Here is a 121,896-nt window from a genome sequence, read left to right on the forward strand (position 1 = left end):
ACAAGGAATGCGATTGACAAATGAACTCAAGTCAGGAGGCATCGGTATCAGCCGCTAATTCCAGAATCGATCAAAAAATATCGTTCAAACATTATTTCTAAATTAGATGCTCCTCTTGACCTATGACTTTTCCGTCCGAAGCGGACACCTCATCGGCGCCAAGGGTCACCACCCTTACAACTCAACAAAGACGTAATTTTTACCTCGATTGAAAACCCGCCGCATCCCCAACATAAAGAGAATTAAAGCATCAGACATGTTATTATCACCCCCCTTCGACCTGTTCGATTTTTTTTCACAGGAAGTCTATTCTTAGCGCACTTGCAGTAGTGTTGGATTTCGTTTCCTGCGCGATTTCGGGAAGTAGGAGTGTGGGCTGAAAAATCGTGTCTCATACGAAAATTTCAAGTTGGGGTAAAGTCAGCAATAACAATAAAAATTATTACCACTGCGATGGAATTTGCAAGTCGGCGCTTTGAAGTGAGGGCGGCTTTTACTTTTATGACATGCTGTCAATTGCACTTAGTTTAGAGCTAGAAAGTATGGTCTCCAGTTGGTTTATTACTCTTACCTTTACCTCCAGTCTGCTGACTTTATTGCACTTAATAGCAAACAGAATTATCTGGGCTGGGCTCTGCTTATCGCGATCTCATTAGGAGATGGTAAAAGCTTTCACGTTACTAGCGTGAAGTTGCGACTAGCATGAAAATGATAACCTTTTTCGTGGGTGATTGGTTTAGTTCAGATAAGTGAATCAAAACTAGTCTTCTTTCGCATAATTACTCTTTTTCGGAAAGTTGGATTTGTGCCGACTCACATTCTTTGAACTTTCGCACTAAAATTCTCACGAAAAATTAATCTTCTTTGGAACACATACTGAGAGAAATCTTAAGTCTAAAGATTTATGACTTAATCTTGTGGCAGTCTTAAAATGCTAAATTACCTTTCTAGGAATTTTTAAAGATTATTTCGTCCGAGGCGCCTCGAAGAAACTTTTTGTTCAAAAACTTCTTCTTTACTTTATACTTTTATTGTTTGAACTACTTATTTCTAATTGTTTTATTTCAATTTCTTTTCACTTATCATGATTTCGCAGCTCATTACAGAACCGATTAGTTAACATCACAATCGGTTAAGAGTCAGTTAATTAGGTGCGTTGTGTCAACTAATTAAATTTAAATTTTTAATTGCGGTTTAAGTACCTGAGCAAATAATGCTTTTAAAATCGCACTTAATCCCATACAGGGTGTTATGTTAGTAAAGCACCGACGCCTGGAGAATCAGATTGCTTACAAAAAAGGTGAACTGATTTTTTTTTCTTTTTACCTTTTAAAAGTTGTCCAAAAACATAGTAAGCTTAGTTATAATAAAAACAAGAGTGAGAAACATCTGTCACATTTGACATGATTAGTCAGTGGCGGCACAAATGTACTTGAAACTGAATATTTTATTCAAATAATAAATTATAAATTATGGGGAAAAACATTTAAATTGTCCTTTGTTGCGATCTAGGCAGAAATATAAACGCCCCAACAAGAAATGATTTACTGTTAACTCAGAACTATTGCGAAACTGTTTAGTACAACTTGACAGATACCTGACGACGTACGCCAATGTCACAAAAATGTCAAATGTGTGACATTTTGTTCCACGAAGTTACTTGATTTTTTGAAAGTATTGAAACTGAGACGTGATTGGTTACTTTATGTTCTTTCACTTTTTACACCACCCTGTATAATCAATTTAATAAAGCAGTGCCAAAATATGTACTTTTTAACATTTTTAGCACCTTTGAGTTTCTCTGAGAGTGTTGATGTCCGTTCCTTTCGGACTAAAAATCAATTTCGCCGAAATCCCCTATCGTGGCCTCCCTGCACCATAAATAAAACTCAATAATTTAAAAGAACAAAGCTGAAATCCGGCAAAATGTAAACTGCACATTCTGCAATATTTCAGTCCGAATTGACAAGCACAATAGTTTCCTCAAGATGCAGGTTAAGCCGCCACGCTGCGTTGCCAAGTGTCCGTCCATCAACTTCACCACCCTTGTACAAAAGCCCCATCTTCACTCTCTCTCCGGTCCACTGGAATGTCCAGGGTGAGTGGAAGCATCTCGTGTGACGTTCGAACAGTGTTACCAACCCCCCGCCGTCATATAACGACTCGTACCTAATCAGATAGACTTAGTAACCTGACGGAGAAATCGTGGATTTTTCCCCGAAAAAAAACGCCCAGAGTCAAATTTCAATTATGGAAAGTTTAGAGTTGCACCCCTAATCCGTTATAAAATCGTGAGGTGTGTAATTTCCGCCGATTTTGCGACCCCGAAGGCAACAGTTTCTATTTAATACTCGTACGCCCCACATCTGTGTTATTTTCTTATTGAAAGTGTTTACTATTTTCTTCTTGCACGATTGACACATGGTGAAGGGTTGCAAGAGACGCAGCCGTTGCTAAAGACGTGTCTGAGCGTTTTTCGAAAGGATCAAAAAGGGGGCTTTATTTTTTAACGATAATTTCGGCTTGCAGCCAGATTAATACGAGCCTTTAAAAAAAAATTATACACCTTCCAGGTTGATTTGATTTTATTTTCGTTCCGGGATGCTAAATTAGGGGTGGTTGCGGTTGCAGCGACGTTTCCGGTTGGGCAATTCATGTCGATACACTTAAAAATGTCGTCAATTTTTACGACATGAAAGACGGTAATCACATTTAATGGCGGTCATCTCTAATTTTACGACCCCTGGGAACTAAGACAGCGCTAAGTTAAAATTTACACGCTTACTTTAAATGTTTTTGTCTATTCCCGTTTGGAAAATTACCCTTTAGGCTTTATTGAACTTTCAAAAAAGTGCCTTTTCTGTATTTTTGCATTTTGAATTTCCTTGGTTTTAAATACGAGCAGGTGCAAGGAGGTATTCTTTCTCCGAGTTTTTGAGCATTCCTATTCCATGATTAATTGCGTGAACACGTGCAGTGAAGACAACGCTAAAAATACCGAAAAGAATAAAAGAGCCGGTCGCATTGATCACCCACTAAACAATAAATATGCGAATGATTCTATTCTTTATTCTTTATCCGTTTTTTCCGATCGCCAATAACAACAATTACCAAGAGAATGTCCTTGAACCGCCCACGCCCGGCACTCAAGGCTCAAAAATTCGGGGGCAATGCTCCCCTTTACCACAAATTCATTTGGGGTTGACCACCCATTCAAATAAAAAAAGAAAAGAAAAAAACTGGACCAAGAATGAACGAGCGCGTGAATTCGTCTCCCCGCGTACTCTTTGTTTTCTCGAATCCTCCGATGAATTTTTGAAGGTCACTTTTGGCCCACAGCCTCGGGTTCCTCCGTGATTCACTCAAGAACCAGATCAATGGAATTCGACATAGAGTTCCATGTGAGAAAGTCCACTACCAGCTAGCAAGGGCGAATTATAAGGGCATTAGACACGAATCCTGGCCGTCTGCCGAACCTCCCACGACAATCATTTTTATATTAGGCTGTTTTCGCCAACATAAAAATCCACCATAACGAGGCGCGATCCTGCTTAATACGTTTTAAATCGCGATAAAAATAACAAAACACGGGACCATAAGAAAAAAAATCGACGTGTCGAGACCGGACATAGCGGGCGGTGGAAGGTTAAGCGGTCAGTGATACAAAGTTCGTAGAATTGCCGCAAAATCTAATTATATGGCGCTCATTTCATTCATAATCAACATCAAACATACGAAAACCGACGCTGCAATCATCGGGCGGTAATTCGCTAAAAAGGGGCTTAGCGTGTGCACGGATAATTGGACAAGGATGAAGGAGGGACGAGGCGGAAAGTCGTACGAGGATGTTAGGATTGCGTGACATTTGATTTTGGCGGATCATTTGCGAAAGTACCATTTACTATCAATAAAAACAAGCCATTGTGAAAACCACTACTATAACCACAATGATGCACTTTTTTTTTTCTTTACTCCACTCAAGAGTTTTTAGTCATTAAATTATTTCAACAGATCAAGAATGATATTAAAAGAAATAAACGTTGGAAGATATCAGTTTCATTGACGGTTTATAAAATTACCATAAGATGAATCACAGGTAAATAATTCTATTAAATAGCTATAAACCAGGACTAGAAAACTGGAAAAAAGCGAATTCGAAGAACGACTTACATTTAGATGAGAGTGTATTGCACAAATGGATGTTTGAAAAAATTATGTGATTACAAAAGTTTAAATGCACATCAGGCCAAAAGCTGATTTACCTGACAGTTACAAAAATAGTGTTCAATTAACAATAAAATTTAACTCGAAAAGAGATCATTATAACGCAGTCTTTGCTAATTATGATAGAAATAGCTCGATTTATACGATTATTATGAGATTTTAGAGTGCGAACCATAGTAAACTCTGGCTTTGGGTAATTTTTGTTCGGATTTAACGCCAAGTAAAAAAATTAACACTGAAGAGATTTTATTTAATTATCCTATTTACATCTAAACAACACTGTAGATACATTGTCCAAACTAGGTATAAATAAAATTGGAATTGTAAAAGCAAAAACACTTGGTATAATTAATTTAGATAATGTAGCAAAAAATTCAAGAATTCTTCCACTTTTGAGTCAAGAATCTTTATTGCATATTTAAAATTTTTCTTCTCCAAGAAGTTATAAAAGTATAAACAATAATTAAAATAAATATGTAGTTATCTAATAAATCATCATCTTTAGAATTCTTTTTGGACTTCTTGTAAGCGCTCGATTTTTTTACATTTCTCTTGATTTATTTAGGTTTGCAACTTTTTTGTTTGTTAAAACTGTAATCTGCACTTTTTCTTTTCTTTTATGTTTCGAATTTTTATAAACTTATACACCGAAATAATAAAAAACGACTTTAGATACAGGCTGAAAAATTGCGAGTTCTAGGACAGCCTCTATTAAATATTTTTTCAGACTTTTTTTCTACTATTTTCCGATCAGCCACATATTTTTATTAGCACTATATTTTTTTTGTTTTTTAGGTTTTTTATCTCTTTATATGCACTCAGGTCCTTTAATTACTTTTTTTTATTTTACTTTAATACTCCTGACGCAGGACGTTTTGAATTTTTTGTAATTTATTCCTGAAATTGGCAAGTTAGCTTCCAGTGCATAAAATCCTGTAAAATTCAATTCAATTCGACAGAGAATTGAAATAAGCCAGTAATGTAAAAGAAGTAGGTAACAGGTAAGAGCCTACAAAAAATATCCGTGTTAAAATTACCCGATTCACTTTTCCTTTCCTTTTTCTTTCATTTCATTCTTGTCTAAATCGTTTAAGTTTATTTTCTCTCATTGTTGTGTTTTTCTTGGCAAGAATTTAACCGAAACCAATAAATCCAATCATCCTCATTATAATTTTTCGCAGATGAAGTCCGCTTTTATTAATTCCCCACCCATTGTTTATACTTTGATCTTATTATTCTTTTTTCAACATTCCTCTCCGCCTTTGTGGCCATCGTCCGCTGTTGGTATAAAAAACAAGTAGCTTATGCTAACAACCCAAACTAAAAGATTGGGTCAATAATTGCCCACTTCAAACTACCAACAAAATTCCCAACTACCGTCTTCCCAATTTCCCGAATTCCACCATCTATTTCCGAAAGTCGCTATATAAAACAGCCAAAACCTCGAATTCTTCGCGGTCATTTCTGTAACAATGTACACCGTGAAAAATTCCAAAATCGTTTATCCATCTTTTTTTATCCTATTGTGTCCATCTCCATCTCTTTCTTTCATCCTCTCTCGTTGCAACCCCGAAGAACATCTTGCTTCAAGGTCACCGATTGAGGGTAGCATCTACTATTCGTCTAGAAAACTTGCTCCTCTAATCACGATACCGACGATTTCGTTCAAATGTTTCCATGCATCCACATACTTATTTAAGAAAGTCTTTCATCGCGTTGGCTGTGATAAACCCGACGTCGCGGTTTTACTAAGATGGCGTTGGATTTTCGGGTAACTAGATTCCTGAGATTTTTTTATTACGTTTTTAAAAAGAATAGTACAGTTTGTAAATCTCCAATTCTGAAAGCTGGTTTTGTGCAGTTGTTATGAAGACTAGATGCGCTTCCACACCTTGCCACCCTCTCACACCCCCCTATGACGTCACAAGCGCCCGCAACAAACCTGTTGCTCTATTAAATTATACAACGGCTGGAAAAATAACTCGAGTCACGTGATTAATCGACGTGTAACGAGATTTTTCGACTTTTTCGTACCGTTGGGTTGGTACAATTGCCTTAATGGTCGTGTGTCAATTTATATTAATGATCGCAGAGATGGAATGAGAAATTGTGGGAATCTGCCATTTTATTGAATCGCTAACGACATTATTCGCATCATTTAATAGATATAACATGCGATTAAAAAAGTTTTCATATTAGAGTAGGCCATGTCAAAATGAAATGTCAAAAATTGACGTTTAGCATCTTGGGAATATTTTGCCGGCCTTCGCCAATCAAGAGTTTTTTGACCACTTATTACACAAAAAAACAACGTAAAATCAAAACCACATAATACTTTGTAGGTTATTTAGATAAACCATCGTAATTGTTAATTTGGGCTAAAAACCACGTTTCGACCTTCAATTCAGTGGCGCGAGCCCTCCAATTAGGCCACATGTTAAATTCGCACAAAAAAGTGGCGCTGGTTGTCCCAATTATTTTCGGATGGCGCTTATGTCCAAAAAAATTTTATTATTAAATATACTGAAATTTGCGAGCACATGTCATTCCAAGAAGGATATTCCGCAATTAGGTAATTTGGCACCTGTCGGATTAAAACAATCAAGCAGGTGAAAAATCAGGTAGAGGCGTACCAAGCATTTCCGGTTAGCCACGTGAAAAATAAATTCGATTTCCGTTATTAGGAATTCTTGAAATTGTGCTTAAGTCAAGGTCGTTCTCATGGCTTGATCATCGTGATTATGATTCATCTGCATGTTGGAGGACCAATGAAAGCGAAATTTTGGAACAATGCCGGTGCGTAGACGAAAAAAAATTCACGACAGGAAAAGAATTAACATTCCAAGATAAAAACCTGTAGTGCCGCACGCAATTCGCGCAGAGGCGGACAAAGGGAGAGTTAGACAATGCGGATTTCCGGTGGATGCGGCCAGTTTTCAGCGAAAAGATTTACCTGGTTTTGATTTTACTAGAAACTAAATTTAAGTGTAATTTCAGTATAAATTAAAAAAAAATAGTTTAATTCATAAAATGAAAAATAAAAATACTCAAAAAATATTTCTTTTAAACGGTAGTCTTGATGTTAATGTCTGTGATAATAAGAATGAGTTGCTATCACCTCTATAATTTTATAGATAAGAATAAATCGTTTTAATTCAAGGGCCCGATTAAAATTCCGAAGACCTTTCAAGGGGTGTGCCGTTTATATGCAACCCAGAGTACGTCTTTTTATAAAAGGTGCGTTCTTTTATTCATTCTGGAATAGAAATAGAGCAAAAACTAAAAGAGTACAAGTGGGCGGAAACAAATTGCGTGTTTATGAGGTATTAACTGCACAAAGGGTGAAAACCCTAACAATAATTGATTCTAAAATTTTGTAATTTATGGCAGGCACCTATAAAACAGTTTAGAAGTGGTGGCTCAGACTATTTTAACGAATTAATTAGAACAAAATTGTAGACTTTTTATTTGCTCATTGATATTTGCAAAAAATTTAGACAAAATATTTAGACTACACATTTTTTTTTCGTTTTCTAGACCCAATTAATTTTTTTGTGTATTTTGGGTTGCATCAAATTGAAATTCGGCTCGTTCCATTGTTTAAAAAAAGAATTTTTAAACCCAGAGGTGGCAAAGTGTCCTGTTATAAGCCATTTTTGCCCTTTCAAAGTATCAAACTGTGGTTTTGAAAAACATTATCAATGCTAATATTTTAAGGATCACACTGTACGAGTATCTATGGGTAGATTTGTATAATTTATAGAACAAAGAACATGACTACATAAATATTTTAAACAAACTATGCAAATAAAGTGAAAGGATGTTTATTAATAAAATTCCGAGTAACAATGAAACATAATTGTAGCAAAGAAAGAAAAAATTTTGGTGTTCACCTTGTATCATCCGAAAGTTGCGGCAAACATGTTAAACACCATCAAAATTCGCTTTCCCATTTTTTAACAAAGTAAATCTGCTTTTCAACAAACAACCTAACGCGTCGACAGCGTCTTTGTGTTCTTCCCAAGGCCGCCATTAATTAATTGCTTCTCTATTTTCGCGGCGCGACTTTTGATCTTCTAATTCTTCTAGTTCAGTGGTTTTTTCGTCATTTTTCTGAAAAAAGTCTGTTGATCTATTCAAGGTGAGCCGTGACTTATGTCCCCTTTAGCGAAAAAAAGAACAACTTGAAAAATATGCGCATATTCACTCAATGAAAAGCATAAAATCCGTTATGAAACGCCATTTCGGGTGAATATTTGACGCTATAAAGCGAAAATAAATCGTCGGATAATTGCAGCTGTTCCTCTTCTTCCCGATCAAACAATCCAAGATGGTCAAGGCTGTCGACATAAAGAACGAATCCCTCGGACCCATTATGTAAATGAATGTAGGGCACCATGAATGGAAGCGTGCAGCGCTAAAAAGTACAAAAAACACAGAGAAAGAGAAACCAAAAATGCGGTTTCGCTGAAGACCCACACTTAACTTATAAATCCACTATTTAGCTCCATTACGGAATTGAGGTGTTCTGGGGTGAAATTGACCCATTTTAAATATATTATGGGAATTTGAAAGGGACCGAAAGAAACCGTGAGAAATGCAAACACGTGACAGTTTTTTTTTAGTTTTTAAGGGCGGTTAGGCTACTTTCTTTTAATTGAGCGGTACAAAGGTATCATATTTTACCAGTAAAAAACGTTTAGGTTTCTCGAGGGTTGTACGCAGTCTGATTTTTGACAGAAAGCGCTATAGTTATTCCTATGCAAATAGGGGATGATTTAAATGGAGCACGAACTAGCGTTTAGCGCAGTAAGGGTTGTCTATAAAGTGACCAAGGTCCAAAAGGGCCCTCGTGGGGTTTTACAGATAATTATAAGTAAGGTGTAAATGAGGTTGCGCCCTGAGAGACACCTCGACCTAATTATGCCCTTGCGGCTAATTTTATTTGAAAATATATCGCCGAGAACGTCGTCTGTAATTATTATTGGTGGAAAACGGGACGTTGGTCTGATTTACTGCCATAACAACAGGAATTATTTTAATTGTTAGAAGCCCTCTGCGTCATCCACGAATTACGTACTGAAACACAAAAGGCCAGTTTGCGGCGAACGTAACTAAAATAAAATGTAAATATCTGCGGTATTTATACTCACTTTTGCGTGATGTTAGTGTGAGATATAAACGACAACGCCATCTTCCGATGCTCTAAAAATGTCAATCCTAATTACGTCATAAATCCCCATCGAGTGTAGGGAATGTAAGTAGCAGAAACATCACAGGCGGTCGTGTTGAGAAAGGTCGGGATTCCTTGACAACGAGGATAAATAAATACACTACAGCAGCAGATAAAGTAGCGGCGGTGGTGGTGGTGGTTTGAGAATGTTCCAGTTTTGCCCCTCTTCATTTCATTCAGTCGCGACGGCATTCATTGATAGCGACGCGTCGACGACGACCCGCGAACACCGCTGCTTTCACTTTTATTCTCATATAATGTTATCATTGTTGCCTTGTTTGCTGCCGTCACTTAACTACCCTCCCGGTGCGACACTTGCCACGCTAAAGGGTGCAACTGAATTTGCGGGAATGTGTTTAGTTTATTTGTTTGATTTATGCTTTTATGCATGCTCTACATATTTCGCTGTAATCTGTTTACGTGAGAGCTACGGCTAACAAGCAACTGTATTACTGCAATGGAAAGCTGCATAAGCGACGTCCCCACAGACAATTTTATGTGATAAACGACATCTTCAAGTACATTAATTTATGCATTTTTTGTTTTCCACAGCAGTTCTTATCAATTTTAGTTATACTGGATCTAAATTTATAAAGACACAGTCAAAATAAATAGGCTGAGCTCATATGCAGATAGTTAAAGTGCCGTTTGTAGAATGAATATTTCTTCCGTCGGCCATCTTGGACCGGCCATGTTTTCTGGAGTTAACCAGAGTTGCCACATCGTCCAGTGTACTAATCCGTTCGTTCCATCTGACCGTCGTCGTTCGACGCCGTCTATGATCCCTCCGTATCCGGCATGCCTCTGACAAATGGCCTCAAAGGCTAATCTTGACGCCGGGTGAATGCGACTTAATCGTCCATTAATTTCGAGCAATTTAAGGAGTCCTCAAGATCCGGAGTGAAAGAGAGCGTCGTGGGCGGATCCGTCTTTCGTATATACGTAACAGGTTGCCGACTGATCTTTACCCTTTCTCGAATCCTTTGAATCCGGGCGCTTTCCCTTTCTTAAGTCCGGGTCTCGGGTCCCGGTGCGGTGCGGTTCGACCTAACTTCCTGCTATTGATATGTAAAAGTGTAAACTTGAGTAACTGTGGCCGCGGTCGTGTTGGCGTAGGTCAGGCACCGCCAAGCTGATGCACCCGCTGCGCTCGGCGCTACCCTTCGACCCGCCCCTTGCCCTGTCTTAAAGGATTTGGGTCGCGGAACACCGCCGGGATTAATAAGACTACACTTCTCTCCGGCCAAAACGAGAAGAAAAGCGGAAGGGACATCGGAAAGGTCAGGAATACGGAAGAGTGCTTCGAGAGCGAGAGCGGACTACTTTGTTCTTTATTTGACAGACGACACCAAATAGAATAACCAAAACTCCTTCACCTTCGCAAACTTTACATTCTCTACTTCAGTCAATGACAATCGTGTTACAAAAGTTCAAGAAATCATTAAAATATACTCTGATTTCAACATGATAACGCTCCTGCACATGAAAATAACACATCCTAGAATTATAAACGTTTATTTACATAAATGTACATATTTTACACGGCATTAAGGTAATTTAAGCCTTTGGAAGATTGATAAAACCTCTTTGTCTCAAATTGAAATAAATACCTCGTATAGTTTGTTGGTAGCTCGTGCTTGGCAGGCTTTGTCACCAGAACAATCGCATTTAAGCAACCCGATTTAATGAAATATTTAATAGAACTTTGCTAAATTGTCTTTTACGAAGCAATAAATTTCTGCATTATTTATTGTTATTAATGAAACAATAGGACAGTTCCATTTCATAATTAAGTACTCCCATTCCCATTATTTTCTCTCTGGAAATCTGGCGCATTCTGTGCAGGTAAATCCGTAATTAGGTCAGATTCCCGCAAAAAGACGAAAAGTAGGGCAAAAAATGCGGAATGGAGCGTGGAATTATTAGAGTAGAGCCCTACACGCGACGGCTCCGGTCCTGAAAGTTCGATCCCGACCTCTCCCAACTCCCAATGAAGGTAAAGGATGAATCCCATTCATTTTTGTATACAACTCGACAAAAACTGAGTCCCAACAAAGTTTACACTTACGTCAACCGCTTGAGCAGCAATAAAATATGACCGGATTGTTTTCTTTCATAGTGACAACCTTATCACGATGAAATCTCGGAGCTGTCAGCGAGATGACACCAAATTAATTATCGCCTTTTGAAATATCTTCGCATCATTAAGAAAACATTTTTTATTTAGTGTGGACATGTTTCTAGTTATTTTTGTTTTATTACACTGAATTAATTAATTAATTAAAAATATTACGTGCCGAGATCGAACTTCTTTAGAGTCAAACATTAATTAGACACGTAAAGCACTGCGCTTTTTTCACAAACCTCATTTTTCTAAAGAACGCGACGCTACTAATTACCAACTAAACGCAAATGAAAAATTTAAATACCTAAATTCTTTGAAATGGCAGACTGATTTTTTTTCACAATATTTATTATTAATCCACGTTTAAGAAATTGATACAACTCCTGAATTCAATTCGACTCAAAGGACAACAAAAGTATCTGAGATGAAACTAACTTTGTTCACTTATGCTATATAAATTTGTCGCACATGAAAACTTCCGTTCTTCGTCAAAAAATGTTATTTGCGGTCTACCACAAAAAAATGCGATCAGACATGCAATTGACGCAGGAGGCTTGGGAATCAAACGTGGATTGGCAGCCCTGGCTATGTTCAACTTTGAGGTTAAACATTAATAATTTAACGCTATAATGTCGGATTAATAAATCAGAGCTACCAATATAAAAATGTAAAAAACTGAAAACAAGAGTTCTCCCGTCATCGAAGCCGTCTCTTCTGCCTTAAAGCCAGTTGTCGGCACCTCACTATAAAATCGTCGTCGCACATTTCCTCTGTGCTTTCTTTGAAATTCCTTTTTAACTCTTTCCTGCAGTCATCACTGATTTCAATTTTCTCCTCCTCTTGAGGTTTCCTGATTTCAACATCTCTACGTTTGTCTTCATTCGCGGAAATAGTCGATGTGACATCAACTCGGATAACTTGTTCAGTTTGAGGGCTCGAAGGTTTGGAAAACTTGAGATTTTTTGCCTTCTTCTTGTCTTTTCCTCTTTTTTTTCGTCGGTGATTTTGGTTATTGTTTTCTTGGGCGCTTCTTTGAGTTTCTTCCAACAATTTTTCGATGTCGGAGTGCACCTCGTATTGTAAGTTGTCCAAAGAGCCGCAGGGAGAATGTGGGAGTTCCTCTGTATCGTTTAGAAGATCCGACAAATCCGTTTCTAAAGTTTCGTAGCAGAACTCTTTATCGAATTCAGTGGGGGTTTTGGAAATTTTGGCAGATTTTAACCGTACGCCTTTCTGTGACCATCTGTCGAGAGAAGAACCGGTGTTAAAGCACGGAGTGTTATCTGGAAGATTGATGTTGGTAATGGTTATAGTTGAAGACGGAGATAATTTGGTAGTTTTTGGTCTTGAAAACGGAAAAGAATAGCTACAACAAACAGATATTTTTTAAAATGATAAAAAAAGATGCTAAATGGCACCTGTGGCCTTCTTCACCTGTGAATGTGGGACTCATTGCCTGTTTTCGTATTTTCCTCCTGCTCTGTTCAGGACGACTCGATAATTTAATGGCTGCACATTTCATGTTGTCCTGAAAGCATTTTTATTCATGAAATAGTTTGAAAAGATTGCATTTTTTACGATCAGTCTATATATGTCGACAAATCGAAAACAACGAATTTCGCGGTATAACTAACAGCGTATTAGTCTAGACGAAAAAGGCATTAAAATTTTTATTGTTTTAAAAAATATGATTTACGATTCGGATGTCCTCAGTTTCGGTGAGGAGTCACCTTTATATGCAATATCGGTGTGTTTTTCGCAAAATACCGACACAAAAGCCAATTTTTGTTATTGTCCGTTTCCTCTATATTGTAGGTTACAATTCGAATAACGCGAGGACCCACCCACATGCGGTGAGAATAAAAGACATGTCAATGCTTTGTTAATGGTTTTGCAAGTTTTTCAAGGGAATGACGTTGACGATTCGATGCACTTTGGTGCGCGATGGTGAAAAGAATTGTTTTCAATAGAAAGGAGAGAAAGGTGCATTTACTTACAAATAGTGTCACGAGGAGCATAAAAGGGTATTTTTGTGTCAATCAAGAAAATGTTGAATTTCAATATGATAATTAAACCGCATAGCGCTTCCACAAAAAAATTTGCACTAAAAGCAAAATGCAAAATCACGGCAAATTCAGCATCTTAAAAATAAATAAAAAATTGTTTAATAAACACAAATTGACGGCTTTTGCTTTCAAACGACGACATAATAGATAAAATAATAATAAAAAAGTGCAATTAAGCAGGCGGGCAGTGCGTGTGTAAAGATTTATTTTATTTAGAGAACATAAATAAGAGTGGCCACTAAGGGCAACCAACAAGTAAACAACCAGTGAAAGATACCTTTCTTCCTCTGTGACTTGTTCCTCGTTAATCACCAGCACATCCGTTTTATCAATATCTCCCACAACAATACATTTCTTCGGCATCAACAGCAGCAGTTGGCGTCTGAAGCCCGTGTAAATCGTCCGGTATCGGTTTCAAAAAGCGCCTACTTATTACCGTGCACGCAACCCAACCAACACTGAAGCCTGCCAGTTATATTATGGTGTTGCGTGCAAGAGAAAAAGAACGCACGTCACTTAGACCCCAATTATTAACTCCACAATCACGATGCGGTGCCGGAAGTAAATGTTGATGCGAAAAAAAAGTTTGCCAATTTCCGCTGCGTCGCGCCGTTGCGATTTTTCTTCACCGATTGCTGTCGATTTAATGAATTAATGATCGGTGGAATGTTTGACAAATTGTAATGAATTAAACGTAAATTTCCGGTTGAGCAGCCAATGGCGGGGGAAGCCTAGTTATTTTAGAATTATGTCCTGACATCCCGGCTTTATTCCTGCAAAAACGCAATCTCAGTTCGTACAGCTATAATTTACACAGCACGGAACGTGGCCGAAAAAGGATAACGGATATCGGGGGTTGTTTATCAATTTGTAAGGTGGCAGCGCGTGGTTGTTACTTATAGTCGGAACTCTAATCAGTCGATTATGAGCCCTGGGAAAAAACAAGTGCACTGTATTGGGGAACAGATAAGCGACCATGGAACGCCCCCCACTTTAATGTGAAAAGGGCGCAGAAAGGGTTGCCTAGGTCGACACGATTTACTTTAATAGGGGGAATGAGGTTATTGTTTGTCAACGAATGGGCCAATAAAGAAACAACTCTTTATTTTAAACTGAGCAACAAAAATTCATAAAATTCATGTTTTAATTAAATTTTTCACAATAGAGAATTTAGTATGTCTTCAGTATGACACCACTTGTCTTTTGTAACTTTGAATTATCGTTTATTTTATGAGACTGTCATGATGTTAACCCAATAAATATTGACCAATAAATAAATAAATATTGTTTATCGATTTTCCTCCTACACCTAAAAAGCTCATATAGACATGTTACGAAGAAAAGTGTTTACACTTTTCATAGATGCCGACAAATTTCTTTAGGTTTCAACATTTGTCCAATCTTAAAGTCCAAATATACTTCAGACCAATTTTGTTAGCTCCTTTTTCTAGAAATAAAAAGGCACAACGGACAAAAAAATAATCGGCGTTTATAAATAAATAATTATTTCAAATTATCCCGGCGCATCCACCATTTTTAACGCGTTTTTTTTTTTTAATTAATGGCAATGGCATAAGTTTAAAACAAATGTTTTTGAGTAGCTAAAAATTGATTTAGTTATTTATGGTTTCAAACACACTTTCAAACTGCGTATTTTACGAACAAGCCATCTTTACCAATGAAAATTTCAATGACAGTGCAAATTTTATTTTTTATTTCTTTATTCGCAGTTATTGCTGCAAACATTTTATTTAACTTTTATTTAAAGAATTGTTTTAATTACGAAATTTTATTTATAAATTGTGCATTTTATTAGTAAGAATTGAAAAACATGCGGCTATGAGTAACCACAACTTAAAGCCAGGAATAAACTGGAAAAAAACTTGCGTCGGATGAGTTCTGCCTTGTAATTTTTCTTAGACCCAAAAAGATCTCGGTTACTATTTACTATTTTTGAGTCGTGGATTAACTCTACCAAATTGCAAAATTGTAAAGCAAAAAACGCAAATTTTAGTTCACTTTAATTTAATTTAATTTAATTTTAGTAATTTTAGAGCTACAGTTACGAAATTTGGGGGAGTTACTATTTTTAAGTCGTGTATTAACGTTTTCGCTCACTTTTTTCGATTTGTTTAACTTTCACTTAATTATTGATTTTAGATAAGACATATTTCAAAAATTGGGTATTGCAAAAAATTTATTTGTTAGAAATAAATGGGTTTCTTAAAAGTGTCAATCTTTATCTCGATTGGTTTGTAAGGTCATATTACGACTAGCTTTGTGGACCAAACTAAATTTTAATTAGAAACGAAATAATGTAAAAATTACCAGAAACTCGTAAACAAAACACATTTTAGGTTCATCACAACACTTTTGAAAAAAAAACACTGGCAAAGAACTAAAAATATGACTCAAAATAATCCAAATTTGAACAATTTGACACTGTTAAACCAACATTTCGCTACCCCGATTTTTGCCAAACTGACGGAAGCTCCGATAAAGACTTTTCTTGCCACTTGTGTAATAGCGTTTTTATTCCAAATTTTCTTTTAAATTATAAAAAAATTAGAATCTCTTAAACAATTTCTTACCAAACAACTCTTTTATTTATTTTAATCACTTAGATATTGTTAACACATTTTAGAAAAAAACATTGAAAACTTTTTTAACTTATTCTAACTTATAAAAGTGCAGTCAACTTTAAGCGTGTAACAATGGCTTTATACCTAATTTTCTGTTTTAAAATACGTAACGAAATTTACATAATGTCATAACTCATAAATGTGTCAGATCAAACTGTATAAAGTTAATTGAGTATTATAATTTGTGCCAATTTGTGCGTGATAGCCTTCCTGTGTCCTAAATTAGAAAATTATATATTATACTACCTTGAATCGATGAGCGTGTTTAAGAAGGCATTTTAGAAAGAGTTTGTGAAGCTCTAACAAAAATTAAGTACCGAAAAAAATGTGCATGAGAATCTCACTTGAAGCTTGATGTTGATGGAGCAGGGATAGTCCGGAAATCCCGAAAATAACCCAGAATTCTGACATATCTCATTTCTAAACTTTTGATGTTTTCCAGCAACTCGAACCTGACCTTACCCACTGATATCCTTAAACTTTTCCAAACTTCTGGAGGCATTTGAACCCTACAAATATAATCTATTTGCAAAGTTCGTCTATCTTTTCGCACCACCCGCACCCTTCCAACGTCCATCACAACTCTCGTAGCGATATTTTTCCGTTCGAAAATCACCCCGCCGATAATTGGGGTTGTAAATTAATAACATAATTTCAGCATTAGCATTAATTCCGTTTCATCCCCTTGGTAGACCGCCCCTACGCCCTCCACAGCTTACCGCATCTATTATACATGCAAGGCTGGGACAAGGATTCTCACTCTCCTCCATTTTCATGCAAGCCTGTTACCGCAATCCTGGCAGCGGTCCTGCAGGACTCGCGCTAAACGGAAATCCTTCAGGACGACGTTGCTAAGGGAGCTGTGTGCCGGCCGCAATTACTCGAAAGGAGACGTCCTTCTTGACGCGTTTTCCTGCTGTCCATCAGCAAGAAGCGGCTACGTCGGAACCTTGCATAATTCACTACGGAAGAACAGCAGGGACAGCAGGAGAGAACCGTTCAGCAGGACGAACATCAAGTCCAAGTATAAGCTACCCGCTGGACGCCGGACTAGAGTAGAGGTATTGATCTTTGAGAAGGGAAAGTTTACAGCCCCTTCGTCCGCTCTCTTCGCCCCTCACTCTAGCTCTCGCACTGTGAAGTTTAGAAGCCCACGGCCGCTGGTCATTTCAGTCAGGGGTGGCTCGTCGCTTCTTTGCATATTCAACTCGGAGAAAGAAATTCTTAAACCCACAAACACAGTTGAACACTTCTAGAAGACATGCTTGGACTCAATCAGAGAGAATCTCTGCTTGAACGTTGGGATAACACGGAATTAGATTGTTTGAAAACAGGTTCTTTTAATAGAGAATCCCCAAATATTCTTATTACTGCGCCGCAAATTTGCTCCTTCGCGGAATGTACTTGCCAAAGTTATAATGATTTTCATCTGAAAGCGTTAAATTACGTTGTCATGTCAACTGCCCTCCAACTATTCAAATTAGATCTTCCGATGTAAACCTCACCCACTCACGATGGGTGTCGTTTTTCTTAAGTGTGTTTCGGTGTTAGTGGAGCATCTCCGTTATGTAAAAATGTGGGGATTAGTTCTGAACTCTTCTCTGGCGCGATCTCTGAAGAAGTCATTAATCGTTGAGGCTCATCTTCGCGCTAGTGCAGCGTTGCTGCTGTCTTCCTGCTACCTGAATATGCATCATGCCACGCCGCTGTGCTGGGGTGGAGGAGAAAGTCCAGAGTCCGGAGAGTGAAAGTCCTGCGGGAAGTGTAAAGTGCGGGGAGGGGGCGCTCTATCGATCCTGGTCGCCCTCCCCGCAGTCTTAGCGGCCTCGCGAACGGACACTCGGCCACTTATACATTCATACGTAGGAAAATGCCCGTGGAACGAAAAAACTCGCCCCCCAAACTCCAATCAATAACAAATCACGCAGATAATTTCGAGTAAATTATTTAAAGGGGGTTCTGAAAAATTCATTTTCGCGAATTTGCGTGAACGCCGGCTTGATTGACGTTTCTACCCCATTCTACAGAATTGAAATCAGTCAGACACCGCATCAACTTTGAAACTTCTACCGACCAGGTGTTAAAAAATTAACACTCCATTATGAGAGAGTGCGTTTAACACTCGAACAATGTGAGATCTCCCCTCGGCCCGGATAAACCGCCACCGCCAACTTCCAACCTAAAGTAACAAAGCGAAATGACAGTTCAGCCACCCCCTACGGCCCCCAAATACGTGCCAGAAAATGTGCTGAATTAACGCCAAATCAAAATTTAAAGCGGACACTACGCCCCCCACAATCGGTATCACAAGCACGGAGGGGAACAAATGCTGGAGATGGATTCCGTAATTTGACAAACGGAGACAAAGCACCTGCAAAAAAGATAAATCAAAAGAATACAAAATGCATAAAACGATCAACATAGGAAAACGAACTTAGAAAGTTTTCTTAGGGCTATTTGACCCAATATTATTGAACGATAAATTGGTGGTTCAGATTACGCTAAGTGGCTGCGACATGATATATCTACATTTCAAATTCTAAAGAGATTTTAATAGTCAATTGGTGTTCTCTGAAAACCCGGAAATGCAAATTTAAGGGGTAAATTTCAACTGCAAAAACCTAAACGTGTTAAAAAAATATTAAGCGAAATAACAGGGAAAGTGTTTATTATTTGGAATATTTAAATGAGCTAAATCTTGTTTGATTAAATTTTACTTAAAACTTAGGATTGCAGAATATAAAATCGCCGTTCTACTAAACCAAAATTTTGAATCTGAATAGGTAAAAAAATCACTTCAAAAATCCTCACTTTTTACTTTAGATTTTTAGATTCAATTTTCCTAATTTCTATCACCTAAATATTTTGTTTGTATGGTCAGCCAGGTTTTGTAACATTTTTTTTAGTTTTTGTTTACCTAATAGAAGATATCTCAATCATTTGCAAGATGTGGACTTTCAAAATTAAGCGAAAGAAAATTAGGCCCAGCAAACTTTTATTTTTTTTGATTAGATGGAACTTTTATACCGTAAATTATAAATTGTTCTTAAAATTTAAAGTTTTGAGAATTGACTTCATTTCAGATCTCTTGGTTATCAAAAATCGCTAAAATTTAATATCTGACAATTCTGAAAAATTCATAAAATTTTCCAACTTTTGTCTCTAATACGAGTATTCTGCTTCAAAACTTCAAACGACAAACTATACTAAAATAAATGTTATATAAAATGTCGAATTTGACTCGCCTGAAACTATTATTTCATTCGTATGATTAATATACAGTAACGGACAAATTAAGTGGTGCCTACAGCTCTTGAACGACATTGTAAAGCAAGTCAAAAATTAAACTGTTGAACTACTAACAGGATGTTATCATAACTACCAATACTAGACACTTAGCCTACAAAAGGTAAGCTGTGCCTACAATTCAAAAGTGTTTCATAGATTGCGGATGCAATGTCACATTTTTTCTTTTGTTTTATTAATGTCATTGTTAAGCCTACAATAATTATTATTATGCCTACTTTGAAAGCCTGTCTTACACAGCTGAATTTTTGAAAAAATGTGACTCAAAACTTGTATTACTTTATTTTGGCCGTCACTGTACTTACCTTCAGCTCGTGTTTTAGTTTTTATCCTCGGGCAATAATAGTTTCATAATATGGTTGTTAAATACAGATGATTTTTAAATAAAGGCGAAAAAAAAATTAATTACAGCTTATTGTAAATGAAGGAATTTGGCAGGTTTCGCTTTTTAAATTACTGTCTCAGTTTCAAGAAAAAAAAAGAAATTGATTCCAATTTTCATGCTACGCCAATTACTAAGTTTATATGCATAGGAAAACGTCTTCTACGTATTTCCGTGAAACAGTAATTTTTTTCCGCTCCTATTTCAAAATCACCCTGTATATACTATATCGAAACATGAATATGTATCTAACACATTTGTTTGCTTACATGTTAAGTACCAAAATTTAAAAAGCAGCCTTCATCGTTCAGCAGAGCGAATTACACCATGCAAAGTTTTTAAACTTCTGCAATTTCTGGGAAATGTCAAATAAAAATTGTCACATTTATCAAATTGTTACCAAATTGTAGGAGCATCAGCAATAAACTTGTTTTTGTTGTTTTTGTTTAATTTCAAGTTTTGTGTTATTATATTTTGCAATTATTAATAAATTTGACATTTAGTGGAGGAGCCATCTATTAATCAAATTTGACATATGTCAACTACACTTTGTCTCTTTCAAATACAAAAAGTACTCCTGCGTAAACTTGTAAACTTTCTGCAAGGAAAAATACGTTTAGTTACATCAATCCATATTATTTAATGTATTCAAGAACATTAAAAAAACTAAAACAATCTGAACATTTTCATTAATTTACTGAATATTTTGGGAATACCCTCCGCGTCCAAAATTTTAAGATTGCGGAATTGTTAAATCGTTGCACTGCTACCTTCGTGCATGTTTCGATAAAGCTTTGTATTTACTACGGGATATTATCAATTTATAAAGAACTTATTAGACGGTTTCGTTCTGAATGACTTCGCTAGAATCCTTTTTAAATAAGTAGCTATTATATGAAGTGAGATTTTTTAATTATCATGGACTAACCGTACGCCTTAAAGTAAAAGTTACATTATTAATTGATCCCTAATTTTATAAATAATCTGCACATCCAAAAGTATTTTAAATCGATTAATATATGACTTTAAATTTAAATTGATTCTGTAACTCCAATATTAGAGAAATGGTATTTTGTCCACTTTGAAACGCTCCTTCATGGAAGCAATTAACAATTCTTCTTTTCGTTTCCAATTCTAACTGGTTTACTCTCATAAAACGAAAATATTATTCGATCACTAAAAAATGTCAAGTCACTGCTGATCAGCATTTGAGCGTTCACGAAATCCGCAGCTAAGAACCCAAAACATGAATTATCATTGGATGTTTCTCGTTCAAAACACAAAGAAAATGGAGACACCGAGGCAAAAGTGATGACTCTGAAGTTCTCCAGCAATAGAGCGAAAAACCATCAAACCTTCAGTCCAGTTGTTACGTTTCATTCTACCCCATTCGAATCATTCTACCAATAGCCCCCAGAAGCTCCGAATTGTATTAATCCAAGCAACTGATATATCAAGGGAGCATCGACCAGGAGGAATCATTTTAATATGATAGATCACAAAGGGTAGACAAGAAGTGAATCTTTTTGGATGAGAGAGGGTGTAGTTTAATTAGAATCTCTAAAGCTTTTGACCAATAGGAAAGGTTTTAATGTGACGGGTTACAAAAAGACGTAGTGTTTGGAACGCGGAACGTTGTAAACTAGCGGCTCTTAATTAGAATCTCGCTAGAATCCGTAGAAGATGTAGTTTGATCGTCGGAAGCCTCTCATCGTCCATTTTGTATTTGTTTTTCCTTTTTCTCACGTCCCGGAAGACTCGATTGATAACGAGACGCAAATTCGAGTCCATCAGGCCGTTGTTATTCCAGTTCCCTTGTAAAGGGAGTCTATCTAACACATCCATCTATCTGTCGTAGTCTCAACCTAGACTCGTTCCACAAAGCAAACCAGCAAAGGCCGGAGGCAGTAATGTAGTCCTGGATCTGAGGTATTGATTGAGCTCGGGCGATGTCCATTCTCGCAACCGCGCGTCTAAATTATGCGTGAGCTGAGTATATGCGTGGCAGGCGCGTCAATCCGGCGGCGGGAGCGGGGGCGGCGGGGCACTATGTCTTGGACGCGAGAGCCTGCAGGACTTTGATGTTCACTCTCGCACCCCCGTCGCCCTCACTCTCTCCCTCCGCAGCTGCCCCCCACACACTCCATGCATGATTGAGAGCGCGTATTGAAATTGAATTCGCAGCCAGCGCCGGACCAGGGTTTGATAAGCTCTGCGTGGGTCACATGTCTTTTGAAGTTCCACAGCTACACACTCTCCTTTACAAATATTTATCTTCTTCTACTTGATTTAAATTGTTTGTGATGGACGGATGCATTAAGAGATAGGGGAGGGTGGACAGACGCGCAATTTGACCAGATGGACTGACCGGTGAATCTCTTAAACGAATTTAAGAAAATTCCAAAATCAAAGAAGTTGCTTCTAACAGAATCACTCTACCATCATCACTCTCTGCGGATTTAAGACTGTCAACAGTGTTTTCGCCATTTTGCAAACATTTTTATTTACCTTTCTCGCGAAAGCTGTGCACAAAGACTGCGATATTTAAGACAAGAATTGCTCCTTACCATTTACAAATGAGAAAATACATTTACCGAGATTGTCTCATAAATATGTATTCTTATAATGCTAGCAGTTTTGTTACTTCAACTTCTGTGTTACTGTCAGCATTCCTTTCTAACAAACTGAAGGTACTTGAGAATTTATTCAATTTCGATTTTCAAACCTGCTCACTTTTTTTCCTTTCTTTGCTGTCCAGACTATGCCCACGTAGCAAACCTATTCAGATGGATTTTCACCTCTTTTAGCTGTTAAAAACCTGATTGGCTAAATGGGGAAAAAACTAACAATGGTTTACAATGAATAAAAACCTAATTGTAAGAATATTCTTAAATCCAAAGAATAAGAATTTTTAAATTAAAAAATCCTAGAGCACATTTTCTGATATTGTAAAAGTTTTACTTTTTGAGATTCGGAAAGTTTTTACAATGTAAATTCTCAGTTTTAGCATGAAAACCTAACTATCAGCAGGTTTAAAATACGAAAACGATTATTATTACCCTGTAGAATTTAAAATGTAAAATCGCTTAAAAACAATTCAAAGTATCCAAAAAACAAAGACCTCAAAGCAAATCTAGAATGAAAAAAAAAATCCAAAATGTGATAAACGCAAAGAAAATAAAGAATTTAGGAGATTTAAATACTCAAAAAGATAAAATTTCAAACTCAATTAGCCCATCCACCATTGTTACAACCTCTACGAAATGAGCATTTTCGTTTAATTCTAAAGTTTTTTAACTAACTATTATAGGTAAAAGTTGATTAATATAATAATTCGGTATTTTTCTGGTTGCGGGTAAAAAAAATACACAAATGGCTAAAATATTTTTAATTATTCTTAGGAACAAAATAACAATCAAAATTCACTTCTTTTTTCTTTTGAGAGAATTCATTACACCGCACCGGTGCCTTGTTATCTTCTTTCTGGACAAGGATCTTAATTCTTCTTGACAAGTTTGCCTTTCTAAAAAAAATAGAATCTGGGAACTAGAAAGTCAGGTGAAATTTAAAATGATGTTAGTTAGAGCAAAACAATGTGAGAAATGGAAGAACTCTTTTCAGTGACCAGAAAACTGACTGAACGCCAAAGTTAGAAGTTAAAAAATCAGATATTTGTATTAGTAATACAGTATGTCCCCGGATTGAGTTCACAAGAGGAAAAAAAAGTTATTTTTTATTTTACAAAAAAATGACAAAGGAATAATATTTTTTGCTTAATTTAAAATAAATAAATCTTTAATTAAAACTTTAATATTATCAGCTGTGTTCTTAAAATTGAAAAAAAACAAAAAATAACAAAGAACTTTTTTATTTTTAATTTTGCAAAAAATGTCAAAGAAATGAATTTTGTTTCTTTACTCAAACCAATTTCCACTATTTGATTGACCCATTACCTATTTTAGCACATAGTTCAATTAGTTCAATTCTAACTCGTAATTCTTTAAGACTGTTTCGAATTTTCTTAATTATTATTAAGGATGCAACTGCATTTTTTATCGAATTTTTTAATACTTACGCATTATTGGGTAAATTTTTCTTTAATCTTTAACGCACCATTTGATATTGTGAATCCACAGCCTGCTATTATTTAATACGATATTAAAATTTAATAAATAAAAATAATGAAAAAATTAATTTTAAGAGTACAAACTAATCATTTTGAAATTTTAATTGCAGATTTATCTGTTTTAAAATAAGCAAAAAATGTTATTTCGTTGTAATTTTTTTGTAAAATAGAAAATAAACTTTTTTTCCCTCTTGTGAACTCAATCCGGGGACATACTGTAGAAATTTACAATAAAAATGTAAAATGGAAAATTAAAAAACGTTATGGAATGGAAAAAGTTTAAATAGGAATAGGGCAGAAACTGGGTGTAAAGAAATATATGTAAGAAAAGATTAAAATCAAAATAAGTAAAATGACAAAAATCAAGAATAGCACATTATACTAGTTTACGTCGAAAAAAGATCACAGAGGAAAACGTTATAGAATAGAGGAATTAAAAGTAGGGCAGGAATAAACAGAATGATGGCCATAGAAGAATACATAAAATAGTAAAATAGCGAAAGAATCCAACATTTAAAACAAAAACAGATTAAAAAAATTCAATTAGGGGAAACCAGGGTAATGGGAGCCTACTAAGGGAAAATGTTGATAAAAACAACATTTGTTAACATTCTTATAATTTTTAATTAGGAACTCTTACATTAATTATTTAAATATATTTCTATCACAAATATAATAAATTACAATCATAGGTTAAGGTCCAATAACGATTTTACAAAAAAAGTCAATCGCTCCCATTACCCGACACATGCGGGTAATGAGAGCCCACTTAACGTTTTTTGGGAAATTGGGCCATAATATTTACTCTGACCCGAAAATTCAACTAAACATACTTTAAATGAGATCTTAGTTATTAATGCGATGAACTAAATATTTGTAACATAAATAAAAAATGAATATAGAATATAACTTCATGCTTAGCTTGGCGCTGGCAATCGGCAGTTTTTTATAAGCATGGAGCGAAAAACACACAACCCTTCTTCGTGACTTAACGGATGGCGCTAACGACTCGTGTTCATCGGGCGAAGTTTAACGATGGTTGACGGAAGCGACCGAGTGCTTACAATCGCGCAAATGTGCCTACTTTTTCTTGTATTACTATCGCTCCCATTACCCGATGGCTCCCATTACCCTGCGTTCCCCTAGGTACAGAAGAAAAATGCAAATTTTGGGGCGATTTGAGAAAAAGAATTAGGTAGAGCAAGAAACTGTAGAAAAAGAAAATTTTTTTTCGATGAAGAATTGTAGGGATTGTTCGAGTTGGCTAGAAGAAACTGAAGAGATCCCAGCCGGAAAAAGGACGTATAATTGAATACTCCTATTAATTTATGAAAAAACTGTTTAACATTAAAAAAGAATCACAATAATAGAAGATTGAAGTCATAAATTACTTAATTATGTAACACTTTTTCCGTAAAAAAACTACAGTTGTTGCTTAGCCGGTTTGCAGAATTTTTTAACTTGTTAGGTTTTAATTTATTTTGTACATTTGATATACATACATTTTATTCAACAATGAGTTGGTTTAATTTCGAAGTAATTGTTAAATTAAAATAAAATTAGCACAAATTGATCAAAACGCAAACTTACTCAGGAACGAATAAACCGAGACTGAATTGTTTTAGAGACGTATAAACTGGGAACAAACAGTGTCGCAGTTGGAGAAGTTAGAGACTGCCGGAAGATATGTATGTACGTCTTGTATTAACACAAAAGAGAAAATTCACGCATAACCATCAGCTACTTAATTAAGGTTAAAAAACAGACTTATTATTTTAATCAAAAGGAATGCGTTTATTTTACTATCCTACAATTACTTCTTGAAGAATTAGCGTTTGTGTAATTGTGAATTGTTTGAAGCATCAATTTCTGAAATCAGAAAAACTTTCAGATTTGATCGAGTCTTTTCATATTGCAAAAGCGCTTACTGCATTAGCCCCCATATCGCGTTTTGGCCCACTCCTACAAGGGTCCAGTCGTAAAGTCCTTCTTATTCGGCATTACATTTCCCTATTACTTCGTAGATAAAGAACGTGTTATTTTTTATCAACGTGTTATATGAGTCTCGCATGCAAAAGAGAAACACTTGTTATAAAACTCTCCGAAAAAAGCGGGGGCGCACTTTCGTCAATATTTATAGACGATCCTGAATATTTTATAAGATGAAGGACCTGCTTTTGGCATGCTCTCGCCTATGCGTGTCAATTTTATAGCCTTAATTATTCACATATTTCCGAATTTATACATTCCAATGATTGACAAGCGCCGTGTAATATTGATGGATCAAACTCTCCTCTTCTTAAAGGCCAGACGATTTTTATCTCATTCTTTTCCCGAATGAATATCTGGGTCAAAGTTACGCGAACTCGTTACAAGGATAATAGAGGCTCGGCTCTGGGGTTATGGCGGGTTATTGGCAATGAGCTCTTGTGGATTAATACGTTCTCTTCACCTGCTTTGCATTATTTATTGATTTATTATTGGTCGAATTTGTAAAGTCTTTATCGGGGTTTTAGGATCCGATCGCTTTTTTAACGGAATAGATTGATTCATTCTTATAAGTTTTTCGCCGGGGACTATAAATATTCGCACGTCGGAGGGAAGACCATCCTGGACGTGTTTTGGAACTTTTTTACCCCGGGCAATCACTATTAGTTTATTTTTATTGCCAACACATTTTTTAAATTACAATTTACATAACATTTTAAATTCAACGATCACAATATATTTACGTATCAGAAACTAACATTTAATGTCGAATTTTCATCCTTGATCAAATTCCTCAGTGTCTTCGGATGTTTTTCACAAATTCATAAATGTAGAAAGAGCGAGAGTGCAGAGTGGCAGGCACGTATCGCGTTTTTATTTGCGTTTTGCAATGAATGACGGCTTTTTACTTTCTTTGACGTCTGATGTTGCACGCACACAATTTGTTATCTTTAAGTGATAAAGACATATGTATCTTATTTTATTTGATGTGGTAATACATAAATAATTCGCAGCAATATAAAATGACCGTTTGAAGACGGATCAAGACAATCTAAAAATTCAAATGTCGGTGTCCAAGTGTAGAATTCTTCTGTCGCGAAAATGTCCGCAAAGCTGTATCAACAACAATCTTGTAAAATAGCCCCAACAGAGTATGTGTACGTAGTCAAGAATGTTTGGCATGAAGTGAGGCCCCGCTCTAATTCTGTCCCTTTGATATTACGCGTCCCTAGCGCCAGGTCAACCCACTAATAATGCGTCGCCGTTATCTTGATGTGCAGGGCCGTCCAGAGGAGAGAAGTGTAATAGTTTAATTGGATCCGGTGAATGGGACCGCATAGGCCCGTCTGTCATGCCAGCAGCTCTTCTCGATAGCGAAAGCGCGGAGTGAGTGGCTTCCCTTAAACGGTGGTGCCCTCGGGGATTATACGTTATATCGCCCCAGACCGCCGCCACACGTCCTACACCTTACATTTTCACTTTGCAGTATATCGTCTTAATAGGTTAACGGGATCACAGCCCGAATATGGGATGGCTGAGCCACTATCGTCTAGCATTCTTAACACATACGCCCGTTTCCAGGATGACCTGTTCTGCAGAAGAGGATAATTGTTTTTATGGGGACGTAAAATAAGGCGAGATAAAGACGATGGGTTAGCGATAAAAGGGAGTGCAAAATTTTACACGAATTATTAATTGGGACGAGATGGGTTCGAGAGCAAACTTTGTAGGAGGGCGGAAGGGACGCGCCTGGACAAAGGACGACAAATGTCAGGGACATCTATGTAGATGACTAATGTTTTAGAGACAATTTTCGGTTTCTCCACCAAAGAGGAACTCGGAAATGTTAAATACAATATTGCAAAGATCAATAACAGAAAAAGTACCTAGATTGATTATACCGTTATAAGTACGGATTAGAATCCGAGGCCCGGAGGGCCGAACAAGTAATCCACGTGAGTAGAGGAGACCAGGGTATAATGATCCCTCTAAGGTCTTTAGCACCATAGCTACAAAACTTTGATAAATTTACCACTTATGCAGGAGCTTTGACAACTAATGTACTACAAGTCCGCCTAAAAATGCATCCGAAATTTTGCACCATTTTCGTTAAAATAAGAATTAAGTGCAAGACTGCAGAAGGATCATTTTACCCATAGATTAGAGGTAAAATGATCCCTCGATTGGGGTAAAATGACTCCTTTCCATCCTAAGGATGTGTTGTGTTTAAAAAGTTTTATAACTTAAGCAAAAGTTAGTGGAAACAGTGAATACATTTCAGCATTAAAATAAAAACAAAATAAACTTAAACATCAAGAAGTAAAACCACAAAATAGAGATTCTTATTGAAGACATAAATAAACATTAAAAGAATTTCATTTTTTTTATAAAAACGAAAAGTTTTTATGGTTTAAGAAGTTTTTAATTCCGCCAAACTGAAATTGCGTGAATATATTTTTCTCTACGTTTACTCTTGCACATTGATCATGAGCCCATTTTTGGCACACACTACATCTAATCCAATCCACTTCTTTAGAAAAGTGAATATATGTATTTTTTCCAACAAAAAAATCATTCTGAAAAGATTCTCTCGCTTTCGTTTTTATCACTGTCTTTTGTCAAATATCATACAATTATTCATATTAGAGGTGAAATGATCCCTGGATCGTTTTATTCAGTACCTAGCTGATCGTTTTACCCCAAGTGCAGTAAGAACAAAAAACATAGTCCATAAATTTACAATATGTAATGTTGCAACTAAATCTACAAAAATTGAAAGTTTAATGTTTTAATGTTTAAAACACCACAGAGGTCATTTTTAAAATTTTAATTCAAAAGGTAAAATACATTTGATTAGAAAATGCCTTACTTTAGATCGAACAAGGAAAAACACAAATATCGCTGTAATTTTTTTAAATATCCACCGAACTGCATGCAGGTGCTTGTCTGCTATATCCGCAGGTTCAGCAACATATTTAATCATTTCATTGATAGATGGAACTAAGAGCAGTTTGGGAATCAAAGGGAATCATTTTACCCCGGTCTCCCCTAATAAAAAGGGCCTTCCCATCGGATAAAAATGAAATTAAACGCTGTATCCCATTCAAATTTTTGGGCTGAGATTTTTGAGTAATTTCCCATAAAATAAACATCCTTTTATGATCTTCATTATTATCCTGCTGAATAAATATCGGTGTCAACTAATGTTCCTGGCTTCGGAATTTCATAAGCGCGGTTCATAAAGGTGGTAATCCGCTTTACCGCCTTTATGAACCGCTCGGGCTCACCACGACTAAGGATAATAGTTGGCAAAAATATAATAACATCGTTTAATTTTCAACGGTAAGCATTTAAATTAGATAGACAAATGGTAGGCAAAATTCCTTCTGGTAGAGTGAGATAATACAAAGAACAAAATTAATTTAGCGATATGATTTTCAGGAATTTGCAGGATTTTGCGTGGGTGGCACGCCGCTGGTGTCGGTTTTCATCGATGTATTTTAATTTTTAAATCAGTGTAAGTTTCGACCTGCCAATCAAATTTTCCCGAACTTACCCCTGCTCGCTTCTCCCTCCGTTGAATAGTTCCAGTGAAGAGCACCATCCAGCTCCGACCGCAGGAATGTACGCATCTCACGAATCTCATATTAAAGCGTTGTGCAGAATTTGAAAGGCTATTCGCATTCACATTTAAATGAAGTCGACGCCGCTGCCAAATATATTATCTTTTTCCCTTGCCTCGAAACTTCGATAGAGGATTAATCCTGTAAAATTTTTAACCGCAGTCATTTTAGCCCCCTTTTGTCTAAATTTTTACGTTCCGACATAAAACCGTGACGTTTGACGCTAATCCAGCGCGTTTCAAGGACGTTTCCAAGGACAAACACCCGAATCCCCCAGGTCCCCGAACTCCCGCATGCAAGCTAAACGTTGCGTAGGGGCTACTAGATTGAATTTTCTTATTTTATTTTTACACCCTCGCACCCTCTCGCCGCGCTACGCCCGCACTATACACCTAGCGACGGCGTCATGCACAAAGGAACGCCGAAAGCGAAAGTGGACGGGACGCTTCATCGCCCACGTTATTTTATTAAGCGAGTGAGCACGATCTAAAGGAAAAAAACCGGAAAAGCACACCAGCGACCCTTCCGACTGCGCCAAACGTCTCAGGTGAAAGCGATACTATAAATATACAGAGGGTATACATCACGGAACGGACCAGCGGCCCGATCTGCTTTGATTTTAAAAATATTGCGGCTGGAACTTGTTACCACACTCCAGTAAGCGGTTGATGGAACGACTTCAACAAAAAACAACGCTTACAGACTTGCGCCGCCCTTTTGCTTCATTTAAGAAAACAATATGAAGAGGCTCTGGGTATTTTATATCAGTTGGTAGCATTGTTCCGGGTGACAGTTTTGAAACGTCAAACTCAAAAGACAAGAGAGTTATTAACTCCATAAAAAAAACTGTACATATTTTAGTGTAAAAACTTGAAAAGTGAGAATGTTCTTTCTGGCTGCAGTATTTTTTCTTGCGCTTCCTTCCGATTGACTCCGTCCTTTTCGTCCTGTTAACCCAATAGCAATCCAAGGCGCGCGCGGGGCCGGCACTAAAACACAGTCATAAAAACACACAAACCAATTTAGCCGGTACAGTCTGCTGCCATCGCACCACCACCACCAGCAGGAGCACCTCGAACCTGCTTGCACCCCAGATTGGCCGATTTAATTTCGGAGGCCCCGCTCGTCAATCTTTGCGATAGTTAATTTAGAAATTGCTATGTTCTCACTTTCGGAATCATCATAAAAGTTACAAATTAAACCGATGCCGGCTGCTCTTCGCTCAGGAATTTACACTGCAGAGAGACTAGGACCAAAATTTTAATTGCCACCGTTTTGCTTAATTAATTATATCGACGAGAGAGAAAAGAATGCGGACTACGTTTAGGACCTGAGGTTATTGCCGAATTTTAATAACGGCGACACTTGCGGCGAATGCAGGAGAAAAATTAGGAAAGAGAAACAAACGAATTGGCAAAAAGCACAAAAATTACGTGTTTGAAATTTCATTCAAATCGTTTGTTTTTGCATTGTTAATCAGACCTGCCAACTCGTTCAATAAATTTCAACAGTTTACAAGAATGCCCGCTTATTATTTGGCGATATTTCGCAATATAATGTACAGAAGAGCCCACGATGGACTTGGCAAAAATTACAAACGATAAAAATTTTATATTTTTTAAACAACGGTAGTCGAATGAGAGGAATCGAATGAAAATATTTACATTTTCGCTTCTGAAAGTAGCAGTCAAATTGCTTATTTTAAATGGGACACCCCATATACAGGGCGAGTCGCTCAAATTACACAAACTATGTAAAAAATTAAAAAAAAATTTTACTTTTAAAAATGATTCTTTTATTTATTTTTATGACTGTTTTCATAGTGAATATGACTATGTTTAACTACATTTAAAATGTCACTCACGTCCTCGACGTTTCAGTTAAGATTTTGTGTCCAAGTCTTCAATTTTCATATCATAACTAGAACAGTAATTTTTTTGTTAAAATTAATTTTGCTCTATGGTCGAGGTTAACTGCAAATGCCAGTTGAAAAATCTAAACTCACATTTTTAATGAGCGTCAAATTTCATAGCCACTCTTGATGGTTGAAACATTTATAAACACCTTGTATACAAGGTGATGAAAAAAAGGCGCCCATAAGTGGAAGTACCATGTGCTTTTCAGTTAAATCATCTCAGAAATCAAAGCAAAACTAATTTAAACCCATTCCTTTTCACAATATGAATTTTTTTCTAAGGAAAAACTGGGCAATGCTGTTCAACCCTTTCTAATAAAATTTTTCATTTGACAATCTTTGTAACTAAGCAACTAATAATAAGAACTTTACAATGTTGAAACATTTATAAATTTTTCGACGAAGCCAAGAAGTGGTACTTTTTTAAAGTTTAAGAAACTTGGTTTAAAGCACTTTTTGTCCGTTTTTTGATACAGAATATCATTAACTGTAAAAAATGTGCTATCTAACAATAAAATTGTTATAAAAAGTCTATCTAAACAGACTTTGATCGTTTATAAAAGAAACTTTTATCTGAGTTAAAATAACAACCATTTCATTTTGGTTTTCACTTTTAAACTCAGGAAAAAATTACCTGTAAACTGATGAGCGCCTTTTTTTCATCAGCCTGTATAGTACATTATTACACATTTTCATAAGGCGATTATTGTAGCACAAATGAGTGCTACAAGTCGTCTTATAAAAAGAGTGAAATAAACTAGTTTTTCTACTTTGCATCCTAAATAAATTAAAAAAAGTATATTTTTAACTAGGGATTTCTGACATGTTCGGTTGTTTACAAATGAATGTACTGACATTTGTCTAACAAATTGCTTAATTTTGTTACCCATTTGTTTTTTTTTCCAAAATTAACTAGATATTAAAACTTTTGCTTTCTTTCTTGTTTATTATTTCAAAATCAACATTTTCGTCATAATTTAACACAAAAGAGAGTAAATAGACAGAAAGCTTTAATTTGGGTAGTCATTATGAACAATGTTTATTAACATTTGAATTCAATTTATCGTTATTACGTTATTGTAGTTATTGTGAAACGCATTTGAGTTTCACAATGAAACTAGTGTCGACGCAAAGTAGAAAAAAATAGTTATTTGTATTCCAAGTTAAAAAAGTGGGTATTTGTGTAATCGAGGCGAAACCGAAATTATAGAAACACAATATTGATCAAATACATTTCTTGGGACGAGTGAGAAGAAATTGTTCTCATTCATTATTTATTAATAATTTACGTAATATTATTTATTCTGATAAATAAACAAAAGACGATTTGAATTCGTCGAGCCAAAAAATGACAGGCCCCGTTTACTCAACACATCATAAATTTGACAGTTCTCATATCTCATATGCCAAGAAAATTTGCAATTTGCTAGAGGTCAAATAATGTGAAATTTTTTGGCGATTTTAACGCTGATTCGTCCTCTAAAGACATTTTTACAAATAGTAATTAAGTCAAAAAATGTTGCAAAGTGAATGAGACTTTCAACTAGAACTCTATTGGCCCAAAAATAAAATTCCAACTATAACATGCGCTCATTAAATCGCTGTCTAGTTGGCTGAGATTTTGGGTGAAGTCATGTCTGAGATATTATGATATGATTATAACAATTTGTCCACTACGCATTTTTTCTGTCAAAGTATAAAACTTATACTTACACAGTTAAACGCCTCTAGAAGTTTAATTAAAAGACACAACAATGTTTATTGATCACAGAACACAGATTCACAAAACTTGCAATTCTTAGCCCCGAAATAATAATAAAGAAAAGACGTACGTCAATTTTAGTCAGAGCTGTCTAAACAACAAATGAAAATAAACACTCGGTGTTTCCATTGGTGTACGAAAGCAGTTATTTGTATTGCAAGTTAATAAAAGCGGTATTTTTCTTTACGAATCGTGATATTTTTCCACGATGAGTAAAGAAGAAACGGTTTTCTTTAAGAATAATATATTATACATATTAAAAAAAGTTTTATGGTTTTCTTTCAATGTTAACACTTTCAATAACGATGGTACGTCTTTAATAATTGGAAGAAAACTACCATTCAGAATGCTGAAAAAAAGTAAGATTAAACAGTAGTAACGTAATCAACTAATAAAGGACAAAAACATGTATATTTTGGGACTACTTCCACCATTCCAAAGAAGAATTGCGTCATAGCAGGACCTGTAAAAAAGTTAGTTATTCTGTGAATACAATAAAGAACTAGAAATATGATAAATATTTTATTTATATTCTTATTTTTTATTTTCAAGTGCTTTCAAAATGCTGAGTAAAAAAATTATTTTTGTGGCGCGGCATAATGCTTGATAAACCTCGCCGAAGGATCGGTAATTCCCTCAATCCATCGAGGCATCCAATAATAAGGTACAAATTTCTCCGCCGCGTTCGGGAACCCTTTTTCAAAAACTTCCCTATAATAAAGCGCCTCTTTACTCGTTGGAGTACAATGAGGATACTTTTCTTTTGCAGCAGCCTGATCAAAAGGCTCAGGCATTCTCTTATCAACTACTTCCTGTAAAACCTGGAAGAGTGATTTCTTTTTAGACGCCACACCGTCACTAAAAAAATACCGCGTATTAGCATTACTGTTTAAAAAAGTACTTTCTATAATACCTGAAGGCCTCTTTGTGTCTCCACAATATCCGATCCGGCAGTAACCCCATTTTATCAAACGCTGCTCGTAACATGTATTTTTCAACACCATCTTTAGGTTGGCGCACCTTTGGATCCAAACTGAGGTAGTAGTTTGTAAACTGTAAATCTAAAAATGGTACTCTTAGCTCTAATCTACTGGCAGCTGTCGTTCTGTCGGCTCTCAAGCCATCAAACAAGTATATTTCTCTCAACAATCGAAGACTGTCTTCGTGGGCGGCTTGAGGGCTAGGAGCATCTCTAAAATAAATGTAGCCCTGACAAACTTCATCAGCTCCTTCACCACTGAACAAAACAGTTGTGTCTGTGTTCTCAACAACAAATCTTGAGATCAAGTACATTGCAATGGAAGCACGAATCGTAGTAATGTCTGGCGTTTCGAGAGTGAAAATAACATCATCAAGAACTCGCGCGACATCTTCTTCTGTGAAAGTAATCACATGGTGGTCTGTACCAATAAAATCAGCCACTTCTTTGGCGGCGCGGACATCAGGGCTGTCGCTCATACCAATTGAGAAAGTCTAAAAATGATAAAACTAGAACAGAGATCATACAAAGAAAAGACAACAAACTTGAATCTTGTAAGGAAGGTTGACGGCTTTAGCTTCTCTCACAAGAAGTGAAGCAATCAAAGAGGAGTCCAATCCTCCAGATAAGAAGCAACCAATACGCCTGTTGGCCATCAAGCGTTTCCTTACAGCCATTATCAAAAGTTTTCGAATATTTTCCAAAGGGTCGCTCGTTAATTCTTCATACAAAACGAAAGGGTGGAAAGAAGGTTTGTCGCCCGGCAAATAGAACGATTTTCTTTGTACTAATTTGGCGCCACCATTCTCCAGGATGTCGTACTCTTCGAAGGTACCGGGAGGGAACGGCTCAATGATTTTTTTATTCCCGTTTTGTTCTTTTGCAAGACCAATCAGACCTAAAATTGAGGTGGTTTCAAACTGTTATCACTACTAGTAAAAATACCTTTGGCTTCTGAACAAACTCCCAGTAATGAAGAAGAATCGGTGAGTTTGAACAACGGTCTAACTCCATACGGATCTCTTGCAATAAAAACTTTCTGCTTTTCCATGTCAATCAGAATGAAGCCAAAGACCCCATCTAAATTCTTAACACACCCTTCAATACCCAATTTATGGTAAAGATGGGTAATACATTCAACATCACAGAAAGTCTCATATTTGAATTCTTGTTCTTTCTCAATCTACAAATCATTATTACTAAATTTGTCTCATCAAAACATTAACACACTTCTTTGCAGTTGTATAATTCGCCGTTGCATAACAAAATAGTCATTGGATACTTATGCAGTTTCATCGGTTGCATTCCATAGGTGCAATCAACGATGGTCAGTCGATGAAAGCCAACGCAGCAATTCTGCAAAAAATGATAAATATGAAATAAATATGATAAGACGATTACCGACTTTAACACGATTGTCTGTTTCCATGCGCGAGGCGTCTGGTCCTCGATGGGCTATCTTCATGAAGTTTTCAGTACAGTCCCTCAAAAGGATGTTTCCTGCACGAGGATGAAACAAGGCCCAAATTCCACACACTGAAACAAATTAAATTCGGCGCCTTAATCAAGCGGGTCTACCAACTTAGAGGGTCAAGGTCGTTAAATGAACTACTGATTTCATTTCAGAAAGCCGGGAAATAAGTGAAATGTGGCTCTTTTAACAAATTGTCGATTAAAGAGGTTCTTATCAGAAAAAATCAATAAATAAAAATACAAAATAAAATCTACGAATAGAAAATATAAAAACATAATGACCTTTTTATATTTTTTTTGTAAAAATTAATCATAATGTAGAGGAAAATATTTCTTGAACTGAAACAAAGTGTAATAAATTAGTGCCGCAATAAAAGAACAGTCTGGCGAAATTAAGCCAATATTGCATCAGCTTCCAAAAAGCCGGGAATAAGAATGAACTAAATACTAATTTTAGTTTGTTTAATGAGAATGCAACTTACTTTTTCGATATGTTTCTTGGAATTACAAGTGCTTCAATAATTCTTGATGCCTTATGTGCACACGTTGTAGTCGACTTTAGCTGACGACGACGATCGAACCACAATAAATTCAGCAGCGCATTGCATCAGCGCCCCAGCGCCGTCACCACGTGTGAATAAACGAGATCTTTCGTGTTTTATTCGGTAGTTTTCGTCAAGATAAGAATATAATGCACCGCGAAACTCGAAATTTATATTGAAAGGAGTTGATTTGTGTGCCATTGTAAATCAAAGTTGCGTCATAGAAACACCAATCAATTTAATGCTACCTTAGCAACTGTATCTAGGCGACAAAGCTTTTTATACCTAATTGAGTTTTACGTAAATTGTACCTATTTTCGACACGTTGGATTGCCTACTTTTTTTGACATTTTTTTTAAATCTCCGTTGGTAGCAATGAAAATAACAAATGGTCAAGTAATTGATTTGAAAAGTGTTAAAAAACATTGGTTGTATTGCTTGTTACGAAAAAGCAGTATTTTTACAGAATTTAACATTGAATTCAAACATGTTGTTCTCATTAATGACACGTATTTTATTCCATTGCAGAAATATTTTTCGAATGGTAAAGGAGCCACAGAAAAAAGCTATGAGCGTTATGCAACCAACAATACCCTTTTCACAAAAGACAGACGATCGAAGTAAAATGTGTCAAAACTGTCACAACGAAACTGACACAATAGACAGGGTTACCAACCAGTTTGTATTTCAAAAACCAATTTTATTTGATCAAATGACAGACTTCTTATTCCAGTACAGATAGGGCGGTATACACTATGAAACTATAATAATGCTGCCTCTAAGCAAAATCTGAACCATTCACTTTTTTGATTCTTGAAAAGTGAAATTTTAGGTCAATAAAATTTTTGTACACATAAACAAAACAAAAACGCTCATTAAAAAAGTATGCCTAATTATAATTATAGACTGATATAATTTAAAATTTAAGTAGCGGCACAAAAAATTGTGCTCAATAATACATACTTAATTTGAATGTTTTTTTATAAGAATAGAAAGTAAAAAAATACTAGAAAATACACATTAAAAATTGCTATCGTAAATTCCCTCATCTATTTCGAAGCAAAAAAAGCTTTCTAGGCGAACCTAAGGAAACTGCGATTCATTTAAAATTTAGAAATTGACGTTAATTCCATAATTCCATTTCATCATGATCATCATCATCAGTAGTTCCAATGAATCAATAGGTTCAAGTTCGTTGCGCAACATTAATTTCGCAAAAAAGAGGCAGGCTATGAAAACTGTCATTTTTATTCTTTTGTTTCAATTATTGAAGCGTCACATTGTGGGTTCATTGTTAAGCTTTTCTACAATAAATTCAATCTTAGTTTTCTGAAAAACATGTCTAGCACGAAGAGAATTGAAAATCTTCAGCCCTTGAACCAAATTTCATCCTTTGTGAGCGAGCGTGATATGAAAATTTGGGAAAATGTAGCTTATAGCGATTGTATGTATTCAGACCTAACTGTCTGTTTTTCCTGAGTGTTTCTTGCAGGTATTCAGAAACAAACTGAAAAGATCAAAAATGAAAATATTCGTTTGAAAACGACGATCCATGAGAAGCAAAAAGAATGCAAGACGTTGGATGATCATGTGGTCCAACTTGACAGAAGTAATTTAACGTAAGTAGAAAACTCATCTATTTCAACAATTGTAGGGGTGAGAATATCTCAAATTTTTCGGTAAAAACAATTACTTCTGATAAATAACGACACTGTAAAATTTCTTTCTTATAAGTACTTTAGTCAACAGGAGTCACTGAAAATCGCTGAAGAATCTGTTATCATGCACCAAGTCTTGAAAGAAAATCTTCTCCAAGAAGCCAACAATTTTACAAAATCATACGCTACAACACTCGAAATGTACAACGATGAGTTGAAAGAATACAGAACCATTTTCCAAAACGCCTCACAATCGTACAAAGACTTAAAGGTTCAGCAAATCGAAATGCAGAAATTAGAAGTTAAGAAAATGCTGTTGGAGGCTAAATTTGCAAATCTGGAAAACAGTCGACGCCAATTTAATACAATTCAAAACCAAATCTTTCATAATACCATTGTTCACTTTGCTGAGTTTTATGTAATGTATCACAAAAACCAAGCGTTAAAGCAGCAAGCATATGAGACGAAAAAACTAGAACAACAATTACTAAAAGAACATCTTCACCTAACTGAAGCTGGTAAGACACTTTTCAATAAGCATAACAATTTTACATTTCTTCATGTAGTTAAAGAAAAAAAGAAGAGTTACGAAATGAAGTTAAAAATGAATAGTAAGTCCGCTTTGAAAGACACAAGAATTGATACTTCGGTAGGAAAGTTAACTCAAGAGTCTAACGTCACTGATAAACTACAAAAATTCTTGAATGAAGAAACTCTAACTTGTAGTTTGACCTCTCTGGCCCCACAAACTGTTAATTTCAACGAGGATAAATCGAAAGTTAAAATCTTGGATGTTAAGATCATGCAGCCACCACCTTTGAGAGCAGTTTCGACTACCAAACACAACCCCGAGCTGAGAAAAAAAATGCAAGACTACATGTCCATGGTCAAGAAAGAAACAAAAAGAACCATTTCTTTGGACAGACCTTCCGTCAGTTTCCAACCGTCTCAAAATTTACAACAAATTCATATTACCCCTCCTGCATCACAACAATCACAATCTCAAAATAGATCTGAGAAGTCAAAAATTTTACAACATAACTCACAAACGAAAATCAGTTCACAAGGATTAGAGCGCATCTCACAAAATAAACCATCTTCTCAGGGTCTACAAAAGAAAAATCTTTCCCAAGGCAGTAATCCATCGTCTCAAAAACACGATCAATTCATATCCAGTGGAACTTCTGCAACGAAACACGCGGTCGATTTAGGAGCTGCTCCTTCAATCTTAAAACCAACTAATGCTGAAAAAGTAGAAATACAAGATAATGTTTCCAAGTTTTTTAATTCTAAGAAGAAGGTTGTCAGTTTTAAAAATGTAATGAAAGAAGAGTCACCAAGAAGTGAAGTCAAAAAGTTTAGTCTGTTTTCGATGGAAGACCGGCACGTTTCTTCAGGAAGAGCTGTTGAAAACTTCAGCACTCCTTTTAGTTTCAGCAGTAAGATAAATCCGAACAATCCAATGGACAACGAACCGTCCACAGAAATATCTGACGTGAGTTTCTTTGTTCAACTCCTAAGCCATTTAATTTATTTTATGATTTTTAGGAGACGAGAGACACCGGCGATGGTTCTGGAAATACTTTTACTATGCCCACTTTTCCTACCACCGGAGGTGATTTAGACCAGATGAACGGTAAATGATTAATTCCTTCGAAATGATTCTAATTTTAGTTTTCAGAACTCGAATTTAATGGACTGGGTTCGCATTCAAACGGTTTGTTTCACTAGCAGTAATCACGATTTCTCTTTTAGATCATAATTTCCAAGAACAGTCCATCAACTTGACTGACAATTTTGCAGTCCCTGCTGAGAGTACCACTTTCAATTTTTTCGGCTCTACTGGTGCCTCCAGTATGTTTTGTTTCCCTTAAACAAGAAAAGTACCTTCACATCATAGTTAGCAGTTTCTTATTTGTTTGTTTTTGATGCTCTAGAATGTGCGGTACAGTAAGTTTAGTTACCTGGAATTTTTAAAATTTCTTCGTGTTGCGGATTTTTCCTGTAATAAATAAACTTTGCATTTAAATCTCGTGGGGACTTTTGTTCCACTTTAAACCTAACATACTTTCAAGAGATAGCGTTCATTTGTTTACAGTTATTCATACAGGCAGTTTCAACGATGTTCTCTGTCAAGGTACTTCAATTTATTTGCTTATTTGCATTGGTGTGTTCATACGAGCAAAGACCTGCAGTTGTCCTTAATATTATTAAATTATTTTGGAGTAGCAATAACAACGGCACTGTGAGCAAATTTCCACCAATCATCGAATACATCGTGCAAAGAATACAAAGTCAGAATTCAAATTATGTTTATGAAGACTTGAGTAGACCGCCTACTTGGGAGAAACCCGTGTATACTCTGTCACCGGAAGACAAATTAACAGCGAATCTGCCTCTGGTCACCGAAAGTGTAACACAAGCAATGCACCAGAAGCAAAAAGTCTCATCAACGACGCCTGATTCATGGGAGTACGAAGAACTCGAAGAAACCACTGAAAAATTTTTCGAAATTATTACCGGAAATGACACGCGGACGTCTTCTTAAGGTGAGTACAACGGTATTTAAAGATAATTAATTGACCGATCGTTTGACATCGCTCTTGTGTAATGCAGGAGTACCGTTATCGAAGTGTGACCCGCATTGGGCACGCATAATACAACACTGTCTCACCTCTATTTTTTATTTGATTTTCACCTGAAATGGTGGGCTAACGAGGCGTTTAGCATAAGAGTATGGTTAAGGAGACTAATGTTTTAATACCACTTTCGATCGAAAGGAGATCCAAACTTCGCGGGTCAGTCTTTTTGCAGTCACACAATGAAGTGCTTTGCTTTAGTTGTGATAGTGTGCATTCACCAAGCTTTTGGAAGGTTGGTGTGTGCATGAGTAAGACGTGAAGTGACGTGAGTTCGTTTTAGGTCCCTTCCGATTATATTGAATCTTCCGGATGAAATTCCAAAGAATCATCCGAGTAGACTTCCAAGACAAGACATTATTGGTGGTTGGATTCAGTCGTCCGAATGGTTCCCAATTGAAGTAAATATACCGGATACTCTTTCTGCTATTGGCAATGGTGTGAGTTCGGGTTTCATGAACGTTAGTCAGGCTTTCGGAAACTGGATTCAACAATTTCCTTTTTTCAATAGGATAACATCTCCATTTAAACCTAGACCGTTACCTGTACCAATGAAGTACGTCTTGTTCATGCCGTTTAAGCGTAATGGACAAATAGATTTTTCTAACATTTCAGAAGATAATCTCATTGTATATCCTTAGTAAAAATGTAGTGCCAAAACATTATTTATTTTGTAAAAAGTGTATTTAATAAATTACGTAATAACTTAATTAAATTTAGTCTTTAAACGAACAAATATCCAGACGAACTCCTTGCAGTTCTGTCGGCATGTCCTTGTTGAAGTTGTCTCTCAAACTCGGCTTTATTTGTAGAATAGATGTCTTTCAAGTTTCCTTCGCGTTTCTGAATGGAACCTCCATCTTTTTGTACTATAATTCCAACAGGATACTCAAAACTGTAGAAGAATCCTTTGGGAGGACCTTGTTCTTCTTCTCCTCCGTTATATTTGCCTTCACCTTCGCCTTCCCAGCTTTGACCGCCCCCGTATTGTTTATTGGATTCGCTGCCAGCGTGTTGACCACCAGCAGAGTAGCCTCCAGAAGAGGATGAGGAATGTCCACCGTACTGACCGGAACCACCAAATTGTCCGGTTCCAGAAGAGGAAGCTCCATAGTGCCCGCCACCTGAAGATTGGCTTCCTCCAAATTGTCCGCCATTTCCTGATTGACCATATTGTCCACCTCCTGAAGACTGACCGCCGCCATATCCACCGGATGATTGACTTCCACCGAATTGGCCAGCAGGTTTATTTCCGCTGCCTGAGCCTTGACCATATAGTCCACCTCCTGATGACTGACCACCACCATACCCGCCGGATGTTGACTGACTTCCACCAAATTGTCCAGCAGGTTTATTCCCACCAAATTGTCCGGAACTTCCGCTGCCTGAGCCTTGACCATATTGTCCACCTCCTGATGACTGACTGCCGCCATATCCGCCGGACGATGCTTGACTACCACCGAATTGTCCAGAACTTCCGCTGCCTGAGCTTTGACCATATTGTCCACCTCCAGAAGACTGGCCGCCGCCATATCCACCGCCTGAAGATTGACTTCCACCAAATTGTCCTGCAGCTCCAGGTTTAATTCCACCAAATTGTCCGGCACTTCCACCACTTGAGCTTTGTCCATATTGTCCACTGCCTGAGGAGTGTCCGGAACCAAACTGACCATTTCCTCCGCCAAATTGACCGTTGCCTGTTTGTCCGGCACCCCCGTATTGACCACTTCCTCCTGGTTGGTACTTATTCACATTTTGCGACGGCTGACTTTGATATTGAGGCGACTGATCTCCTTGATAGTGGACATTTTGACCAGGTTTTGGAAACTGTTGTTTTTGCTGTTGGTACTGATTAACCAAATCATGCGCTTGCCCTTGAGTCGACGCCGGTCCTTTGGCGTAATTCAAGTTACTGTCGAAAGGATTTCTGAAAAAAAATCTGTTAATTTGTCCGAGATAAAAACAAATCTTACTCAATAGGCCGGGAATTTCTTTCGGCTTGTTCGTTCCAGATGCGCTGATGCTCCTCTTTCGCAGCTTTGACTTCAGGAGTATCTTCGATTTGTTGAGGAAGAACTTTCGGGAGATTATCGATTTGATGGAAACCGGTACCATCGTCCCAATACTCCACCTGTCGCAGTGAAAGGTAAAATAAAATTTGCAACTTTACAAAAATACAACCTTAATTTCTTGTCCGTTTCCCGCAATATAATTGTAAGCACCCCTTAAATCGCCCCCAGCTTGTTTCTTTTCGGTCTTTGCAATATCAGGTACTGCGTATCCATACAAATATCCACCAAGTCCATCCTGACCGTGGTACTGATTAGCTAAGTAAATGTCCTCTTGGACGTTATGAGGCTCATTTCCCAAATACCTCACGGCGGGTACATTTGACTCAATCTTTGGTGCGTATTTAAGACTTGTGTCTTGTTTATCGATGTATTGTTGAGCCTCTGGTGGATCTAAATTGAGCAATCGGATTTCTTCAGAGTAGCTATTGTGTAACGTGCAACAAAGTGCAATCTGTAAATGTAAAAAGCGGTAATTAGTAAGTTCAAGTTCAGTGTTTAATTGCGACATATCCGGTTTAAAATTTTTATCATAATTCAAGATCATGATCATTTAATTTGTCCTCGTGAATTAATGAAGTAGTCATTTAAAAAAATAGACAATTAGGAAATATAGAATTGTAAACTTACCACTAATAATGGAACATTCATCCCGGCACTCTTCTAACACAATTTCTTTAATAACTAAATTAACAAATAATCCTCGTTTCGTAATCATCTCTTATTTATACGTGATAAATCCGTAAACTTCCCTCTCCCTGAAGATGAGCCACCAGAGCTCCTCAAACTGTTGAGATAAGACTGATTCTATATTGGACGATTACCGATTGCTAGTAAATTAACTACGTTGATTTTTACAGTCTTCGAACAGGATTTCCATTTGTTTGATTCATAACTGCGTAATTTTATTAATAGACTAGAAGATGCGGCATTGAGATGAACAAGTGAGAATATTTTTAACCTTCAGGTAATTACGAGCGAGCAAAACCAACAAATGCCCATTGTAAAAATTAATGCCTATAATAAAGTCTTATTCATTAAAGACGCAGTCTACGACCGATGGAATTGATTGTACTTTAATAACACTGCGTGCGACAAATGACGTCGGTTTATACTTATTGTTAGCACTAAAATTGCTCAAGCAAAAAAAATTGTTTTGTTTTTTTATTTTTATGTAGAAAGGAATCGTTTAAACTTGTGGTCGGTTTTTCCACAATTCGAGTTTTACAATGGCAATTAACAGATGGTAGTAAATTGAAAATAATCTATAAAATTTATGCATATCGGTGTAATTTAATAAATGGAAATAATTACATTACTTAACTCTACGAACATCTAATAGTAATTTGTGGGTTTTTTTGGGAAGTAATAAATTAAGTCTTGTTATGTAATTGTTAAGATTTTGCAACAACTTTTTATTCTTGTATTTATTGCGGTTTAAAATGGGAGGCCAGAAATGGTGTTCCATACATTTTTTTTTATTTTTTAAATTTAGTCTCTGCTACATTCTGAAACGAAACACTTTTGAAAATATTACTGCCAATGGCTTTTCCTAATTTGGTGTTGCAATAGAGCTACTTCCGCATTCGTTTTGAATGCGTTAATAGACCCTTTCCACACCGGATGCGTTAACCGTTTTCTTACCACAGCAACGAAAGAAATTAAAACAAAATCGTATTTAATATTTAAAATAGAAAACATAAAAAAACCCGTTTTATAAAACTCAAAAGCACTCGTTCTCGTGTTTAAATACGAGTTTTATAAAACTCGTTTTGTAATATATTTTTCGGAAACCTGAAACACCCCTTTAAATTCTTTTGCCATTCTGCTTTATACTTTTCAGGACGTTTTAAAACATTTTTTCGCACAAAATTCACACATAAATCACGTGATAATTATAATGTGCATCCTGTCGGAAATCGTGCGACTGCCTCCTGTGGGAAAATTGGTAATAACAGGACGCCACAAAACGTGACCGCATCGGCATTTTACATAAACATCAGACTATTATCGATTTGAAAATTAATGATATATTCAGAATACTAAGTGGTTCCGGGACGGATACTATAATACATTTTTGAGTAAAAAAAATCCTCCATGTCCTTGGAATTGGTCAATCTGATGAACATCCGAACTTGTTTTTGTCTCCACTTCATTTTGGGATCAGAAGTTTGAAAAATTTGGCAAACCAGAATTGCTACTGTTGAAATCGATACTTTGCAATCTCAACAATTAATTTGCGGTTTTGTGTGAACATAAAAGTCGGCACCGGTTTCCAATGAACTTTTTGACGATTGAGCTGTGATGATGTTATCATATCCAAATTTTCGCCCAAGTAAACAAATTAATTGATTTGTTGATAGCTTGTTTTCACTTTGTAATTACGTAAAACGAAATGTTTTTATAATAAATCAAACGTGACTGAATCAAATATTTTTCACTAGATTTCTTTGAATTTATTAATATGAATAAAACCGCGTCATCGGAAAATTGAGGCAGGTTGCTTTAATTTGATGCCTCAACCATGACCGCATAGGTCAAGGGTAACAATCAGCATTTTTTAAAACCATCAGTTACCATGAAATTATAATACCATGTCAAAATTTAACATGTCATTTTATATTTTTGGTTGAAATTCGTCGTTATGGGTAATATACTTTGCCAGGCATGTGAAACAGGGAATTTTCAGGTCACAAGACAATGTGCTGACCAGTTTCTAAATGGTAAAATCAAATTTATGCTAATATGATATTCAGGTTTGGTTTGCAGACGATAACGAGATTCTGGCGTCTGAGCAACGATGGATCACAAAATTAAAGTGTTTGGATGACGCTCACAGTAGAAAATTAGGTTTATCACCAGAGGCGTTTAACGAATATGCGGATAGATTGGAAAAAATTATACTGGCGCGAAAAGTGCCGGTTTATTGCAAAAACAAAGCTCTGGTAAGGTCCCACGTACATTTCAACTAATCTAACTCACTAAAAGTTGTTAACATGCTTGGAACGCAACCAAAATTGTATGTTAAACTGTACACGTGAAATGAACGAGTTCATAGAATGCGTCGACACTCTCCGGATACGTAGGATCAAAGAACGCATCCAGGAGTCCTTAAAGAAGAATAAAAGATACTCATATGACTAAATTATCGTTTTTCCAAATTCTTAAACTTGGCTTCCAGTCTTTTTGAATAAACATCTAATTTATATGCTGCTTGTTCTAATTTCAATACACTGTCCTCAATTTGGTCAATCTGCTGCAGGTACGGCTGAAGTGAATTATCTAAAAACACAAATCAAAAAAACGAAACGGAACAAAACGAAGTTACATTTCTCGTTCAACTCATTCATGCTCTTTGCCACATTAGCAGCAATATGTTTCATGTCCGAATATTTTGTAATTGTAGCTCGATTCATGTTTTCAAGCAACCGATAATCATCGAGGCTTGAAGTTAACTCTCCGTACAAGTAATCCGAAGTTTTGTTGAACATTGTCGTGGCCAGACGACTAAGATTTGGGTCGTGGGGATCTAAGGCTTCAAAACTTGAAGTGGAGGTTGAAAGAGTTGGACCTAAGGTTCTGTCTTTATTTGAATTGAGTGACACTGCAAACTTTACCTTTCTTAGGGGAGTCTGTCACTCCTTCGGAGTCTACCTCCTCAGCCATATCGAACATGACAAATTTACAAGAAAAACATAACCTTAGCTGTCACTTTGACGTTTGATGTTGACAGCTGCTGTCGTATTGGTTGCATATTCGTGTTTTTATTTAATATCTGTTGATTACAGTTTCTTTATCTCTTATCTTGATTTTGTGGTGCAATTACTGCATAATTTATTCTAAATTACAAGCGCCATTTCCACTTTGGTGATTTTTTTACCCGTAAAATTCCCTAACCTTTTGACAGTTTAACTTGCGCCAAATGCCAATTTTTGTCAACAGTGCATTGTCAACCGATCTCGGTGTTGTGACTTATGAAACACCTCTGCAAATAGTGTTGTGATAGTGGTGACAATGCTAGCCCCAGAGGCAGGCTCGACCAATAACCCCGATGCTGCCGATAAAACCCCTTTGGTGGGGCGCAATCCTGGACTTTTTAGCAGGCTTGCGGGGATCCTGTCTTCGCACAGCCCACAAACATCAGCAGATGGCCCCAGCTATGTAGAATTCGGCTCATTTTCTGATCATTCCGAAACCCGGACTTTGGGGACTTTTGCGGGTGTCTTTAGTCCTGTGACATTGTCTATGTTTTCCGCGTTAATTTTTCTTCGGATGGGTAAAAATTAATGTATTTGTTATCTCGTTATTATCTTCTCATTACAGGATATATCGTCGGAAATGCGGGATTATTGGTGACTTTATTTCAGTTCATCATCGCTTATCTTATTCTGGTTTTTACCGTTTCGTCGGTTTGTGCGATTTCAACAAATGGAGCCGTGGAAGGAGGAGGCGCTTATTGTATCCTTTGTCAACTTTGACCAAGAAAAATATTAAAAAAACTCTTTTTCTTAACAAGCACAGTTATGATTAGCAGAACTTTAGGCCCCGAGTTTGGAGGCTCAATTGGTACTTTATTCTTTCTTGCAAACATTGTAAGCAGCGCCCTTTGCATCGCTGGATGCGTTGAAGGTTTAGTTGAAAATTTTGGACCTTCTGGATACCTGGTAAAAGGATTGATACCTGATGGCCATTGGTGGCAATTCCTTTATTGTGTCAGTCTCAACACACTGAATCTGTTGGTCTGCTTAATTGGGGCCTCCATGTTTGCCAAAACTACTGTTTTCATATTGACTTTAGTTTGCACTTGTTTGGGCATAACATACTTCAGTTTTTTGTATGAGGGACCAAAACCAGTCCCTGTTCCAGACTCCAATACTTTGATTCAAAATGCCACGTTTAACGCCTCCAACAACTATACTGGTTTAAATACTGATACTTTAAAGGCTAATTTATGGTCTGAATATGGAAGGGATTATACTGCAGCAGGCGAACTTGTCACCTTTGCTTCCGTGTTTGGGGTCCTGTTTTCGGGAGTCACTGGGATTATGGCCGGCGCTAACATGAGTGGTTTGTATTTTTATTATCCGAATTGTATACAACTCTTTATCCATTTACATATGACAACGGTTGTTTCTTGTCGCTGTTTTAGGAGAGCTGAAGAACCCCGGAAAGTCCATCCCCAGAGGAACCCTCTCAGCTGTGGGCTTCACCCTCATCATCTACATGACTGTATCACTCTTTACTGCCTTCACTTGTACAAGAGATTTAATGCAAAACAATTATTTATTTATGGCGGGTGTGAGCGTCTTTCCAGCAAGTGTTGCCATCGGTTTATTGACAGCTACATGGTCAGCGGCCCTCAGCAACGTCATCGGCGGTTCTCGAGTCTTGGAAGCCTTAGCCAAAGACAACGTTTTCGGTTTGTAACGTTTAACGAACAATCCTCCACTCTTACAATTGTTTTAGGACCGCTACTGTCATTTATACCTAAAGGAACGTGGAAAGGCAATCCCGTAGCTGCGGTCCTGGTTTCCTGGCTTCTTGTCCAACTCGTCCTATTTATCGGTTCTCTTAACATAATCGCTCAACTCAATTCCGTCCTCTTTCTCCTCAGTTATCTCGCAACGAATTTAGCGTGTTTGGGGCTGGAACTCGCCAGCGCCCCCAATTTCCGTCCTGCTTTTAAATATTTCACGTGGCACACAGCGCTGCTGGGGCTGTTCGGCACGTTGATTATGATGTTTGTGATAAGTCCGATCTACGCCGCGTGCAGTATTCTTCTGTGTCTTCTTCTTGTCATGTTCCTCCACTTATTCTCTCCATCTAAAGAGGCACATTGGGGTAGCATCTCCCAAGCGCTCATTTTCCATCAAGTACGAAAATACCTGCTTCTGCTAGACTCGAGGAAAGATCACGTTAAATTCTGGCGACCGCAAATGCTCCTCCTTGTTAACAGTCCAAGATCCGCGTGTCCTCTTATCGATTTTATTAACGATTTGAAGAAAGGTGGACTTTACGTTTTGGGACATGTAGTGCAAAGAGACCCAGATCTTCCAGGGCCGGACCCAACCCTAGACATGCAACTTCACTGGTTGAATCTAATTGATCATTTAAAAGTCAAGGCGTTTGTTGAGTTAACAGTGGCCCCCACTGTTCGAGACGGATTACGCCATCTTGCACGACTGTCTGGAATGGGCGCCATGAAACCAAACACTGTAATTTTGGGATTTTTGGACGAGGAAAGTCAGCAAGATTTTCTGCAAAGTAGCGAGTCTTCATACCATAATTTGGAGTTTGGTAACGACGTGTTTCCATTAAGTTTGCAGAGCAAACTTGAACCGTTAGAGTACGTTCAAATGATGGGCGACGTGCTTAAGATGAACAAAAATCTATGCTTGTGTCGGAACTTTTCCAAACTTAAAAAAGACACCAAAAGGTGAGAATTGTATGTATTTTGATCCCTCGAAACTTTATTGTTGGATTACAGGAACTGGACAAAGAAATACATCGACGTGTGGCCGATCAACTTCCTCAATCCCGGCGAAAACGACGCGTTTGATACGACTTCCTTATTTATGATGCAGTTGGCGTGTATCGTCAACATGGTCCCACTTTGGAGCCGCTTAAAACTGCGATTGTGTATTTGTGACGAGGCCAAACAAACTTGTTTCAGTTTGAGCCCAAATGGACAAAATCATGTGGATAAATTACATTTCTTGTTGAAAAAGTTGAGAATTATGGCAAGTCTGTTTCCAGTCCCGGGATGGAGCAACGTTATAGAGTCCCACGGGAACAACATGGAAACGTACTTAAAAAGGTAACAAAAGTGGGGCTTTCCACCAAAGGTGAAACAAAAAAATTCGTTCGTTTTGTTTCACTAGGAAGTGGAAAACCCTTTCGTGGCAAGTTTTTCATGTTTGTGTTTTAGTGTCAACAACTTGATTTTACAACAAACTTCCGACACTGTTGTGACGTTTATTTATTTACCGCCGCCCCCGAATGATGAGACTCTAGCTGACGGGTACTACCAGAAATTGGACATCATTTCTAAGAATTTACCTCCAACGATATTTGTGCATGGAGTTAGTACCGTGACTTCCACGACTTTATAAATATTAAGATATTAGCGACAAATTTTTAGCGTAGGCATAAATCAATATTTTTGTATAACTTGTACACGACTTTAACATATCTACTTTGCCTTGAGTCTGTTTATAATAACTGTGATGTTTATGTAAGATAATAAAAACGGGAAAATATTTATCGGTGGCATTTTTAAATGCTAACTCTCCATTGACGTAGGATGGCGCACGCGTGTTCGATTAAATGCCATAACCACCAACGTGTCTCGGGTCTTCGGTCTTGGTCTTGTCGTGGTCAAGTCATCAATAATTTGAAAAGCAAAAAATGGCTCTAGAAAACGAAAAATTCGATCTGAAGGTGGTTCATGAAAACTTCTCTTCAGCTTTACACGAGGACGACGATGTTCAGATGCAGTATTATCTCAACAGTTTTGATGAACTTAACAAGTGAGTCATTCTTATGTCGAAAATGACTGAAACAAGGCTAATTTCAGGTTTTTTACGCTGATGGGAACAGTTTTCGGGTTCGTCAGCAAAGATCTGAAGTCCAAAATGGATATACTTTCTGATTATTTGAAAAATGACAAAAATTGTGATAGCTTTCAAACTGTCAAGAAAATGATTGAGTATGAACGTGACAATCAGCTGTTACATAAAAAAGGATACACCTCAGGCAGCCGCACTTTGCTACGATTGCACAGAGGCTTGGGTATGAATTTGAGCCAAATGACCACAAATTAATTGTTTGTTTTAGATTTCATTAGACTGTTTTTGAAAAAAGTAGGAGATTTAAAAAACGAGGATAATACCGGCCCCGTATGTCGCGACGCCTATGACAATACGTTGGCCAAGTATCATCCATTTGTAATAAGAAAAGGCGCACAAATTGCAATGTACACTCTACCAACTAAAGATCAGCTGTTGACAAAAGTCTGTGGGCCTGAAGAAGAGGTGCAACGCGCTTTAGCAACGTTACCAGAGACATTAGATGCCACGGCAGCAGTGTATGAACGCATTGAGGCCTTGTATACTTCATATGATCTTCATAGCTTGCCATAGTGAGATTATTTAATTTAGTTCATTCCAGCTTTATGTATTGTGAAGATATCTTCGAGTGCAATTCCATTTTACACGAATGCTCGTATTTATTTATGAATAAAATTCAATAAAATCAGCTGGTTTTTCTATTGACTCGAAGTTTTCAAATGTGGCGGACTTAATTCGCACGTGAGCCAAGTACCAACCTGACATTTAGTTACAAAAATTATTACAAAATCACAGTAACAAGTATTTCCATGCACTGATTGTTCTCAGTTTGTGTAATTTCTTCACAAATTGGAAGTAAACGGTAAGAAAGTGATCTAATTTTTACGTTTCAGCGGTTTTGACTCGGAACCAAAACTATGTTGGCATCCCTGAATTTCTGTTTATGTTTGTTATTGACGTTTGCAGTGACATTTACGGTGAAACAAGGTTAGGTGTCATGTGTGCTACCATGTTCATGTAAACATTAGTGTAAATACGCCCCAAAATGCCGAGCTCCCTTCTATTCGGTATAAATAATGAAGGACGCGTTCACACCCTGTCCACGACGGGTTCTATGTGGCGCGAAATTCCTTATGGTGGCCAAGAATTTAAGAAGTTGTCTTGTGTTCCATATTTTTTATGGGCGTTGGGGGGTGATCACCAAATTTACGTCTACGTTCATGGTCTAGACATCCCCATAAGGGTGCGCGAAGAGGCCTACGAGAATGAGGTGAGTGATTTTTTAATTAGGGGTTCTTTTTTTATCTGGGCGCTTTTAGAGGTGGCTACCAATTGAAGGCTTTTCATCGCGTCTTTTACCTACAGATCGTTACCATTTTTCAAATGCGGATGGAACTATTGATCGTTCTATTGATAAAATTAGGTTGCCATCGATGGCCTGGCAGTGGGAAGGCGATTGGCAAGTAGAACTTACTCTTGATGGGCAGCCTTTGGATCACCAAGGATGGACGTACGCTGTTGATTTTCCAGCACAATATAACGCGAAGAAGCAATGGACGAGTTGCGTAAGAAGGAGGTTGTGGGTACGGTCGCGAAGATACAGCGCTATGAACTCCTGGTGTGCTATAGCCCCCTTGCACAAGGACGCTACGAGCGTAAGGAGTTACACAACTTGTTTTTTTCTTCAATAATAATTGTGTTGTATAGGAACCATTCATTGATATTTCAATTGGCGGACAAGCCGTGGCGGGGGCGGAGCCTGGAACAATGACAGTCTGGGCGGTGACTTCCCACAACCGAGTAAATAAACCCTCATCAAACTTTTTTTAAAATTAATTTTTTATTGTAGGTAATGTTTCGCACGGGTGTCAGTACAAAATCCCCCGAAGGAGCGCGCTGGAACCCCGTTACCACCCCTATAGGCTCCGAAATTAACCAAATAAGTGTGGGCCCCACAGGCCTTGTCTGGGCGTCTCTTCTCGACGGCCGAGCCCTCGTTCGCTTAGGAGTAACCCGCGATAACCTCTCGGGCGAATCTTGGGTGGAGGTCCGAGGTCCTGGAGATAACCTCCGAATCAGCCAATTATCAGTGGGTACTTGTTCAGTGTGGGCGGTCACCCAGAACAAACAGGTGTGGTTCAGGAAGGGCGTTAAAGGTGAAGGGGCTGGCCTTAGCGAAGAGTTAGCTGCTGGATGCGGTTGGGTTGAAATGGTCGGACGGATGGCTCAAATTAGCGTCGCTGCAAATGATCAAGTTTTTGCAGTTGGGGCCGACGACAGGTTGGTCTACTTCCGCAGCGGGGTTGGAGCATCAGATTTGACTGGGAAGAGGTGGAAGGCGCTGCATGCACCGTTGCAAGTCAGTAGGGCTAGCAGTAGTGCTAGTCTTAATAGAGATAAGTTTCATCGCAGCTTTACAGCTTTGGTAAATAATTTTTATGTTTGGGTTTGGGGGAGTTCTTTGCTGTTCTTCAGTTAATTTAACATTAAAATGAGCACTAAAACATACTTAAGTAAGTTTATGTAAAATTTTTGCAGTAGCTGTACATAACACAATGAGCTTGGTCAGTTTGGGGAGAATTTGAAGTTTGTTTTCAAGATTTCAAGGACCTTATTGTTTATCCATTAACATCTTTTATAGCTTTATAGAGGTGCTAATAATTTTTATTAGCTTCATATAATTAGGTAAAAATTTTGTTTGTTTTTTTAACAACCTTTGCTTAAGTAGTAAACCGACTTTAAAGATAAGTGATAATTACCTGAGTTATTTAGAAAATATTAACAATACGAACTTATTTTTTATTATGTTTTTTGCTGCTACGTTGGACCCCTTAAAATTTCACTTACGTTGGTAGCTCTGCTTCAATAGAAAACAGTACTACCAACATGTAGAATAATACAAATCTTTTTAGATCGTAAAACGCAATTTTCAATACTAATAATAATTATAGTGCTATGTATCATTTTAATCCACATTGTAATTAACAATTCTTACATTGCCGTCTGCAAATGATTATAAATGTTTATTTACCCTCTCGCCTCATTTAGCAAAGCCGCCCCAGCAGCATGTGCGAGCCCTCAACGATCTCCGAATGGGACGAGCAGTCTCACTCCGCCCCCACTGCTCCCACATCTCTCCCCGTTGGTGACCTCGCATCGAAATTCGAAACTCAACCCAAAAACCCCAAAGCTTGGAGTCCTGTTCACTCCGTGGGCTCAATAGTGGGCACTGAGGTCCATCCCGAAGTGGATGAAAGCGTCTGGAGTGATGGTAGTCGCGAATCGTGCATTTTCGCCGAAGATGAAGAACTAGGTTGGGCGGAGTACGAAGCTCCATGGTCGTGGGTAGAAGCGGGGGCGTGTACTGTCGACCCGAATCAACTCCCCAATTGGTTTGCTGAAATAGGAGGTGGAAACAGCCACTCGGAGATGGGAGAACCGTGGAGGTTGAAAATATTAGAAGAATTGAAATTGAGGGTACCTGTGGAGAAGTTCAAAGATTGGAAACTGGCAGTGGATACAACGTCGTGGGTTCATTCAGGAGAAGCTAGAGTTAGTTGGGGGAGTGGGCAGTTTGTGGATTGCTTGCTTCAGTTGGAGTGGGTGCAGACTACTGGAACCTTAACAGTGTTGAACCCAGACGGAGCGAGTACTATGGTAACCCAAATAACCACAGGTGGAACTAATCTAAAACTCCTTTGTTTCAGAATTTGTTCAGTTTGAATGATATCACGTGTGTTCAGTGCTGTAGCGAGCCTGGGAGTCCCCGCCTCGGTATACATGTGCCTAGGCATAGCCCCTCCCTTTTAAAGTTGCAGTTTAGTAGCGACGCCCAGTTGGAGGAGTGGCAAGCTCATTTTGCAACCACTTGTAGCAAATTACACGAAGCGGTGGGTAAACCCAGTGATGAAAGTGTGTGGGCGGTGACCACATTAGGGGATGTGTTTATTTGGGACCCCACCCAATTAGAAAGCAACCAATTAAGAGAAAATGATTATTTCGTTCAAAAATTCGATTTGAGCGGGAAAGAATCGCCGATCAAAGTCGCACTTCATGGGAGTTTTAGACCAGGGACCACCCTCACCCTCACGGGGTGTATAGGGGATGACGCTGACAGAATTGGAATCAACTTGGATGCTCATTCGACGTACAAATTACGACACAAATCTCATAGCGAACACGAGAATACCTGTCTTCATTTCAACCCTCGTTTTTCCGATAATCAAATCGTACGCAACACTATGATTGAAGGAAAATGGGGAAAAGAAGAGAAAGAAGGAGAAATGCCGTTGCAGCGAGGGCAGGAATTTACTCTGCGAATCGAAACGACTGAAGATGCTTTCTTAATATACGTTGATGACCAATTATTCGCGAATTATAGACATCGTCTTCCCCCCAGTTCGGTTTCCATGTTGAGTATTTGGGGTAGAATGCAACCCTTTAAAGTCGTACTGAAAAGCCCGGAAATTATTCTAGACCCCTTAAACTTATACTGGAGACAGATAGGGGGGCATTTGAGGCGTGTTGAGAGCTGCAAAGTTGGAGTAACTTGGGGTGTAGGTTACGACCACACCGCGTGGGTTTACACCGGGGGTTGGGGGGGAGGCTTTTTAGGCGCCTTGGACAGTCATAATGTTCATCCTATGACTGACTCACAAGACTATCGCGTTTACGAGAACCAAAGATGGAATCCTGTCACTGGATACACGTCCGCAGGGTTACCAACCGACCGTTACATGTGGAGTGATGCAACAGGCAAGCAGAAACGAACAAGAGATCAAGTGAAATTGTTGTCGGTGAAGTGGCAATGGGTTTCCGATTGGATGATCGACTTCCACGTTCCTGGAGGAGTGGATAAAGACGGTTGGCAATATGCGGTGGATTTCCCCAGTACCTACCATGCTCATAAGAACTTCACCGACTACGTTCGACGAAGAAGATGGTACAGGAGATGTGCGGTAGCCACTACAGGCCCGTGGCAAGAATTGGGTCACACCAAATTAATTGACGTGTCCTTAGAATCAGTTAAGGACGATGTAGACAGTATTATTTCCGTCTGGGCTTTGGCTTCCGGAGGCCAAGCCATGATGCGGACGGGCGTCACTCGATCCAATCCCATGGGAATTGGGTGGGTGCACGTAACTTCCGATCAACCACTCGGAAGTATTAGTTGTGCTCCTTTTAATTTAGTGTGGGCTACTGGAAAGAAAGGTTGCGCCTATTGGCGGATAGGCATAACGGAAAATAAACTAGAAGGTGAAAGGTGGATGTGTGTCGAACCACCCAGTGGTGGCCAGTTGAAACAAGTTTCAGTAAATGTGATTGGAGTGTGGGCGGTTGACCATTTAGGACGCCTGCATGTGAGGAGAGAGGTGACTACGACTTTTCCTGAAGGGACTTACTGGCATACCATCACACCAGATCCTTTAGTTTTAAGTGAGGATTAAGAAATTAAACGCAGCGCCATTTTCAATTGTATCTTCCAGATTCCGCGCCCAACACCACCGGGTTTAAGCACGTCAGTGTTGGACGGAGTGAAGTATGGGCGACTACTAATGGTGGGGCCATTTTAAGAAGAACAGGAATTTGTACCAGCAACCCAGCAGGATCTGGTTGGTTTATTGGAATTCCTGTAAGTACACTTTCGGAAAAAGTTGGATTATTAAAGTTCGATTCTAGGGAAATTGGCAGCAAGTCAGCGTCAGAGCTTTCAGTTAAACGCCAAAGTGAAATGTGGAAATTGGGAAAACTCATTTTTATTTAAGAATTTTTTTCGCCCAATTCCCACTATTGTGATTGGATAAGTATCAATTATTTTAACTCTAAGTCATAAGAATCGATGCTTCTTTTTTTCTGTGATTGTCTCAAATATCTCCAAATAAGATCTGAATTAAGTACAGCGCTAAATCATAACTTATTTTATATTATTTGTTGCAATTATAAACATTCCATATAAACCCAACACATGTATAAACAATAAACTGTTACAAAAAAAGAACTAAATCTAATCATTTGTACACCTAATAACATGGATACAGAGTTGATGAGGTAAAAAATAAATAATAGAAAGTCGAACAGTTAACGCTCATGACAAAAAAACCAAAACAAATAACGGTAATATATGAAATAAAAATGAATAAAGAAGTGCTATGATCTGTACACAACGGTGATGATATTGTACTGTACTAAAATATACTGGTATACGTATGAGGCTTGTTAGGACTAGTAAATTCGCTTCTCACGGATACACACCTTCAGTTCTGTAACAAACTCAACGTTACTTCAAAAACTAAGAGAATTTTCAACCACCAACCTGCATGGGTGAGAGCTGGGGGTTCCGCTCTAGCTGCAGTATGTGCTGTTGCGCATGTGTCAACTGTCTTGTGGCGCTACCCAGTTGTTCCTCAAGAGCCGCTGCCTCCAAGCACTTGACTGATAATCTTTCAGATAGATCCAAAATATCATCTCTTTGCTGTCTGGCGTAGTCTTGTTTAAACTTGGCCACTTCTCTTTGAACTTCTGCTTCGTGCGCTTTGCGCATCGCGTCCAACGCAGCCAAAGTAGCCTGCGTCTCTTCAGCTAGAGCTTGTTCTTTTTCTTGTCGTAACCGTTCTAGTTCCTCCGCGTGCGCTTCACGCATTTCGTGGATGGTCCGTCGGTGCCACTGCTCCATGGCTATCAAGACGCGTTCGCACAGAGCTTGGAGTTGTTCGATGTCGGCTTCATGGTGGCGCTCTTTGCAGGAGGCTAGAGCGCAACGGTAAGCGGCGCGCAAGCTTTCAACCTGCGTCAGGTACTCGGTGCCTAGGTAAACCGGTCGATGCTCATCCAAAGAATCGAATCTGTAAATTACACTTGTTATGGGAATAATGGGAATAATGAACTGTTACCTTCGGAAGGACGGTGATCTGCCGGGGTTTCTCCCCAGTGTTCGCCGCACTTCTTCCAATTTATCCCTCAGATTCCTGCATTTCGAGCACAGGTCGTTCCAGTTTCTCACAACAACGTCGTCGCAGTCGATCGGCACGTTTGCCTGCTTCTGCAATTCCCCGATTTCGTACGCCAAATCATTCAAATATCCTAATACTTCCTCTAGTTCTGGTTGCCCAATTAGAGCATAACAATCTCTACTACATCTATCTATCATACACGAAAACTCCGCTTCTAGACTTTGGTTTATTTGTACCGACTGATTTTCCAGACAGTCCCAGTAACTGTCGTTTTCTATCCAACTATTCAAGGACTCCGTCGCTGTCAGCTGGGTTCCCGTCGCACTACATTTACCCCCTAACACATCCATCCTAGCATCGATGAGCGCCTTGTGGGCCACAACATCCGCAAATTCTTGCAACAGCGTAGTTGAAGGGCGCGCATTTCTTTCGGATTCAACTCGTCTTCTCCAGTTCTGTCGCTGCAGTTTATTCAACTGATTTAGGTAAAGATCAGTTAGTTCGGTGATGCTTTTGTTCATTTCGTCGTACAAGCAATCGCCCACGGAATCAGACCACAACTCGAGAGCAGCTCGTTCCGATGCAAAGAACGTGAAGAAGTACGAGTGATCGGCGTCGATATGACCTTGGTAAATTTGAGCGGCCCTTAAAAGAACATGATTAATTTCAGATTGGATCAATTCTGAATTAACGACGTCCTTTGTGGCTCTACTAAAATCATTGATGACATCATCGCCAAGCTTCTTCAGCCGACAATTCTTATCGATTGCCAAAGTCTCCAACGCCAACGCTTCGGCCAATTGCGGTAATTTCGTTAGTTTGTACGTTTCTAATAATACTTCGATTCTTTTTCGTTCTCGTTGAAGATACTCCATGGAAGGCCCGTGCACTTGTGGGAAATTCTTACATAACGCGCCGCCCTTGGCGGCGGTGGTCAAGCATTTCGCTAAAATTCGTGACAAGTAATCCGCGCTCGTTTTGCACAAAGGTGGTTGTCGCTGAACTCCACCATTTAATTTCTTCTGTAAGGAAGTCATTAAATGAGCCGTTTCTTTGACTTCTTTATGTATCAGTCGTTGGCACGCTACTTCGCCCGTCGCCGGTGTCGTCATTGCTTCCTGAATTCTTCCGATTAGTATATTTTCGTAAGCGACCTTCTCGGCTAGTATTTCTAGCCTTGTTTGACCATCCAACTGGTTACTCTCCTTCAAAATCCGTTTTTTCTCATTCAAACTCCTCAATTTCTCCAACAAAACGTTTTGTAACTGTTTCACCACAGCGTTGGCTGATGCGTTAATAACCCCCATTTCTGCATTCGTGACGCTACTTCCAAATCCTTCCACAATATCGTTTAGTTCGTTTAGATTTTGCTCAATTTTTGCCAACTCCTGGGACCGCTTGATTGTGGTCTTCAGGAGTGTGACTTGCGACAAACACTCTTCAATTTTTGACTTAGCTGGATTGTCCGACACCGGTGGTGGAGTGATATTAAGGGATTCCGTGGAGACGTTGACACTGGTTACTTGGTTTTCAAGAGTACTCAATCGCATGAGGAGTTTCATGGGCTCGGAAGATGTTGCACTGTCTAGACTCTTGCGACGCGGCCGGCGCAACGACTTGTCGTCGATCGGCGAGCTGCGTTCGCTACTGCGGTCCCTCTTGTGTCTTCGGCGGTTTCGGCTCTTCTCAAGGGCTAAAATTTTTGCTTCGAGTTCGGTTACCTTGTCTTCCACTTCTTTATTAATCGAGAAACTTTCGCGTCCTGTGAAAGAGAAATTGTTTATTAAAAAAAGAAGCGCCTTCTGTTTGCTTAAATACCGTACATAAATAAACCATTAAATTATGATTCATTTGCAATTACACGATCATTAAAATTCTATAAAAACCGTGTCCAAATGTAAAAGACCTCGTTGTCATTGTATGTTTTGTTATTGTTATATTGTACTCCAATATTTAGTAGATTTATATACGCCTCGTATAAAATCCTCCGTTTTATTCGTATTTTACTCAAACTCACGGGGTAATGTAATAGAAACTTATATTTATAGAAACCCCGTGCTTAGGAGCAATGACTCTCTTGAGGAAATCTCTAGCAGACTAACGAATTGCTTTAATTTGAGTCGAATGTTGTGTTTGTTTTCTTTATCATTCGTTTACGTCTAACATGTTTCCACTTAATAAATTAACTCACCTTTGAGTGATAAAGACCTCCTTTTGTCTCTTGATTCGCTCTTCGACTTGCTTCTGGACTGTTTTTCAACAGCGTTTAGCTTCTGCGTCAGATGTTCCAATCTCGAAACCAGTAGACTTATTTCGGCTTGACTTTCTTGTTTCGCCATCTCAAAATTATTTTGCACACTATAATTTGTCAATTCTAAACTATCACATTTTTCGTGTGCATCTCTTAACTCGCGTTTAACAGCACGGATCTCCAAAACTGCCTTTTCGAATCGCCCCCGCAAATCAAGACAATACTCCTTGATTTCATTTTGTCCTAATTCATCTATATCTACATCTAGATCTATATTGGTCAGATCGGTAAGAGAATCACAACGAATACTTCGCTTCCCCGTTCGACCTTCTAGTTCTTGGACCCGTTTAAACAATCTGTCGTTTTCGTCGCGGGACCGCACCAAACGATCATTTGTACTTGCCAACTCCTCTTGTAAACTAATAAGGAGTCGTTGTTTGTTTTGAAGGTCGCGGGTCAAAGATCCGCATTTTTCGTCGTAACTAGATACTAAATCTTCTACTTCCGTCAATCGCCTTTGAAGACTGCGTTGTTCTTTCGTGAATTTCATTTCAGCTTGAGAGTTTCTTTGGTTTAGTTCCCTTTCGGTGCGTTCGAAGGCCAACATCATATCTTTGGCCTTTTTCTCTTGAGCCACTGCCTCAGCTTGAAATTTCTTCAACCTAAGAAATATCGTTAGCGGTATGAAAATTTTGGTGGTTTCTTTCCTTACCTGGCAATTTCTTCCTCTAAACACCTCACTTCTTCCACAGACTTTGCCAACTGCTTCTGAAGATCGTTAATTTCACCGTTTTGCTTATTAATTTCGTTGTTCAATTCGACGCTTTTAACGCAGTCCAACTCGTCCGTCGACGTGCTATCCAGAGTGGACTGCCGCGACTGACATCTTGGTAATTTCGGCCTAACCCTCAACACTTTGCTCCTACTCAACGAATTTCTTGTAAGAGGCGGCGACGGAGGTAATTCAGTCCAATCTTCAGAACCTCGTCTTCCTCCTTCCGACGCCGTCCTGTACTCTTCGTCACTAGAAAACAACACCGATCTCGGAGTTGTGGGACTTTCCGAAGTAGACGACGCCGGAACGGCCTTCTTCAAAGCTTGCAACCAATTAGAACGAATCCCGGACGTAACGGCGTACAAAACCAACGTCGGTCCCGCCCATTTGATTTCAAAACCGAATTTGGTTTCCGTCGGAACTTCGTTATAACCGGTAACTGTTGACATTTCAACGATAATTTCCGGGTTTTGTTCATCTTGGTCTTGGTAAACATTTAGAGTTGGGCCGCAGAGTACTGCCCAACGCATCACAAATTCGCCATCCACGTTCTTCAACCATAACCATCCCTGAAGATTTAAACAGTTATAGTAAAATTATTCAAAGTGGTTGGACTAACTTACTTTCTTCAGGTGCAGGAGGCTTTCAGCAGGTAACGCTAAGCTAGATTCGGGGGAGCGATCCGTTAAGGCCGTTGCTATGTCTCTCAGCCGTTCGTTTCTCCAATCGCGACGAGCCCGGGCTTTGTCGTCACAGCGCAGTTTGTCGCGTGTCGGAGGCGAGCCAGAACTCATCAGATAATCTAAAAAGGAAGAAAAGAAGAAGTCGTAATTCCCATTCAAAACAATACATTCGATCATGATATGCGATGGCTTCCTAGTGATAACAACGCACGTGAGAGCTTTCCCGAGAAAGACATTCCTTGTTGAACCGTCTTCTTTAGAAACAACCACACTTTTTTGTAGGTACTGGTGAACCAACCGCAACCCCATGCAAATTATATACCAAAAGTAAATTACCTCTAGCCAAGAAAAAAATTCGCGTGCAGCGAAACATATAGTAAGGGTCACTTTTATTCGAGGAATTTGTCAAATCGTTGTCAGAGAAAAGGTAAATTATGCAAGACTTTAAGCAATTTAAAGAGCGTATCGCAAGATATCGTAACAAATCGGACGCGATCGGTACATAACTATTGTATATTCATCGAAACAAGCTCATTAAAACATTAGCACGTTATAATTCAACTTCACGCAGCTGCGTCTTGCGTAAAGTCGTATCTCTCCCCGAGTTTTATTGTACAAAAAATTCCGCAATATGCACTCCGTTGAAGCGTAAAAACAACACCGACACATCCAATAGAAATGCAGCAAAATCTGGAATGAGCTGGTTTTATGACTCGCCTCCGTGAATATACTATAGTTTCCAGTAAATGCGCGAATGTAAGCGGAGATTTTGAACCAAGCTGCACCCAAACTTAATTACGCATCTTGATGTAATTTAAAGGGATTCTCGTTCCTAAGTAATTGAAGTAGCTTGCCAAATATCAAACGAGTCGCCTGGAGTGCCGCTTCTGAAGATATTTCTCTATTGTGTGGTTGTACAATAGAAGACGTAAATCCGTTTGAAACCAAAGCAACGATCGAATAAAACGGCATTAAGTAGACTTGGGAATTTGAAATCGGTTCTGTCTGCATAAATTCCATTGGACAGTTTTGATATATCAAACTCAATCAAACAACAATCAAAAAATAGGCCTACTAAACACTTATTTTGTCATAAGCGTGTTTTTTGGCTTGAAAATTTCACCTCGTAAATTTAATCATGTTTTATAATTGGTTATAATCGATAATTATTATTTATAATTAGAAGTTAATTATCAGCTAGATAATCAGTAGGCGTAAAAAAAATATGCGTTTTTATCGAGTTCATTGTCACTTGAACTTGTTATTACATGGTAAGTGAAAAATAATTTCCCATACAGAGATACATCAGCGAAGCTTTGTCATCTCAACGGTAAAATCTGGTAATTAATTAATGTCAGGCAATCGATGACGGATCTTTTTTCAATTAAAAAATATACTCTTGCTCTCGTAATCAGTTTCAATCTAAATTTATTGGTATTAATTATTTTTTCGCCAATTTTAAAATTCTTAATAGACATGGGAAAAAAATTAGCATTCGGCACTTTTGTTGTCAGGATCTCTGATTAGTTAAAAGATAAGGCACGCATTTCCAAGTTTGTTGAATGTTTTAGTTCAAATTCAAGACAGAACAAAGTCCATTTTACAGTTTTAGAGTATTGCAGCTGGTTTAGTTACCATGCAATTATTATGCACTTTCGCCAGTGTTTAAAATTCCGCCTATATTACAGATTTTTATGCACAACAGTATCGAAATTGACACTTTACGTGTTAGTTACCGTTGTTAAAAATTTTACTTTACACCCACGGGTTGTAAAGATAAAAAAATACTTTTGTGGGCTGTAAAACAAAAGGATTGATAATAAAAATTCGTCTCTCAATATATTAAAGTGTTCTAATACATAGATTGCGTAGTGCACCCTTCCTCAGGCCTTAACTTTCATCTGCGTGCGTAATCTATCTTTTTTGACCCTCTGTACATAATTAACTATTAAGCCTCCTTTCCACAGTGCGTTCTAGAGTGAACCAAATTTATGATTTATGACCGGTTTTAAAATATTGCACCATATTTTGCGGTCAGAAAATATGTAAACCCAATTGCACCCTTGGTTTACAATCCTCTGGACAAGCAATAGGATTTGCAGTACTCTGACCGCAAAATAGGGTGCAACATTTTAAAACTGATGATAAATCAAATTCGGTTCATTCTAGAACGGACTGTGGAAACAAGACTTTTTTTATACTATCCAGTCAAAGCTACTATTTTTTCGCTCCATAATGATGTATGTGTTTCTAGGTTTCGGTCGAATTTCCGATGTTTCAACAGTTAATTAAATAAGTATTATTTCGGACAGAGCTAAATTAGATGTTCCTTTTTTAGGCGAGTGGGTAGAAAAACTGCAATTTTTTATTAGTTTCTAGCCCACTCTGAGGCGTCAGATTCCGAGTCATCATGCCGGGACTGCCTCAAGGGAAACCCACTAACATTTCACCGTCTAACTGTATCATGTTGAAAAGAAGCGTCGATTAATCAGGACGTCTCATTGTTGCACGAAATAAGTTGGCTTCAATCGTTTTTGTCTTTTTTCTGTCGTTTGACGTAAAGTAGCGGTTTGTGACGTTTCCATTTCTCTCAGCAACGATACGTTTCGTCTGGTGGTGCACCCAATATGATCCGTTATGTATGTCGACTACTTATTGGATCGAAAAATCGCACGTAATCGATCAAACATGATCCCCGCTATATTTATTAGTTTGGTTTTCCAAGAAACGTGATGTAGTTTTGTTTCTTCGACCGAAAAATTCCGATACCACGTTGATCTTTGGGAGATTACGGACGATCTAAGCAAATATTGTAGGTTATTACTCTCATGTTCGGGTCATGTGTACACAGCACTTTCGGGGTCGCGCGGTGTACAAGGTGGGCGGCATGTACGACTTTTGTCCTCCCGGAAAGCCATTCATCGAGCAACTAACTCTTCGATTACAAAAATCCAAACGTGTTAGACTACTCCAGGTGCTGCAGATCCGCACTTTTCTGGTTTCCAACCGGAGCTCATCCCTATCAAAAACCGGTAAGCCTTCCATCAGAAGAAGCCGTAAAACAATCCGATTTAATCCGCGTATTTTCTGCTGATTTCTACTATACGCGATTAAATCCAATCAGATAAGTGCTATTAAGGTAATAGTCCTTCGCGATTGACTCTAATTGACCTACTGGCGAAACGAGGACATATACTTTAACGATGTTTGGGGATTAAGTGGACAAGGGAACGATATCTTAAGGTAAAACATGAATTGTGACTACTTTTTTATCGTGTTTAGAGTGGTTTTGTTCAAATCGACAATGAACCATTTAGTTAAACCATACCAAATGAAGGTGAAATCAAAAACTGGTTACAATAATAGTACTTAAACGCTCGTTTTCCTCTAATTTATGGCAGCGAATGAAAACGAAACACTCTGGAAGCTCAACTTCCTACCCATGCAGGGTGCCGCTGCTTTGAGCCTAATCTAGAGGTCGTCCGACATGTTAACATTATAATTCATACCGAAAGCGTTTTTGCCGCAGCCCGAAAAATGCGATTGTTTCGTGTCGAGGCGTGCCCGGGAGGAGCGTAATAACTAAAAAAAACTTGATCCATTCAACGATCTCCAAGACTTTACCACTACGAATATTTTTACGAATTTATATGCAAATTAAATAGCTCATGCTAACTCGTGTATACATAATTTCATGTTGATTACAGCAACCATTGTAAAAATCACAGTTCGGCTAAGACCTAAATCCCAAAGACACTTACCGTTCCTTATGGGGCTAGGTATGGTGTCTATCGCCACATTCCCTGTGGGTTCAGGAAGCCAATCTGGCCGCGGCTGCTCCTCCTTGGGAGGCGATTCTCTTTCCTCCTTCAGCGGAGGAGTTTCGAAATTCGTCCTCGGACTAGGGCCACTGCAAGACAAATGTCTAGGCCTTGGAGGTTGTGGCGAGGCACTTCGTCCCAGTTGTGGAAGACTAGGCGACGCTCTTCCTCCAGGAAAAGTAGCATTCCTTTTGTGACGTCGAGGAAACACCGCCAACAGCTCAGCCCACCATCGCGCGTCTTCACGACTTGCCGCCTTGACGAAGGTGACGCGATCAGGACTCGTTAGAGCCAGAGAATGTGGATGACCGGTGACCTGTTCAGCGCCAGTCACTTCTAGAACTTTGGACATGTCCACGGAGCCTTGAGGGATGGTGTCCGGCTAGAAAAAAATTAAAATTTCAAAAAAGAAGAAACTAGTTGCTGGAGAACTAGAATTGACGACCTCTTAACAACTTTTTGTCGTTCTAAAAGTGACGAATCTGTTGACATGCTTCTATTGCACCACCTACTTTCCTCTTTTATTTTCGATTCTTCCTATTCTAGTCGTCGACACGGTCATTCAGCCGTCTTCTTCATTCCGCGCACAAACAGGTGTAAAAATCTCACCCATTCACTTCCTTCACATTCCGCTTCCTCGTTCTCAACCCGTCCCGCATCGTCGCCTCCGTTTCAGTAACACAACAACACCGTGCAAATGTATTAAAACATCTATAGGTTGGTCGTTTTCATATTTTATTCATGGCGGCATTTCTATGGTGTCTTATAACGGGGAGGTTTTTGTCCCACGATCTCTTCGCAAAGAAAGACCGAGTAAAATGCAACAGCAGCAGCACCAACGATACGTGTGAGAAAGGAAACGAGATATCAATTTGCAAGTGCATCGTCCAACCTCAACTACGCACTTCTTCTGCATGTGTGTACTGAAGAGAGTCAACAACCCGAACGGGCGCCATTTACATATTACATTCGTAATCCTCAGTTGACAGACATGCAGTATGCATGTTTACATCCGAAGACCGCGCTGCATTAGGTTCCCAAGAAAACCATGTAAATTCGTTAACATCCCTTAATGGAACACGTGTTGGGCGCCAATGAAGTCGGTTCGTTGACCGTTTCCAAACTGTCACCTGTTTAAATTAGTGAAAGTTCTTCCGCTCATCGTGAATTTTTTATTTCGGAAGGGCAATCCAACTTCCTCTCACTTCCGATAGACAGCTTTTTACGAAATAATGAATCTTTGGGTCGTCGAACTCGTCTATAATTATATAATTGCAGCATGTCGCTGATGGGAGTTTTTAGTAGGTCATTCACGTTTGATGAAAGCAACAATTATTATAGCCAGCGACGTTTCGGAATCTTTGATTTTTTCTTCAAGGGTGCCTCGATTCGGTCTAGTAAATACAGAGTCTGTAATTCCACACAAATTTCTACGCCCCTTGCAGAGGTTAAAATGTCGCCCATTTCAAATACTTACATGTTCGTCCACTGAATAGTTCAGTTCTCCGTCGTCGTACAACACGAACCAACGACGTTGCCATCTCTGCAACAAAAACAAAATATTTAAAAAAACATACGAAAAATTAGATACAAGACGTGTGGTCGCCATACGGAGCACCTTTTAAGGAAGTGTGTCAAAAGGAAACACCGTAACACATTGCCGCACCTTTGAGCGATTTAGGCCATAATGCGTGGATTTATTTTTTGAATCTTCGATCTTTAGTCGCAATTAGACTTGATTAATCGATCCGACCTCGGTGTCTTTTTGTTGTCTATCACGTCTATCGATCATAATCTGTTTGACATGTGCAAAACATACAAAAAGGCTGAAGAAACTTTGGAATAATTCAAGCATACATTGATTTCTAATCCGCTTAGCAAACACAATAGAATTCCGGATTGTTCAAAATCGTCGCTTTCGATTAAAAAAAATTCATGGTTGGTTCCGTAACCCAATTAGGATGAAGAAGTCGTGACGGATGACAACTACCGGCGTACCTTCAAGGATACAGCAATGCAGTTTTTACGAAAATAGGACGCTGACTGGAGGATCGCCAGATTTTATCTAGAAGTAGAAGTACAGTAGAACCTCGATTATCCGGGTGTGGATTATCCGTGCTTCGGATTATCCGTGCAAGGGTGTTCGTTCGATTCGCCTTTAAAAGTTTGATGAATGTGGTAAATTTCAAAATTCATTTCCAAAAATTGACGAAATTTTATTGAGTAATGTTTTTGTCCAGCTAGATTTACGATCGAGACCACTGTGAGTTGGTGTAGTTTAAAGAGATTTAAGTCAGTGCCGAGAACAAAAACAAAATTATGAGTTAAAATTTTTGTCTTTGAATGATAGTGTTCGCAAACATTAACAAATATGCTTGAAATAAATTCTTTTGCAATAAAAACCTTCATAATTAAGGAAACTGAGAACTCAAGTGGCAAAGATCATTTTTATACCAAAAAGGAAATAAATGAAAATGCCAGATTTTTTTTACTACAAAATAGTTACTTTTATGTAATATGAGTGACAAGAGTTGATTGTTTCATTTTTTTTCAAAATTAAAAATTGTTATTGTTAAGATGTTGATAAATTTTGTTAAAGTTTTTATACACTTTGAATTAAAAAACGTTTCAAATATGTTGCCTCGATTATCCCTATCATTTCTACAAAACATGCCAAAGTTTTATGAAAAAATGTAAGTACAAAGTACAAAAAAAAAGCCAAGCGATTTATCGAACAACGTTAACGTTGGTGGTTTGTTTGACGTTTTGTAGATCAATTTAAATACGACGCATGCCAACATAAATATGAAACTTTGAATCTGTTGCCAACTTGACAAAAAATTCACAATTATTTACAGTCACTCAGTTTTTTATTAGAAGCTCCGTTGAGACAGTAAAAAATTGTTCCTGTGGAGATTATAATCAAAAGAAGTAATACTATTAGCGTCCCGTTTGTTTATATTAGCATGTTTTTTATTTTTCTGTTTGCGTGTAGGAAATGTCGCTTCCCGTGGCCCAAAAGCGTGCGGGAAGTAATTATTCGTCATTATCACACTACTTGTGGAAGTGCCTATTTTTCCGCACTTGAGAGTATATACTACAGATCGGTTTCTCAGTACCGTACTAGAATGTATTTCTAGTAACAGTACTTTGATCGTTTGCTTTCATCTGAAATTTTCAGAACTATAAACTGTCGCCGTGAACCTCCAAGCATCGATCTAAAAGTAAATTATATGCAATAAAACTGACATTCCTTTTATTGGACCGTGATGTGGTGTCCGTTAATTGCAGTCTTGTACTCTATCATGTTCTCTGGCATTTTTGAGTAACGTGTCAGTTTCGCATGCTCATTAACGGCGCTATCTCCCTGATCTGTAGAATTTTTCTCACCGAATGCCGTCCCGCTAATCGAATTATCTTTCCGTAACGGATCGATTATACCCCAATTCCGTCCGAGTGAATTTTGAACGTGAATTAATGACTCGCTTGTCGTTGTTAAATCGCCAATCAATTAATGTTATCGCTAGTGAAAATTTCCCCATGGTTGCACGCTTACGCACAATTAATTGCCAATTAAATAATGTCCACTTTCACTAACGGAAACGTATCATTCCGACCGAATTGTTATAAGGGGGACCCCGCCTAGCTTCATTCAGTGAAACCGAGTTCATGGCCCCCTATCTAATCGTTCGTGTTTGTTTACGCCGAAGAAGCAAGTTCCAGGTGGGTTTGTTAAAATGAAGAGTACGCTCTCTGTTGACACTCCACCATGTCATAAATCAAAACAACAACGAAAAAGTTGATAAGTTGTCGAGTTAATTGGAGAATTTATCACGGCAATAAAGCTGTTAGGAGCACAGCGGCGACCACTTCAAAGTCAACGACCAATTAGATTTCTTTATGGTAATCGACAATGATTAGCCTATAGACCCGTACAGAGAAATTACCACCATCAGATTTAGGAGTTATAGTCAGAAATTTTTGCAGGAATTAGCGTACGGCGAAACGCACGATTTAATGATTTAAATCAATGGAGGCCATTTATGGCGATTAAACTGGATAATATAGTGGCGATATAAACAACCGACCAGAATGGGGGAGTTTTCTCTTTTTTGTATTCGGATTTTTCTTTCTCTCCATGAATGAACACGTGATGATAACCGGCTATGCTGCAGCACTGTTTTCTCTGCTCTTGAGGGATATTGTCCTTCCTTTTGCTCTTTCACGGTTGATGATACTAACTCGTTTACTATCTCTTGATACTTTCATGACTTGTTCCTTGCGCAATTATAGGAATGATTTTAGGTTATATGTACTCACCGTGTAGTGCTTTTTTATGTCGACTTATCTACCCTCTTTCGATTATCGGTCATAATAACAGACCATATATCAATTATCTCTTTTGTCCGCTCTCATTATCAATTCAAACAGTGCGGCTAAAAGAATTAACTAATATTTGGTTACTTCGTAATCTACTCATTATGAAAGTCTTATCAAAAAGACAAATTTGAGTTATCTTTCCTTACAAGCAACTCACTGGGTCATAGAGCAATACTATTTTGGAAAGTTAAACTTTTATTTGGATATATACCTACTAAAGTGCTTAGAGAGTATAATCTTAATTCTTCAATCATGACGTTTCTTCTCTATCAGCACCAGATTTTTATTGCTATAACCAAAAATGGAAATTGTTGAAAAAAACCGTCGCCAAAACCGACCATTTTGGGAGCCGACATTAAATTAAAAGCAATTATGAAAGTCTCCAATCAAGCTGTCACTCTATAGAGCGATTTTAATAAGCATAGCCCACCCGTCCAACATCCCGATTAGGCAACAACTTAACATTCCTTCAAAACGGCAAAGGCAAAGGTATAATTTAGTCCTAACTTATGCACGATATATTTTTTCCAGTTCACGCTTCCAACGATCGGCGACGTTGTTTTGATCGATTTTTTTAGGATATTAAAATCTCGCTTGTTCCTAATGAGATTAATGTGTTCGGTGTTGAGAAACGCGTAAGATACTGCGGATTTTTCCCATTCCCTAAACACCTTTTATTGATCAATAAATCGACAAGGTTTTGCCATCAACATAATTGGAATCGCTGGCGAAAAGTATAAAATTTCTAAAACGTAAATATTTAGTCTAACATTCATAATAAGTGGAGCATTGAACTGGACATATGAACGGAATTATTCTTGACCACTCTGAAATAACCATTTCGGCGTGGTCTTTACACGATCATGTGAAAGCGGTGAAATTTCGCGCGCGCAAAGAAAGAACAAGATACAAAAAAAGGCACTTTCGCGTCGACTTGACGACAAATAGAGCCGAACCATAAACGGTTGACATGCCGAAGGGAATAAGCTGTAGTATTATAAGGATATAAGCATAATTAAAAACAAAAGACGACGAGTGGTCGCGTGATCTGGTTATAATTGGCGTAAAATGTTGTGGAATCATACACTGAGGCATTTTCCGCTCGGTGCAAATTAGTTTAAATGATTGCGTGTTCTACAGGTAATTAGCAGGATGTGATCGTTAACGAGGTGGTACCGATAACACAAAAAATCCAATAGTTTTTGCGATTCATTAAAATCCAAACTGACGAAAAGATGTTACAGTCAATGGGAAGAAAGATTGCGATATTTTCACATTTACGAAAAATTCCTCACCGATGAGTCCTGCCTGGTCCAATAAATTTTCACTGGCTTTATCAACACGGCGGCAATTTGGGACCACTACATGTAAACAAAAACAAACACAAAACTGGACCACACAATAAAATCTGCATAATTTTGTAATTACAAAAAATGGAATAAAAATGCAGAATCTTTATTTCCCATAATAATTTAACCTAATTTATGTATGGACAAAAAGCAATGTGTATATAATTATGGAAATTTTAGATGCAATGTGGGTTTAACTGATGATCTCAGCTAAAGTCTTAAAACTTTATTAAACCTTTACATTGTTAACGTGGTCCAATAATAACAATGACTATCAACTGCGCATTTTCTCAAAGAAAATAAAATGAATTGGGAAAAGGCCAATGTTTAAATATAAAATTTTGTTATGTAGAACGAATGACTTAGACTCGGTGCAACTTCCACCGAAATAATAATACACAACAACGTAATTGGGCAAAACGATCAAATCAAGAACTTGGCAGTGGCAAGAGAAGCTAAATATCAAAAAAGAGTCGCATAATATGCGTCAAGTGTTCAGAAATATAATCTGAAGTTTCTCGTTTTCAAATTTTAATTTGTTTCAAACTGATCACAATAGTATAAGATTGTTTCTTTTGTCAAAATCAAAATATTGATCAGCTGTGGATCATTATAATTGTTGATTAGTTTATTACCCAAAGCCAAAATTAAGTAGACCAAAAACGAAACTACTAAACAAAGAAGGTGGCGTGAGCACTCAAACAATGAAACAATAAATAATAAAAAAAATTATTTAAAAAAAGGTAGATACATATTTTTGTCTCACCGTTATAAAATTAAATTAATGAGTCTTTAAAATGACGTTTCCAATTGAAATTTTCGATCGACTCTTATCAAACTGAAACGGTAATACGAAATCGAGAGGTGTCGCTCAACCAACTTATTTATCCATTAATTGGTTTGGTATTGATCCATTGAATTTTTTGATAGGTTGTTTGTGGACATTTGAATGCGCAAAAAGCGGTTCAACTGGATTTGGTGGCCAAATTACCAAGTCAAAATCCCCAACGAAATATTAAATACGAAATTATAGCAGGTATGCCATTCTGGTGCGTCATTATTGGTAACACCTGACTCGTCCAACTTTCGAGCTCAGTTCAAAAGACCTTACCGTTCATAAGTCGTATTTTTTCAGTACTAGCTTGAGAACATGTCTGCTTCTGTGAAACTAAATTTCTCGCCGACAGGTAGATAAATGAAAGCGTATTTTCGGTTGCCTACTACTGTGTCGTTCTCAAAATCCTGCTCGTATGTAGAAATAAATTTTCGTTGATTAGAAAGTATTACAGCACAAATGAGACTGGGAAATGAGTAACTACGATTCGGTAGCGTAAAGATTTTATTAACGACCTATTGAAAATACATGGCCGCTTGATTTAAGTATACTAAAATAGTCACTGGAGACATTGTACGCAAACAAATTACAATTGAATAACTGTAGCTAAAACACCTATTAGCTATGACTTATTACCACAAACACAGCTCTGTTAAATTGATTGAATGTCCCAAACTGATCTGTATTAATCCAACCTACGTCTTTACTTTTTCATTGTTTAACTGTTGATGTGTATCAAATTATTAATTATCCCACATGTATTTTCCAAGTCATTGTATAGCCTACAACAAAAGTTTCTGACATAGTTAAATATAGAGGTGACACAGACTTTTTACTCAATTACAAAAAGAAAAACAAGCTTTAAAATTCGTAAACCTGTATAAATATGGCTATATTTAAAAAAGTAGAACACCTGCAATGATTTATGCTCAAACTTGGGATGGCGAGTCATGTATAAAAAGCATTAACATAAAACATCAGCAATGAAAATGAGATTTTTGGGGCAATCTACATAACAAAAAAAAATCACCTTGTTGCAAACGTTACATACATAGATAGCTAAGTAGTACGAAATGAGAGAATAGTAAGTAAAAGTAAGTAAAAAGAATTCAACTGAAAGTGCTCGTTACGAAAAAAAAAACGTTTCTATTTATAACTATGTTTGCATACCCACAATAGGTCCCTTCATGTGTTAAAACTCAGGTAAACACGTCTATCCTTTATAGATCGATAATATCTTCCTAGTTTTCTGACATTCTTGCATATAAATGCGTTTTTTGTCTTGATAATACCACGCTTAGTGTGCTAATGAGCGCCTAAATCGACGCCCCCCGTTGGGCGCCAAAATGAAAAACCCAAAATTCCGCCTTCTCCTCGGGTGATCGTACCTAATAATCGTCTCTTTTTCGTATCTTTGTGACACGGAACACCAGGACCTACTTTTGCAGTGTACCGACCGGCTCCAATTAACCGTTTCATAATAATTTATGCATTGATGGCGATCGACACAAGCGTGAAAAATCGCGAAATCTTGTTCCATATTAAGACGGACGACAATACTACATTGTCGTACCATTATTTCATATCTACTCTTTATAGCACCGCATTTCTAACGGTGTCTGCCGCGCCGAGACCGTACGTGACTGCTCGAAAAGACGTCAAAAATTCGGCCTCGTAACTGTACAAAAAGTGATGAAAACTCGGCTGCCACATTCAAACTTCGACCAGATTTCAAAATTCACAACCGCCGGGGTGCCAATCGACCTTCGATGGTAAACACAGATAGTGGCGAGGGTCCTTTGGCAAATTTTGACGAAATGCCAACACATGGCAAATGAAAACACGATAAAAGTTCAAGGACTCGGCCGATTTTAATTCCAAGCACGAGAACTCGTCGCGAAATCAAAAGTTGACACATTCAAGCTCGATCGGAATTTTAAAGAAGTAGACTACGTGAAAAAATCGCGTAACACAGATTTTGCATGCAAACATCGTGCAGACGTGAAACTTGGCGCCAAAATTTCGTGGTTTATCCGTTTTGCTTGCTTTTTTCAGGTATGACATAAGAATCCGGTTACATTCTTTACCAATCAACAATGCTTTTGGACAAGTGGTACGACATGAGCAGAGATAAAGTAGGCTTTAAACAAGACAGAAACGTTAAACGGAACATGAAGTTTCATAAATATTTTCGAGCTTGAGTGGGTTAGGAAAATAAACATTTTTCAAGTTTAGTCGAACTACACAAAACACACGTTCTTAGTTCTGGATGTTAAGTGACCTGTGGAAATTTACGAGGAGAGTAACGGCGTTTACAAAACTTGCTTGTAATAATGATCTACAGTTGCACCAGTAGCCTCTGCTCAAAAATCGGAATTGGAAATAAAATCAATTTGAATTATTAACCCTAACTGTTGTAAACGTATACAGGTGTCCCGGAACTCGCGCCCCAGAGAGCAAAAGAGAGTGCCGACAGCAATACAGATGGTAAATTTTAAAACAAAAATTGATTAAGTTAAATAGTAGGTATTCGAGAAAGGAAAAAAATAACCAAACCCGAAAGCTTATTCTAGAAGTGGAGTAAAAGGCCATCACAATTTCCTAGGTAACAAGAGTGTAATTCTGTTCAGCTTCGGAATTAGCTACTGTTGTTTCGTCTTAACTCGACTATTTTTTGAGCTAAAAAATTTTTGTTCAAAATTGTTGTCTTTATAAGCCCTTTCTATCTGGGGCGCGAGTTCTGGGACATCTGTATATACGTTTTAACATTTTTCTCATAAACTAAAAAAGATGAAAATTTCAAATTTTGGGAACGAAAATAAGCGAATAAGACAAATCAAATGATAATATTTACATATTAGTGACACTTTCGGTTAGGCCGGAAGTAGTAGTCAACATGCTTATTTTAAATAGAAAACCCCCACATATTATTGCATTTTCAGATTCTACATCCAAATTAAGAGTAACTTTATGAATAATGTACTATACTTAAATTGAACATTTCAGACATATCTTGATTTTTGTAAAAAAAATTGCACAACAAAAATGATTTTCCGAGATAAGTACCCTATAATCTATTTCAAAATTGCCACGTTAATTTTAAAATAAGCACAATACAAACGTACAATAAAATTTTGCATTAACTTTATGTATTGGACACTTATTTCCTACTAAAAATTCGGAAAAAAGAAGTGTTTTTACTCTTTTGTTTCCAATTTTTTAAGCATGCTTTGGAAAGGTGACAATTCAATTTTATGGGGATTTTTTATAAACAAATTTGGTGGTCTAATAAAAATAAAAAATTCTCAAAAATTTTTGTATAAATATTTTTTTTTGTAATGCAAATTTATTTTTTTTCTATAAAATCGATATATACTTCAGAAATGATACACTTTAGGTTTAGCACGGTATATAAAAAGTGATCTTCAATTTGCATATAGAATTCAAAAACGCAATAAAATATAATAAATAAAATAAAATATAGGGTGTTCTATTTAAAACAAGCAAGTTGACTGCCACTTCCGGCATAACCAAAAGTGTCACGTACATGTGAATCTATTTATTCGATTCGTCTTATCCGCTTACTTTTGTCCCCAAAATTTCAAATTCTTATCATTTGCATTTTTTGAAACGAGAGAAACAGTTAAAGGGTTAAAGAAAAACGTTCTCAAAAAAATCATGATGACTTGGTAACATGTTGAATTTTATCTCGTAATAATCTTGAAAATCAATTATGTTATCTAGATTCCTCTTAATATATTGAGCAACTATTGCATTTATCTTTACACAGAAGTTCATGAGACAAATATGATTTTCCTATTATCACTTCCATTAAAAATTAGGAACTCATTAGAGTTGATTGAATAGCGAAACTAACTTGAAAAGAAGGAATTTTAAGCTGCATCATCCAAAATTGAAGTACCAATTCGAATTCCACTTCAGTTGTTCTAGATATTTATATCAATTTTACGTTCTTAAGGTAATAGAGACTATCGCGTTTTGAAATGATACGAAATTGCAGTTTGCCATAGATATATACTAGATTTCCCAACTTTGATAGTAAATCGGGTAACGGGCGATTACACGGATAGTGTTACAATACCAGTGAAGTAAGCCTCACATTAGTACACTACTGCACATGTAGCACCTATCCGCATCAAATCATCTAAAGTATCAATTTACAACACATGCATGAAATGCATTCAAGTTTATTGCTTGCCCTCCAACTGAAAATTTTCGAACACCACGTAGTGTTACGCCATAAAATTAAAATCTTACGTTACAATAAAAAAATTCGAAAAATCTCATTGATTCGAGTTAAATATCACGCGAATGATGCAATTCCATCAAGGGCAACAAATTACCGAATAAAAATTCCTTTAATCTCATTTTCCGTAAACCGCAAAAACCGCCCACATCCTGTTGAATGCGATTAATTTAACCAAATTATGTAAGTTATGCTAACGATTTTAATGTCAAGTTGAAAAAGTTCGCCGACAATCTTGCAAACAAGTAGGTACATCATCGACCATCCACTTTCCTTCGGTGATTGTACTCTTCTATAAAAATCATAATAGTCGAAGGAGCATCTCCGTTACGTAACGCATAGATATAGTCGGGGTCACACGAATGCCATCGTGTTCTTGCTCAACTGCAACAACCTGTCTTTTACAATTACCGAACCTAACTAGCAAAAATTATATTCTGATTGCCAACATCCGGACGATTTTTTCTGTTATTATATCATATTGTGTGACGCGAAAACTGGATCACGAGAACAATGTGGAACGTTCCCATTTAATTAATTGGCGATATAAAATAGTGTAATGGACCCGTGTGAAGGAAGCAGTAGTTGTGTAAGTACCTACTATGGTGTTGCGCAAGACAGCGCCCCTCGAGGGAGTATCTTCTCTTCTACCTTTATGTACCATTGATGATTGATGAGGCAAATTGCGAAATGTGAAAGATGAAGAAAAAAAGGTGAAACCGGTTGAAAAATACGTAGAGTCTGAAGGATTTAATTAAGAATAGTACCCATCCAAAAATGGATATTTTTTGTCGCCCAAATTCTGTTTATTAACTGTCAAATTGACAGACGGAAGACACAAAGTTATCAAATAAACATAATTCAATGATAACCTGTCTCGTTCTTATAATGAGTTGTTGGTAATTTTGAAATATGTATTAACTAATGAATGACATTTCAAAACAATATTGTCTATCAAAACATGATGTTATCGTCTGAGTTATTAATACAAGATGTAAAATAATATACAAGTAATTAAGTATTAAAAGCGATAGGATAAAACGAATGATATGATATAAATGTCATTCAAAAAAGAATTTTAGCATTTCTAAAACTGTCTCATGGCTTCGGAAAAAAACGCGTTCTACTTTCATCTCAACATAAAATCAAACCTTCCTTTAATCATTAAATAAACTCCATTGTTAAGAAAAATTCTGCTGGAAACTTATCGATTTACACAACCAAAAACAATTGTTTCAATGTTTACGATGTAGTTTTATAGTTTTTACATGAACAAACAGAAAAATGTCGGCAAGATTGTGTGTAATTGTGTTTCAAGGTTCCTTTTTTTCTTATACGTAATTACAGAATGTTTGAGCACAACGGCAATGATACCGGTCATTCTTTAAAACGATTTGAACATTTTAGTTAAAATCGGCGGAAAATACGACGGATGCGGGAACGGGGGAAACGGATCTGCTCTGATGAAGATGAATTAACCAAAACAAAAAGAATGGACATCATATAGGAAATGAGTCAAACAATTTGGTGTTGGGACAACTGAAATCGTGATGGGACTATAATTATTCGACTAGGTTTAAGTCAGGTGAATGCAAGGTTATGACACGAACAAAATGGAATTTTCTTCTTCGATTTGTGTTGTGGGTATTAGGAACAAGCTCATGAATACTATTTTGCTGTTTTTGGCACAGTAACACGTGTTTGGGTGGGCTTTTGCTGTAAACAACAAAATCCAAATTTATAAAAGGTCGAATTTATTGAAGTTGAAAGTTACATATTAAATTACAAGTAACCTTCACAGCTTGCAGGAATTCCATACTATGAGGTTACAAACGCACGTCAGAACTGTGAGATGATAAACAGATCACTTTCAAACAAAAATTCGGCGAAGCGCCTCTGAAATTCCATCAAGACGAACTCTTCAGACAGTTCGAACGAACCTTGACCTTGTGATATTCGGCTAAAAAAATGTCTAATCTAATTTGTGAAAACTTCCATCATACCATGTAGAGAAGACGAGTTTAGATATTCAGATCATGTCCGATAAATGTGTGAAAATAAAGATAAAAGGTCCTAAGCTCGGCCCACGCAAACACCAACGTATAGGCGGGATACAGACAAAGAAAACTTTTCGCAGAAGTGAGAGTTTTTGGTGCGTCGACCTTGTTATAAATTACTAAAATTTATCACCACAGAATTACCTAACGGTACTAATTATCCAAAAGTTTATCTCCAAAAAATCTCCGAATTTTGCGACCAAATCATCCATAATAAATTCATATCCAGCGATAAACAAAACCTATTATTACACGCGATAAATCATCGCGCAGTAAGCTACCGACGTACCGAAAAAGGACACGTCGGCAATTAGCGGGGCCATTATAAAAAAATACATCCTTTGTTGTTAACTAATATTGATTGAAAAATATAAAAAAAAAATCTTTCTGTCTAATTAAATTTATTTCCCACGGCGTGGGCATAACTACAACATCCCAATTAGCTCGTTACGAGTCCACTACACCCTAAATGCCGGGTTGAACGCACAACCTTGAAACTCAACTTTTGCCGAAAGTCTTCGAAGAAATCACTACAGCCTTGATCAAACAAGAGATGGAAGAGAATGCGTGCTTACCTTGGTCCTGTTGAGAGGCACGGAGAAGTCCCAGTCCGGAGCGACAAACAGGTAACCGCTCCGGGCAATCGAACGGCTCGCCTGCAACAGAAATTTGGATCAGTTAACGATTTTGGCACCCGGACGCTGCGAGAAGTACCACAAATCACACGACAGACGATTTGGTGCCCAACGGGGGGGCGCCGACATATAACGGGGCCACGAATTTCAAAAACCCGGAAAAACGGAGTTATGCGAAATCGTGCTCCAAAATTTTATGCCGTTATGACGATTATTACATCAACATCCTTCTAACACAACCGAATCAAATTTATAGCTATAATTTAATATGTATAATGATAATAAATTGACAACTTCAAGGACCCACGAATGTTTTCATTTAATTAACTGTTTGTTGGCTATTCCCAAAAATTAAATTATCTTGTGGTTGCCTTTTAATTCACCATGCAAAGGTCATACTGCGATGGCCGGCAATGACACTCCTGGCGTCAAAAGTTCAAACTCAACTTAATGAATTTTTTACCGTCCCGTAGAAACAAGAAAGGTAATGATTATTGTAGAGAAAAAGCTTCATTATTCGCTTATTTAATGGCGACAAGCGTCGAAGAAAGCCTATTAGTACCATTGTAGGGTGACGTTCGACTGGAAACGTGGAAAGTATTCCGAGAAAACGGCGCCAAATCGGGACCGTAGCGTCATTATTCTAGCGCTGTGGTAATTCGAAGAAGAGCGATTTCGCGGTTTCTCCGACTTCAGGAAGCATTTTTTCGTCATCATCAAAATATGCGGTGATCAATCGCTAAAATGCCTTTATCTTCCGCGGAAATTAAATTCATTGGAAAATTTTAATCATCCAGTATAAAGTACGCAGAATGTTGATCAACCTGTTCGAGAAATATAACGAGAAAAATATTAGCTTTTAATCTGACGCACTTGTGAGATAAAAAAAAAGATAAACGAGACGACACTTGTAAACAAAGTTTGGAGGTGAATCTCTTCTATTCAACGTTTCCACTGGACCAAGAGCGTGTATAAACAAACGAAAAGTTATATCAAGTAATAAAAGTTTATTGCTGATATGAGAAGATCTCTGATACAATGACAAGAGTATTTCGTGCTCGAAGTCGACACGCTTCCATTCATTTCTATTTCATCCAGGGTCGTACCCATTTCGTATAGAAGTGACGAAAAGGTTTCGACATTTAAACTGACTATTGAATAAAACAATGGTTATTTATTACATTCAAATTGGTTTAAATTTGCAATTTATGATACTAATCTGTCTCCGTTGTCCACGCCACGAATGATTTAAATCCTACCCTAAGCCTAGAATGGTACTCGTAGTTTGCCTTATTGTTATCAATATAAATTATATTTTGCGCATCTGAAAATTTTCCGTTTTGTACCCAGCAAACTCCTAATGCATTCCTGCACCTCGTCGCCCGCAGGAGGCTATTTATACATGCGACAAATCCACAATGCGTTTCCGGCGAGCGTCGACATCATGAATATCAAATTTCAGTCGGTATTGTTGGGATGTATTAATCAAAGCCGAGTTTTTATCACGTGGTGGTAATCCGAAACGCTTCAGATGGTTTCAGGGGTTGCCCATCAAAAATTCGATATTGGACGTACGACCATATGGTCTAGGATCACTCTGGATGATTGTCGCGAACCAAGTAGTCATGGTGAAACGACCATTTATGGAAGCGGTTCTCAAGACCGTCTCGGAGATGAGGAAAAAAATTTGATCAAAATGTAGAATTGTACAATTGTCAAAACGACCTGAATCATGGCTTTCTCTTCACCTACATCTTTTATTATGCCAGTTTGGAACAATACATGGAGACTTTCTTTGGAAAACAATAATTTTATTGCATTGTTTACTGTTAAACTATTCCAAAATGCAAATGACAGTGTTATTTCCCAACTATTCTTCTTGGTACTTCATCACGGGCGATTATTCTAGTAGCGCCACAACGTCCGCGTGGAATTATAAAATTCCAACGGCTGTTACATCGTAATGACCGTCATTTCCAAAGCGACGCCCTGTCGTTAAATCAAAAACAGTTAGATAATATACCCAGCGTTCCTCCATGGAAATGTTACCGAAACGTATAAGATATGTCGGGCACCGTTACCATTATGTTAATGCCAGATATTATCCACTACAGGCACTAAAACGATACATCTTCCAGCTCAAAAGACCAAAGTGTTTGATCTGGAGTAATGGTCCGAAAAGAAATTCGTGCGCACACCTGTTGGTAAGTCCATTTTCGAGAAATTCGGGCGATTCATCAGTTCTTCTTATCTCAAATAATCATTGATGCAGAAACAATTACTTGTGTGAAAGATCACCGGTTCTTTCACATTTCGCGTTGGGTCCAGTCCTTGGCTTATATGGTGGTAAGTTTTTTTTTTCGACATGGTATGAATTCGCTGACTCACGAAGAGACGACCGACAATTTTTGCTGAAACTTGCCCAGACTTCGCGGCCTTAATTGTCGGTTATAACACGTTTCAGTCGGCTGCTGTGCGGCGCCGAGGCTAGTGGCTAATTTCACGACGGGTCCATATTTGCCACGGTCATAAGAGAAAAAAGCCAAGGCACCACGGCAGTACTTGCACTTGTGAACAAATCACACTGGTTGGAATAAAACATGTTTTTATTATTTGAAAGAACGTGAAATGCAACTCGAACCTTTGGTGTCAACCTGTTTGTGACTTTTTTACCAAATTCAGTACCATGCCAATGCGGTAGTATTTCAGAGATATCAATCCTATGCTTCAACTGGTGTAGATTTTGCATAACGTGTATGTTTCTATGTAGTTACGACTTCGGTATTTTCTCGTGCACCTGTTAGAAAGCGGCCCCGAATAACCTCAAATCTCCGGAATAATTTCTGCAACAATCCGGAATTTAGTCGTACCTGTCGCAACCAATAAACCAAACACTTGTAGTTGCGAAATAAAAAGGTCGACCGCTCGGTTACAAGTGCCGCCGAAATCTCCCAATTTTCACTTTCAGCAATGTACAAGTGTGTAGATACTTATCTATTTCATTACAATTTACACCACGCTCCTCTGACTTTCCATTTTGTCAAGAGTGCAATGTGGTGTGCGTGCAAACTCTGATGGACAGACAACACCGTAAACTCTCGTTTACGCAATGGTCAACGAACTATCTTCTCAAGCCGAAGATGACCAGAAGAATGAATGGTCGCCATATGGTTCGTGGCTAGTGGAAACTAGAAATCACTATAGATGCCACCTAAGTTTGTCTCATCGAACGCAAAAAATGTAAGCTGAATGGAACCATGACGGGGCAAGTATCCGAAACGTCATTAACATACAGTCGTGCATTAACCCAATTTTTCCATACAGCGACCATGAAAACGAACATCAACAACGGCGTTGACAGGACACTCCCTTGACTTCGTACACCCTGATTTATTTCAATGTATTCAGCCTTGCCCACTTCGATACGTCGAACTTAGAACATGCTTCATTTTTCTTATTAACTTATTAAGAAACGAACCCTTTCTTCGTTTCATTTTCTTTGGAACCACCAACGTGGATGATGAATACCACCATGATGCAATGCTCACCTTGGTCACAGTAATTGTCGCAACTAATTCCTGACTAATTGCAGATTTATCTTAATCCTGATGATTAGAAGAGGGTTCCAAACGTAACCTTGTGGTACAGAGGCCCACCACGCGCACTGTGATTGATTACCCGTCCGTTTTTTTTTCCGAACGACCTTTTTCTATCGTCGTGTGTGTGTGCAGGCCACCAACCATCGCCGTGTGTAATTACCTCTCGTGGGATTTCTTTGAGATGGAGAAGGAAAAAGAACCGATGGAGGGAAAAAAACACCCAACCTTGACATAAAATGATTGACTATTGTAACGAGGAAACTTGATCATGTAGCCCACACGTCTTTCCATCATCCTACGCTTGGGGACGCTTATTTTAGTGGCAATATCCAATTTTGGGCGACGGAAGTGATCGCTTTCGTCCGGTACATTATCGATGGGCATTATTTTATTACCTACGCTTCTAAGGTTTCGCGGTAGGCCTTGATGGGAGCGTCCGCTCACACACACGCCTGTCCTGGACGAGCACGTTTGAATAAACATTATGTACGAAGGCTGGAAGGATCATGCATTTAATAAACATGTGCGATTTTCGCCTTTGTTGTGTTGAATTGCTAAATCATCGACGAGGAGTGTTGTTGGGTGGCGAGTAGGTACGGTACCACCAGTCGGCACGTTTTTATCCAATTTTTTTCTTCACATATTTTGGGCGAGGAAAGGTCGGCGTCCAAAAGCAGAATATTTTACGTCACTTTTGAACACCATCTTTGTGTAAGGAACCAAATCATATTATGATTAATAAGTAGAGACATGAAAAAAAAGAAGAATCTAAATGCAATGCATGCTCGTGCGGCAATTATCTAATTATTTGCAAAATAGTTGATGTAACGTCCGGCAAACCTGAACCTCGTCATTTAGACTTATTTTTTTCATTAGTCAGATCGCTCCAAACGGTAAAATTTGCCTGGAAGAATCTAAACACCGTAACTGAAAAATAAAAAACAACGCATCTGATAAAATTGATCTAGCATAATCACGTATAATGTGAGAAAATTAGCTGTTTATAAAGAGCCTTTGCGGCAAGTTCCAGACTAGTTCATCATAATTTTCAACTTCGGAAGCAACTTAAAAACAGCAGTGTCAACAAACAGAAGCTGCAAAACTGTCAAAATCAGATTCTAGCGGGCATAAATCTGTATAAAAATTATCATTTTTCTTTCTTTTTATCTGTCCCACATATTCGATGACACCGATCCAACCTCAAATTACTTTATGTTTAATTGGCGTAAAATTAGAGTAAAATGAAACAGATCATAAATAAACTGAAGATTAAGTAAGCATGATAATTGTTATGACAACAAGAACTTAAATGCTGGCTTATCAATGTCAACTAACTGCTTTTAGATTATATTTCGATACACATTTGTCCAATTTATTTAATTATGCGTTACCGCCGTTCGTCCCACGTTGTTCGTTAAACCGGCTCACTATGCCGTCTCATTATTGTATTTTTTACAGGTACTAAATGTAAACTTTTCTTGTTAACACGGAAGAGTCATTATAAAAAATGTCCAAACAAATGCAGTAGAAACGGAAATTGTACGACCTTTGAATTCCTAATTACAACAACGACTCTCATTTTCGTTACATAACGTTCAATTAATAGCGGAAATTCATTAACTGTGCGCCCATGGTTTTACAAAACCACCAAGATTCTTTCCTTCTTACGCACCTCTCTTCCAACCGGTCACAAATATTTGCACGGGTTACACAACACGTGTATAAATCTTCTTCATTACAATGAAGATAAACCGTCACGACTTATTGCGAAAAAACTTTCGCAAGGTTTACGAAAAGACCTATTCCACGAACTGCAATTATCCTTTTGATGATCTTCCTTTGGCTGTTTCGTTTTCAGCGTCATGTTAATCAACGCCCGTCTACACAACCTTCCATTTTGAAGGAAAATATGGTACAAACAAATTTTAATTTGCTGCGATTTTATCAATCTTGTAAAGTTTTACGACACTCGTAAACATTTACGACCCTATCGATTTTGGGAGCGTTTACTCAATTGACGTAAGCTGTGCAAAACTGGGCACCCTTCGTTCCCTTTTTTTGATTTCTGATCAAACAATCCTGAAGATGCACCGTCACCGTTTTAGTGACGGATAACCACCCTCCCTTTTTCCTACGTTTTAATTTCACACTGGATTTGCGCAAAAACGTCGGCTATTCATGTGCGTTCGGCCATCGTCGATGATGCAAATTACGGAAGTGTGAAGAGTTGTTTCATTATCAGAGGGACCGCACCACGTCAAAAGTTGAAGATAGGTCTTGTGTGTACAGGTTGTACCTATTTGTACAAGAAATTGACCTCTAAGAACCGTTCTATTTGCGGTTTCTGTGCCACAACATGGGCCAACCATCAAGGATTTTTACGATCATTTCTCCGAAAAAGATATGTGTAGCCTTCATTATATGCACATCAATAACCTCCGTGGAATTTGCAACAGGCTATTTTAGATGTGTGCATCTTCGCAGTTTCGTTGATTTTTGTCTGCAGCAGCTGTTGGAGGATCTTGGGTTTGTTGAGTGCTTTTACACAAACAAATCCTGGACGAACAAGATTTTATACAGCAAGCCAACAATGATTTCTAAACTGGCAGAAACTAAAACTTTTAGAACCAGCTTAGAAGATTGAGTTTACTTTTGGAAATTCAACAACTTTGCCGTTTCGTTAATTTTTCTTTCCATTAGATTCTGGCTTTGTTGAGAAACCAGATCCAGATGAAACCACACCATTACAAGTCTAATAAACTAATAATTTTTCATGGTCCGTACACAAAATCAAAAGCAAATGGATGGTATTCGCCTCAATGCAATTTTCTCCTGTTGGAAGCATTTTCGCACATAAATCAAGCTCCTCTAAGAATCTTTTACATTGTATATGATGGTCTTAAATAACAATTTGCATTTCGAAAAATTCGGAATGGCGCGATTACTTTTTATGTTGTTGGCTCGTTGGAATTTTTATTGGCCAACACCTGCTCCAAAGACCTCATTGAAAGAAAAAACAATGGTAGCAAAAAATAAACAGTGAGATAATCGTAAAACAAAAAAGCGATTTTGAGCTTTTTTCGTCATTTCCGTCGCAATTCGTTTCGTGTTACGCATCTTTGACACCACATTTCACTTTCTCCGAAGACTGACAACCAAATCGAGAAATAATTCAACGAGTTTGCCATAAATCCGCTGTAATTTCCTCAATCTAAATAATTATTTCCAGCCTTATCGTTTTAGTACAGTTGTTACTTAATTATAGTCGTTTTCGAAAGGCCGCCTCTACTATATTTGGTCAACGATTTGGTTGTGCAATTTCTTATTATTAACCGCTTTTTTCTTAAACATTAATTCTAGATTTGAACGTGTAGGCACTAAAAATACTGAAAATGCCATATGGCGCCAATTTCGGTCTCCACAGAAGGACTGCGTTCAGCAGGTGGTTTTATATTTGGAAAATCTATTTAGAACTTCCTACACAGCAAAAATGCATTGCGATTTCGTAATGCAATAAACGAAGTTCATGTATTTTTACCGTTGAAAACAATTTGTGTAGTTTATGTTCCATTGCAAAAGTAAAGATTTAACGATAGATTTGTTATCGAAACCGCAAAGAGTGGGAACGCGCATTCGAGGGTGTCCCAATGAGTGAATTACATGTAATTAAATTACGTATTGTTCGAATTTTGGGCCGTATCTGGCGAGGTACTGTAGGGGTCACGAGGGCCACATTCCTCTCCCGGGGCCGGCATTAAAAACCAATTAAACCGAAAAACTCACCTAACGACGCAATTAAAAAAATGATGCAGAGGCGAGTGTACATTGAGTTAATTGCGGCCCAGGGCGGAGCCCCAAAATCACACTTTTTGCGGCACTTTCGTTAATGAGCGGTCGGAAAGCGTGTCATAAAGAAAAAAGCGCGAGCAGAGGCGAACAACAAGTGATTATTTCATTTTTTAGGCAGTGTGCGTATCGGAATGTACGCATAGCGGGACTCACCCGGTTGCATTCCAGGGCTTCGGCCGAATGCTCCTCTTTCTGCCGAAAGCAGTTGGAGCACTTGGTCTTGTGGAAGATGTTGGGCGCGAACTTTTTACACTGAGACATGATCACTGAAAAAGGCACATGTCAACCGTCCTCGGCGCTCATAGGAGACGTGTCTAAAGGCCAGGAACGATACATCTCCACACTAAACACTAGCACTTTAAATTGGAACGAAATTCTCTCAATATTACACCTACGATTGCGTACACACTACTCAAACGCTCCACTCGAACTGATTAAAATGCGGACGGACAACTTTTGACATCACCAAAACGCGACTGTGGCGCCGCCACTACAAATGATACCTACATAAACTATTCGGAATTAAAAACTTTTTTTATTCTATTTTTTAATTCACACATTAATTTAAATTAAATTGCAAATATTCTTTCATGGTTTTTTGTTATATAAACACATAACTCCCTGCTTTCTGTTTAATAAACAAATTAATACCAAGTTTAGTTTTAATTTTTGACAAATGGTTAGTAAAGTTGGTGAGGGTTTACAGTGTTCTTCTTTCAAAAAGTGTGTTAAGTCCATAAACTAATATAAAACCAATGACAACACTAAAAATTCGATTAACAGAATTTAAATAAATCGTGAGAATCGATTTGTCATTATGTCATAACGGCAAAATCGGAAAATTAAAATTCCCCATATTTCAAATTTCGATTTGTCGACATCAGAGCCACCTCTGTATCGATCTTATGATTTCCAATAAAAAGTGCCCACTTTATTTTAATTCCGTTGATGCCACAGTCTTCTTTGAGAACCAAATTCCAGTGTCAACAAAAAAGATGAATGTCAAACATTAAATCTTCACGAATTCGCCCATTTGCCGATTGTAGGATATAATTGCACCGCGTAACCTTAATCACAGTTTCACCCAGTTAGTAACTCCTCTAATTTTGTGTTTGAAGTAATTGCATTCGCCTGAAGTAATTAATCGGTGTAAACTCCCAAAGGGGCCCCTCACCGCCGCGGTGCGAGTCCAAGCAGTCTGAAACTCTTCTAAAATAATGCAACATAACCTCACTTCCTGTTTCTAATTTTGAAGTTCTCTGAACCGGCCGAATTATGGATGCAGGAGGCGACAGGTAAGCAGCTTCCCGTCAAACTACCCAAATCTAACTGATCGTAGATCTTTACATTCATCCAACGTAGCTGTGATCCGAGAAGTGTACGACAGCGAATACTCCCAGCAATGCTTCTCCATGGAGCTAGAGAAGGCTTTAGACGCCTGTTGTACCGTCATTGTGATAGAACCGAGCCAACTGGGGGATGAAACGGCTCGTTGGATCAGCGTGGGCACCTGTTTACACAAATCAGCGGTGATTTCCGGAATCGGTTCCGTTTTGTCGGGGTTTCTATGGCCGGATAGGTTTGTCCCTCAAATGCCGTTCAGCATATTTTCAACGTTGTGTGCGTCGTTGTATACTGTGTCTTGGCAATTTGATCATTGCGTCAAGTACCAAGTGGAGCGCGACCCGCGAAAGTTGGCGCGGTTGCCCATTCTGGGGGCTCTAACGGCGGCTTCCCCCGTCGTTCTAGTCCGGAAGGATAACACCAAGAAGATTGTACTTCACTGGACGGTGACTTTGACCGCTGCGGCATTATGCGTTTACCGGTTGTATCGCACTATGAAATAAATTCTCATTCTAGTTCCAGAAGTGTGCGTCTAGTTAAATTATTTTGTAGATCTTAATTCCATTGTGAAACATCGAGTGTTAGTACAAACACCATATGTTTTTCATATGTTCCGTCTTCCTGTCAAAGGCCAGAGGAATATTTATTCGGATGTGTTGCAGGATTACGATTTGTTAATGTAAATAGATGTGATGTTTAAATAAAAACACAGTTGAGATTTATTTACGAAAACGATTTCTTTGCCCGTTTTGCCATTACATAGAAGTACACTGAGGGTAAGTACTTTCGTAAAAACACAGCAACTTTCGGCAAGAGCGTCGAAATAACCACTTCCTTCTTTTTCTGTACAACAGCACGACCAATTTCTACGGCCACATATTCAGGCAGATATCCCGATTCCGTTGTTGCATCCATCTCGCCATGTTTGCTCCCAGTTCCTGTCAGAGCATTGCGAGATAACTCGGTTTTAACATATCCTGGACTAACTACAGTCACTGAGATATTATGTGAAGCAACTTCAGCTCTGAGGCAATCACTGAAAGCGTGTAACGCGTGTTTGGAGGCAGAGTAAGCTGAGCGCTCAGGTAAAGCCACCAGTCCTTGGATGGAACTAACAAAAACTACATGTCCTGTTTTGCTCTTCATCATACTTGGCAACACAGCTATAAAAATCAGATATCATGACTATTATTATCTAACATGACTGGTTTACCTTTAGTCAAGGCCACACTGCCAAAGTAATTGACTAGCATAATTTTAATGTCTACATCAGGTTGAGTTGAGATCACAGTACCTCTGTGAGAGACACCCCCATTGTTTATAAGTATGTCAATTTTACCAGTTATGGCTAAAATCTTCTCTATATGTGCTGGGAGGGTATTTATGTCGCTCAAATCTAGAGGGTGTACAATGGGGGGTATTGTAGGTACAGTAGGGTGAGTTTGGAGGAGCTCTGTTCGCACACGATCTAATTCCTGGCGACGACGAGCACACAAAACCACCTGACATCCTTGGCGATAGAACTCGTGCGCTAGGGCTTCACCTAGTCCTGAGCTAGCGCCTGTGATCACAACAACCTAGAATGTGGTCAAAATAAATTATACGTAAGCACTGAATCGTATCCACCTTCGTTAACAACTGATTGTAACCCCTTTTTAAATGAATGGCTTTAAAAACTTTGAAGATGATCCATGGAATTGTCAATGCCACGCTCAAAGAGCCCAAAAAACTCAAAGACTGGTACAGCTTTTTACCGTCAAACATTGTCACAAAGTTAAAAACTAGCCCTTTAATCTTTTATCGCACAAAACATGATTTTACACTTCTGGAAACACTTCAGACTTGACAGGTAAGCATTTGACATTTCTATTCAAGGTTACTAAAATTGCTACAAAGTTTTGAGCCAATAGAAGCAGGCCTTTTGAACTGGCGCGAATACGTCTTCGAAAAGCTCCTTTAAATTCCGATTCAATTTTTAGCAATTCTTAACACTTTGATGTTTCTACAAGAACTTTGTCAAACAACAATGGAATCAACAATTGACAGAATTTTCTTGTGACGTCGTTCACAGTCGCGCGTCCCTAGCAACCAAAAGGGGGTGAAGTTGCAGCCATAGTAACGAGCAAAATTTAGGAACCTTGATGATTGATTTCTCGCAGCATGTCTAGTGACGTCACACTATGGCGCGTAATTTAAAACCACTTATTCCGCAACCATTTATTAATAAATTATATTTAAATTAACTTGGAAGACTAGTGCTAACGCTGTTGTGAATGGTAGCTTGGGCCTTTGCCATCACTTCCCCGGCCCCCTTGTTCAGTAAGTCTTGTGCGAGTTTTACACCCAAACTTTGAGCCTCTTGTAACGACACCAGTGGCGCGTCGTCGTGTGAAACTAACCCGCAGAAATTGTTGCTCCCGCTAGACTGAATTTCAATATTCTCAATTTTCTTATTGAAAAACGGGCACTGCTTCACGGAAACCCCCTCAATGGACCCATTCGCCGGACATTTCCCGACATTCGCCTCCAAATAAGGACACTTTCCCATAAAATCCACCCCAATGGGTAAAGCAACCGGACAGTGTTCATGAGGATCATCTTTCAAAACTTCTGCGGGGATGTCATCTAACTTCGGTCGTTTCGCAGGATTTAAAACAGGACTGTTGGGACAAACATCACATTTCTTCAAATTTTCAATATCCTTAACACACGAAGCGTTCTGATAATTGTATGGACAAGTGGAGCAACGCTTTAAGTCTTTGATTTCTAGCTCACATTTGCTAGTTTCAATAATTTCTTCTTTGCCGTCCAGAGACCAGACTGCTCCTTTTAAATTTAAAATGAACGTATTTCCTTTGTGGCGTGTGAGCTCGGTGCTTACAGCTACGGGGGCACTACAGCCCCCACCTAATGTTTTGAGGAAACTGCGTTCTGCAATCACACGCAAAGCAGTTTGTACGTCATACAATGGTTTCAGTAGATTTATCGTTTTTTCGTCTGATTCTCGACACTCTACTGCCAGAGCGCCTTGGCCGACGGCATACAGCAACTCTTCGCATTCTAAAATCTGCAAAACAAAAATTAATTACATTATGTCACATTACAAAAACTTATAAGTTTCCTACATTTAATAACACGTTTTTCTTTTGTGGGAAAAAGTGGTGTTATGTCATGCAACAGGTTTTTTTCCTCACCTTCGTAATGCGGCTATTCCACCCCATTCTAATCAGCCCAGCTGAAGCTAAAATAATCGCCTGATATTTCCCTAATTCATCCAATTTCTTCAATCTAGTATTCAAGTTGCCCCTGATGTTCTCAACTTTGAGATGGGGGTATTTTCGAGCTAATTGTGCGGCTCTTCGTAAACTCGAAGTCCCAATGATACTACCCTCAGGCAGGGTCTCCAATAAATGCTTGTCATGGTCCTTTTGTAAAACTAGAGCGTCGCGGGGGTCTTCTCTACATTAAAAAAACATGAATGTAACTACAGACCGATATGAACCAAAAGTACCTTGTGAGAACTGCGCCTATGGCCATCCCAGGGGGGAGAATTGTGGAGAGATCCTTTAGAGAGTGAACCACAAAGTCTACACAACTTGTGCTGAGTGCTGCTTCTAGTTCTTTAGTAAAGAGAGATTTTTCTCCAATTTTTGGAAGTGGTATGTCTAGAACTTTATCCCCCAGAGTACTCATTGTCACTATAAAGATTAATTAATAAAAACAAGAACACCCACAAAGGTTCCTACCAATTTCAAACTCTTTTTCAGGGTGGATTTCTTTCAGCAAAGAAATGACATGTCGTGTTTGAATGAGGGCCAGCTAAAAACACTAATTAATAGAAAATCGTGATTATAAAACTCCTATTTACCTCACTTTTTCGGGAGCCTACGCGAATTTTTTCAACTTCACTCATCTTTGTACTTTTGGAATTGAGGAACTAACACCGCAGACTCATGTTACGTTTACTAAATAATAATAATCATTTTAGAAACTGCTAGTTCACTATGACATCCTGTCCTACGTGGCGTCACGATAATGATGGGACACTTTCCCTTCTAATCTTGTAATTATGTAATGAAGAGAGAAAGTTAAATACCGGTCACGTGAAAGGGACAAAGACAGAACACGACATAACCTCAAATTTACTTTACTAAAGTTTCCATGTAAAAAACTGATTAATGCAATAAATAAATTGTGAGAAAACTCCTCCATTAAGGCCTCAGTCCTGGCGACTTCCTGAATATCGTAAATTGCTCCAAATACTGGTGTATTGTGTCAATGGGGGTGTACAACTCTTGCATTCGGTTTTGTAAATAAGCCGGTGGGGTTGCAGGCACAGAAGACCCCAAGAATCCTTGCAAGAACTCTCTCATTAACTCCCAACACATTGCAGGGACCACACACGGCCTGTATTCCACTTCTACTAAAATACCCTTAAAATTCTGACTAACTGTGACAGTTCCTAACTTGACACAAAAATCGCCGATTTCATAACGGGGCCCTTTCGACTCGGCTTTCGTCTGTTTTTTCGACGTATAAAATCCTGACATTTTCATCATTAAGAGGTCAAAAAGACCATCTGTAGCTAAAGGAATGGTTTTTTGTCCAGTTTCCAAAATTGAGAAGACTGTGGCTGGTTGCTCGGAATTGTGGAGGACGTGGACAGTCCGCTGGTGCCCCAAAGCTGGTGTGGACGTGTAAGTTTCACAGTCGACGAGAAACTGCCCTTGTTGTATAGCCCCCAGAGCTGAAATGCGTTTGGAGAGAAGCTCAATGGTAGAAGGACCCGTTCGGTTCTCGATGGGAAACTGCTGGAGCACTGTGACCCCCATTTTGCTTCGATTTATATGTGTTTATCTGTTTTGTTTGCGTCTCTAGAAGTAGTGAGGTTAGAATTTTGACATGTTATGTCAACAAATTTGACACTAGTGTAGGTATACCAATAACACTTCGAATGTCACTAGAAATTTGAATCAAAATTTTCGGGGCTTCACAATAAACTAATTTTGAAATAAAATCTTTCCCAATCTTATTGTAAACCAAGCAAAAACGGAATGTCAACTCTTTTTTAATATTCAAACGCCAAGAATTAAATAAACTTTTACTATAAAAAAATTTACAAATAATTTATTCAAGGCGAGGTCTTCTCATTGTTTGACAGTGGTAGCGCCCCTAATTCTTCGTCGGCGTATTCTATTGCGTGCCTAAAACAAAAAATTAACACCACATTACACAGTTAAAAGAATAAAAACTTACTTTTGTTTAATTCTGTAGATATAGAACAAGATTAAAAAGTTTATCAAAAATAAAGCAGCTATCAATAAGGCCGGTGCTAAAATATCTAAAGAAAATGCTTATTATTGTTTAGTTTAAATTTGTATACTATTTACCAGAAGCCATTTCCACTTCTGAAGTTTTTTTGAATTCTCCAACAGGCAATACAGATTTTCCTCGAAACTTTTCTGTAAAATGAAAAAGACGTGATTTAAAAATTAGAATTGAAATTTAAAAAGACGGAGAAACAATCCCTCAAGTTTACCAACTTCATAAAATTGTAAATAATAACTTTTGCCAACTTCAAATTAGAACAGTGTTAGAACATCTGCCACTAGATTTCAGAGGCAAAACAAAGAGCGCTCCTAACCTCAACTTTTTTCGCAACTCTTTCAAAAATGAGTAATTAGAACCAACATTACAAAACAACAAAAACTACAATTAGTCATGTCAGACTCACGTAACAACTCCTTGTATTCTTTTGTTATGGGCGCCCGCGGTGTTCCACGTGTTTTCAACTCTTAATTGCGACCAAACTTCAAAACAAGGATGAAGCAATTTAAATATACCACAGTAGAAAAAGACGCGAGACCTATTATTATGTATGGGCGTCGTGTGCCATTGACGTTCGTGTGCGCATAAAATAAAGCCACACCACCACAATAAAATAAAAACAAATTCTGTTTATTTTGTAGTTTCGCGGACGGAAAAGTTTTGTCCTAACTTTATTTAGCTTATAAAATAAAATACCTTATCACAACTGAAACTGGTTCAAACTCGACTCAAACAAAGCTGCACGAAACGCACGATTTCGAATGTGTTATCTGTTCTGTTCCTGTTGTTTACAGCCGACAAAACGCGCATCGCATACAGCATTGTCTCATTAATAAAAACTTGGGGGGCGAAGGTCAGAACAGAAATAAAACAAGATGGGGCTGTGAAATGGGTAAAAAAAAAGCGGATGGACGTGGATTTTTTTGGAAATGATCAATAAATAAACGGTTTGTTTATTTATACAGAACTTAAATAAACCAAATCTGTTGCAAAAACGTCTGTTTTGCGGATTTTCAAAAACTCCCCTCAAAATCGAAATTATTATTAATACTTATTTTGGTGTATAATGAGGGACGATGGCGTCAGCGTCATGTCAATTATATCGTTTCTAGTAATAAATTTCTGTCACATGTCAAGAAGTGATGAAAATTTAAATTTACTATCATTTAGACTGACATTTATCATTCAATTTTAACTATCCATCTAAATCAAATTGACAAGTGGTAATGGTGATTAAATTATGTAAATTATTACATCATTGTTGAATCAAAATGCAAACAAGGTTAGCGGAAGTCTGTTTGAAATCTTTTGTTAAATTTATAACAAAAATGTGCCAACATTTGCTTGCTTTGCATCTATGGGTTACGTAAACCATAATTTCAAGTAAAGTCTCCCGAAAAAAAAACATTCAATCTTAAGGAAAAATGAAACCAAAACTCATCTAATTATCTAATTAATGAGTTATTTAATTTTTTAACGCAAAACATGAATAAAGGTGTAAAAATAAACTTTGTTTGTTAAAATGCCAAGTTTTGGTTTTCTAACTTTTTTTTTATTTTTTAAAATATGGATCGTCTGTATTTAACATTTTTGACCGCCATAACTTCTGTTATTACTGGCAAATATCAATTTAAAAAAATAAAGTTTTACTTTTTTATTAATAAATTCAAACAAAACCGGGTAAAACGCTGATGACGTGATAGATCCTGGCCAATCAGCTCGTTCAAACGAGTGAGAAGGGTATTCAAATCCTCAACGTATATGACAAAGTTAGATTAACTGCGGTGTTCGTCACGAGAAACTTAACCTCCAAAAGTTTGTTAAAGATTGTTGAAGAATTTATAATTTAACAGTAAGTTTTTATTGCAATAGAACTTGAATGTGATTAATTGGTATTCATTATTTAGTTAATTGGTAAAATGTCTGTGAAGAAATGTATCGCTCCATACTGTAAAAACAGTTCTACTACTCATCCCAATAAGATTTTTGTTACTGTACCCCATAAAGGAGAAAGACGGAAGAACTGGTTTTCTGCTTTAAAATTTGACAGCACAGGAAGAAATTCAAGCCCCCTTTATTGTTGTGAAGATCATTTTGATGTAATACGATAAAGTAATTCTAAAATGTCCTTTTATTAATCTACAACTTTTGCAGTTATCAGTTGATGCAGAGAATTGGATTTTTTATAAAACCGGCGGACAACGTTTAAAAATGAAATACAATGTGGTTCCTCACAAAAATCTTCATAAATCTGTTGATTTAGTGTTTCCTGAACAATCTCAACTCAGCCATTCAACAAAGAAAAGAAAACAGGAGTTTCTACAAATCCTGAATCAAGCCTCTCCAAAAGTGGTTCGTAGTTTTTTTTTATCCTTAGATAGTAGTGTAGTTAAAAAAATACAATTGTGGATTCACCCTCTGGGAAGTTCATAATCCATGAATTCGCACTTATTTACACCGCGCATTTGTTGGAGAAGAAGTTGAGTAAAGTTTACTCATCGTATCGTCATGCCATTATTTAGAAAAAGCAACCTCGAAACCTTTTAAAGTGTATTTTGGGTTGCATTTTTTTTTTAAATTGTGATGTTTAAACAAAGGGGTGAACAATTATTTACCGAGAATAATTAATTTATTGAAAATTGACAATTACTACATATAAACAAATTCGTCATTAATTTAGGTGAAATGTATGTCGATGAATTGGTTTTGATGAACTTTTCGTAAATTTTATTTCATCCGATCGTAATATTTTTTAGACAAACATTGCCTCTATCTTTTTATTTTTTTTATTTATGAATATTAATAATTCTTATTTAATTTCAAAAATATATTAAAAAAATGTTGGGGTAGTAGTTTATTTTTTTAAGACCCGAACTGTATTCTAGGCATTTCTATGTATAATGGAAATGACTTTTTTCTCCCAACGTCACTAAAAGTCACTATTTTTTAGTCGTTTGTAGGCAATAAAGTAGGCAATTTTGTTAAAAGTAATGAAAAGCGCCCATTGTCAAGGAAACACTTTTTCTGCCTAGGCTTCTTTGAAACCAATATTTTTGCAGTAAATGACATCATCATCAATGACAACTAAATGCATAGCCATCCATGTTTATTGTTCAATTTGAGTTTACTCACTGTCGGTTGTGGAACTGAATCTTTCGTGTGGAAAAAAAGTAGTATTTGTTATTTGGCCGAAAAGTGGCTTTTGCTGTCTCGCAATTTTGAATATGCTCGGCTACGCTACGCCTCGCCTTGATACTGCAATTTAATTGCTCGACAAAAAGTACCACTTTTCTGCCGTATAACAAAATTTACTATTTTTCGAGGGGCAGAAAAATTGTAAGAAATCTCCGTCTTTACTACACGCCAGCGAGATATCAAGCTCACGTAAGCTCTTTCAAAAGAATATTAAATAAAACACTCGTTTTACTTACTTTTAGCCCTCGTACAGTTTGGAAGCGGCAAATCAACGTCCCACCGCGCCCCCACACAGTTAATAATTTTAGTCTTTGTACCACTGTCTTCAAAAACGCGATTGATACAGCAACTAAACTCCGCAGCTGTTTCATTTCGGTAAACTAGGTACCCATCTTCAGGAGCATCTGGAGTGGAACATCCTATGGCAGTGTAATGTATTAAAACTCCTCTTAAGGGTATCAAAGAATGACTAGAAGCTAAGATAACATCCACGATTTCCGTCTCAGACAGAACTTCCAATGGAGGCTCTTGGGGTTTACAAGTTGTCTCTATTACTTGTCCTGAATCAATAATTTCAAGACGATCTGTACAGTCGTCTGGATAAATAGTCTTGTCGGCTGAAAATTTAATTGACAACTTAATTTATTGTTCTAACTATAAACTCGTAGGAAGTTAATCCTTTACCGGTCATCGCGATGTCCAATACGGTGACCTTTATCCTTTGTTGCTGCGGTGCTCTTATCTTCCAGCGACATTCCCGTTCGCTGGAATAAAAGCGGGGATAACCGGGATTGTGGATAAATCCTTCCGAGATTCTGGGATCTCCGCTGTCGGGCAGCACAATTTCACTGTTACAGAACTTTCTAATCTGGTCTTCTGTAAAATGTTAAAATGTATGAGCAGCTTTAGGGGTATGTTGAACACGAATTTGTAGTGCAACAATGACGGATTATGGATACGCGTGTGTGATTTTCAATATCCGAAAGATCGGAGAAATTTCACGCCGGGAATAAGCCGACGACAAAAGAAATGATTGATCGCTTTGTTGTGGCCTTCCGGAGGACAATGCAGACTTTAGAGTCACCTGCCCCAGGGAATATACCGCTATTTAATAACAACTGAATGTTTATTGTCACACATTTTGCAGTATTTTACTGTTGCGTGTCGTTAAAATATAAAGAGCAGATCTTGTCAAGTTTTTAATTGGACTAATAACTTCCTAATGTTTTAAAAGGGCTGCCATTCCTTTTCAAATTTAAATGCTTCATCATAGAAATGTCACAATTTTTTCCATCAACTGTTATTATCTAATTATCACTATAAAAATTGAAGGCCTTGAAAAGTCCACCGTCTTACCTGACACGCAGACATACTTGACGGTGAGGTGTCCCTGCCCCCACTCATCGGCCCCCGGGCAGTCCTCTGTCAATATAAAACTGCAGTGATTCACGCCAGAACACCTAAAATTGAAAAGTCCATTTATCTACACCATTCAATTAGCCATATGTCGCGCAACGTAGCACGTTGCCTTGGGGGCCCATGACCGTGGCGACTATCTCGGATCGATGAGCCGGCCCTGTCCTTGCTCGACATACGCAATCGCATGGCCTTTGTCATGGCAATACCTTGACTCAGACCGCCGAATTTCGGCCTCCGACCGTGACCTAGACGGCGAGGACGGGACACAATTTGGATGTGGGGCGCCCTCGCCGAAGGTTGATTGTTGAAAAGATGAAGGTCAGGAGCGGCCCTCGTTTATCGCTTTTGACGCGTGCGGATTTATCGATCGGGGAGATAAGGTTGGAATCGTGATAATTGGAAAGATAAGGGGGAATTTTTCGAAATGTGGACGGCTGCAACGGCGGGGAGTTAATGGACGGGGGAGATGGGGATGATAGGAACGGATTTATGGCGACGGCGATATTATTTTTTAATCAATTAATTGAATTGAATTTTAATTGAGGAATAGAAAGGTAATTTATTATGCTTGTAGAGGGAACTAAAAATAAATTTTACGACCACGGAACCAACGATTAAATTTTAATCGCCGTAAAACTGTTATGGGACTGCCACTTTATTTTTTATAAATTGTATTTAGCATCGCTCTAGAAGAGTTCAATTTTGTAATTAAATCAATAATTATAATTTGATAAAAAAAACTAGTTACCAAATTTATTTCGCCAGATATCTACAAAAACAGCCTTTAAAGAGGCCTATTATTGTTTGTTCAAACACAAAATTGTTTTCAATAGAATTCTCAAAACTTCTGACTTTAATAAAGTTTTTAATAAGATTTTGTTCGTTCTGCGTTGAAACGTTTTTATTTGTCCCAAACTGAAACATTTATTTAAACGGACCTAATAAAATGGCGGCGGCGCCTCCTTCAATTGCCTTAGCTTCTGGCAGTTGGTCCCAGCGGTCGTTCCAAGACTCCGCTTATGATTAAATTGAATAATTGATTTTAGTAAAGCCACTATTGAAGTAAGCGCCACCTCAAAACTTGATAATTTAAGTTTAGCCAATCAATAACAAACATTCAAGGCAAATATAAAACTGGAAGTAATAAAAAGAGCGACTTATGTTGTATAACCACCGACATAAAGTGGCGAAATTTCTTTTTTATTATTTCCTTAAATAAACCAAAGGTCTTCGGAAAAAATATTCTTCATTTCCGCTCCTCGTCTTTTTACCCTTTCCATTCATCCCATATTTATACCACAAAACCACTCCACCTATTAATACCAACCTTCGATTCAAAGCTTGCCGAGGGTGATACGGCGGAAATGCTGTGCTTATCACCGCACTATCATTAGCCGTCGTTTCATTAAGCTCCTGAACAAAATCAGCCTCCAAAATAGCGATGATGGACGTTAAATGACGGCAGGTCAATTGAAGTTTACAGCTCTCGCAACCGCTGACGATGACCGTCTCTGCAATGAAAAGGGGAGAATGAATTATAATGTAGGCGTGTGAATATAGCCTTAGTGCAAACTTTGTACGGCCTTGGATTCCAGCGACCCTAATGTGTGATGTTGGTTCATTCATTGATGTCCAATGTCGTTTATACAATGAAAACTTTGCTTTAATAGTGTGAGGAACTCGAATAGAGCAGTTGGTTGGAGGTGAACGAGGGATTATTTGCGATTTTAATTAGAGTTGAGATGGGTGATTGCAAGAGGGGTGGCATTGTTAATTGGTAATTCGCGACTGTTCGGTAATAGTGTTACAAACTCTGTCAGCAAGTTTATTTTTGTAATTTTATTAATGGTATTTGTAGCTGAAATTTAAATAAGCCTAATACTAGATCTAGAAATTAGAATGAACAAAATAAACACGGAGTAAATATTTAATTTATATCAAAAAGTATAAAATTTAAGTTTATTTTTCTATCGCAAATGTATGTAAGTCATAATAAATATGTTAACCGCACCATATGGTAACTACATCAAAATCTGTTATTTTCTAATTTCAAAGAGTTTTTAAAGAATGTGTATGTTGTTTCATATAATACAGAATATTCGAGAACGCTCGTTCTTAATTTTAATGGCACATTCTTCGTCAAAATCAAGAGATTTTTGTGTAGCACAATGTCCAAGCTTTTACGGTAGTTTGGTGTTGACCAGTCAGAGCGCAAGTAAATTGAAAATGATCCTAAAAACATCCTCTGAAAATATATTCAAAATTTTCATTTTTTCAATGTAGAAGTTAGCTGTCTTTGGGTCTCTAATTCAGATTCAGTCGGTTTCTCGCTTATTTATGGAGCAATCGTAAAGTATTGGTGCTCATTTTACGCAGAATTTCACGTAGAAAGATAAGATTCGTTAAGATCGGTTCAGCAACAACTGAGTTATGAGCGATCAAAGTTTCAGATATTGAATTTTGAGTTGGAAAATTTTGAAAGCTCGATATCTCCGAAATTACAAAAGATTTTGAGAAACGGTTTTTACCATCGTTTTTCACGGTCCCTTTTTCTTTAAAATTCGCTTTCAAATACTTAATATTTGATGGTCGATTTTTTTGCGAAAAAAATTTGATTCAATTGATGCAAATTTATCATTTTTTAATTTTTTCCCGGGTCGAATAAATGAGGTGGAAATCATTATTCAACCATTAAAATACAACAACTAGTTACGATTCTTGTTATCGATAAGCGTTACCCATTATTCCCCGGAAATAAAACATTGCCATCGTTCAAAGAAGAAACCGTTTTGGTGAAAATAAAGAACATGCAACGCTGAAATATCAGTTTAATTTGTCTTTTGAAGAGCAACTAGACACATTTCAGTCTCGGTGGTTTATGGTGTTGTCACCAATCTAGCGAAAACCATTTAGCTACCTAACTGGTGTTTAATTAAAGTCATTAAAGACGGAGCAAACAGTGTCACCACAATATGCCAGCGTATAATAGCTATTTGTAGAGAAATAAAACATCTGAGATGAAGAGCAATGCGGATATAAATAATATCTAAACTCGGACGGAAATATGAACATACGGTGTGTTCAAAAGGACAAATTACCTTCATCTCAGCTAACAAATTGCAATGATAGTTTGCCTAAAGCAATTTTTCGTCGAAACTTTAAAACCGTTTTCTTCTTAATTCCGTCTTGTGGAGTAGAACTAAAACTTGATATCTAATTTGCTTTTTTTGTGCGGAACTATCTCAATTAGACTTCCAATAGGTAATTAGCGTTTTTTGAAATCTCATGGGACGGATTCAGGAAGATCAATCAGAGAAGAATGAAAATTGTTTTCTTGGACTTGTCAGCAGTGATTTAAATACCCAGTTAAACGAACGTATTAAATGATGTAATTTCTAATTTTTTGCAAACTCAATATTAAAACATTTCTGTAACCGCGGGTTCGAAAAAAACGGCGTCGTTGGAATTTGAATTCTGTTGGTAGCCCTAGGTATTGACAGGGATAAATTTATTAATTTAGGTTACTATAAACTCACTAAAGTTTATAAATTTTGATAAATAATGTAAATATTCTCTGAATCTTTCAGCGCGCAAAACCTGCATTTCATCCAGCTCTTTGGAAGTTAATATAATATTAATTCCATTTACACATCCTGAAAGTAGATATAAAGCCATTTGGGCTAACGACGGTTTATAAAATATTAAAACCAGCCACTGAACCCGCCGCGCCAGTGCGTCTACGTTGGAACGTTGGGGTGTATAAATTACAATGAATTATTCAATGCAAGAAATCGAAATTAGATTTGTTTTTCAAGGGAAATATCAAAAATCTAATTCCGGCAACACTTTTCTTTTTACTCTTTGGCGCCAAAGCCTATTTAAATTTTCCCGAGAAGACGTGTAAAATAAAGCATTCATTAAGTGTTTGGGTTTATTCTCAACAATAGGTCAAAAATAACTAAGATATAAGTTTGTAACAGTTTACTTTGGTTTTGACATGCCGATTGAAAATAACCGAGAAATGTCTCAATTTCGGGTTTCAACGTTTTAAAGTTTGTTTGAATTAGATGGAGCTTTGTGGAATTAATGGGGCTACAGTTTGGATAATTAAATAGCTCACCTATATATGCTTCTACTTGACGTAAACTCAGGGAAAGAAGCATCCACACCAAAACGTACATTTGGAACGTCACTGCCAAAAATCTTCTTTCGTATTTTCACAGTCATCACTCCACTTTTCACCGGATGATGCCACAATTATCATTTGAAAGACAAGCCCGGCTCTGCGCACTGTTTATTTACACTTTCCACGTGATTATCTCTGAAAGGAAAACCATCAACAAATGCCTCGACTAATTAGGACATTATCTTACCGATGATGCAACCAATGGGATATAAAAAAAGATCCAAAACTGCTACCCCTTGTTATCCAATTAGACCCCCGCACATAATTCGGTTGTTTTAAAAAGGAATCGATCGAATACCAAATAAAGGGAGGTGAATAATTGGTTTTTGCAAGTGAATAACCCTTTCCATCCCCTAATCAGTCGACGTCAATACCGTTCGTTTTGGTACAAAACTCCCACACACTCTGCTACCGGCGCCCGACACTACAATGGTCTCGTGTAGTCGTCGCGGCGTTCCACGAGGTCGGCCCACCCCCACTTCGACCCTAAACTACCCTCGAATGGAGGGTGGATTCTACTGCCCCAATGAGCCAAATACGCCGGAATTGCAAACTGGGTTGCTCGTCTTTTCGTTTTGTTTAGATAAGGGCGCGGAACGGAAAACACTTCACAGCAAGGCTCAATAGTTTAGAGATTTTACCTCTATTATTTTATTGGCTCTTCCTGAATAATGAATGGCAACTATAATAATAATAGCAATGTTAACTTGTAGTTCCGGTGGTTCACCTGAGCACAATAGAGGTGAAAGTAGGTTAATAAAAATAGAACAATTTTGATGTCATTCCGAACTACAGCAATTTTTTACACCAATGCCCACAAAAGCCTAATTTCTCTGTTTTAATCAAACCCAAATAAATCCTCGTAACTATCCACTTTGCTCTGTTTGTTACTTTCCTCATTTATTTCTGCAAATTCGTTCCGTGGAGACTGCACGAGCCTGTAATAAGGGTGGCTTTAATTATTTTTCTTTGCTATTTTCGCCATTTACATTTCAATAGGGTATATCACCCTCGCCCTTAGCCCCAAGTGCTCTTAATACCGTTGCCCCACTGAACTACCTATTCAGCGCTCATATTGAAATATCGAGTTTGTTTGAGCTGTTAAGATGACAAAGTTTTCGCCGATCGGATGGGGTGAGTTCCGGAGATTTATGGAACTTTGCGCTATGGGTTTTATAAGGGTTGATTGAAATCGATGGAGTTCGTATAAAGAAAATATGTTGAAGTGTTTCAATTTTGACGTGCGGAACGATATTGGGGGGTTTGGGGAATATACATTTTGAGGCTTTGTCTTTTTTAGTTTTATGCTTGATTTGGGCGTGTAATTTGAAGTCGGTTTTGGGGAAAGGGGGATGATAAGTCGCCGTGAAGAACTGTGGGTTTTAGTACAAGTTTTATGGGGAGAAATGAAATAAAATTTCGATGTGTGATGTGATTCATGTTTGTTACTTTTGGGAGTTTATACCCTAGCCAAGGGAGACTTTTGTTTTGATATTGCAAAGCTGCGGTATTACCGAAAACTATAAGAAAAAAAAGTAAATATGTTTTGGTGGGGTGCTTTAATATCGATTTATGATACAAGTGCGAAATATAATAACAACATTCATCCAGCAAAAAGAAAGACATGCCATCAATTAATACGAGTAAATACACGGGACGCCATGATTTGGCTGTTTTTTCAAATAACAGTGAATTTAAAAAACAATCGAACGCTAAAAGTTAAAGTTAATTTTTTAGTTTGCATAATATCATGGTGCCATAAAAAACGACCCTTTTTCCCATTGGGCCCCAATGCAGTCGTTGCATATTTTTTAGTCATGAGTATCGTGACTAATGCAATCTGCTCTTTTACATTTTCATGAAGTGGAAAATGTCAAAATGCACCGATGTGCAGCTGCTGGAACCATTACATGGCGTTATGCATATCGCCTCCATCAGCCACCTTTGTTTTGAAATTGCGTGTTGTGCCAAAATGGTAGGAGATAATGTTCTTCTATTCAATTTTTAGTTTTTCCGCTACAAATGTTCAGTAATTTACTGTCAAAAATCATTATTATTATTATTTTTAAAATTATGATAACCTATCTAAGATTTGTTTTTTTAGAAAAATATGACTAAAATAATTATGTAAACTTTCTTTGGTCGATTTCTCGTTGATTGTTGGAGCAAATTTTTCGTTTTTGGAGCTTATTTTAAGTAGAATTTTGCGCAAATCCCAAATCCGGGCTCAAAATTAACGTACAGCAACAAATAACTCTTTAAATCTAGAAGTTAGCTGCCTTTTGGACTCACAAACAGAGTCGGTCGGTATCTAGCTTATTTATGGAGCAATCTTAAAGTATTTGTGCTCATTTTACGCAGAATTTCACGTAGAATCCAAAACAGTAATTAAGATTCGTTAAGAGCGGTTGACAAATAATTGAGTTATCAACGATCAAAATTTCTGATATTCAATTTTGAGTTGGAAAATGTTCATAGCTCGATATCTCCGAAACTACAAAAGATTTTGAAAAGCGGTTTTTATCATCGTTTTTCTCGAGTCATTTTACTTTCAAAACCTCCCTCAAAACTCGAACATTCGATGGTCAATTTTTTGGGTAAAAAAATTTTGCGTCTCAATCAATAAAATTTTTTTATCGCTCCTCGTAAAGTACTTGCCCTATCGATCTGAGATTTGGCCAAATGATAAATCTTGAGCTGCTCTTTCGATCTATGTATAACTCAAAGTTACTAAACGTCGTTTTTGCCCTGAAAGAGCTTCTTGAAGATGACCCTAAAAACACCCTCTGAAAATCTATTTCGGTCAATATCTCGTTTAGTTGTTAAGGAAATTTAAGGTATGTGGCCTCATTTTACGCAGAATTTTGCGCTGAATCCAAAACTGTTTTTTTTGTCAGTTAACAAATAACTGCATTATAGGCGTTTGAAATTTCGGGTTGTCGGCAGAGGGCCAAAATTTTGAAGCACCGGAAACGATTTTGCTCGATATCTCCGGAGTTAAGGCAAATATAAACAAATCATTTTCGAAATTATTTTTTTCGCGATTTCTTAGATGAGAATTTATTCTTAGATTTTCCGATAGTTCAAAATTCGATTTTTTTGAGAAAAATGCACGACTGAAACTATGTCAAAGTTCTGAGATCGATATCTCGCTTATTTTACATTTTGATGTATCGAATACAAAGTACCCATTAGACTCTTGGCAAATGAATGTTGAGAACAGAGGTTACAGGGGAAACACATAATCAATAAAAAATAATAAAAGTAAGTAAAATTTTATTCGCCGGTTTGAACTTACATCAAATTCTGGAATTTTGCTACTATCTCCATTATAGTTTTAACAGTTCCACAAATCGATCCAGACACACCAATTATCAAAAACAGTCCATCTTTTATCACAATGAACCATGAAAGTTCGCCTTGAAATGCAATTAACTCAAGTATTGGCGGAATTATAAGAGCCAAGAAAGCTCCTGCTGTAGCTCCTATTAACGAAATAAACAATCCTAGAAATGGTATAATGTTCGCCAATGTCCCTAAAAAGCAGTAATAACTTTTTAACGTGTTAATTTTTTTTCTTACACGTGATTAAAACAGGAACTGCTCTGTAGATATAAGATACTAAAAGACCATTATTGAAAGGACCATATTTTCTGTAGAATAATGGAAATGTTATTTCAAATGGGATGTACATGTGTAGTGAAAACGTAAAGAGAATTGATATTGAGATTAAAATGTCTGTCATCTCAGCGACTCTAGAAATTCAGTGTTGCATTTTTTACTTTCAAGTTTGTCATGTTACGTTTTGTCTTCGTCTTCTAAATTGAGAAAAACACTGCTTTTAACATTAGAACCGTATTTCCAGTAGCTCATGAAACCCACGAGAACATTCATTGCAATCACAAAAATCATTCCAATATTCAGAACACCTAAAGTAGAAGTGAATTGTTCTTCTTTCCTCATTTCGTTTCTTAATGGTATTATCTACAATGATCTAATGAAAAAGAATGATTTTGATTGTGTTCTTTCAACCATTGTAATTCCTTCAAAAACGTAAAAGGCTGTCCCGAGATAAATTGGAATTGTTTCAAGTGCAAGTAATGGCCTCTCTGAAAGTGGTGGAAGAGTCGTACATGTTGTATAATACAAAATTATAATAATTCCGATCCAAAGTAGTACATTTGCTACTATCGATAAAGGAAGTAGCAGCTTTAAGTTTGACAACAATGTAGAAGCCCACATTGGTATCAAAATAATCGCCAGCATTATATTCACTTTCCACGGATTTGAACTTTCTATAATTCCATGTGCTGCAGCCACCTTAAAAGGAATTTAAAAACGTATCGAAACACTTTTTTTATTACTTGACTTAAATGGTCAGCTATAAAAACAAAATAAACGGAGCAGAATCCTAATTCACACCCACAAAGAAATATATTGATTACTGTCCCCATATTTTTAGAAATGTCTCGAATTAACTTGACTTTACTAATTTCCAATGTGTATTGGACCGTTTCGGCAAAACTTGGCTTTACTTCACCTCCCTCTTCTTGCTCAATTTTGTCAAGGGTGCGAATCTTAGGTGATATTTTAGTAAAATTAAATTTCTACATACTACTTACTAAAATATGCTGACAATTTAAATTAATCAATCCAATAAATACAAGAAATATAGGCCCGAAAAGTATCCCACTATTTTTGAAACCTTCTCCCATTGCAAAAATTCCAGTTGCAATGTAACCTTTTGCAAAGTGTATAATGGTAGTTAAGTATCTAAAATGAGTCTTTTTAATCATTTTTCTTAAAGTTAATAATTTTCCTACCCGTTTAGAGGTTTTTCACCGAGAATCGATTCAACGTTGGACATACTCGCAAAAACTCTATAAATTGTAAGGGTTTTTAAGTAATTATTTAAGAACAAATGTACCTTTTGCTGACTGTGACTGTGACTGACTGTTGTTCAACCGTAGGTGCTCCATGTTCTTGTTCCACTTCAGGTTCTGCATGTTCTTGATAATGTTCGGGGTCTTCCATTGTAAAATTTTTATACCAAAACAAACATCTAAAATAGGGGAAGTTTTGTCGTCAAAATGACACTTTTTCTGATTGACATAAAAACACGCAAAAATTAATTAAAATAGGAAATTATTTTTTAAATGAATAGTTTATTTACAACAAGTACAATTATTTCGTGAAATTTAAAAACTATTTTGGTGATTGAGTGGTGAAAACAACAGTCGTGTTGCTCAAACTCGCACTTTCTGTTTCTTCGGGAATACTTATCTGGAACTGCAGGAGTACCACCAAATATGTCACCATCGTGGCTAAAAGCTGGAAAATAGCACAGTTGTTAACCTTTGATCCCAATTAAAGGGCTTCTTGCAGGTGACGGGTTTCCTCACTCACCGATTTGAATAAGTTTCGATTAACATCGAAAAACCCAACGAGGCTCATGTCAGTTGGACTCATTTCCGTGGCCCTCAAAAACATGTTAATCTGTATAACAGAAATGATTTCATGTGGTCGCTGGATATGTAATTACCTACTTCTTGCTGCGCCTCATCGCTCATCCACGTTAGCTCCACCAACAGTAACTTTTTCTGGAATTGTACTCTGACCTAAAACTTTAATTTAACTCAATTTATGTGAAGTCTTTCGACTTACGCAGTTGGAGGCGTTATGTGCTCCGTCACAGATAAAGAACAAAATTAGAGTGGCTAGAGCAGCGTTGATTGTCAGACCAATGTCTTTGCTGCTGAAGCCCGCTTGTAATTGTGACAAGAGTCCATAAATTGTCAAAGTTATGATTAAGAAGAGGTAAAGGCAAAGAAACGCGAGAGTGTAGCCCAAGGCGTTGCCTACGTCTCGGATCAATTTGCTTAAGAGCATCCAGAGGGAACGATAGTCCGCCACTTGAGACGTAGGGCCTATGTTTTTGAGAGCGACCTGGAAGTCGTTGGCCACTTGGGTAGCAATTCGCCCGACAATGTCGCATTGCAAAAACCAGAAGCCGCTGACCAAGTACATTACGCTGTTGATGTAACAGTAAGGGATGACCTAATTACAGGAGGAAATGATGTACAATAAAAAACCACTAAAACGCACCTACCTGCACGATCTTAAAACGTGCCATGGTAATATGGGTGATGATCATTGTGGCACTACCAATAAAAGGTAACACTGCTGACACTATGATAGGTTTATTTCCTAGTTCAATGTCAAATTTCTTCTTCGTCACTTTGGTGTAGATCGATTCAAAGTGTCTCCAGTCGGAGACAACACGGGCCAGTTTTTTTGCCTCGTACCAAACAATCGGATTAATAACAACAGGCAATAAGTAGACGGTGAACAAATAATCAATAACTGCCTCCTCAAATCGACCTTCTTGTGATCGTACGACCTCTACACTATCCCACTTAAGATACCCTACATACCCTACAACCACCAGAAAACTAACCACCGAGTATCCCAACCATTTCGGCACCACTTTGAACACTCTACTTTCAGTATTTGCAATCGGAAAAATACCCATTACCCTCATAAGAATGTACAACGGTTTCAAGCCTTCGTAAATCAACCCATTTCCTTTCTTGTCAGAGGATTTGTTGATGAAGTTGATAGGAGCAGGGGCTACTTTCACGAATCCATGGTTTGAACTGGCACTGTTAAGACCACTTTCCATAAAAACACTTCTTCTTTTGGGTTTATCATGGAGGGCTTCACCAAGAATACCCACTTGACTTGTGTTTTGCGTGTACATTCTGAAGGAATGAAGGGTCAATACTGAAGTTTTCAGTTTAATACGAGGAGTTGAAGGAAACTGTGACGTGTTTTGTTTAGTTAAGGACAATTAATCGTAACCTAGAACTATTTCTTGGTGGTAATTATAAGGGGTGCAAAGGGGTCAAGTTTCTCAGTATGTGTGTTTGAATTATGGAAGATGTTGAGTAGGAGGAATTTACTCGATTCTTCGTTTATAGATTATTGCCGATTCTCCGAGTTTCTTAATATAATGAGTATAGCTATTAAAAAATAGAGATTAACACAATTTATTTCGAACATTTATTATAACTCTTCGTTAGGACAGATTGTGGTTACAAATTTTAAGACCCTCATTTTATCGACGTTTCGTTTCCAACTTTCGGAATTAAAATAATTGGCGTCCAATTTGGTTTTAATGTATGTCATCGCTAAAGTGCACAAAACTAAAAATTTTTACGGCAATAATTTTGTTAATGTTGTAAAAACACAAAATAAAAAAAAATAAAGTCGTACTTTCTCATTAGTAAGTTTAATCAAAACCCGGTAAAATTGCTATGACGTGATAAGCCTAGGCTAATCAGCTCGTTCAAACGGTTGAGAAGGGTATTCAAATTCTTATATCTTCATATCAGTATCTTACAAGTTGCATTTTAAGCGTAAATTTGTGACAAAAAGTCTAAACTACATTAAAGCAATTATTTATCACAGTTTAATGGTGTTAGTGGTAAAGAGTACAAGTTAACTCAAGTAATTGTAGTCGAACTGTACTACTTCTACTGCTTGCGATGTAGGCAACCAATTATACACAAAATTTTATATTTTTAAAATCGAACTCTGTTGATCGAATCACGTAAGAATTACCAAATTATCAAAGTCACAAAAAGTTCAAAAGTGATTTGAAAATTAAAAAAAAACTTTGATATCAGCAGTTATTTAGTCAGTTTTATGTTACGCAACACCTTGAACTAACTTTTTTTTTTTTTTTTTTTTTTTTTTTTTTTGTTAACATCTTGTATAATTATAATGTTTATTTTTGAATTTTTTATCAGAATTTTAATATTTACTCAAGAATTTATGATGGTATCCATTCATAGTAAATTGACTACTTGAGGTTTTTCTTAAAAGTTGTGCTATTGAATTTAACAATTTTTTCTTTGGATATGTATTAACCAAGTTGGCTTTACTCTTTGTTACGGTATTATATTTTAATCCAAAATTAGCTTCACCTACAAGTTTTAAACGTAACATGTGGTTCTAAGTCAAGTTGTTTTAAACGCAGTATTTTTGGTTGTGGATATTTCGGGGGCTAGATAACGTGATGTGCCACTTTCCAGATATCTTTTAATATTTTTAATTTAATTTTACTTCTTTTTGTCATTCTGATCTAATAAGAAATTTAAAATATGTATACTTTATTATTTACACTTCGTAATAGTTAAAAATAAGAGCAACTTTCACTTTCTTGTCACTGTCAATTTCAAAATCAGGCGCCATTAGCGTCACTATTGCGTCAAAACATAAATAAATATGGCGGCCGTGGTAAAGTCAGTAATGTAGCGTTGACATTTTGGTGTATTAAAACTTTATAAAAGCCCTGTAAGTCCTAGTTTTAGTATTTTGACCTCGGTTTAAGCTCGTTGCAGTTACATAATGCAGTAACTCGCCCCACAAGGTGTACTTACTAATCCCACCTTGTCGTTAACAAGAAGCCGTCAAACCCTTTACCCGCCATTACCAGATTTGTTTTGCTACTGCAGCTTTATGAATAATAACAAATTCGGTGTTTGGTTTGTACAACTGTCTACTTATTCGCATACTTGAACTAACACTCCTAATATATTATTTAACCTACAGAAGAAAGTTGAACGAAAGTGTAAACCACGCTTTCGGTGGTACGAATCTAAAGCCACGTTCACATGCGCTTAGCGCACTTGTTTTTTTTTAAGTAGTGGAAAGAATTCCCAGACTTTATGACATTGTGATTTTGAGGTTAGATGTAGAACGCCATTTTTATACTGTGTTTTCCTTGCAGAATATGCCGAAAGAGAAGCAACAACGGACTCAATCAAGGCGTGCCGCGAGTAAGGAGGCCTTGAAACAAATGCATTTGCTTCTTGGCGACGAGAAAAAGTATGAAATTTCTTCAGATGATGATGTAAGTGAAATTCTAGAAAACAAATAAGCAGCGAGGGCAGCCACCATTTTTTGCTTAAGAATAATCACGCATGCGTGTCGCGCCATTTTAGTAATTTCAGATTGTTTTAGGTCATAGAAGTTGACGTTCAACCCCCAAAGAAGAAATATAAGTTAAGTCACAGGAAGTCGTCCGACGGGAATGGTAATTTCTTTTGTTTACTTACTTTAGATAAATATTTAAGGCGCTGCCAATAGAGGGCGCTGTATTTTAGCCAACTGAGTACTACTGCAAGCATGAAATTTCGTTCAATACGTAAAATAGATTATAAAATCTACTTCAAACTTGATATTTGAAATTAACATTGACATTTCTTTTAAATATTTCATCGCAACATCCTGTAAAAATGACTACATTTTGAAAAACAATAAAACGAAACGAAATTTTTTGTTACTAGATCGCGATGTCATCGTTCTCAAATCTGTGGAGGAGAACCCTTTCGACCTCGAAGTGGTGGTGGAAGACCTTTCCCCTTGTCAAAAGTCTCGAATCGCTCACCAGAAAAAAGAGGTTCAAGAAGTGGATGCAAAAATAGAAAAACTTCTGAACGCACCCAACACCGAAGTGATCTACAACGGTGTTTTTACAACAGCTGTAGAAATCAGCGAACAAATCCAGTCCATAATATCTAAACAGACGACCTCCTCTCCTCAGTATACTCTTCCTTCTCAAACAAATACATTAACAACCCCAGCATCCACCGTTCAACAATCGGTAGCTAGTCAAAGTATAGTATTGCAACAACAGCAGACCACTAGTACCCTCCCCCAAAGTTATCAATTAGTAATGGATCCAAGATTAGGAGTTATCGTGGGAACTGTCACAAATCCTAGTACGAATACTCCACCGTTGCAGTTGTATCAACCAAAAGTAACAATGGCGACTGCTGCTTCACCTGTTGCAAACAATGAGCAATCTTCAATTAAGACACGTAGAGGGACGATGTTGCGACAGGTACCACCGTTGCATAAAACCACATTGATGCAAAACGCGACGAAGCAGAATAAGACACTACAGGTGAAGCAGAATTTGATGAAAAATGCTCAACAGAAAGGAAAACCAGTTGCGGCGACGCCAAAACCGATCCTACCAATGAAAGGAAGGGTGAGAATTAATACTCGGTGTACAAAACTCGATAATTATGTTCGTTTGTGTAGCCTGCAACCGTTGGTACGTTTCGTCCGACAGAAAGCAGCGTCGAAGGCGGCCTAAACATGGGCAAACCATCCAAGAGTATAGACTTGACGAGCGACGACGGTCGAGCTTTGCCAGATAGCCGGGAAGTATCGTTCAACAAGCTACAAGGTCGAACCTACCCTTCACTTGTGGTGGTAGCGCGACCACATCTCCGTGTCAAGGATCTGGCGGCGGATCGAGGAAAACTAGATGTCAAAGTTAAGAGCGTCCTTATGTATCCTCCAACAAAATTCACAGAATGGTGAGCTCTGTTGTTAAAATTAACTTTCATCTGATGATTTTAATTTTAAGGTTGATTCAACAAGGGTTGGTTCGATCGGAACAGAAGTGTACGGTTCACCCCAACAATCCATTGAAGTTGGGGATGTACAGTGACGCTACTAAATTTCCATATTCCGGAGGATATGTGTGGATTAGCGAGTGTTGTCCACAGCGATTTGTTTCTGTTTTTAGTGGGTCTTTATTTGAGGGTTCGCAACACCCTCCGATGGCAATATTAAAGCTCATGTATCATTGGTGTTGCCAAACTATTGTACAAAACGTAACGCAATGGGTAAGTACCCGTTTGATAATACAACGTGCGTTAATACAACAACCATTTTAAGGTTAAAGTTGATAATTTGTACGTTAAGGGGATGTACACATGGCTGAGGTCCCTGTGTACTGTAGCCTTAGATACTCACGTCAAACAGTTGGGAGGTCCAGGCGTGAAAGTCCAAGTTGGAGTGATAAGTCTCGGAACGACTTCACAGGATGGCAACAAACGTGAAGTAAAAGTCGAAGTTTTGGGAATTTTGGAAACAACAACCAGACATATACGGTTACGGGCTGTTGAACCTTTGGCTGAAGGAGAAAGGAACTACAAAAAACGTTTCAATAAAATTCTAGAACCTGTCTTCAATTGGGTGCACCCATCCAGCGTTATAGTCACGGATCTGACCGTCGACAAGGCTACACTACACCAAATGGGCTTTCTTCAAGTTCTTCAGAGTACTTCAACGGACTATACAAGTAGTAATAGAACCATCATGGAATATCTCCGTAGGATCGTCCCTAGAATGTTCCAGAACACTCTCTCGTTATTATCTCGCCAAATAATCCAACAGTTTCTCGACGAACTTGTGTGGAGGGAATGGTACGGTACTACCGTCCTCCAATGTTTTGACAACATGGTCCAACACTTATCTGAACAAACTCGCTACGATTCTGGACTATCGTTAATCGCACGACTGAACAAAGTCAATGCGAACCCGTTTAAAAAGTGGTCAATTCCATTGGTTGGTCCCAATGCCCCAGCAGTACCCAAAACCACAGATCAACCGGTTCCGAAACGTTATAGTCGACAGCGTAAACCAACGACACCTCAGCCATCACTTCAAGTTCTACAAGATGTGATGAGACCTGCAAAGAGTACGTCTCCAGATGTCCCAGAACAGTTGGTACCACTTGAAAATTACTACTATGGTACGATAACACCTCCACAGGACGCTAAAAACAAAGCTGCTATTAATATAAAGTGTCCGTTCTGTAAACTGTCGTTTAATACGAATATTACGCTGATGAACCATCTCTTCAAACACGCACACAACGTTTCCAATGATGTGCAGTTGTGCAAGTATTGCCTAATGATCGTACCGACCGGTAATGATCTCTTGAAACACATCAATACGTCTCATCCAGACGAAACCAAGTTCGATAATGGTTTTGTTTGTTTGATTTGTGAATGCCATTTCAAGAATCCTTTCATTTTGGGCAAACACATGTCTAAAGAACACTGCCCTTCAGAACTGCCATATTTATGCGGGACCTGTAATTTTCGATGTTCGAATCACAAGCAAGCCGTCGACCATTTCTACCAACAACATGATCATGGTACCACCATCCAGTGTCCGTTCTGTTTGAAATCAACTACCATATATTCAGGAGGTCGGAATATCTCTCAAAACTTGAATTACTTTATTCAACACTTACAAAAACACCAAAAGAAACAATTAGCGAAGAGATGCGGCAGGTGCACGCTGTGGTTCATTCAGAAGGAGTTTTTAAAAGACCACCAAGCCAAGATGCATGTTTCACAACGAGGAAAAAGGGGATTAGTACCTTGTTTCGCTCCACGAAACGGAGTCATGGTGCCAAAATCAAAAATGGACAAATGCCCAGACGATGGAAAGGTAATCAATTTCTCAACTCTTTACTTCAATGCAAGTAAAACTTTGAACTGTAAAGAGTGTAGCAAGCCGTTGAGTTCGCCGAAACACTTCGCGTAAGTCTAAAACTACCCTTAATTTGTCTTACTTGACCCAATTTTGTTGTAGATCATTTGAAAGCTGCCAGAACTCGAATTGTCAGTACTCAACTTGCTGCTCAAACGCCATGCAGGAGCACGTGGCCAAGTGCAAACCTCTCCACGAAAACATCCCAACTGAGAAGCTACCGTTTGAGATGTTCTGTATTTGTGGTTACAGAGACATTTTCGGTAAGATATTACGATTTTTTACAGAATTTTTACAGTGGTTTTTACAGGCAACCAGATGGCGAAGCACTTGGCCATATGCGAACGAAAGTCTGCATATCCGTCGAAACAGGCTGCTAAGACGGCAACTGTTACTCAGTGTATGTTGGATGTCTTGGGTTTGGTTCGGAAACCGGAAGAAACTAAGCGACCTGAAGGTGGCAATACTGCCACAACACCCATTATTCTGAAACATAGAGGGCGACCGAGAAAATATCCTGGGACGCCGAAACCTCCTGACGCGGTGGAGGCCAAGGACGATAGTGCAGTTGAAAATAAAGAAGACAGTGCGGAAGTAAATAAAAGTGAGGATAAGGAACGTGCTGAAAATACCAATTTAAAGAAAGAAAAAGGCTCACAAGAGGAGAACATTGCTGCGGAAGAAGTAGATCTGATTGAAAATAAAGTTAAGGAAGACCCTGCTGAGGAAAACCAAAGCGAAAGTAAAAAGTCAGACGAGTCCGGTGGCGCCGACGAAAACAAACTTGTGGAAAACGAAAAAGAAGATCAAGATGTTGAGGAAAGAAAGGAAGAGAGTGGTACTACTGGGGAAAAAGATAGTGAGATGACTGAGGAAAATAAAGCTAGCGAGGAGGAAAAAGTAGTCAGTGAAATTCCTAGTGAAGGTAAAGACGACAGTACCACATCAGTGGAAATTACGGAAAATTCGCCACCTTTAGAAGAAATTAAAGAAGATACTGCATTAGATGAAAAAGACGACAGTAGTGAAACCAAACTCGATGGTAGTGAAACCAAACTCGATGAAAAAGGTGATAAAGACGACAGTGAAGATCCAAAAGAAAGTGATCCTGAACCGGATCAAACCGAGCCAAATTCCGACGAAGTCCTCCAAAAAAACAAGTGCACTGATGATGAACAAGAGAGTGAAGTAGGTAACGAGGATCAAGAAAGCGAAGTTACTACAAATGAAGGACCAGAAAGTGAAGTGTCTCAGGATGGCGTCGTCGTCAGTGAAGAAAAAGAAAACACTGAGGATGAAGAAACTCGTACTGAAATTGTTAGTTTAAACCAAATTACTGACGATACGAGTCAGCAATTACCTGATAACGTTGAGGAAAGTGAGAAAATGGAAGTTGATAGTTGTAGTAATACAGAAACTGTTGATAAAATCGCAATAGAAAATGAAAAAGTGAGTGAAAATATCTGTCCTATGGATACAGACTAACTATAGAAATTATATTACGTTGTAAATATGATGTTATTGTTCAAGACTGTAAAAAATATTTGTTGCGAACATAGTGCATTAGTGTTTGTGTTTACTCAAACTCGTTTCTTTTATAAAAGGCAAATTTTTTTATATGCTTCTTTCAGTTCTGTAAGGTTTTATTGAATATTATATTTGTAATACAAATTTAAATAAAACAGACACTTCTCCTTTTTTATGGGTTTATTAATTTCTTATTAACTTGCTGGAGTTCGTTTTTTTACTTCTAAATACGTAATTTGGCTTTTTATTTCGTTCCAAGTATAAAGAACGTCATTTTCTTCCGTAAACCGACTACAAATAACGAGTCTGATCATTAATTTTTCATCAAAAAAATAAGGCATTACAAAGACTAATTTCCGGTGCTCTAATTTGTCTAGAAGAATTTCCGTGAACGCGTTTTCTCCTTTTAACCTAAAACACACCAATCCAAGATTTACAGAACATAATTCGAACCGATCATCGCTTTGCACTAGTTCCGAAAAATATTCGGCTAATTTCACTTGCTTCCGGATGTGATTACGCACACCTTCAACTCCATAAATCCTCATAACGAACCATAATTTCAAAGCGCGAAATCGTCGAACATCTGGAATTTGCGAACAAGATAGTCCTTCACCCTTCTTATTAAACAATCTCTCAACATGTGTCGTATTTCTAAACCACAACGCGGAACAATCAGAATTGACAAGTAACCATTTATGCGGGTTAACGCAAAACGAGTCGGCAAAATGAACGCCTTTCATCAAAAATCGGTATTCAGGACAACAGAAAGCAGCCCCTGCATATGCAGCGTCGACATGGAGCCAAACATCAAATTGTCTGCAGATCGGGCCGAGTTCGTTTAAGCAGTCGAAGGCACAAGTTCCTGTGGTTCCCAGAGTCGCTATGACGCAACATGGAGTTAATCCAGCTTCGACATCGTCTTGTATAACTTTAAGAAGTGTTATTCCTCGAAGACTACCATTTCCGTCTGTTGGAAGTAGCCTCATTGGGATTGACGCCAAGATACCGGCTTTTTCAACTGAAGAATTGCATTGTTTAGATGTGTACGCAACTAGTTTTCTCTCGGGGATTTTGAGATTAATCTTTTGATTTTTGGCGGCTAGAAGTGCGATTAAAGTCGATTCGCTTGCAGCATTTTGAATTAGTCCTCCACCGGGTCCATCGGAGTTGTTTAAGAAATGCCGCGGAAGATTTAATAGTTTTGTTAACCAGTCCAACATCTTTAGCTCCAAGGAGTCACAGACAGGGTCTGAAAACTGTAACAAGTTAGTTGTTAGCACTAAATGCACTTTTTACTGATTCGGTGGACAGAACTCCCAAGCCCGATAAAAGAAGTTCTCCAACTATTCCGGGGTAAGAGTTCGCTGTGGGGTAATATGCGTGAAAATTGGGGGAATGCCAGTGGGTAAGACCGGGGATAATAATTCTGTCGACATCTTGGAGAATTGATTCCCAGGTTTCTCCCTTTTGTGGGGTGTCCTTGGGGATGGAATTCTGGAGGTATCCTGGTTGGACGGACGAAACGGGTTGCCTGGGGAGAGAGTGTATATTGAGTTGCCTATCCTACTTAGTAAAAATATCGTGTTTTTTTTGTATAAATTGTTCAAGTTAACTTCATTTCATTACTTACCTTTTTCTTATATTGTCTAAGTAATCGGCGATGTAATCTGTAGCTGCCTTGGCGAAATTTCGAAAATCGTCACTATTCATTGTTGAATTGATTTTCCTCAATTTATGAGTTTCTTTTGTGGTGCCAAGAACACTGATTGGAGGAAGAGCAATCAAAGGGAACACTACACTTTTCCGGACGTACCCCGTCCAGAGCGCGCTAGAACGGAAGTAGTTTTCCTTCCTTCCGCACTAGGATTTATAGTTGCGAGTAAGCCCTTATCAACAGTGGGGCGCGGAGTAGGGACAGTAGCGTTTTAGCAAGGGGAATAGTTTAAAAGAGAGCGCAAAATTAATTAATTCGATTTGGTCAGGATGTCGAATGAAAATATTTTGAAAAACTACAGAAAATTTGGTGGTATTATATGATACTTTCACTCTCTTGAGCACCAAAATTCAAATATTTTAAGTACTTTCATTCCATGGTCATGTTCCTATTACAGTACATCAGGTTTCGTTTTTTTTTGTCATATCATAGAGGAAAAGTTACTTTCTTTAACAATTTGCACCACTATTTTATAATGATGAAAACTATTATGCCTTTAATTGAAAAGAAAGCTACGTACGTGGAAAGTGAAAGCACTTAATTTGATTATTGATTAATCAAGAAAAGCAGATTTTTTTTATTTTAATTTTGTCAAAGATAATCAATTGTAGGTAGACGAATACGTAACCAGCAGGCGGTTTATCAATCTATTGAAGTCCTGCCAAGACTTCAATAGCATGATGACATAATTTTAAGTACTCTGCTATTATTAGAAATTTGAATTCAAAAGAAACGATTCTAAAAACTGCTTATGGAAATGTAAAGAAAAACAGTACTCAATAATAATAAAGAAAATAAAGTCCCGTCCAGATGAATTCAATATTTTTTTTTGGAAGGGCTAACCGACTGTCTGAATAAATTTTGACTTTTTTTAAGCTTTATTTTTCATTCACATCTCCGATAAGTGGCGCCGAACCATTGCAGACGTGCTAAAATGGAACTTGTCATTACCATGTGTATACACCGTGGTCCACGAGTGATAATGAGCCTGACCAAACTCAAACTGCAACCCAACATACATTTTCATAGCATTCGTTGCCAAATTTATATTTACAACAAGACAGCTGTCAGAGTTTCGACAAATTCTTTCACTTAAGACTCGCATGTGGAATCTCTGAAACCTTAAGCAGGTAAAAGCAATGCTAAAACGTAGCAGTCTTCATAAATTAAAAGCATAATAACGTGAGTAGATTGTTCCAAAAAATTTGTCAATTTTGACGTTCATTTCAAATATCTACGACAGCTATGAAAATGTATGTTGGGTTGCAGTTTGAGTTTAGTCAGGCTCATTATCACTCGTGGACCACGGTGTATTGTGTTGTATATCTTATACAGACGAATGCGGATGGTACAGTAGACTCTCGATAATTGGAATTCCGTGGAATCAGTCAATAAGTTCGAATTACTGAGTAGTTTGATTCGAAAGTGTTTTTTTTATATCATTTTTTTCAGGGAATGAAATTTAAAATTCGCCCAATAAATCATCAAAGTCCAACAAGAATTTTTTACTACACAATTCGAATTATAGTCGTGAAACAGTCTCTGTTGGAATTATCGAACGTTCTCGTCATTCAATCTCTTTGTTCTCGTCTCCGTCAGTTACAAGAAAAATTCGTTTTACCGAGTAGTAAATTCGCAGGTTTTGTTCGATTAATCCAAGGAACTCAGGGTTTAGTTCGAATACTCAAAAAATTAGATTTATCCAAGAGTTTTTTGACAGATATAAATAAAATGAATATCAAAAAATCTATACAAGTGTGTGTTGACATTAAGATTTTATTTGATCTTTTCGGGATAGGGAAAGACAAAAATATGTTTATGTGCATTTTGACGTTTTATTTTTCTACTACGTACTATCAGAATTCAACAAAACAGTTTTTCCAAGCACCCAAAGGCTCTGGTTCATAAATAAAAAATCGTTTTTGGTACCTACTTAAAATTGAGGAAATTTTCCCTGATTCAAGTTCCCAATTTATTGACTATAATTAATTATTAAGAAATTTTTGGCTTGATTAAAATTGGAATTTTTACATTATTACATATTTTTATTTATAACCATTCTTTTTCTCACATTCCCAGTTGGCCTGTTCTAGAACTAACATTTCGTACACAACAGGCTTGTCGGAGATTTCCACTTTTTTGATCCCATTGGCCACAACACAAAACTCGTTCCAAGCATACTCCACATGTCGCCTCTCTGTTAACCAACTACATATAGCAAACCGAACCACGTGACGACCCCGGAAGTGTCCAGTAACTACATAAATGTTCTTTCGTTTGTTGATTTCGTCCAAATATTTGACTGTGAGTGAATCATCTCCTTTGAGTTTGAAACAAACTAAACCAAGACTCGAAGAAACCACTTCGAACCGAGAATCCGCTCGTACGAGGTCTTCAAAATATTTGGCAAGAGCCACTTGTTTCCTGACGTGCTTCTGGATTCCTTCCACACCATAAATTCTTAAGACAAACCAGAGCTTTAGAGCGCGGAATCTGCGGCCTAAAGAAATTTGCCAATGGCGGTACTCTGGGGTTAAGCCTTTGTGTTGGTCTTTAAGGTAGATTCTTTCGACGTTGAAGGCTTCGACCAGATGTTTGGCGTCTTTGACCCACAACGCAGAACAGTCGAAATTTACCAACATCCACTTATGGGGGTTGAAGTTGAAGGAGTCGGCGTACTCCACTCCTTTCATTAAGTATCTAAGAAAAGTTACTTGAGAATACAATTTTCCGTGATCGAGGACTTACCTGTACTCAGGACAGGTGAACGCTGTACCGGCGTAAGCCGCATCTACGTGTAACCAGAGATTTTCTTTTTGGCAGATGACACCTAATTCTTCCAGTCTGTCGAAAGCACATGTAGGCGTAGTTCCTAAGTTCACCACAACGTAACAAGGAATCAGCCCCTGTTCTTTGTCTTTTCGTATTGCTTCAGCTAAAGTTTCACCCTCTAGCTCCCCTTTTTCGTTTGCAGGAAGGAGCCGCATGGTCATAGATCCCAAAAGCCCAGCTTTCTCCACTGAAGAGTTCGACTGATCGGAAGAATACGCCACTAATTTACCTTTGATTTCTGCTTCTGAAATTGCTGGTTTCAGACTCCGAATATCTTTAACTGTTTTTTCTTTGGCGGTAAGTAAAGCGACGAAGGTGGCTTCACTAGCAGAGCCCTAAAACACATTGGTCATTGATGGTACAAGTTTTGAGAGCACGTTACTTGAATGACGCCTCCTCCAGGACCTTCCGAACAATTCAGGAACTCTTCGGGGAGGTTGAGGAGCTTCCCCAACCAATTCATCATGGCGACTTCGAGTTCAGTGTAGGCAGGGCTTGCAACCTTTGAAAATACGTTTTACCCTGTGAATACTTCAGTTTTAATTGAATTACCCAGCTCAGTCCGACACATCCAAATCCAGCACTCATCATTTCGCCGACGATGGCCGGAAACGAGTAAGCCGTTGGATAATACGCATGAAAATGTGGTGACATCCAGTGCGTAATTCCTGGCATTATAATCCTGTCGACGTCCTGCAGGACCTCCTGCCACGTCTCTCCAGTTTGGGGTGGTTCATCAGGGATGAGGTCGTTCAAGTAGTTCGGGGACACCCCCGATATCACCGGCCTTTGCTCATTATTATTTGCCGATTACTGTTTATCAGGTGACATCGAAGCGTTTTATTATCAAAAGAGTTATTAATTTTTCGATGCCACCCTATAAATGTTCATTCTTGTTTTTTCCCTTACCGATCTTCTACAGTGTCGATATAATCCGCGATGTAATCCACGGCGGCTTTGGCAAACTCTTTGAATTGTTTAGAGTCCATCTTTCACTTTCTCACTGTCACTTTCACGGAGTACTGAGATTCGTCAGTGGCGCGCACTGCTCTTTTATACCTGGTGCCCTTCGTCGAGCGAATGTGATGCGTCTCATGCAGATTTTTTTCAAAAATGTAGCGGTTTCACGCTCAAGGTGTGCACCTGGGAAAAAACAATTACTATGCACTGCGACCTTGGAATAGAACTGAGTTTCTGGTAGGTTTTTATTGAACTTTTGGAAGAAATGGAAAGATTTCACGCTTGACCGTCCAAATGAGATGCTTGGCTGAAACACTTCCTCAAACGTAAAAACCGATATTCTTGTGAAGAACACGACAATATTAATTTAAAAGATTAGTTTTTGTTTTTAGGTTTCTGGACACTGGCGAAGAGTTCTTAAATGAACGAAAATAAATAAGTAGAAACAATTTGTTATTAATTTGTTTAATGTTTGTTTAATAATGAAATCTAAACCTAATTTTAACTGAATTTACAAATATTTATTGGGAAAAATTAGTTTTCTACAAAATGTTTGTTAAATTAGACGAATGAAAGAGATTACAAATGGAGGCGATTCCATTCAAACATTTTCGGCTATGTTACGTAAAATTATTCTTCAGATACAGTTAATTGTTATTTCGTTCTAGAATTAACATTTTGTCTAGAACTGGTCATTCGCCGATTTCGTCTTCCTTGGTGCTATTGACAACACCACAAAACTCGTTCCAAGCATATTCTACATGTCGCTTTTCTGTTAGCCAACTACAAATAACAAATCGAATGAAATGACGACCCTGGAAATGTCCAGCAATTACAAACATCGTCTTTCGTTTGTTGATTTTGCCCAAAAGTTTGACGGTGAGGGAATCATCTCCTTTGAGTTTGAAGCAAACTAAACCAAGACTTGAAAAAACCACTTCAAACCGAGAATCCGGTCGTATGAGGTCTTCAAAGTACTTGGCAAAAGCCACTTGTTTCCTGACGTGCTTCTGAATTCCTTCGACACCGGAAATTTTTAAGACAAACCATAGCTTCAGTGCGCGGAATCTGCGGAATTTGCCAGTGACGGTACTCAGGTGAAGAGTCATTCTGCTGGTCTTTTAGGTAAATTAGCTCGACGCTGAAGGCTTAGAGCAGGTGCTTAGAGTTTTTGACCCAGAATGCAGAACAGTCGAAATTCACCAACATCCACTTATAGGGGTTGAAGTTAAAGGAGTCGGCGTACTCCA

At 37.8% G+C, this 121,896-nt stretch overlaps 21 protein-coding genes across 25 annotated transcripts; 8 read left to right on the plus strand and 13 right to left on the minus strand.

Moving 5' to 3' along the window:
• Positions 1-11,245: 11,245 nt before the first annotated feature.
• Positions 11,246-14,277, minus strand: LOC148174219 (uncharacterized). Its single transcript, XM_088036255.1, has 3 exons — positions 13,926-14,277; positions 13,001-13,110; positions 11,246-12,948 (listed from the first exon to the last, which is right to left on the minus strand). Exons 2-3 carry the CDS (start codon positions 13,102-13,104, stop codon positions 12,279-12,281), a joined length of 774 nt encoding a protein of 257 aa, XP_087892381.1. The 5' UTR covers positions 13,105-13,110; positions 13,926-14,277; the 3' UTR covers positions 11,246-12,278.
• Positions 14,278-33,902: 19,625 nt separating this feature from the next.
• AsnS (asparagine synthetase) lies at positions 33,903-36,485 on the minus strand. Its single transcript, XM_088035781.1, has 7 exons — positions 36,328-36,485; positions 35,778-35,908; positions 35,603-35,728; positions 35,318-35,555; positions 34,918-35,270; positions 34,307-34,866; positions 33,903-34,251 (listed from the first exon to the last, which is right to left on the minus strand). Coding segments are annotated over exons 1-7 (1,689 nt in total). The 5' UTR covers positions 36,329-36,485; the 3' UTR covers positions 33,903-33,971.
• A 1,240-nt stretch (positions 36,486-37,725) lies between these two features.
• On the plus strand, positions 37,726-39,919 carry LOC148174221 (uncharacterized). Its single transcript, XM_088036801.1, has 7 exons — positions 37,726-37,831; positions 37,880-38,006; positions 38,130-38,563; positions 38,612-39,540; positions 39,594-39,681; positions 39,727-39,762; positions 39,801-39,919. The coding sequence occupies exons 1-7, from the start codon at positions 37,726-37,728 to the stop codon at positions 39,917-39,919; spliced, it is 1,839 nt and encodes a 612-aa protein (XP_087892927.1).
• An 869-nt stretch (positions 39,920-40,788) lies between these two features.
• On the plus strand, positions 40,789-41,393 carry LOC148174222 (uncharacterized). Its single transcript, XM_088037962.1, has 2 exons — positions 40,789-40,919; positions 40,968-41,393. Exons 1-2 carry the CDS (start codon positions 40,867-40,869, stop codon positions 41,323-41,325), a joined length of 411 nt encoding a protein of 136 aa, XP_087894088.1. The 5' UTR covers positions 40,789-40,866; the 3' UTR covers positions 41,326-41,393.
• Positions 41,334-43,537, minus strand: LOC148174223 (uncharacterized). Its single transcript, XM_088037959.1, has 4 exons — positions 43,384-43,537; positions 42,866-43,207; positions 42,658-42,815; positions 41,334-42,611 (listed from the first exon to the last, which is right to left on the minus strand). The coding sequence occupies exons 1-4, from the start codon at positions 43,402-43,404 to the stop codon at positions 41,408-41,410; spliced, it is 1,725 nt and encodes a 574-aa protein (XP_087894085.1). The 5' UTR covers positions 43,405-43,537; the 3' UTR covers positions 41,334-41,407.
• Positions 43,538-45,497: 1,960 nt separating this feature from the next.
• LOC148174224 (uncharacterized) lies at positions 45,498-45,897 on the plus strand (the record flags this gene model as incomplete). Its single annotated transcript, XM_088036802.1, has 2 exons — positions 45,498-45,698; positions 45,742-45,897. Coding segments are annotated over 2 exons (357 nt in total), but the record flags the coding sequence as incomplete, so codon positions are not given.
• Blos2 (biogenesis of lysosome-related organelles complex 1 subunit 2) lies at positions 45,640-46,512 on the minus strand. Its single transcript, XM_088037961.1, has 3 exons — positions 46,371-46,512; positions 46,082-46,324; positions 45,640-46,035 (listed from the first exon to the last, which is right to left on the minus strand). Exons 1-3 carry the CDS (start codon positions 46,426-46,428, stop codon positions 45,899-45,901), a joined length of 438 nt encoding a protein of 145 aa, XP_087894087.1. The 5' UTR covers positions 46,429-46,512; the 3' UTR covers positions 45,640-45,898.
• Positions 46,513-46,650: 138 nt separating this feature from the next.
• Positions 46,651-50,016, plus strand: LOC148174226 (solute carrier family 12 member 9). Of its 2 annotated transcripts, none has more exons than XM_088037958.1 (7): positions 46,651-47,029; positions 47,077-47,211; positions 47,275-47,820; positions 47,903-48,172; positions 48,220-49,189; positions 49,241-49,558; positions 49,682-50,016. In XM_088037958.1, the coding sequence occupies exons 1-7, from the start codon at positions 46,768-46,770 to the stop codon at positions 49,863-49,865; spliced, it is 2,685 nt and encodes an 894-aa protein (XP_087894084.1). In that variant the 5' UTR covers positions 46,651-46,767; the 3' UTR covers positions 49,866-50,016. The 2 variants fall into 2 exon arrangements, with proteins under 2 accessions (XP_087894084.1, XP_087894083.1); XM_088037957.1 differs by having other exon boundaries at positions 46,652-47,029; positions 49,241-49,570.
• Positions 50,017-50,041: 25 nt separating this feature from the next.
• On the plus strand, positions 50,042-51,009 carry LOC148174227 (ceramide-1-phosphate transfer protein). The gene is made up of 3 exons (XM_088037960.1): positions 50,042-50,282; positions 50,330-50,544; positions 50,590-51,009. The coding sequence occupies exons 1-3, from the start codon at positions 50,161-50,163 to the stop codon at positions 50,892-50,894; spliced, it is 642 nt and encodes a 213-aa protein (XP_087894086.1). The 5' UTR covers positions 50,042-50,160; the 3' UTR covers positions 50,895-51,009.
• A 261-nt stretch (positions 51,010-51,270) lies between these two features.
• Positions 51,271-56,127, plus strand: Pex23 (tectonin beta-propeller repeat-containing peroxin 23). 2 transcript variants are annotated; one of them, XM_088037877.1, is made up of 8 exons: positions 51,271-51,591; positions 51,641-51,976; positions 52,029-52,121; positions 52,171-52,746; positions 53,370-53,978; positions 54,029-55,757; positions 55,808-55,953; positions 56,001-56,127. In XM_088037877.1, the coding sequence occupies exons 1-8, from the start codon at positions 51,367-51,369 to the stop codon at positions 56,037-56,039; spliced, it is 3,753 nt and encodes a 1,250-aa protein (XP_087894003.1). In that variant the 5' UTR covers positions 51,271-51,366; the 3' UTR covers positions 56,040-56,127. The 2 variants fall into 2 exon arrangements, with proteins under 2 accessions (XP_087894003.1, XP_087894004.1); XM_088037878.1 differs by having other exon boundaries at positions 52,171-52,680.
• Positions 56,128-56,224: 97 nt separating this feature from the next.
• osp (myosin phosphatase Rho interacting protein outspread) lies at positions 56,225-86,211 on the minus strand. The gene is made up of 10 exons (XM_088037876.1): positions 85,926-86,211; positions 78,265-78,345; positions 66,279-66,344; positions 64,742-65,183; positions 60,921-61,099; positions 60,235-60,866; positions 59,463-60,184; positions 57,212-59,033; positions 56,635-57,163; positions 56,225-56,581 (listed from the first exon to the last, which is right to left on the minus strand). Exons 1-10 carry the CDS (start codon positions 86,031-86,033, stop codon positions 56,576-56,578), a joined length of 4,587 nt encoding a protein of 1,528 aa, XP_087894002.1. The 5' UTR covers positions 86,034-86,211; the 3' UTR covers positions 56,225-56,575.
• Positions 86,212-86,654: 443 nt separating this feature from the next.
• On the plus strand, positions 86,655-87,838 carry Pmi (Transmembrane protein Pmi). The gene is made up of 2 exons (XM_088035972.1): positions 86,655-87,067; positions 87,112-87,838. Exons 1-2 carry the CDS (start codon positions 87,048-87,050, stop codon positions 87,617-87,619), a joined length of 528 nt encoding a protein of 175 aa, XP_087892098.1. The 5' UTR covers positions 86,655-87,047; the 3' UTR covers positions 87,620-87,838.
• On the minus strand, positions 87,835-89,208 carry LOC148174231 (dehydrogenase/reductase SDR family protein 7-like). Its single transcript, XM_088035969.1, has 3 exons — positions 88,743-89,208; positions 88,330-88,693; positions 87,835-88,279 (listed from the first exon to the last, which is right to left on the minus strand). Exons 1-3 carry the CDS (start codon positions 88,878-88,880, stop codon positions 87,840-87,842), a joined length of 942 nt encoding a protein of 313 aa, XP_087892095.1. The 5' UTR covers positions 88,881-89,208; the 3' UTR covers positions 87,835-87,839.
• Positions 89,209-89,318: 110 nt separating this feature from the next.
• On the minus strand, positions 89,319-91,180 carry Hmbs (porphobilinogen deaminase-like protein l(3)02640). Of its 2 annotated transcripts, none has more exons than XM_088035961.1 (5): positions 90,990-91,180; positions 90,863-90,935; positions 90,628-90,814; positions 90,311-90,575; positions 89,319-90,183 (listed from the first exon to the last, which is right to left on the minus strand). In XM_088035961.1, exons 3-5 carry the CDS (start codon positions 90,807-90,809, stop codon positions 89,356-89,358), a joined length of 1,275 nt encoding a protein of 424 aa, XP_087892087.1. In that variant the 5' UTR covers positions 90,810-90,814; positions 90,863-90,935; positions 90,990-91,180; the 3' UTR covers positions 89,319-89,355. The 2 variants fall into 2 exon arrangements, with proteins under 2 accessions (XP_087892087.1, XP_087892086.1); XM_088035960.1 differs by having other exon boundaries at positions 90,985-91,180.
• A 67-nt stretch (positions 91,181-91,247) lies between these two features.
• Positions 91,248-92,070, minus strand: MED20 (Mediator complex subunit 20). The gene has a single exon (XM_088035970.1). The coding sequence runs from the start codon at positions 91,946-91,948 to the stop codon at positions 91,328-91,330; it is 621 nt and encodes a 206-aa protein (XP_087892096.1). The 5' UTR covers positions 91,949-92,070; the 3' UTR covers positions 91,248-91,327.
• Positions 92,071-92,204: 134 nt separating this feature from the next.
• LOC148174234 (uncharacterized) lies at positions 92,205-101,684 on the minus strand. Its single transcript, XM_088035968.1, has 9 exons — positions 101,432-101,684; positions 101,179-101,379; positions 98,386-98,569; positions 96,996-97,099; positions 96,324-96,515; positions 95,876-96,256; positions 92,507-92,578; positions 92,373-92,457; positions 92,205-92,320 (listed from the first exon to the last, which is right to left on the minus strand). Exons 2-9 carry the CDS (start codon positions 101,237-101,239, stop codon positions 92,248-92,250), a joined length of 1,152 nt encoding a protein of 383 aa, XP_087892094.1. The 5' UTR covers positions 101,240-101,379; positions 101,432-101,684; the 3' UTR covers positions 92,205-92,247.
• On the plus strand, positions 94,717-115,310 carry row (zinc finger domain-containing protein relative of woc). Of its 2 annotated transcripts, none has more exons than XM_088035957.1 (9): positions 94,717-94,796; positions 110,039-110,161; positions 110,272-110,344; positions 110,598-111,304; positions 111,358-111,638; positions 111,689-111,950; positions 112,003-113,660; positions 113,713-113,873; positions 113,921-115,310. In XM_088035957.1, the coding sequence occupies exons 2-9, from the start codon at positions 110,042-110,044 to the stop codon at positions 115,093-115,095; spliced, it is 4,437 nt and encodes a 1,478-aa protein (XP_087892083.1). In that variant the 5' UTR covers positions 94,717-94,796; positions 110,039-110,041; the 3' UTR covers positions 115,096-115,310. The 2 variants fall into 2 exon arrangements, with proteins under 2 accessions (XP_087892083.1, XP_087892084.1); XM_088035958.1 differs by lacking the exon at positions 94,717-94,796 and adding an exon at positions 109,505-109,602.
• On the minus strand, positions 104,539-106,278 carry LOC148174236 (proton-coupled amino acid transporter 1-like). The gene is made up of 8 exons (XM_088036803.1): positions 106,172-106,278; positions 106,068-106,124; positions 105,867-106,017; positions 105,609-105,821; positions 105,277-105,564; positions 105,047-105,228; positions 104,827-104,999; positions 104,539-104,780 (listed from the first exon to the last, which is right to left on the minus strand). The coding sequence occupies exons 1-8, from the start codon at positions 106,276-106,278 to the stop codon at positions 104,539-104,541; spliced, it is 1,413 nt and encodes a 470-aa protein (XP_087892929.1).
• Positions 106,450-108,107, minus strand: LOC148174237 (gustatory and odorant receptor 24-like). Its single transcript, XM_088036936.1, has 5 exons — positions 107,354-108,107; positions 106,909-107,301; positions 106,791-106,862; positions 106,651-106,740; positions 106,450-106,575 (listed from the first exon to the last, which is right to left on the minus strand). Exons 1-5 carry the CDS (start codon positions 108,002-108,004, stop codon positions 106,450-106,452), a joined length of 1,332 nt encoding a protein of 443 aa, XP_087893062.1. The 5' UTR covers positions 108,005-108,107.
• A 21-nt stretch (positions 115,311-115,331) lies between the features above and the next one.
• LOC148174238 (aromatic-L-amino-acid decarboxylase-like) lies at positions 115,332-116,850 on the minus strand. The gene is made up of 3 exons (XM_088035411.1): positions 116,771-116,850; positions 116,437-116,671; positions 115,332-116,396 (listed from the first exon to the last, which is right to left on the minus strand). Exons 1-3 carry the CDS (start codon positions 116,848-116,850, stop codon positions 115,332-115,334), a joined length of 1,380 nt encoding a protein of 459 aa, XP_087891537.1.
• A 1,819-nt stretch (positions 116,851-118,669) lies between these two features.
• Positions 118,670-120,732, minus strand: LOC148174239 (3,4-dihydroxyphenylacetaldehyde synthase 2-like). The gene is made up of 5 exons (XM_088035398.1): positions 120,596-120,732; positions 120,239-120,473; positions 120,069-120,188; positions 119,603-120,021; positions 118,670-119,554 (listed from the first exon to the last, which is right to left on the minus strand). The coding sequence occupies exons 1-5, from the start codon at positions 120,673-120,675 to the stop codon at positions 118,900-118,902; spliced, it is 1,509 nt and encodes a 502-aa protein (XP_087891524.1). The 5' UTR covers positions 120,676-120,732; the 3' UTR covers positions 118,670-118,899.
• Between the last annotated feature and the right edge of the window lie 1,164 nt (positions 120,733-121,896).

Source organism: Gnatocerus cornutus, chromosome 5 (genome assembly GCF_029298725.1).
Source record: "Gnatocerus cornutus isolate USDA-ARS CGAHR chromosome 5, icGnaCorn1.1, whole genome shotgun sequence".
Classification (NCBI taxonomy): domain Eukaryota; kingdom Metazoa; phylum Arthropoda; class Insecta; order Coleoptera; family Tenebrionidae; genus Gnatocerus; species Gnatocerus cornutus.

Coding starts and splice junctions, on each gene's coding strand:
- LOC148174219 (XM_088036255.1), bottom strand. CDS start 13,104: ATGAAATGTGCAGCCATTAAATTATCGAGTCGTCCTGAACAGAGCAGG. Junction 12,949..13,000: donor ACAGGTGAAGAAGGCCACAG/GTGCCATTTAGC, acceptor TGTTTGTTGTAG/CTATTCTTTTCCGTTTTCAA.
- AsnS (XM_088035781.1), bottom strand. Junction 35,729..35,777: donor AAACAGACAATCGTGTTAAA/GTCGGTAATCGT, acceptor CATTTTTTGCAG/AATTGCTGCGTTGGCTTTCA. Junction 34,252..34,306: donor AGACACAAAGAGGCCTTCAG/GTATTATAGAAA, acceptor GTATTTTTTTAG/TGACGGTGTGGCGTCTAAAA.
- LOC148174221 (XM_088036801.1), top strand. CDS start 37,726: ATGTCTAGCACGAAGAGAATTGAAAATCTTCAGCCCTTGAACCAAATT. Junction 38,564..38,611: donor TCTTCACCTAACTGAAGCTG/GTAAGACACTTT, acceptor TTCTTCATGTAG/TTAAAGAAAAAAAGAAGAGT. Junction 39,763..39,800: donor ACTGGGTTCGCATTCAAACG/GTTTGTTTCACT, acceptor TTTCTCTTTTAG/ATCATAATTTCCAAGAACAG.
- LOC148174222 (XM_088037962.1), top strand. CDS start 40,867: ATGAAGTGCTTTGCTTTAGTTGTGATAGTGTGCATTCACCAAGCTTTT. Junction 40,920..40,967: donor ATTCACCAAGCTTTTGGAAG/GTTGGTGTGTGC, acceptor AGTTCGTTTTAG/GTCCCTTCCGATTATATTGA.
- LOC148174223 (XM_088037959.1), bottom strand. CDS start 43,404: ATGAATGTTCCATTATTAGTG. Junction 43,208..43,383: donor TGAATGTTCCATTATTAGTG/GTAAGTTTACAA, acceptor TTACATTTACAG/ATTGCACTTTGTTGCACGTT. Junction 42,816..42,865: donor GAAACGGACAAGAAATTAAG/GTTGTATTTTTG, acceptor TCACTGCGACAG/GTGGAGTATTGGGACGATGG.
- Blos2 (XM_088037961.1), bottom strand. CDS start 46,428: ATGTTCGATATGGCTGAGGAGGTAGACTCCGAAGGAGTGACAGACTCC. Junction 46,325..46,370: donor GACAGACTCCCCTAAGAAAG/GTAAAGTTTGCA, acceptor ACAGAACCTTAG/GTCCAACTCTTTCAACCTCC. Junction 46,036..46,081: donor GAATGAGTTGAACGAGAAAT/GTAACTTCGTTT, acceptor TTGTGTTTTTAG/ATAATTCACTTCAGCCGTAC.
- LOC148174226 (XM_088037957.1), top strand. CDS start 46,768: ATGCTAGCCCCAGAGGCAGGCTCGACCAATAACCCCGATGCTGCCGAT. Junction 47,030..47,076: donor GTTAATTTTTCTTCGGATGG/GTAAAAATTAAT, acceptor TTCTCATTACAG/GATATATCGTCGGAAATGCG. Junction 49,190..49,240: donor CTTAAAAAAGACACCAAAAG/GTGAGAATTGTA, acceptor GTTGGATTACAG/GAACTGGACAAAGAAATACA.
- LOC148174227 (XM_088037960.1), top strand. CDS start 50,161: ATGGCTCTAGAAAACGAAAAATTCGATCTGAAGGTGGTTCATGAAAAC. Junction 50,283..50,329: donor AGTTTTGATGAACTTAACAA/GTGAGTCATTCT, acceptor GGCTAATTTCAG/GTTTTTTACGCTGATGGGAA. Junction 50,545..50,589: donor ACGATTGCACAGAGGCTTGG/GTATGAATTTGA, acceptor TGTTTGTTTTAG/ATTTCATTAGACTGTTTTTG.
- Pex23 (XM_088037877.1), top strand. CDS start 51,367: ATGCCGAGCTCCCTTCTATTCGGTATAAATAATGAAGGACGCGTTCAC. Junction 52,747..53,369: donor ATCGCAGCTTTACAGCTTTG/GTAAATAATTTT, acceptor CGCCTCATTTAG/CAAAGCCGCCCCAGCAGCAT. Junction 55,954..56,000: donor GTTGGTTTATTGGAATTCCT/GTAAGTACACTT, acceptor GTTCGATTCTAG/GGAAATTGGCAGCAAGTCAG.
- osp (XM_088037876.1), bottom strand. CDS start 86,033: ATGTCTCAGTGTAAAAAGTTCGCGCCCAACATCTTCCACAAGACCAAG. Junction 66,345..78,264: donor TGCCTCTCAACAGGACCAAG/GTAAGCACGCAT, acceptor TTTTTGTTGCAG/AGATGGCAACGTCGTTGGTT. Junction 59,034..59,462: donor GAGGTCTTTATCACTCAAAG/GTGAGTTAATTT, acceptor TCTCTTTCACAG/GACGCGAAAGTTTCTCGATT.
- Pmi (XM_088035972.1), top strand. CDS start 87,048: ATGGATGCAGGAGGCGACAG. Junction 87,068..87,111: donor ATGGATGCAGGAGGCGACAG/GTAAGCAGCTTC, acceptor AACTGATCGTAG/ATCTTTACATTCATCCAACG.
- LOC148174231 (XM_088035969.1), bottom strand. CDS start 88,880: ATGTTTGACGGTAAAAAGCTGTACCAGTCTTTGAGTTTTTTGGGCTCT. Junction 88,694..88,742: donor ACAATCAGTTGTTAACGAAG/GTGGATACGATT, acceptor ACCACATTCTAG/GTTGTTGTGATCACAGGCGC. Junction 88,280..88,329: donor CAGTGTGGCCTTGACTAAAG/GTAAACCAGTCA, acceptor TGATTTTTATAG/CTGTGTTGCCAAGTATGATG.
- Hmbs (XM_088035960.1), bottom strand. CDS start 91,029: ATGAGTGAAGTTGAAAAAATTCGCGTAGGCTCCCGAAAAAGTGAG. Junction 90,815..90,862: donor TGAAAAAGAGTTTGAAATTG/GTAGGAACCTTT, acceptor TAATCTTTATAG/TGACAATGAGTACTCTGGGG. Junction 90,576..90,627: donor ATAGGCGCAGTTCTCACAAG/GTACTTTTGGTT, acceptor TTTTTAATGTAG/AGAAGACCCCCGCGACGCTC.
- MED20 (XM_088035970.1), bottom strand. CDS start 91,948: ATGGGGGTCACAGTGCTCCAGCAGTTTCCCATCGAGAACCGAACGGGT.
- LOC148174234 (XM_088035968.1), bottom strand. CDS start 101,239: ATGTACGTTTTGGTGTGGATGCTTCTTTCCCTGAGTTTACGTCAAGTA. Junction 96,516..96,995: donor CAAGTATGTCTGCGTGTCAG/GTAAGACGGTGG, acceptor AACATTTTACAG/AAGACCAGATTAGAAAGTTC. Junction 92,321..92,372: donor ATCTACAGAATTAAACAAAA/GTAAGTTTTTAT, acceptor TTTTTGTTTTAG/GCACGCAATAGAATACGCCG.
- LOC148174236 (XM_088036803.1), bottom strand. CDS start 106,278: ATGGAAGACCCCGAACATTATCAAGAACATGCAGAACCTGAAGTGGAA. Junction 106,125..106,171: donor ACAGTCACAGTCAGCAAAAG/GTACATTTGTTC, acceptor TACAATTTATAG/AGTTTTTGCGAGTATGTCCA. Junction 104,781..104,826: donor AGTTCCTGTTTTAATCACGT/GTAAGAAAAAAA, acceptor ACTGCTTTTTAG/GGACATTGGCGAACATTATA.
- LOC148174237 (XM_088036936.1), bottom strand. CDS start 108,004: ATGTACACGCAAAACACAAGTCAAGTGGGTATTCTTGGTGAAGCCCTC. Junction 106,741..106,790: donor GCGATGAGGCGCAGCAAGAA/GTAGGTAATTAC, acceptor TCTGTTATACAG/ATTAACATGTTTTTGAGGGC. Junction 106,576..106,650: donor ATCGAAACTTATTCAAATCG/GTGAGTGAGGAA, acceptor GCTATTTTCCAG/CTTTTAGCCACGATGGTGAC.
- row (XM_088035957.1), top strand. CDS start 110,042: ATGCCGAAAGAGAAGCAACAACGGACTCAATCAAGGCGTGCCGCGAGT. Junction 111,639..111,688: donor CCAACAAAATTCACAGAATG/GTGAGCTCTGTT, acceptor TTTAATTTTAAG/GTTGATTCAACAAGGGTTGG. Junction 111,951..112,002: donor TACAAAACGTAACGCAATGG/GTAAGTACCCGT, acceptor AACCATTTTAAG/GTTAAAGTTGATAATTTGTA.
- LOC148174238 (XM_088035411.1), bottom strand. CDS start 116,850: ATGAATAGTGACGATTTTCGAAATTTCGCCAAGGCAGCTACAGATTAC. Junction 116,672..116,770: donor TTAGACAATATAAGAAAAAG/GTAAGTAATGAA, acceptor CTCTCTCCCCAG/GCAACCCGTTTCGTCCGTCC. Junction 116,397..116,436: donor GAGTTCTGTCCACCGAATCA/GTAAAAAGTGCA, acceptor AACTTGTTACAG/TTTTCAGACCCTGTCTGTGA.
- LOC148174239 (XM_088035398.1), bottom strand. CDS start 120,675: ATGGACTCTAAACAATTCAAAGAGTTTGCCAAAGCCGCCGTGGATTAC. Junction 120,022..120,068: donor CTGGAGGAGGCGTCATTCAA/GTAACGTGCTCT, acceptor AATGTGTTTTAG/GGCTCTGCTAGTGAAGCCAC. Junction 119,555..119,602: donor TTCACCTGTCCTGAGTACAG/GTAAGTCCTCGA, acceptor AACTTTTCTTAG/ATACTTAATGAAAGGAGTGG.